General features: G+C 35.2%; 1 protein-coding gene across 5 annotated transcripts; it reads left to right on the forward strand.

The window, feature by feature from the left end:
• The first annotated feature begins 49,997 nt into the window (after positions 1–49,997).
• Positions 49,998–102,156, forward strand: LOC149535248 (uncharacterized). Of its 5 annotated transcripts, none has more exons than XM_089807480.1 (13): positions 49,998–50,361; positions 53,306–53,992; positions 54,140–54,302; positions 54,402–54,464; positions 90,375–90,476; positions 92,068–92,133; positions 92,235–92,959; positions 93,066–93,114; positions 93,218–93,340; positions 93,711–93,812; positions 93,939–94,030; positions 94,147–94,300; positions 101,538–102,156. In XM_089807480.1, exons 2-13 carry the CDS (start codon positions 53,340–53,342, stop codon positions 101,793–101,795), a joined length of 2,550 nt encoding a protein of 849 aa, XP_089663606.1. In that variant the 5' UTR covers positions 49,998–50,361; positions 53,306–53,339; the 3' UTR covers positions 101,796–102,156. The 5 variants fall into 5 exon arrangements, 4 of the variants coding, with proteins under 4 accessions (XP_089663606.1, XP_089663608.1, XP_089663609.1 ...); XR_016358077.1 differs by having other exon boundaries at positions 50,033–50,361; positions 94,226–94,300; XM_089807481.1 differs by having other exon boundaries at positions 50,225–50,361; positions 53,313–53,992.
• The last annotated feature ends 42,023 nt before the right edge of the window (positions 102,157–144,179 follow it).

Below are 144,179 nucleotides of genomic sequence, written 5' to 3' on the forward strand. Positions count from 1 at the left end.
TAGGTGATAGGGGGTCTCCCTGCTTGAGACCTCTAGAAGGTTTAAAGAACTCAGAGGGGGCTCCATTAATCAGAACAGCAAGAGAGGAGGTAGACACCAATTGAGAAATGAGTTTACACACTTTATGATCAAAACCAAAGGCCTGAAGGACCTTTCCAAGAAAGGACCAGTCCACCCGATCATAGACTTTTGAAAGATCCAGTTTGAGCAACATACCTTCTCGCTTGGAAGCTTCTAAAGAATGAATAACCTCATGAACCATCAGCACCGAGTCCAAGATTTGTCTCCCAGGAACAAAGCTTGATTGTTGCTATGAAATGATCAGATGCGGGATTTTAAGCATTCTAGAAGTGAGAACTTCAGAGATAATCTTGTAGAAAGAGTTGCACAAACTGATGGGCCTGAACTGGTCAAAAGAGTCAACCCCTAGGGATTTAGGGATGAGAACCAAGAAGGTAGAATTAATCTCCTTAAGAATACTTCTAGCTCCAAAGAACTCCTGAAATGCCTTTACCACATCCCCCATGACCACTGGCCAGTACATCTAGAAGAAAAAGGTGGGAAACCCATTCGGACCAGGTGATTTATCACCAGGTAGGGCCTCTCTAACTTCCAATGCATTAGGAATAGCATAGAGAAGTTCATTATGGTGGGGTTGAATAATCTACGGAATACAAGAGATGATATCCTCTTGATCCACCTTGGAAAGTAGGGGGTCCTCGGAGAGAAGAGAAGAGAAGAAGGAGATCGCTTCAGCCGAGATAGCATGATCTTCAAACAACAACACCTGCCCCTTCCTGATTCCAGAGATCCTGTTGTTAGCCCTATGTTTTAGGGTGGAGAGATGAAAGAACTTCGTGTTTTGGTCTCCATCCTTAAGCCATGAGATTCGAGATTTTTCCCTCTAGAACTTTTCCTCCCTGTTGATGATGTTATGAAGATCAGACAAGATCAACAACTCAGCCTCCCTGTTACTCTCATTATATCCTTCCTTCTAAATACTATCTTGGATGACAGAAAGATTGTCTAAAAACTCCTCCTTGTCATGGAATATATGGCCAAAATCAGACTTGTTCCAAATTTTTACCATCCTCTTCACATTTCTGAGCTTTCTGGTGACTCTGAACATGGTTGAGCCATCAACACCAATCCCCCACCATCTTTTGACATTATCCCATCGGTCTAGGTGAGTGGTCCACATTTTCTCAAACCTAAAAGGGCAGTTTCTCCTAGGCTCAAGAGGAGACACCGAAAGAGAAATGGGAGAGTGGTCAGAACCAACTCTAGGAAGTAGAGATAATCTACAGCTAAAAGAGTGCAACCAATCCAGGGAGATTAAAGCTCCATCCAATCTGACCTGAATGCAGTCCTAACTAGCTCTCTTGTTAGACCAAGTAAAGGTACCCCCCGAGAGCTCCAATCCATTAGGGCCAGGTCATTGATGAAATTGGAAAGATCCTGCTTGCTTTGCCAATCCGAGGGCAATCCTCCCATCTTCTCCTTGTCCTCCAGCAGAGAGTTGAAGTCTCCCAAGATAATGCCTTTTTTAATGTCACTGGCTTGCACCAACTTTCCAACTTTGACCCAGTAATTTTTTCTATCTCTCTTGTTGTTGGGAGCATAAATGTTCACTAAAAACTAGCATTCATTAGTTAGCAAATATTTTACTCTATAGAAAATGATGTTATCCTCATCATACTCGGGCACAATATTGAAATGTCTGTTATTGAATAATAGCAGTAGCCCTCCAGATGCTCCTTCTGAGTTTGAGGCAATTCCATTCATGTTGCTGTTGAATCTAATATTTTCTAGATTTTCTTTCTTCATTTTTGTTTCCTGAATAAGAAAAATACCAAGCCTATGATGCCTTATCATATTCCTTACAACTTCTTGCTTGTGGATTCCATTGAGTCCACGAATATTCCATGAGAGGATCTTCATGCTTTAATTGATGAGTAGGCTTCCTGGATGGTGCGCTGCGTTCCATCCATGATGTTTCTTCTTGCTTCCTCCTTCTTGATTTCATTCTTGTTTTTCCTTCCCACCGGGTTGGTTTTATGACCAAGATCTGCCTTGGCCTTGCTTCTAGTTGAAGCAGGAAAGGCAGGAGAGGGGTCCTGGCTATTCTTCTTCTTTCTTCTTCTGACTTCTGTCCAAGGTGGCTCTTCTTCTTCTTTACATAAATCAAACAAAGCATCTAGCTTGGCCAGTTGTTTCGATGTTGAGGCAGACAGTCGTTCTAAGATTCTATTCACTATTATAGGGGGTTCCCTACTAACCGGGTTTGTGGAGTTTTGAGACAATGATTCCCCTTCCTTCCATTCCTCCATAGATTCCGGGACAAAGGAAAGGTTCAGATCAACCTCCTCAGAACTCTCAGGGATTTGAGACTCCAAAATATTTCCTCTTCGAGATTATCCTTAGATTCCTTCATTTGGAAAGGGTTGGTTTTTTCCTCAGTTGTCTCATTCCCTTCTCCTTCCAGTGCATCCACTACAACCTGGAGGTCTTGGGGTTCAGCTTGGAGGTCAGTAACAGAATCATTAGCTTTTTCTTCAACCTCTCCATTTTTCTTGACTTGCATTTCTTTCTTCTTCCAAGTCTTTTTGGGAACATGAGCAGCTTTCTTCCCACCATGAGGGTGGGCCTTTCCCCCCATTCCCTTTCCTTTGAATAGTGGGCAAAATCCAACCTTGTGGTCTGCCTTCTTACAATGGAAGCACGCAAAGGGCACACTTTCATAGTCGATCATTTGGAATCTGCTTCCCAAACGAGATTGAAATTCAATAACTTGAGGCATATCCTATCCTTCGGTCACTCCTACACATATCCTTGCATAGGTAAGTCTCTTCTTAGCTGTCGTTACAGGATCAATGGAAAGAAGCTCTCCAAAAGACTTGGCAATGCCATTAAAGATGTCCTCATGCTAGTATTCCATGGGCAAATTTGGGAGTCTAATCCATACTAGAGCCTAGGATAGGAAATCATTATTCAAGTCTAGATTGGAAGACCATTTCTGCAAGATTAAAGTAGATCTCCCCAGAGACTAGTTCCCTGCGCACAGGATTCTGGAAAAGTCTTCTGAGCAAGAAAAATCAAAAGTCATGAAACCTTTTTCCATTTTTGTCACCTCGACATGCCCCTTTAAATCCCATTTGTTTCTATTAAAAATCCTCACAACATCAATGTTGGGCCTTGGCCCTACAAATTTTCCCACCAGGGTATTCGCCATACTGAGGATATTGTGGTCTATAATTTCCCGAGGAACTTCTAGAGCAAAGATGCCCTTCTCCTTGTCTAATTTATCAATGACTTTCAAGAATGTTGACTCTCCTAATGGTTTGACTCCAAATAGGTTTGACCAGTGCCCCCAGGCCCCAAACGACCCACCACCCGAGTGAAGGGGAGGAATCTTCTCACCTGGGTGAGGCAGCAACTACTGTGGGTCCCCATCCTTTGAGGCATCTGCATCATTCACCTCTGATTCCTGCCTTGCACCTGCAGATTGCCCCCCAACGCCCGTGTTCTCCCAATTTCCACCTAGCTGCTGATTCAAAATTCCATTCCCGCCTTGTTGCTGATACGAAAACCCATTCCCGCTTGTGCTGCACACTCCAGTCATTCCCGCCTTGCTGCTGATTATTCTTTGATATGTTGATAGCACTTGTATTATCACAATAAAGTATCACATGCTTAGTTACCTCTTCCTTCATACCTTGCAAAAAATGTTGTATCCATACAATATTGGTGCAATTTATGGCAACTATAACATATTCAGTTTCAGCAATGGACTGTGAGGTACAGCTTTTTTTTTTGCTAGTCCATGTAATCAACTTTTTTCCCAAGAAAAGTGCTCCTCCACTGGTGCTTTTCTATCATCAATGTTGCCTCCCCAATCTGCATCAATATAGGCTTTCAGTTCAAATTTTTCACTCCTCTTATAGTACAAACCAAAGTCATCAATTCCTTTTAGGTACCTCAGTATTCTCTTTACTGTCATTAAGTGATTTTCTCTTAGCTTTGCAAAAAATCTTGCCACTATTCCAACAGCTAATGCAATGTCTGGTCTACTATGTACAACATATTTTAGCTTCCCAATCATTGATCTATACAATGTCTGATTCACTTCAGTTGATTCATCATTCTTAGATAGCTTATGTCCTATAGCCATTGGTGTGCTAACTAGTTTTGAGTCTTCTAATCCAAATGTCTTGAGTATCTCCTTGATGTATTTGGATTGGGTAATAAATATGCCATGCTTCAATTGATGTACTTGTAATCCAACAAAGAATTTGATTTCTCCAAAAATTGACATCTCAAATTCATATTTCATTTGATCAGCAAAATCTTTGCAAAGAACATATTTTCTTCCAAATATTATGTCATCAACAAAGATTTCTAATATCAAAATGTCTTTACCTTTTTCAGCTTTGATGTACAAATTGTTGTTGTCGTCTGTTCTCTCAAATCCTATCTTCACAAGATATTTGTGCAATCTCTCATACCATGCTTTAGGTGTTTGCTTTAATCCATAAAGTGCCTTGTGCAGTTTGCAAACCATGTTCTTGTTCTTATCATCAACAAATCTCTCTATTTGTTCTATGTAGACTTCCTCTTCCAGTATATCATTCAAAAAAGTAGACTTAACATCCATTTGGTACACTTTGAAACCTTTATATGCAACATATGCAAGTAATGTTCTTACTCCTTCCATTCTTGCAATAAAGGAAAACGTTTCTCCATAATCCAATCCTTCTTCTTGTGCATAGCCTTTGCAAACTAATCTAACTTTTTTTCTTGTTATCTCACCATTCTCATCAAGTTTGTTTCTAAACACCCATTTGGTACTAATCACATTCTTATTAGCTGGTCTAGGAACTAGGGTCCATGTTTTGTTCTTCTCAATATGATCTATCTCCTCTTTCATGGATTTATACTAGTCATCATCTTGTAGTGCATCTTTAAATATTTTTGGTTCAACCTTGCTTAACAGACATGATTCATTCCTTAGTCTATTCCTTGCCATTGGTCTGGCATCCTTGTCATCAATGATTTGTTCTACAAGGTGATGTCTTCTCACATACTTGGCTAACCTTGGTTCTGTTCTTCTTTCCATGTTTGATCCTTCAACTTTAGAGTCGTTTAGTTCTTCTTTATCTGAAACTTCATCATTTCTCTCATGTATACTATTTTTAGAATCAGAATGTGCATTTTCTAAATTCTGCAGCTTGGCTTCTGAATGCAGCTTGACATTCACTGGCTGTGACTCGGCAGATATTGTAATTTGTTGTTAATTTCTAACTTAATTTGCAACATTGTCTTCAACAATAATTCCTTCATAGAAGTATAAAAAGGATCTATAATCCTCTGTTTGCTTGGACTCATCAACTTGGACTTCTGCATGCTCATCAAAATTTACATTTGCACTCTCCACAATCTTGTTAGTGTTAGTGTTCAAACGCTCATATGCCTTACTTCTAGTGGAGTATCCAAGGAATATGCCTTCATCACTTTTTGCATCAAACTTGCCATTTCTAGTATCTTTAAGAATATAGCATTTACAACCAAATACTTTGAAATGTTTAACATTAGGTGAGTGACCATACCATAATTCAAAAGGTGTTGCATTTGTACCTCTATTGACTTGAACTCTATTTAGTGTGTAGACTGCAGTACTTACAGCTTATCTCCAATATTTTAGTGCAACATTTTTCTCCATCATCAAGGTTCTAGCATAGTCAATCACCAACCTATTCCTTCTTTTAGCAATACCATTTTGTGGTGGAGTTCTTGGTGCTGATGTTTGCCTTTTGATTCCTTTGTCATTGCAGAATATCTCAAACTCTTTTGATGTGAACTCACCTCCTCTGTCTGACCTTAGGAATTTCAGGTTCTTTCTTATTTCCTTCTCAGCTCTACCCAAATACCACTTAAACATTTGAAATGCATCAAAATTTTTCTTTAAAAACATAGCAGTCATCATCTTGGAATAATAATCTACAAGTAGCATTATGTATATGTCTCCTAGGTAGCTTTGCACTTCTATTGGACCACATAAGTTTGTATGAACTAACTCTAATATGTCTTTAGAAGTGTATGTTTTTCTTTTGAAACTAGACTTAGACATCTTCCCTAGTTAACATTGTTTGCACATTGTGCTTTCAGGTTTCTTTAATTTGGGCAACCCTCTAACCTTCTTCTTCTTGCTGATGCTAATTGTTGGAAATGATTGAAAAGCTCATGAGGGAGATTGTTGGAAATGACTAAAGAGATCATACCTAAAAAGTAATGGAACTGATAAAGAATGTTCTCAATCATTGTTTTGTCATTGACGTCAAACTTGCTACTTGTAGGAATGACAATTGCTTTAGTGATCCAAATACTATCAATTGGTTGATTGACAAGGAGGAGGCAATCAATAAGATGTAACTAGAACACCTAGAGAAAGGTTGAAGTTATGATGTTATAATGAAGTAGAAGGATCAGCTAAGCCATTGATGAAAAAAGTGTATTGATGACATACTCTAAGACACAGAGAATGGGAACACTGAAACATATCAAAGATGTAAGGTTTTAGCTAAGTCATTTGTAAAGCCTAACTAAGTTCATCAGATACAAGTGCCGAGCAGATACAAGTGCCGAGCAGATACAAGTACCGAGCAGATACAAGTGCCGAGCAGAAACAAGTGCCGAGCAAATACGAGTGTTGAGTAACATAGAGGTGTTGAGCATCATTAAACCAATAGTGTCGAGTTGTTGCATTCTTTCAAAAATCAAAGATTTGTCAGATCTAAGCCAACAAGGTTGTTATCTTGAATTTTGTAAATTAAATAGAAGATAAGAATGATGAGCTGGTGGCACAGAACACCATGTAGAACGTTTTTAGAGAATACAATTGGACTCTAGATGAAGTTTGCAAGATATGGGGTAGATACATTTTATCCTACCTAATCCATTTGAAATCCTAAAGTTGGAGAGGGAGAATCGAGCGGCAAAGGCAATCTAAATTTCTATTTAAGGAGTAACAAGGTCACGAAGCAGAAGATAGGAGGCCAAGCATGAAAGCATAAAGTGCTGAAGGAGGTGCTAAGGAGTAAGAGAGCACAGATACTCTGCTTCAACAGATGACCACATATATGGTTGCATTGGTATGATTAGTGAGAAGACTCAAGGAGACAAAGCTTGAGATGACAAGCTGTCAGAGCTGAAGTGATCAAAGCCAAGCAAAAGGACTGAACTAAAGTGTGATCTAAACTCTGCAAAATATGTTGTAAGTTGTATCAGATCAACAAGCCATTATTGTTACTTTCTAGCAATTGTAACAGATAGTTTAAATCCTATGGACTTAGGTTGGTTTAATAGCCATGTTGTAAATCCTTTAACAGGGTGACATTCTAAGTGAATGTTTTAAAGTCCTTTAATCAGGCTCATTTCTAATAGTATAGTGAAATCCTCTAACAAGGTCACATTTAACAGTGTGTTGTAAGCCTTTAACAGGGCATCACTTTAGAAGAGTGAGAATCAAGTAGCATGTTACCGGTGGTTTTTCACAAATTGGGTTTCCACGTAAATCACTGTGTCATGTGTTGATCTTGCATGTTTTATCTCTGCATATTGATTTACTATAATTTGCTAGGATGATTGATTTAAACTTGGATGGATGAAAAGTTTATGGATTCACTATAATTTGAGAAAAAGTATTATTAGGACATTTGGACCTTGAATAACTGATTCACCCCCCCCCCCCCCCCCCCTTCTGAGTTATTCTAAAGAATTCTAACAATTGGTATCAGAGCCAAACTGTTGATTCAGTTTTAAGGGACTATAAGCAGAAAAGATCAAAATGCCTAAGAGAGAAGTTCCCAAACTCAACAAAGACAACTTTGTTACATGGCAAAGTTTGATGAAGCTACATCTTGGATCCATAGGAGATTATGCCCAAAATTCAATTGTTACTGAACATGTTGATCCAACTGGTACTCTTACTACAGAAGATTTGAAAAACAAACAAGAACACAATCAGACAATGTTGGAGATTGCTTCTGCACTCAACTATGCTGAATTTGATGATATCAAAGGATGTGACACTACATTCAAAATGTGGAATGCCCTATCAGACATCTATGGAGGAGATCAGAATGTCCAAAGAGCAAAAAGAGAAAGCCTCAGAGGAAAGTTTGATGATATGACAATGGAAGAAAGTGAGAATGTTGCTCAGTATGGCGCTAGAATAAAAGTGGCAAGTGCAATAAGATGTTTGAGTGGTTAATTGGATGAAGATACTATTAATAGTAAGTTCTTAAGAACCTTACTCCCTATCTATGCTATTAGAGTATTAGCAATACAAGAACTGAGATGTGTGCCAGAAAAGAATCTAAGTTTTGAAGGTATAGTGGGAAGACTGACTGCATTTGAGTTATCCAACTTTGATAACTATAGACCTGAGAATGTTGAGTCTGCTTTTAAGGCCAAGCTATCACTAAAAGATGCTGAACAGGTGAAATCAAAGAAAGGAAGAAAAATGAAATATGTATCCAATGACAATAGCGCTGATGAGGAAGATGTGGAACAATTGGAAGCGTTGCTAGCTAGAAGATTTCACAAAGGCAAAAGAAAATTCAAAGGTAAGATGCCTATCATTTGCTTCAATTGCAATGAAGTAGGACATATTGCTGCAAGGTGTACACAGAAAAAGGATTACAAGGAAGGGAACAAGTACAAATATAGAAGAGAAGATGATAAGAAAGATTACAAAGACAAAGGCAAGAAGTGTTATATTGCTGAAGAGAATTCTGATGATAATGATGATGAAGTTGTTTATGTAGCCATGAAGGATCAGTCTGATGAAGAAGAACCTATAACACTGGTAACATGTATGAACAAAAATGACAGATGGATCATAGACAATGGATACTCACATCACATGACAGGAGACAAAAGTAAGTTTGTTAACTTTACTCAGTATGATGGAAATAGTGTTAGATTTGGTAATGATGCTCCATGTCAAATAAAAGGAAAAGGCTCCATTAAGCTCACAGAAAAAATTTCATGTGATAATGCATACTATGTTGAAGGATTAAACTACAATTTGCTAAGTGTCTCACAGTTAGGCAATGTAGGATGCAAAGTAGAATTTGGAAATAAAACTGCAAAAATCTATGGTACTGATGGTAAATTGATAGGAAAAGGAGATCAAACAAGAAGTAATCTATTTTATCTTGATATGGATAATGTTTCTTGTTTTGTTGCAAAATTTGATGATGAATGGTTATGGCATAAAAGGCTATTTCATGTCAACTTTGACAATTTGGTCAATATCAGTAAAATGAAGAAAGTCAGAGGTTTACCAAAATTGAAGAAACCTAATAATATCATGTGCAAACAATGTCAGCTGGGAAAGATGACAAAGTCAAGTTTCAAAAGCAAAAATTATACATCTAAAAAAGTACTTGAGTTAGTTCATACTGACTTATGTGGTCCAATGGAAGTACAAAGCTATAAAGGAGATAAATACATAATGTTGTTTGTTGATGACTATTCCAGGATGATGACCGTTATGTTCTTAAAGAAAAAATATGATGTTTTTGAAATGTTTAAGTGGTATCTGGCTAGAGTTGAAAAGGAAATAGGAAAAAGTTTGAAATGCTTGAGATTAGACAGAGGTGGTGAATTCACATCAAATGAATTCAAGATATTTTGTAATGACAAAGGAATCAAAAGACAAATGTCAACTCCTAGAACTCCCTCACATAACGGAATTGTTGAGAGAAGAAATAGATCTGTGATTGACTGTGCCAGAACATTAATGATGGAAAAGACTGTTGCTATAAAATACTGTAAAGAAGTTGTAAGTATACCTATTCATACACTGAACCGAGTACAAGTTAAGAAAGGTAACTAATATAACACCTTTTGAATTATGGTATGGTCACTCACCTAATGTAAAACATTTCAAAGTATTTGGTTGCAAATGCTTTATCCTTAAAGATGCTAGAAATGGGAAATTTGATGCAAAAAGTGATGAAGGTATATTCCTTGGTTACTCCACTAGAAGTGAGGCATACAAGTGTTTGAATACTAACACTAACAAAATTGTGGAAAGTCCAAATGTAAATTTTGATGAGCATACAGAAGTCCAAGCTGAAGAACCAAAGAGAATGAATGAATAAAGAACCTTTGTGTATTCTTATGAAGGAATGTTGTTGACGAGGATGTTGTCAATCAAATTGAAATTCAACAACAAATTTCAGTTTCAGCCAAGTCACAACCAGTGAATGTCGAGTTACATTCAGAAATCGAGTTATACAATGAAAGAAATGCACAATCTGATCTTGAAGCCAGTACACATGAAAGAGATGAGGAACAATCTGACAACTCAGTGCATAGTGACCCTAAATTTGAAAGTTCGGACATGGAAACAAGGACAGAACCAAGATTATCCAAATATGTAAAAAGACATCACCCTGCTGAATAGATAATTGGTGACAAAGATGCAAGACCAATGATAAGGAACAAACTAAGACATGAATCATGTCTAATCAGCAAATCTGAACCCAAGACAGTATATGGTGCATTACAAGATGATGACTGGTATAAAGCTATGGAAGAAGAGATTGATCAAATAAAGAAGAACAAAACCTGGAGTTTGGTTCCCAGACCAGTTGACAAGAATTTGATTAGCACCAAGTGGGTATTCAAAAACAAGTTAGATGAGAATGGTGAGATTACTAAAAACAAAGCTAGACTAGTATGCAAGGGTTATGCTCAAGAAGAAGGATTAGACTATGGGGAAACATTCCCCCCTATTGCTAGAATGGAAGGAGTAAGAACTTTATTTGCATATGCTGCATATAAAGGTTTTAAAGTCTATCAGATGGATGTAAAGTCTACTTTTTTAAATGGTATACTAGAAGAAGAAGTTTATATTGAACAACCAGGAGGATTTGTTGATGAGAACAATAGGGATATGGTTTGTAAATTACATAAAGCAATCTATGGTCTAAAACAAGCACCTAGAGCATGGTATGAGAGACTTCACAAGTATCTAGTGCAAATAGGATTTGAAAGAATTGATGATAATAGCAACATGTACATCAAATCAGAAGGTAAGGATATTATTGTATCTGAAATCTTTGTGGATGACATAGTTTTTGGAGGAAAGGAAGTGCTTTGCAAAGGCTTTGCTGACAAAATGAAACATGAGTTTGAGATGGCTATGTTTGGAGAGATTAAATTTTTTGTTGGATTGCAAGTATATCAACTAAAACATGGTATATTTGTGACACAATCAAAGTACATCAAAGAGATACTTAAAACATTTGGATTGGAGGAGTCCAAACCAGTCAACACACCAATGGCAATAGGAAATATATCCAAAAATGATGTATCAATTGAAGTCAATCAAACAATGTACAAATCCATGATTGGAAAACTACAATATGTTGTACATAGCAGACTAGATATGGCATTAGCAGTTGGAATAGTGGCTAGATTCTCTGCTAATCCCAAAGAAAATCATCTCATAGCAGTAAAAAGAATAATGAGGTATCTCAAAGGAACTGATAACTTTGGTCTATATTACAAAAAGAATGAGAAGTTTGAGCTCAATGCATATACAGATGTAGATTGGGGAGGCAACATTGATGACAGAAGAAGCACAAGTGGAGGTGCATTATTTTTAGGTAAAAAGCTAGTTACTTGGACTAGCAAGAAACAAACATGCACATCCCAGTCCACTGCAGAATAAGAATATGTGGTAGCAGCAGTTAATTGCACAAACATTGTGTGGCTCACACATCTATTGAAAGGAATAAAAGAAGAGGTATCTAAACCTGTGATATTGTATTGTCATAACACAAGTGCTATAAAGATATCCAAAAATCCAGTAATGCATGCAAAAACCAAGCATATTGCAATCAAGTATCATTATGTCAAAAAATTGGTAGAAGACAAACAAGTGAAGTTGGAGAACATTCCCACAAAGGAACAAACTGCAAATATCTTCACCAAACCATTGCTCAAGGATGCTTATGAATATCTTAGAGGCAAGTTGGGGGTAATACCCCTAACTCAAGCAGTATAAAATAACAAGGAAGTTGCCTTGCATCAATAGGAATAAATCATTGTAATATCTGAAGAATGATGCAGAGGATGACAGTAGGAGCAGAAACTCCAAATCAGTCACAAGCATGGTGACAGAGGGAGAAGACATCATAGCCAAAGCTTATATCGTGTATATTAAAGATGCTAAATCTTTGGCATTTATGTCAAAGAGGGAGAAATATGCAGAAAACTTATCAGTTACAAAGCAAGAGGGAGATATATGAGATCAGTAGTAAGGATGCAGCAATCAAGAAAGTAGCAGACAATGTATACAATCTTGGTGGTAACTAAGTTGATCAATTGATCAGTTTGGTTTACCATCAGTGCCAAAGAGGGAGATTGTTGGAAATGATTGAAAAGCTCGTGAGGGAGATTGTTGGAAATGACTGAAGAGATCATACATAAAAAGTAATGGAACTGATAAAGAATGTTCTCAATCATTGTTTTGTCATTGATGTCAAACTTTCTACTTGTAGGAATGACAATTGCTTTAATGATACAAATACTATCAATTGGTTGATTGACAAGGAGGAGGCAATCAATAAGATGTAACTAGAAAGCCTAGAGAAAGGTTGAAGTTATGATGTTGTAATGAAGTAGAAGGATCAGCTAAGCCATTGATGAAAAAAGTGTATTGATGACATACTCTAAGGCATAGAGAATGGGCACACTAAAACATATCAAAGATGTAAGGTTTTAGCTAAGTCATTTGTAAAGCCTAACTAAGTTCATCAGATACAAGTGTCAAGCAGATACAAGTGTCGAGCAGATACAGGTGCCGAGTAGATACAGGTGCCGAGCAGATACAGGTGTCGAGCAGATACAAGTGCCGAGCAAATACAAGTGTCGAGCAGATACAAGTGCCGAGAACAAACAAGTGCTGAGAAAATACAAGTGCCGAGTAACACAGAGGTGTCGAACATCAGTAAACCAATAGTGTTGAGTTGCTGCATTATTTCAAAAATTGAAGATTCGTCAGATCTAAGCCGACAAGGTTGTTATCTTGAATTCTGTAAATTAAATAGAAGATAAAAATGATGAGCTGGTGGCACAGAACACCATATAGAACATTTTTGAAGAATACAACTGGACTCTAGACGAATTTTCTAGATAAGAGCAAGATATGGGGTAGATACATTGTATCCTACCTAATCTATTTGAAACCCTAAAGTTGGAGAGGGAGAATCGAACGACAAAGGCAATCCAAATTTCTATTTAAGGAGTAACAAGGTCACAAAGCAGAAGAGAGGAGGCCAAGCATGAAAGCATAAAGTGTTGAAGGAGGTGCTAAGGAGTAAGAGAGCACAGATACTCTGCTTCAACAGATGACCACAAATATGGTTGCATTGGTATGATGAGTGAGAAGACTCAAGGAGACGAAGCTTGAGATGACAAGCTGTCAGAGCTAAAGTGATCAAAGCCAAGCAAAAGGACTGAATTGAAGTGTGATCTGAAATTTGCAAAATATGTTGTAAGTTGTATCAGATCAACAAGCCATTATTGTTACTTTCTAGCAATTGTAACAGATAGTTTAAATCCTATGGACTTAGGTTGGTTTAATAGCCATGTTGTAAATCCTTTAACAAGGTAACATTCCAAGTGAATGTTCTAAAGTCCTTTGATCAGGCCCATTTCTAACAGTATGGTGAAATCCTCTAACAAGGTCACATTTAATAGTGTGTTGTAAGCCTTTAACAAGGTAGGCTTTTAATAGGGCATCACTTTAGAAGAGTGAGAATCAAGTAGCATGTTACTGGTGGTTTTTCCCAAATTGGGTTTCCACGTAAATCACTGTGTCATGTGTTGATCTTGCATGTTTTATCTCTGCATATTGATTTACTATAATTTGCTAGGATGATTGATTTAAGCTTGGATGGATGAAAAGTTTATGGATTCACTATAATTTGAGAGAAAGTATTATTAGGGCATTTGGACCTTGAATAATTTATTCACCCCCTGCCCACTCCCCCCCACCCTCTCAGTTATTCTAAAGAATTCTAACAGCTAATCAAATTATCAAAGTTAACATGACACAACATTTTATGCCACAACCATACATCATCAAGTCTAACAACAAGACATGTTGCATCTTCCATATCTAAGTAAAATAGATTACTCCTAGTTTGTTCACCTTTTCCTATCAAATTTCCATCAGTATCATAGATCTTGGCAATTTTGTTTCCAAACTCTACTTTGCAACCTACATTACCTAATTGTGATACACTTAACAAGTTGTAGTTCAATCCTTCAACATAGTATGCATTATCACATAAAATTTTCTTTGTGAGTTTAATAGAGCCTTTTCCTTTGATTTGACATGGAGCATCATTGCCAAATCTAACACTATTTTCATCATATTGAGTAAAGGTAATGAACTTACTTTTATCTCTTGTCATGTGATGTGAGCATCCACTGTCTATGATCCACTTGTCATTCTTGTTCACATAGGTAACCAATGTTGTTGCTTCATCTTCATCTTTATCTAATTCACCCTTCATGGCCACATAGACTACTTCATCATCATTCTCATCAGAATTTTCTTCAACAATGTAGCATCTCTTGCCTTTTTCCTTATAGTCTTTGCTATCATCTTCTCTCTTGTTCCTGTACTTGTTTCCTTCTTTGTAGTTCTTCTATGTACATCTTGCAGTAATATGACCTACTTCATTACAATTGAAACATATAATGGAGAGCTTACCTTGAATTTACCTTTACCTCTATGAAATCTCCTAGCCAATAGTGCTTCTAACTGTTCCACATCTTCCTCATCTGCACTGCTATCACTGGATGCATGTTTTTCCTTTCTTCTCTTCTTACTTGATGTCTCCTCCTCAGTGTCTTTTATTGTCATCTTGGCCTTGAAAGCAGATTCAAGGTTCTCAGGTCTGTAGTTATCAAAATTGGATAACTCAAATGCATTAAGTCTTCCCACTATTCTTTCAAAGGTTAGTGTGTTCCCTTGCACACACCTTAGCTCTTGGATGGCTAAAACTCTAATAGCATAGACAGGGAGTAGAGTTCTTAAGTATTTGCTAATGATAGTTTCTTCTTCCAATTAACCTCCTAGACTTCTTATTGCACTTACCACTTCTTTCATTCTTGTAGCATATTGAGTAGCATTTTTACCTTCCTCCATTTTCATGTCATCAAACTTTTCTCTTAGGCTTTCTCTCTTTACTCTTTGGACATTCTAATCTCCTCCATAGATATCTGATAAAGCTTTCCACATCTTGAATGCAGTGTCACAATCTTTGATGTCATCATATTCTGCATAACTAAGTGCAGAGGCAATCTCCAGCATTGCTTGATTGTGCTCCTTTTTATTCAAATCATATGCAGTAAGAGGTCCTGTTGGATTTACATGTTTTGTTCCAATTGAGGTTTGTGCATAGTCATCTATTGATCCAAGGTACAATTTCATCAAACTCTGCCACGTAGCAAAGTTGTCTTTGTTGAGCTTGGGAACTTCTCTCTTAGACATCTTGTTCTTCTTGCTTCTAGTACCTTGAAACTAAATCAACGGATGGCTCTGATACCAATTGTTAGAAATGCTTTAGAATAACTGAGAGAGGGGGGTGAATCAATTATTCAAGGTCCAAATGTCATATTCAAAAAATTTCACTAAGTATAGTTAGCTCATTCATTCATTCATTCATCCAAGCTTTAACTATTCTAACCAACAAGTTATTGTAAATCAGCATGCAAGCATAACACAAGGAATAAACACATAACATAGTGATTTACATGGAAACCCAATTTGAGAAAAACCACCAGTAACATGCTACTCAATTCTCACTCTTTTGAAGTGATGCCCTATGAAAGGCCTACCCTATTAAAGGCTTACAACACACTGCTAAATGTGACCTTGTTAGAGGATTTAACCACCCTATTAGAAGTGGGCCTGGTTAGAGGACTTTAGAACATTCACTTAGAATGCCACCTTGTTAAAGGATTTACAAATGGTTGTTAGGCCAACCTAAGTCTATAGAATTTTCATATCTAATACAATTGCTAGAGAGTATTAGAAAATATTTGACCTAACTACAACATACAACTTAACTTGCAAATCTCATATCACTTCTCAACTCATACCATTGTCTAGCCTTCAATCTCTTCAACTTTGAGAACTTGACCTCTTTTCAAGCTTAGCCTCATTGAGTCTCCGTGCTCAATGTACCAGTGCAATCATCTCTTCTTGACCACTTATAGAAGTAGAGCCTTTGTGTTCTTCCTTCTCCTAGATGTCTTCTTCTGGACACCCTTCTAACCACTTCGCAATTTGGCTCTTTGGCAGCAACAACATCAACAGTTTTTGCTTCTTGGTCTATGACTCCTTAAATAGAAGTCTTAGAGTTCTTTTTCTCACTCAATTCTTCCTTCCTTTTGATTTCAATTCGTATGGATTAGGTAGGATTCATTGCATCTAACCCATATTTTGTTTCTTCTAGAAACTTCTTGAATAATCCTTTTGAATTTTCCTAAAAATAATTTACATAAAATTTTGTGCCACCAGCTCATCATCCTTATCTTCCAAATAGTTCACAAAATTCAAGGTAACCACTTTGCTGGCTTAGATTTGGAAAATCTTCATCATTTGAAATAATGCAACAGCTCGACACTATTGAAATATTGGTGCTTGGCACAAACTGTATTACCTGGCATCAACTGTGTTTTTCTTTATGCTTGGCACTTAAAGATCACTTGGCACCAACTAAGATTTTCTGATGCTTGACACCTGAACTTCACTCGGCACCTGAAGATCACTCAGGACACACTAGAATTTCTTGTTACTCGGCTTCAACAGAGAATTTTCTCGGCTTCAACTAACTTTCTTAGCACCCACTAATGATCTTAGTTTAAGCTTTTGTAGTCAACCTTGTTACAACTTATTCCTCCAATGTTTCTAAGTGTGACCAACCTCTATATCTTTGAGTATGTTATCAATACATCTTTTAACCATTGTCTTCATTGATCCTTGCACTTCATTACAACATCATAACTCAACCTTTCCTTTAGGTACTCTTGTTACATCTTATTGATCAAATCCTCTTCATCAATCAACTAAGTGATAGTACTTGAATCTTATAAGAAAATGTCATTCCTACAAACAGTAAGTTTGATATTAATGACAAAACAATGATTGAAAACAAAAATCTTCCTACTTTGCAACAATCTTCCTCTTTGATCTTCATTAATGAGCTTTTCAATCAGATTTTCAACAATTAGAGTATCGGCAATTTGAGAAAGAAGATGTGAAGCAAATCATAAGATAAAGCTAGAGGCCGTAGTAGGAAGATTGACTGCATTTCAGCTAGATAACTATGATAATTATGTTCCAGCTTCCAAGAACATTGAATTAGCATTTGAAGACAAGCTTTCACTCAAAGAAAAGGGCAAGAAGATAAAGGACTCTCAGTCAGAAAGTAAAGAAGAATTGGAAGAAAGCTCTGACAGTGATCTTGAGGTAGTTGAAGCTCTACTTGCAAGGAAATATTCTAGAGGCAAAGGAAAATACAAAGGTAAGGTTCCTCTAATTTGTTTTTCATGTAAAGAAATTGGTCATAGTGCTGCTAAGTGCCCAAACAAGCAAAGCAAGGATGAGAAGAAAGTTCATAAGTGCAATGGCAAGAAAGATTTCAAATCATTCAAGGACAAAGGTAAGAAAACATGTTTCATGGCTAAAGACTCTAAGGATTTTGACAATAGTGAAGATGAAATTGTTTACATTATTATGAAAGATGAATCTGATAATGATGAGGAAGATAAGATGGCACTTATCTCTCATCTAAGAAAAAATGATATATGGATCATAGACAATGGTTGTTCTCATCATATGACTAGTGAAAAAACAAAGTTTGAACATTTTGAAGACTATGATGGTGGTAGTGTCAGGTTTGGTAATAATGAACCTTGTTGCATAAAAGGAAGAGGAAGAATTTCACTAACCAAAGAGCTTGTATGTGATAATGCCTATTGGGTTGAAGGACTAAAACATAATCTATTGAGTGTGGCATAGCTAATCAATATTGGATTCAAGGTGAAATTCATGCATGGAAAAGCAAGATTGTTGGATGACAAAGGAAAGCTGATTAGATCAGGCATACAAACAAAAGGTAACTTGTTTTATCTTGATCTTGGTTAGTGCTCATATTTTATTGCTCAAGTTGAAGAGAGTTGGTTATGACACAGAAGGTTACATCATGTAAATTTTGATAACATGTTAAAGATAAGTAAATTCAATAAAGTAAGAGGCATTCCTAGTTTAAAGAAACTTGATGTTGGTGTATGCAAGAATTGTTAGATTGGTAAGATGGGAAAGACTAGTTTTAAAAGCAAAAGCTATCAGTCTGAAGATATTTTAGAAATTGTGCATACTAATTTATGTGGACCTATTGGAATTGAGAGCTATATTGAAGAAAAGTTATTCATTCTTTTTGTTGATGACTACTCAAGAATGATGACTGTGATGTATCTAAGAGAGAATTTAGAAGCATTTGAGAAATTCAAATGGTATTTGGCTAGATTAGAAAAGGAAACTAGGAAAAGACTGAAATTTTTGAGGTCAGACAGAGGTGGTGAATTCATCTCCCATGAATTCAATAACTTTTGCATTGAAAGAGGAATCAAAAGGCAGGTATCAACTCCTGGAACTCCTGAGCAAAATGGAATAGCTTAAATGAGGAACATATCTATCATGGATTGTGCAAGGACTCTAATGATTGAAAAGAACATTGCTATCAAATACTGGAAGGAAGCTATCAACACTGCAGTTCATACCTTGAACCGAGTATAATTGAAGGACTCATTCAAAACCCCCTATGAGTTATGGTATGGCTATAAACTCAATTTAAGTTACCTAAAAGTATTTGGAAGTAAATGTTACATCTTGAAAGAATCTAGAAAAGGAAAATTTGATGTGGAGGTTGATGAAGGTATTTTTTTCGAATATTCTTGCAAGAGTAAGGCATATAGATGTTTGAATTTGTCTACTCACAAAATCATAGAAAGTGCACATGTGAAAGTTGATGAGTTTGCAAAGAAGACTAAAGAAGAAAGAAAAAAGGAACTAGAAGATTACAGGAGATTTGTTTTCATTAAACCTAATACATTGCCAGATACGTCTGTCAATCAAGTGACTTCTACTCCTAAGTCTTCCTTAGTCACTGAGTTGCAAGAAGTTCCAACCGAGTCCCAAGGACCTGAGTCACAGTCTAAAGCTACCGAGCCAATGCCTATCAAGTCTGAAGGACCCAAGCAGTAGACAGATTAACTAGAGCCAAAAGTTGAAACTCAAAATGAAGACAATGCAATTCATTCAAGAGGCAAGGAACCTATATTGGCCAAGTATGTCAAGAGACATCATGCACCAAATCAGATTATTGGAGACAAATCTAAAGGTACTATGACAAAAAGTAAGCTAAAAGGTACTTGTTTGCCTGTTATTTTGAAACTAGAAATGTCAAAGATGCATTGGAAAATGAAATTTGGATTGAGGCTATGAATGAAGAGATAGAACAATTAGAGAAGAACAAAACATGGACTCTTGTACCTAGGCCTAAAGATAAAAATGTGATTGAAACAAAGTGGGTATTCAGGAATAATTTGAATGAAGATTGTAAGGTATCAAGAAACAAAGCTAGATTGGTATATAAAGGCTACTCTCAAGAAGAAGGAATTGATTATGGAGAAACTTTTGCCCCTATTGCAAGATTGGAAGGTGTCAGGACCTTACTTGCATATGCTACACACAAAGGATTTAAGGTATATCAGATGGATGTCAAATCAACATTTCTCAATGGTATTCTTGATGAAGAAGTCTACATTGAGAAACCTAAAGATTTTGTTGATCCAGACAAGAAGGGCATGGTCTGCAAATTACACAAAGCTTTGTATGGTCTAAAACAAGCCCCTAGAGCATGGTATGAAAGATTGCATAGCTATCTTATTCAGATTGGTTTTCAGAAAACTAATGTTAACAGTAGCTTATACATCAAGGAAGGACCAGATAACAAGATTGTTTTGGTAGAAATATTTGTGGATGCAAAGATTTTCAAAGCAAATGAACAAAGAATTTGAGATGTCTATGTTTGGTGAGATTAAATTCTTTGATGGTCTTTAGATTTAGCAAAGCAAAAATGGTATCTACATCACTCAATCTAAATATATCGAGGAGATATTCAAAAAGTTTGGTATGGAAGATTATAAACCAATTGGAACTCTCATGTGTACTGGACTAAAGCTTACCAAAGATGATTCAAAAGAGGTATATTAGACCTTATATAGATCAATGATTGGAAAATTGCAGTATGTAGTTTATACAAGGCCTGATATTGCTTTTGTAGTTGGTATAGTGTCAAGATTTTCAGCAAAACCCAAATAAAATCACATGATGGAAATCAAGAGAATCTTGACATACTTGAAAGACACTGAAGATTATGGATTGTGGTATAAATTTGGAGGAAATTTGGACTTGAAAGTGTTTACTGATGTTGATTGGGCAGGAAACATTGATGACAGAAAGAGTACAAGTGGTGGAGCATTCTTTCTTGGCAAAAGGTTGGTATCTTGGACAAGTAAAAAGCAAAATTGCACATCCCAATCTACAACTGAAGTAGAATATGTTGCAACAGTAGTGAATTGTTCTAATATTGTTTGGTTTAAACAGTTGTTGAAACGCATGAAGGTTGAGATCAAAGATCTAGTTTTTATGTTTTGTGATAACATAAGTGCAATTAACATATCAAAGAATCCAGTGATGCATTCCAAAACCAAACACATTGCAATAAAGTATCACTTTGTTAGAGAATTGGTGTAGGATAAGGAGATCAAACTAGAATATGTCCATACAAAAGAACAGATTACTGACATATTCACCAAGCCATTACCTAAGGATGCATTCTTGTATCTAAGAGGTAAATTAAGGGTCATTCCCTATCTGAAGCTCACTAAAATAAAAGTTTTAGTGATGCATCAACAAGAACCAAGTTGAAGATCTATTAGTTGATGTAGCATAGTCATGGGAACATTACATATGAATCAGTACTTAAGGCATTGTTACTCATTTGGCATGTGTTGTCAAAGAGGGGGATTTTACTATCATATCTTTCTGAAGTTTGAGTTTGTTTGTGGAGAATTTGTTGTTTAGAAAAGAAGCTATGTAATTCCTTCATAGAGGGAGATTACTACATTAGAGAATTTTGTGGCATAAAATCTAAGAAGGAAAAAATTTCTATCAGAAAAAAACTTGTTTTCAAATGTCATTGTGCGATGACATGTTGTGTTGCCATTAATGCTAAAGAGGGAGATTTTTGGATACAATTGTTCAATTGTGTGTTGTCTTTGATGTTACACAAATGTCATATCAATTAGCAAAAAATATCTACCAAGCTCAATTGGTCAGCAAAGCAAATTTTAGAGTCTACCGAGCATTCCTGGAAAATACTCTATGGAAACAGTGTCCACCGAGCTCACTTAGGCATCGAAGAATTTTGTGGCAGAAGTCAATGTTAACCGAGCTCACATGGTTAATGAAGGAAAGTTAGTGTTTATTGAGTTCACTCGTTCTCCAAAGGATTTTGCAGAGTTCACAATGTTAACTGAGCCTCTGTTGTTTAACACAGGAAATTAGTTCTGGAACAGTGTTTACTGAGTAAGGTCGACCAATGAAGGATTTCATTGTTTTAGGAAACAAAGTTTAATTATTTTATGTAATGATTCTAGCCAACTGATGTAATGATTATTGATAATTTTAAGTTGTAAATGAGCCGACTTGACAATTTGTAAGGTATAAATGAAAGGTCAAGTTGAGAAATTCTAAAGTGTAATGAGCGAGCATGCAAGTGTATTGATTGAAGAAGAAAGTGTGAGTGAACTTTGAAGGATGGTCAGATATCCTTGAGGAGCAGAAAGTTGTATTTGATCATAGAGGATCTAGTGGAGCAGAATAGAGATCTGTATCAGCAATTCAGTTGCATCTCATTCAGGTCTATTCATTGTTACTTTCTCACCATTGTAGCAGTGATTTCTAAATCTCTTAACAGAGTTGGTCTAACACTTGTTTGTAAATCCTCTAACAAGGTGACAGTTCCTTAGAATTATTCTAAAGTCCTTTTGCAAGGCCACTCCTAGTAGGGTGACTAAATCCTCTAACAAGGTCACACCTAACAGTGTGTTTTGTAACCTTTAACCGAGTTGGCTCCTAACAGGGCTCACTTCAGAAGAGTGAAAATCAGTGGCTAGTTACTTGGTGGTTTTTTCCATATTGGGTTTCCACATTAAATCTGGTGTCTCATGTGTTCATGTTATTTCTTTTATGGTTGCATGTTAATCACAGTGAATGTTTAAAGATTAGTAATAAGTTAACATACATTGCATCTACCGAGTTACAACATTTTTCTGTATGTTTACCGAGTGACAACAGTAACTAGTTTATCATACATCTAAGGGATTAGTGAATTTTTCTTTGTGGTAACTGATTCACCCCCCCCCCCCCCCCCCCCCCATCAGTTACTCCATCTATATTTCTAACACTCTCTACTCTCATTCTAAATTGTGCTAGAACTCAAGGCATGGGTGTGGTCACTTATTAAGATGACCTACATTGAGTTATCGTGGAAGCCTCTTTAGGGCTCCAACCGCCATTGTAATCCACTTCCCAACATACACATAGATAACCTACCCTAAACTCATAAATATATATCTCATAAAGTCACAATAATCGCATTGGTCATATACGAGTAACTAGAAATCACCAATAGATCACAAATCAAAACCTCAATGATTATATGAGAAACTCACAACACATGCACTTTACATAGAAGAATTGGATCTCATCATAGAAACACATATAACAATAATCCTAACATAAGTAATTGGAAAGAATACTCAAAATTTCACCTCTTGTATACAATCCTAATTTGGCCAACTATAAAGGTCTCCCAATACCCATCACAAGATAAGAACATGACATCATAAAAGACATTTCCAACAAGCGTAGTTTTTTACCATATAGGTTTCACTGAAATTCCATGAAGTTTGATTTGAATAAAAAGTTGGAGTTTTAGTTTGCAAATATTTTCCAGTTGGTAATTTTATACGTTCAATTGTCATAGTGAAATTCCCATTTTCTAGTTATTAAAAGAATCCATGATTTTCAATAATTAGGTTTTTCAATAAATCACAATAATAAATTATTTATTATTTTACTCATAATAATAATTTAACAGATATTATAAAAGACATTCTATTTCTTTTTTTCTTTTTCTTTTAAACATATAAAACAACTTTTACTGGTAAAATAAATATTTACCATTCTAATAATTAATTATTTTGATAATATATTAAAAAAATTTAAACATATTTTTATTTAATAATCTGGTAGGAAGATTAATTCCAAGCAATCAAATTTTTTTCAAATATTATTTAGTTTCATTTTTCAAACCCTAGCTACAAATTATTTCCTAAATTCTAGCTTTCCTACAATGGAATTGACTCATTTTCTTATGGACAGTTTAATAATGAAGATCAATCATTTTCAATCAAGGGTTTTAATTTTCAACAAGTTTCTTTTAACAAAATTGATATAAGAATTCATATCTTCTTCCATAGTAAATTTCAATCCTTGCATACAGAAAGAATACAACGATCTCAAAGGTTTTCTACAATGGTATCTACAAAACCTACCTCAATCTGATGCTATTGATATGGTAATTTGGTTGTGCTTGCAAAATTCATGTTCCCAAAGTTTTCGTAAAATTCTCATATTTCAATTCCAAAGTTTGGTGCAAGGCCACCTAAGAAGACAAGAATACCAGGAGGCCAAAGGTCATAACATGATCAATTTAATTTCATTTTAGTCATTCATGATGTACTAAAGTAATGTGAGTCAATTAGAATAATAATGTAAGGTTGAAAGCAAATACAAAGCCATGAAAAGGACATAAAGCATTTAAAATATCCTAAAATGGTTATTTGAATGTGTCTATAGGGTTTTTACTAAGTCTGAGGTCATTTTGTAGAAGTGTCTTAAATGTTGTCAAGACAATATAAAATTACAAACATGTAATATTGAAAATTTTCGTAAAATGTTGCAATAAGGAAGATAAGAGGCCATAGGGGTAGTTGGATGGCTTCTAAATTCCTAAAATAGTATAAATAACATTTATTGGTCATTCCAAATCATAATGAGAAGAAGAATAATATTTTGCTACAAGTTTGTGCATTCATTTCTAGCTATTTTGATTGGTGTTAACTATTTTTATGCTATTTCTAGGCCTTGTACAGACATTTATAGTCTAGAAGCCCTATATAATTTATATATTTGGATAGTAGTATAAATTTTATTCCATCTATTTTTGGTTTTACTTAATTTCATTCATTTGTGAGTAAGTTATGAGTATTTTAGTGAAAGTGTGTGTTTGAGGATTTAAGATTCCCTGACAATAATCATGTTGTAGTGCTTTGTATTGATACATATGGATGATTTATGACCTCTAAATAGACTCATTGGAAATATATATGAATAATATTTCATTTCCTTTTGGTTTGAGTCATTTTTATTCACTTTTATGAATGTAATGAAACTTTTAGTGAAAACTGATTTTTCAATATCTTCAATGGAGTTACAGGAAAATATTTATGCTCATATAATGATTTATGGATTGGAAAACTAATTGGCTTATATATTTGGAAACTAGAATCATAAGGGTTAAATATTAAATTATTTTGAGGTAAGTTGGTTTTGTTTTGTGAAAGATATTAGATTCCCTATGCGAGTTTATTTGTATCATTTCTAGTTTATGATAGTGAAATGGGTCTTGGTGCAAAGACCATAACTTGTAAATTAATAGTTGGATTGGTCTCCACTTTGGCTATGTTTTACAAAGGCTAGTTTGGAACAATTACACCAAATAATTTTACAAGAAAAAATATTTATTAGAAGTTATGAATAACACAATCCAGTAATGAAATTGTTGAATGGATTTTTAAGGAATCATAATGGATCCTATGGATTGGTTAGCTTTGGTAGATGCTCAACATCAAAGTTTCTCATCCAAACCTATGTGTGGAGAAATGAACTCGAATCTATTAATAAAGGCCCTAACCCTACTAAGGGTTTCGGTTTCACTAACATGAAAAAGCCTCTCATTAATTTTTTTTTTAAAACTTTAAGTAATTCTTTAGGTAGATTAAGTGCCTTTAATTAGAATAATGCTTTATTATATTATCATCACTTCATTTTAATTAGCAAGATGTTTTTAGATAACGTTATTATTATTTTAACTAATAATAATATTTAAAGCCCATTATTTAAATGCAACTTCTAAATTTATTAGTGTTAAATTAAATCATTATAATTAGGCCAAATTTAGTTACTTTTAATTTCCAAGATTATACTTTTAATAGAATCTTTTAAATTTAACTCTCTTATTAAATTAATTCTCAATTAATTAAATATAATATAATTTAATATTTTCTCTCCTAAGAATCTCATTTAATTAATTCCTTTAATAATTTCCTTGGCTAAATAATTATGCTTTAAAACACAAAATACACCACATAAGCCAATATGAAAACTCAACTAAAAAACAAAGTATGGCATCAAGCTTAAGGATAAGGTTCTTGAATTCATGTCACCTTGAAGAATTTGGAAGGTTATAGAAATCAAACAAGTCTCCTTAATCTTATGACAAAAATAAGCACAAGCTTAGAATTTGGATTTGAGAATTGTCTCCCCTCTTTTACCATTGAGATATTGTGATAAGACATGCTTACCCTGGTAATTTAGGGAAGTCAATGCCCAATACCTACAACCTACATGAAATCCAAGCATGTACATATACATATACATCTAAAATAAATAGGAAATGATAGGGAGTGGTACATCATGTAGATCTTGACTCATAGGTGACATAGCTCCCTCTCCTCAACCACATCAAACACATCAATCATAAAGTAAAACATACATGTACACTATACACATACACGTATAGGGTAAGTAGTCATAATCTATATATAATCATCATCATGAAAATAATTGTAATCATTATATAAAAGCATTTATAACAACATCATCAGAGAAATAATCATGAACCACAATAACACATGAAATATCTCAAGTGCAAAGTAGCTCATCAAATATATGATCAAAACATGACAATAATGGTTGGTCAATAATATACCTTAGTAATGAAGGATTGGACATCCTTTAACAATGATTCTATTGTTAAACAACATCAAATGTCTTACTCAAAATAACATACTGAACTCATTTGATTAATCAAATTGGGAGCATAAACTTGAAATGGTGACTACAAAGTATATGCTCTAATTTACCTTTAAAGTCATTACAACTAAAGAAAAGACAAGTGTTGAAGGAAATCTATGCTAGAAATGGAAATAACAACTTAACATAAAGCTTAAGATAATGTTGCAAATGGTAAACCTAGTTGTGCACCTATGACGCAGGAAACAACCAATGGTTCTATTACCATGTGGATGTAGGAGCAACAGAGTATAACTAATTCAAGAAAGCTTAATTCTAATTCCTACTTAATCATGAGCTAATTTCACCTTCTATGTGGGCCCCCATGGAAGCGTGACTGAATTGGAATCTCAAAGACTAAGATCTAAAACTAGCATTCATTCATTCATGAAAACATAAGTACAAGATGGAGATAACAAAGTTGTGTTTACTACTTGATGGATTACAAAATGGATTCCATGAACATTTCACATTTTTGGAATCACGAATTCCAACTTATTTATAAACAACTAGAAAACCAAACTACCAAGATCTAAGATCTTCCCATTTAGGAATACAACAACTTTTAGTTAAAAGAGAAACAACAACATTAAATACAAGAGTAAACCACATTCAAATACACATAAATATAGGAACGCCTGCCCACTGGATTTCCTCCAAAACAACCATTGAATGAATTGACTCGGTTGACAACAACAATCGACACTAACTGGAGATGATGGAGCTATTATGAATCTTGAAAGTAGTTTGTTTTCTTGATGATGTTACTTCAATGTTGAGTCTGCTTTGCCTGATAACTTATCCTTTCTTGCAAGAGATTAGCGCACACAAAAACCCACAACACATACCAAAGATAAAGGTTCACAATAAGTTTTCCTACTTTAGCATTATCCTCATTGCATGGCTACAGGAATGCTACCCCATTAATGCAGAATGGAAAGAATACCATATTTCATCATACATAATCATATATATATATATATATATATATATATATATATATATATATATATATATATATATATATATATATATATATATATATATATTCAACATATTCCTTTAGTCTTAAAAGTATCAAATACACACATAAGCATAGCATAAAAACATAGAGACTCTGAATATTGTTTATGAGAAACTCATGAAATACCAAGTCTTAAACTAGAAGGTCATAAACTAAATAACCATAAATTGGGCTCATCGTTGTCCCCCAGCTTGACCTTTTGTTGGTCCCACAACATGTAATGTCCCCTTTCCAGCATTCATAGCATGATGTTGTCATTAGCCTATTTTCCCACAGTCTCGTAGGCTAACTAGGACATTAAAGGGGCTTAGAGGCCATTTGGCCTAGACAGTTTCAGTTGCAGGTCTTTCTGAGGGGTTCTGAGGCAACTTTGAGCATACTTACTATTTATAGTAAGTCATCTTGGACATGGCCAGACATTCAGTCACAGTGGTATGTCGATGGTAATTGTTTAAAATCGACAGGAAGACTTATTTATCATTGATAAGATTTGTTATGCATTGATAAAGCCATTTTATAAAGTTAAATTTAAATATTTAACTTTATTAATGCATAGACTATAGTTTGTGGGAAATATTTAAATTAAAAGAGTTCCCTTTATTTTTATAACACATTGGAGACATAAGGTACATAAAGGGAGTTATGTTTTATCCCTAATTGAGAAAACGAAGGATTGAGCTCTTGTGAGAACACTATAAAAGAAATGGAAGAGCTTTTTTTTTGTATGCTTGGATGAAGATTAATGTTATGTTGCTGGATATTTGATTATAGGGCTTGGAGGACGGAATCCCTCTTTGCTAGCATTCTCTTCGCTGTTGGAAGACACAGTCAGGAGGATCAAGGGTGTTTTCACTTCAGGAAACACACTGGGTTTCATTTGGGGCGTTTGCATAAAGAAATTTACAAGGGTTTGAGGTGCAGATCTGAAGTTAGTTATTGCTATAATGCCGCATGAACAGTATTTTGCTACAGTCGGCATGAACAGTATTTTGCTACAGTACGGCATGAATAGTGTTGGTATCAAGTTTACTTGTTTGTCCGACTGATTATAAGTTTGGAGGGCTAGCCGACTACATCTGCAAAATACTATGGCAACTAATTCCAGGTTTCTTCTGTCAAATTTTGATATTTTGCATAATAATTGTTGAATACAAGTCTGAATAGTTGTTGCAGCCTTTAAGGCAGCTATAAGTGCACATCTACATTTAAAAATCACCCTTTATTAGCAGATTGAAAGAGTTTCCAGATTTTTCATATACTATTGAATGTGTGCCAAGTGTTTGTGAAAATGTTATGATGTGTATTATGCATTTTAATGTCACTTCATATTTCTTCATAAATCTACTCATTGGAAAGCAATTTATTGAGGAAATCAGCTTTATGAGTTTGCATACAAAGTGTTTGACAATATTCCTTAAGTTAAATTTTTGCAAGTCAAAGTTCAAATCAGGGGAGGATATTACACAACAAACATAAACTTCTTGATTCTGGTTGTTTTCCTGTAGTCAGAAATTGATTTCTGTCCAGTACCTCCCTTGGCAAAACTCTAATAAAATCCTTTGGTTTCCCTATACCTTTCTCACCTTCTCACTTCTCCCACCATATCATAAATGTCTAAGTTCTTTGAATTTTCTAACAAAGGAGACAAAAGCAAAGGTGGTTGAAATGTAAGTGGAATCAAGAAACTTTTTGTTACTCTTTCCAAGGAGATATACCATGTTGCATGCCTATTTGCCATGTTAAAATTAAGGAGCAAATGTGGCTCCTTATCTCTTAGTTCCTTGGTTAAAATAAGCCAATGCCAATGGATGGAGTTCATGGATTTGGGAAACTCAGCATTAGCTAACTATTCATACTCATCAAATGTTGCATTCTAAAGTGGGTAAATGTGCTTTCTGCTTGAGTCTGAAGGTGCAGTCCTTAACTGGTTGCAATAACAAGTTTTAGGGTCCTTAAGTTCTAGTCTTAGATAGAGGGGAATTTTTTCCTCCAATTCCCTATATATCTTGGCTTGGGATTCTTGACTAATTTCATTTTGAATCCAAGACATAAGAGCTCTCAATTGGAAATCCCTAATGGTCAATAAAGGATTTTAGACTCTATCATTTGAAACTGCTAAATTATGGAGAAAGAACTCACACAAAAAATTCTTAATGGTTGTAGGAGAATTGTAAAAAGCCTAGGTAAGTTGAAGAAGTTCTTGCAATGATGGGGACCTATCCTGCATGATGCAAGTTGTCTGGTAATTCAACAATTGTTCCTTAAGGAATAGGGCATATATAGGAGACGAGGACCTATAACTCATTAACTCAGGAATAAGAGATGTTACTTTATTGAATTTCTTATGCTATTGTCCTGCTCTTTCTTCCTGATCAAGGGCTTCCTAATAATGCTCATCTATAACCGTACTCAACTCTTTCTCTTTTTGTTTCCATTGGCCTTTCTCTGAAACTAATTGATTGGATAGCTGAAAAATAATAGATAAAAAAGACACAGAACCAAACTTTTCTGACATAGAGTTGATACAAGATTTTTTTACTAAATGAAGAACATGTGACTTACCATTTTTGAAACTTACCCCTTTCATGGGATCCATCCATAATACCATGGATCTCTCAGTGTTACTGCATTGTTGCACAACAGAAGCCAATGCATCCAACCCTTCACTTAAAATCTTCTCTACTACTTGGTTAACAAGATCCAGGTTAACACTAGGGCTTTCTTCAAACAAAATCTTCTTTGATGCTATAGGAGATATTTATGGTTCATCTTCTTCCATTATAAAGCATTCATCATGCATCTCATCATTTTCTAAGTCACAACAATTATCAGTTGTCTAAGGAAACTTAGAGGATGAACCTCTTCTTTGGAATCCAAAAGCTTGTTCTTTACGACTAGAGTTATCACCAATTGTTATAAATTCTTTAGTCATTTGTTTCACATGAACCAATTTTTTCTCTATATCAAGAGAATCCTCAAATGATTCCTATTGAACATTCCTAGGTTCTTCTTCCTTTTTCTCAGTGGTTTCAGGTTCAATAGTTAACTCTTCTAGTGATATATCCACAGTCACATTTTTCTTTCATCTACTACTCCTTCTCAACAGAATTTCTTCCTTTTTCTCTAAAAATTTCAATTTCCTAGAAGTGTTTGTAGCTACAGGAGACTGTTCCTTTGTCTATTGACAAGGACTACAGATAGTTTTTCCTTATTTATCTATGTTTCTCTGAGAAACCCTCTTGACACAGGAGTAGACTTTTCTACAGAGGTATTTTCCTCTTTCTTATTCTAGGCTGACCTAGAAGTATAGAGATGAAGGGAACCTTTAGGAGTCCTAACCCTAGACTTTTTCTTAAAGGAAGGTCCTGGTTCAAGTTCTACAATAATTTTCTTAACCCCTTGTTCAATTTGAATTCTCTACCCAACTCTTCACCCTATAGACTCTATGATTTGTTCTTTAAACCCAGAAAATCATCCCATGGTTTTTCTAACTATTCTCTCAAAGCCTTTTCAACAATTAGCTTAGTTAAACAATGATGTGAAACAAAGTTAAGTTTACCTTCTTGTACTAGAGCAGCCCTCTTCTTCAAAAGGTTGAACGTAAAGCTAGGAACATTTATGGCCCAATTCTCATGTCGTAAACAACTTTAAAAACTTGAAATGAACATAATGAAATATGTTTGTTGTCCTTTACAAGTGAAATATTTGATAATATTGGCTGCAAACTACCTAAATGGGTGTGGCAAAGACATTTTGTGTGTACCTTTCTTCTTGTCAATATCCAGAGGTCAGTTTGAGTGCAGGGTAGATTATGCCCTAGATGCTACTAGATCAAAGTCTTCTGAAAACTCTTCCCCTTCCTGTGGAAAACCCATAACATTAGCCACCACTGCTTGTGAAAATTTTACATATAATCCCTTGAGCGTGGCCACTCCTTCCTTCAATATGCTTAGAAACTACAATGTAACCTCTTCGTCCCAACTAGTGAGCCTTTTAATGTAATCAAGCCACCCTCTTGCTTGGAAGTATGGCATACAAGCTTGATCATTTAAGAAAACATCATGCATCATGGGTTCATACCGAATAAGGCCACCTCCCATCTTCAGGTTGTCAAATTACCCCAAAATGATGTTGCAGGAAATTCAGACACACTAAAACAAGACTTGGACAAGGAGTTTTTGAAATGGCAAGCAACAAGAAAATTTTGAAGTGCAGAAGGTTCTGGTATTTGGAAAATGAACTCTTAAACAAATATGAGTGCAAATCAAGAATATATCGCACATTAACTACTCATAATTACATAACCATAAACTTCATACTAGTCATCTTTGCATGATATGTACGAAATAAAATCATAGTTCTTTAAAGACTGTCACATCACTTGAAGCAAAGGATGGCAAGAAGTGTACAAAAGTACAAGTAAGATTTGAAAATAATATAAGAATATAAATATAATAATTTTATGAATAGATAAGACAAAAAAATGATATATCTTCCCCCCAGCTTAATTTGGCAATTGGTCCCACAATTGCACATGTGTTGAGTCATAGCTAAAAGTGTGAAAACAAATTAAGAAATAAATACCTCGAGTAGTGTACAAACCAAAAAAATTGCTGAGGACATCTGATGTCATCATCCATGGGTGGAGAATGATGAAGTGGATGGGTGAAAAGACAAGAAATGACAAGGTGGAATTTATTGCGAAGAAATTACTGTCATGAAGAAAGCATTTATTATGGGGTGATGAGAACTTTTTAAAGAGAAGAACTTAAATGAGCGAAAGACTCATTTCTAGAGGCTACAGGATAGGTATTGACAATGATAGAAGAGAACTATTGTAGGAACTCTTCTTTACTCTACAGTTTGTGGTACAATTTCAACCGTTGACCATTGACTAGTAACTTGAATCGAACAAGATCAATAGTAGATAGCTAGACCACTCCATTTGAAAACACAACAACAATTTCATATGGTCCTAACCAATGAGTTTGAAACTTCCCTAGATTGTGTTGATACCTAGAATCATAAAGAAGTGCCTAATCTCCAACAATAAACTTTTTATTCTTGATAAAATTATCATGTCACTGCTTCCTTTAGTGTTGGATGAGTTCTATATTATTCAATGTTGATTTGTGTCATTCATCAAGGTTATTTAAACTCATAAGTCACTCATGTTGGGTAGAGGTAAGATCCATACCAAGCTCCAAAACAGTCCTTAATGTCTTATGTTTAAATTCCATAGGCATTATAGCTGACCTACCATAGACTAGCTTGAAAGGAGTGAAGCCCATTTTAGATTTCTAGGTGGTTATATAAGCCTAGAGAGCTTCAGGAAAATGTGTGGCCCAATCTTTCTTATGGAGTGTTATTGTTTTGGTAAGAATGGCTTCTAGCTCCTTGTTGGTAATCTCTACTTGGCCATTAGCTTGTGGATGGTAGGGTGATAATTTACCATGCTAAATGGTATATTCCTCCATTAAAGCATCTATCAAATTAGAGGCAAACTAAGATCCTTGATCAGATGTCAACTCCCTAGTAACCCTAAATCTTGTAAAAATAAATTCATATAAGAATTTGGCAACATTGTTATCCCTTGGATGCTTCACAGGTTTTGCCTCTACCCACTTTGTGACATAATCAATGGTAAGTGAAAAATAGAATATATGGTTTTCCTTGTGAAGAAGGTTCGATAGAACCTACAAAGTGAATCCCCATTTATCAAAGGGTGCAACAACTATCTGAGGCTACAAGGGAATCTCATCCAATTTAGTGGGTTGCCCCATGCATTGGTATTTATCACATTCTTAGTGTACCAAGCTTCATCCTTGTGTAAGCTTGGCCAATAGTACCTAGTAGTAAATATTTTAAAGGTTGTATGTTTAGCTACAAAATGATCACCACACGGCTCATCATGACGAGCCCTTAAGATATCATATGTTTCATCTTCCCTTATACACCTATGCATACTTGATCAAGACCATTATAAAACATAAATTTGAAAATCCAAGAATAGTTAAAGCTCTTTTCAACTAATAACTTCCTTTCTTTAGCAGAGAAGTGAACTAGCATCTTTCCTGTGGTTAGGTAATTAGCAATATCTACATACTGTGGATTTTGTGTTAATAATAGAAAGAGATGTTCACCTAGAAAACTGTCATCAGTGGCTATAAGATCATCAGTGACATGCAACCGAGAGAGAACTACTACTTTAGCCTTGTTGGGTTTATCTAGTATTGTGATATCAAATTCTTGCATAAGTAGCAAACAACGAGCTAATCTTCTTGATATCGCAACCTTATTCATCAGGCACTTTATAGTAGAGTGGTCAATATGAATAAATATTTCATATCAGTGCCTGAATTTATTTAATGCATAGATAAATACAAGCAACTCCTTTTTAGTGACTGTGTAGTTTAATTCTGCACCTTACAGATTTTTACTGATGAAATAAATAGCATGCTCAAATGAGTCTATTTTCTAACTAAGTACAATACCTATAGCATAGTCAGAGGCATCTATATAAATGTGAAAAGGCATTCCCCAATTGGGCCCTCTCAAAACTGGTGTTGTGGTGAGAACCTCTTTAAGCTATAGGAAATATGTAGTACACTTGAAGTCCTAGGAAAATTTAGAATCCTTTTTTAACAAGTTATAAATGAGTGTTGCAAGTTGATTGAAATTCTTCATGAATCTTCTGTAATACCCAACATGTATAAGGAAACTTCACACATCGCTCTACTTCTCTAGCGTGGGCAAGGTATTGATGACCTCAATCTTTGCTGGATCTACTTAATCTTTGTTGGATCTACTTAGATACCTTGTGATGAAATGAAATGACCTAGTGCAACTCCTTCCATCATCATGAAACATTTTTCACTATTTAGGGAAAGGTTATAGTTTTGGCATCTCTTGAGTACCTTTTCTAGGTTTTATTTTGCTTCATCAAAAGTAGTCCCATAAATAGTAAAATTATCCATGTAAATTTCCATAGAGTCAGCAGATATATTAGAAAAGATACTTATGACAGCTCATTGGAATGTGGCTAGAGCATTGCATAAGCCAAAAGGTAAGACTAAGCAAGACAATGTTCCCCATGGACATGTGAAGGTTGTTTTGTCTTGGTCCTCAGGAGCTATTTGTATCTGATTATAACCACTAAAACCATCCAAGAAAGATAAATATTTCTTGCCAGCTAGGTTGTCAAGAACTTGATCTATAAATGGCAATGGAAAGTGGTCTTTTTTAGTAGCTGAATTGAGCTCCCTATAATCCACACAAACTCTCCATTTCTCTCCCCTACTTGGTACTATAACCAAGGGTGAGACCCATTGGCTATTAGAGATGGGGTAGATAAAACCAACATTTAACAACTTCTGAAGCTCATTCTTAATTATATCCCTCAATATAGGGTTGACTCTCCTCTGAGGTTATCAAACAAGTTTGAGTTTAGGACTGATGTAGATTTTGTGAGGCTTAGGATCCAATCCTTTCATGTCTGTGTAGTCCCAAACAAATTCTTGTTGATCCTCTTGCAGTAACTGCAATATAATTTTCTGATGGGGAGGTGATAAAGCATTGCTAACATTCATCTCTCTCCCTCAACCAACTTCCATCTTAATGACCTTATCTGCCATGAATAGTTGAGAAACTAGAGAAGAGTCCACCTCATTAGGTAATAATGTGTGAAGGAGTTGGGAGGCTTCTAAATGTTGAGGTGTGTTCAAAGTTGGTAATATGGTTTCTAGGATACAATCATCTTGGGGACACAATTGAGATTCTACTCCATAATCATTCATGAGAATGGATGAAATTATCTCATCTTCTTCTTGAGAAGCTACAAATGACTCTTTTCCTATCATCATTAGCCGATGGATTGAATTGACTCTAGATCATCATCACCCAAATCTGGCCAGACTAGTTGATCATCTTGCAACAGTGGCTAAGCAGGGGAATATAAAGTTAGGTTCTTAGTATGGATACCATTGGATATTGTCATCTTCCTAGATCAACAAGCTATATAGGCATTTGCACTAGCTAACCATGGTCGCCCTAGAATTAAAGGATACCCACCCATGTTAGCTTTTGGGGAGAGGACAAAAAAGTCTATCAGATACTCCCACAAATTTAAAGTGACTATGATATCTTCTATCATCTTGTCTGGCTTGTTAGTAGAACTATCAGCAACCTAAAGTATGGTTGGTGTTTCTTGGAGACCAATAATATATAGTTGAGACAATACCTCTTTTGTCATGACATTTATGAATTCTCCTAGGTCAACTAAAGCATTTTGGACTTACATTCCATGAATGGTGACAGTAACCACAAGACTCCTAGGGTTAGAATTTTTGGGTATAGTCAATTTTTCTAACATCAGTTTAAACAATTGTCCCAAGACATGAATAGTTTTTGGATCCTTCTTTCTTCCTAGTTGTTTGATACATGCTTCCTTGATGGCTTTAGTATAAACAAGAACTTCCTTAATAACATCAAGTAATGGTATTTTTACTGTCATCTACTTCAGCTGATTAAGAAAATCAACTACTGCTTGGTTTTCTACAAGTTGACCCTATTATACCAACCTATGAGGAAAAGGGGGCTCTTTGGCTACAATAGATGGCTGTTGGATTGACACTTCCACTTGTTTAGCCGAGGAATCTACAACTTCAATTATTATAGGCATTTTTGATGAAGGAGGAGTGGTGCCTAACCTTAAGTGGATATCATTCAAGGAAATAGCATAGATTTGCTATTGTGTTGGTTGTTTGGTATTGTTGAGATTAGGATTAAGTTGAACTGGTAGCTAATTCTGCTTAGGGGGAGAATTAGTGGCTGCAGGAGGAGGCATTAGAGCCTGTTGTTGAGGTGGTGGCATTAAGGCTTGTTGACTAGGTTGATTATTCCAATTTTGAGGTTGTTGCCACCCTTGTTGAGGTTGTTACCAATCTTGTTGGGGTTGTTTCCAACCTTGCTGGGGTTGTTGCCAATTATTATACCTACTAAAACCAACATTCTGATAATTTTTCCATTGACTATTACTATTATAATTTTGGAGAGGATCTTGTGGCATACTTGGTCTTTGAGCCCATGGCCTTCATTGTGAAATGTAGAGCGCCTCTCCATTTTCATCAATGGCTTTAAACTCAATAGGCATTGACTGTGACTCCAAGCTTGCAACAAAATTGCATCTACAGTTCCTTTTCTTCTCTCTACAATGTGGACAATATTCTTCTAACATGGCATCAACTTCGTCCTTCTATCTTCTCATTTACATGTGTGTCTAGCTGCATAGCTACATAATTAATGATGTCTTGTTTGAAATTGGATAGAAGATTGGATAGCTCCATCTTAGATACTCTTGAACCACCATTAGACTTATGTGGTAGGTCTCTAAGTCCCTTACCTTTCTTCACTATAGCCCTTGAATAATTTAGACATATGTTCTTTATGTCAGCCCAATTTTTCTGAGTAATGTCTCCTCCTACCATAAGGTCTATAGCCTCAATACTTCGATTAGTCATTCCTTCATAAAAATATGCTTTTGTGATTCCTTGTTCAACTTGTGTTGGGTATTACATTGCAAGTTGAACATGAACCTTGAGACATAGTCCTCCAGGGTTTCATCTTCCTTTTGGGACATTTTAAAAATGTCATCCCCTTTCAAGTCTTGACCCCTATAGTATTCTTTATACTTTGAAAGAAATAGATTACTCATTGCAGGCCAATCTACTACAGCATTGGCACCCAACCCCACGAACCATCTCACAGAAGCTTCCTTTGGAGTAGACAGAAACAACTTCAGCTTGTGGGCATCAATTGTATAGTCGTAGCTCTTGCAAAGGATGTCAAACTCAAAGAGGAATGTCTCAGGGTCTTTTGTGATGAGGCTGTAGAATTTAGATAATGCAGCAATAGGTATGTTCTTCAAGTTTTGGTTACCTTTCTGAGTGGGAATAGGAAAAAGAAATGTAGGTTGAGGTTAAGGTTGAGCCATTCTTGGAGGAGGACCTAGTGGTGGTGGTTGATAGATAACAAGGGCAAGTGGGTTGTCTTGATACAATGTGTTATCAAAAAGGTCATTCAAATGGAATGATTCTTTAGAGGATGGAGGCGAAGGCAATTGTTCATATGCATCAACAAATATATTCTCAAATGGTTCTTCTTCTTGTATGTTCTCAACTTGGGGTTCTTCAGGCCTCAGGTTAAAAACCTTAAATGGTTCATCTTGAATAATGTGATGAAGGAATCTCCTAAGATGGTCTCTTCTTCTATGCATGCAAAATAATGCAAAATTTTAACTATCATAATGACTTCAGGGTTGAACTAGATTGACACCATTCTCGAGAACGACACCAAAAATGGATGGTCAGTATAATACCTTAGTAATGAAGGACTATACATCCTTTCACAATGATTCAATGGTTAAATAACATCATATGTCTTACTCAAAATAGCATACTGAACTCATTTGATTTATCAATCTGGGAGCATAAACTTGAAATGGTGACTGCAAAGTATATGTTCTAGTTTACCTTTAAAGTCATTACAACTAAAGAAAAGATGAGCACTAAAGGAAATCTATGGTAGAAATAGAAATAACTTAATTTAAAGCTTAAGATAATGTTGCAAATTGTAATCCTAGTTGTGCACCTATGTTGCAGGAAACAACCAATGGTAGTGTTACCATGTGGCTCTAGGAGCAACAAAGTATAACTACTTCAAGAAAGCTTAATTCTAATTACTACTTAATCATGAGCTAAGTTCACCTTCTGTGTGGGCTCCCATGGAAGAGTGTTTGAATTGGAAACTCAAAGACTAAGATTTGAAAATATCATTCATTCATTCATGAAAACATACATACAAGATGAAGATAACAAAGTTGTATTTAACTTGCTAGATTACAAAATGGATTCCTTGAACATTTCACATTTTTGGAATCATGAATTCCAACTTATTTATAAACAACTAGAAAACCAAACTACCAAATGTATATGCTATATTAGTATGTTAGAAACACTAAATTAAGAAATCAAAAGCATTTACAAACTAAAATACCATAACATAAATGAGAGACTAAAGAGGAAACCCCAATTGGAAATATGAGCCAAATGAATGGACTCTCCCAATAGGATTTAGCTCTTTGCTTGGTAGATGAGTCTAAGGATTGGGATGTATGCTCAAACTATGCTTCAATAGTGGGGATGAGTAAATGGCAAATTGGTAGCTTTGTGAGCTCTCAATTTGGCATTATAAGGGTATGGTTGATGGCTTTTGGTTCTCAAACTAGCATTATAACTTTGGCTTAAAATTTGTGATGAAATGGCTTGGGAGGGGATTCAATTTATAGGCTAAGGGCTTGAGGGATGGAGGGTTAAGATGCAAGGAGAGATGAAAGCTTAAGGAGGGCTAGGATGCACTCAAAGGGGAGCACATGGATTGTGCTTGTTTAGCACTAACCAGGGAGTGACACATGTCACAGGGTGAGTGGATGGAGGCAAGGGGATGGATGAGTCAACAAAGGAGGCTCAAGGGATAATATCTTCATAAAGACCCTTCATAATGGCTTGTAAGAGCAATGAATGGGCTTGTAAGAGTCTTTATGGCTTTTGTAAGAGCATTCATTATTGTGTGGTTCGAATATTTTGGAGGGAGTTGAGATTGTTGACTTTGCTTGGCTTAGGAAAGTCTTAAGCTTGCTTAGGGAATGTGACAAGTTTAGGGGGTGGATTAGAGGTGATTTAGGATTAGATTAGGCTTGTTAGAGATTTGCAAGTGGATGGCATTTAATGAGGGTGGGTGAGTTAGTGACTAAGCTTAGTTAGTATGGGTGGATGGGGTGGATTAGGCTAAAAAGAGGGTTTAGGGATAAGTTAGGGGATTATTAGATTTGAGGATTTTATTTATCAAATAGATTTATTTAATAAATGGGGATTTTGGAATTAGATAGAAGAATAGGATTAAATTGATAAATGATAGGTTATTTGATTTATCAATTAGGACTATAGATGATTAATTAAATTAATTAGCTAGGGGATGGCAAAGGTTTAATTAAATAGGAATTGAATTAATGATGTTTTTAGAGATAACTAAATAGGATTACGAAAGTGGTGTAATCAAATTTAGGTGTCTACACCAAAAAATAAGATCCTCCCATTTAGGAATACAAAAACTTACAGTTAAAAGAGAAACAACAACATTAAATGCATGAGTAAACCACACTCAAATACATAGAAATATAGGAACACATGGCCATTGGATTTCCTCCAAAATAGACGCTAAATGAATTGACTCGATCTGTAACAACAACCGCCATTGACTGGAGATGATGGAGCCATTATGAATCTTGAAAGTAGTTTTTTTGTCTTGATGATGTTACTTCAATGTTGAGTTTCCTTTGCCCGTTGACTTATCCTTTTCTGCAAGAGATTAGCGCACACAAAAACCTGCAACACATACCAAAGATAAAGATTCATAATAAGTTTTCCTACTTTAGCATTATCCTCATCACATGGCTACAAAAATACTACCTCGTTAATGTAGAATGAAAAGAATACAATATTTCATCATACATAATCATATTACACACACAAATATATATATTCAACATATTCCTTTAGTCTTAAAAGTATCAAATACATAGACAAGCATAGCATAAAAATATAGAGTTCGAATATTGTTTAAGAGAAATTCATGAAATACCAAGTCTTAAACCAGAAAATCATAAACTAAATAACCATAGACTGAGCTCATCAAATAACATCAACCAATTAGGTAACCGAGTACCACTAAATCAATTCACATAAAGAAAAATGGGGTACACACTACATATCATCTTCTCTTTTGATATAACATTTTTTCTTTAAAAAAATATTAAGTATTTAACAATAGGTCGACTATGACTAAACTATAGCTCATAAGAGGTTTTACATGTTCTTTTCTTGAGTTGAACTATATTGATTGTGTATACTATAGTATTGACTACTTCTGTCCAATGTACATGTGATACCCAAGCAATATCACTCTAGCTACTTCACTCACTTTTCTATTTCTTCTTTCTACTTTCATGTTCTATTTTAGTATCTTAGGTGTTGAAACTTACCTAATATTTCCATTATCCTGACAAAATGCATTGAACTGATTTGAAGTGAACTCTCTACCTTTGTCATAGCCCAAACATTTTATGCTTAAACCAGATTCATTTTCAACTTTTGCCTTGAATATCTTAAACTTATCAAAAGCTTCATATTTCTCCCTTAAAAAGTCAACCCACATCATTCTAGTGAATTCATTAATTAGAAGATTCAAATACGTCTCACCATAGAAAGTTTTAGTCTTTGTAGGACCACATAGCTCTGTATGAACAATTTATAACTTTTTTGAAGTAGCAAATGTCTGGCTAGGAAAATTTCTTTTCTTAAGTTTAGCCATCACACACTCCTTGCACATCATGTTAGAAGGTTTCACAATCTTTGGTAGATTTCTTACAACGTTAGAGTTAATTATGTTCACTATGTTATCAAAATTTATGTAACAAAATCTTTTATGCCAAAGCCAACTATCATCAAATTTTGTAACCAAACAACTGATCTTAGTAGGATTCAATTGAAATACATTACCTCTTGTTCTTGTACTTGTGCCAATAAATTTTCATGCTTATCCTTGGTTATACATTCCTTATTAGTGAACTATAGATAATATCCCTTTTCTACAAGTTGTACAATACTCAACAAGTTATGTTTCAAACCATCAACAAAATATACATCTCCAATCTTAGTTTTACCATCAAGAGTAATATATCACTTTCCCGTAAAAAGACAAGGTGCATTATTGCCAACTCTAACTACATCTTTGTCATAACTTCTAAACTCAACAAAATTATCTTTGTCACTTTTCATGCGATGTGATCATCCACTATCTCTAATCTAGTCTAATTTCTTATTCTCAACATATGAAATAAGTGTCTTTTCTTCCCTAACAAGACTTTCTTTCTTAATAACAACAATTCTAATTTCATCCTCATCATTATTGTCAAGAAAATTATCTCTTTAATTTAGATTTCATCATCACTTACATATAGATATTCCTTAGAAATCTTTAATTTGTAAGGCAGGTTCCACCTTAGGTTCTCTCTTAGGACATTTGTAAGAAAAGTGACCAATCTGCTTGCAATGGCAACAAATAAAATGAGCTTTGTTTATAAAATACTCTTACTTTCAGGTTCCCTTTTTGCAACCAATGATACTGGTTCATCAATCTTCTCCTCTTCTTTGTAAATACCTTTCCAATTACTAGCATAGTCTCCTTAGTTTCTACTGGTGCTCGCACTTTTATCCTTATGTGTGCTAGTTCTAAAAAGTAGTTTCAATTCTAGGCAAAGCATATCTTAGTCTACTAGTCTCAAAAGCTTACAAAATTTCAATCAACATTTCTTTATTAAAATTTTCAAGAAAGGAATAACTTCTTCAATAATATTTATCTTGTTGTCTTAAGTAGGAGTTAAGAATATGATAATCTTATAGAAGACTTCATCTTCTGATATAGTCCCTCTAAAGCTTTTGATACTTGTGGTAATCTCCATAATTCTTTGTACATATGACCTAGCAATTTAATTTTCTTGAATCCCAACATTCTCTAACTTAGATTTCCAATTCTATAACCTCTCTGTCTTTGTATGTTCATCACCTTCATATAGTCTTTCTAATCTAGTCCAAATGTCAAATGCAAGATCAAGACCTTTTACCTCAATGAATTCAACTTCTGAAAGTGCGCTAATTAGTGCTCCCCTTGCAATAATATTATACTAAAAAATCTTATTGTCTTTAACTATGCATGAAGATAGGTTGTTTTTCTTCTTAATCTCAACTTTTGTCTTTGTAATCAACCAATAGTCAATTCTCATGTAGATTAAGTGTTCACATCTTATCCTTCCAACTAGCATAGTTCTCTCCATCAAACTTTAGATTTTCCTTCTTGTAAGTCATGGATCTCCTCAATCTGTGACGCTTCTTTATCGAAGAGGACTTGATATTCCGATACCAATTATTAAGAAGCAAAGTCCACACAAAACTAAGGAGGGTAAGGGGAGGTGGGTGGGGTGGAGTGGTGTGAATCAATTGTGAGAAATTAAACTCAAATCCAAACTTATTAATCCCAAATCCAACAATTAAAACAATGATGCACGACAAGAGAAAACCATACACCACAACATAATGATTTGTTAACTAGGGAAACCCTTAATTAGAAGGAAAACCCTAGTGGGGATGACACCCACAAGATAGTGTACTAATATATATGCTCCTTGTGAAAAGACATTACCCTATTAAGAGCCAATTACAATGCATTCAGTACAATAATCCTTGTTGGAGGACAAATCCCTATTAGGAATTCTTGAACCCTTGTTAGAAGGTTTTAACATTGGTAAAGGTTAATAGAGAAACAAATACACCCACTGTCTAAATTTCTGTCATGTCCCCATTTTGGAGGCAATTTGATTTAATTAATTTAATTAATTAGGTTGTCCAAAATAATGAATATTTTATGAGGATGACTAATTAATTATTTTAATTAAATAAATAAGTGGTATTAAGTTAATTATTTATAAAGTTATCAAATAAATAAATATTAAAAGGTAACTTTATATTTAATTAATTTAATAAAGTGACTTGAATTATAAAATATTTTATAAAGTCACTTAATAGATAAAATAAAATAATGTTCTAGAAGCTTCTGGAGAAAGTGGAGGAAAAAGAATAAATAGGCACCCCGAGGCTTCATTCTAATAATCCAGATTTGTTGTTGTTGATGTTGATGTTTGTTGATGTGCATTGTGGAGCCTAGGGTTTCTGCAATAGTCACAACTGGCCATTGAGAACGAAAACTCTCAATTGGTACGCAATTTTGAGGGTGTGAAATATCACTTTTATTATTGCAGCTAGGAGGAAGATACTTCAGTCTTCTATTTGTGCTACATTGAGAAAAAATATTTGTGGCCATTGAGAACGAAAACTCTCAATTGGTACGCGATTTTGAGGGTGTGAAATATCACTTGAATTATTCCAGCTGGGAGGAAGATACTTCAATCTTCTATTTGTGCTACATTGAGAAAAAATATTTGAGTACAAAAAAGGCAGGCCGAAAAAGCAGTTCGAAAAAGCAGGCCAAAAAAAGCAATTCGAAAAAGTAGTTCAAAAAAAGCAGACCGAAAAAGCAGAACCGAAAAAGTAGGCCGAAAAAGCAGGTCTGGAAAAGCAATCCAAAAAAAAAGCAATCCGAAAAAGCAAATTCGAAAAAGCAAAGAAAAATATTACAACCATCCACAATCAGGTTCTTCACTTCTCATTTGGCATTTTTTTTAGAAATGTAGGTTTTCAGCTGAGTACAAAATATAGCTTTAGCACTTCATTATTTCACCTTGTACTTGTCTTTGTTTGCCATTTGGCATTATTGGTATCAAAGGAAGGCTAGGATTTTGCAATTGAAAGAGCATTGTAATTTTTAGAGTATCTATATTGCAAACCTAGAGTTTGATGATCAGCTTATTAGTTTGCATGCCAATTGTTTGACAAATGTCAATTGGCTGTAAGTTCTCTTTTTGGCATCAATAATGTTATAATTTTGCATACTAAGTGTTTATATTAATGACACTTGGTTGTAAGTGCATTAATGCCATCTTAGGTTGCATCCAAAGTATTTGTCATAACCACTAGTTGTTGTAGTTGCATATTGCAAGTAGTTAAGTCTCATATTTATATTGAATATTGTCAAAATTAGTTGCACATTTATGTTAGGTCATTGTTTAGACAATCTGGAGTTTTTTTTGTAAGCATTCTCTTTGATGCAAATCGAAACAAGAGTCATTGCAGCAATCTGAAAAGTTATATCAGTCATATGACCCCTTGTATGCAAAGTGTTTGACAAAATTCTTCGAGCCTTCAATCAACATTTTAAAGTCGGAATTGAGCAGGATTATTACAGTGGTACCAAAGCTTGCTAGCAAAGTGTTTGACGAAATGTCAAACAACTGAAGTATAAGGGTTTTTTGTGATTTAAGAAATTATAACCTATTGGGGTTATTACAGTGGTATCAGAGCCAAGTTTTCTTGCCATCATGTGGGGTGAGAACCGACTTACATGAGTGATCAACACTCTACTTTATCCAGAATGGACAAGTACAAGGTGAAATAATGAAGTGCTAAAGCTATATTTTGTACTCAGTTGAAAACCTACATTTCTAAAAAAAAATGCCAAATGAGAAGTGAAGAACCTGATTGTGGATGGCTGTAATATTTTTCTTTGCTTTTTCGAATTTGCTTTTTCGGACCTACTTTTTTGGTTCTGCTTTTTCGGCCTGCTTTTTTTGGATTGCTTTTTCGGCCTGCTTTTTCGAATTGCTTTTTTCGGCCTGCTTTTTCGAACTACTTTTTTGGCCTGCTTTTTTTGTACTCAAATATTTTTTCTCAATGTAGCACAAATAGAAGACTGAAGTATCTTCCTCCCAGCTACAATAATTCAAGTGATATTTCACACCCTCAAAATCGCGTACCAATTGATAGTTTTCGTTCTCAATGGCCACAAATATTTTTTCTCAATGTAGCACAAATAGAAGACTGAAGTATCTTCCTCCCAGCTGCAATAATTCAAGTGATATTTCACACCCTCAAAATTGCGTACCAATTGAGAGTTTTCGTTCTTAATGGCTAGTTGTGACTATTGCAGAAACCCTAGGCTCCACAATGCACATCAACAAACATCAACATCAACAACAACAAATCTGGATGATTAGAATGAAGCCCGAGGTGCCTATTTATTCTTTTTCCTCCGCTTTCTCCAGAAGCTTCTAGAACATTATTTTATTTTATCTATTAAGTGACTTTATAAAATATTTTATAATTCAAGTCACTTTATTAAATTAATTAAATATAAAGTTACCTTTTAATATTTATTTATTTGATAACTTTATAAATAATTAACTTAATAGCACTTATTTATTTAATTAAAATAATTAATTATTCATCCTCATAAAATATTCATTATTTTGGACAACCTAATTAATTAAATTAATTAAATCAAATTGCCTCCAAAATGGGGACATGACAGTCCGCCCTTCCTAAAATTGCTTGTCCCCAAGCAATGGCTGAACAATAAACCAATCAATCCGCCTGGATCCCAAATGTAGTCATGTACTATACTGCTATCAATCAACACATGCTCTTGCAATATCCTCTACAATATAACCAAGAGGAATCCATAATCAAACTGACAATTACAGCTCAACCAAACTCCAAAATCACAACTGCCATAGTCAGAAACCCACGAGACACAAACTCTTAGAAAATCAAAACCCAAGTAAAGTGGACAAATCAAATTGCCTCCAAAATGGGGACATGACAATTTCTCCAACAACTGTGAAGATCAAACTTCATGATAACAAATCCAACTAAAGTGAGCTAACTAATTTGCAACTTACTTGCCAAACTAGTTCCTTTGAAGCTCAACACAATCAACCAAACCAATCTTTGCTCTACTCTAATCATCTAGCATGAAGGCTCACATCCACAATATCCATGATGACCATTACAACTGATACCATCACAACTCATAACCAACCAAGAAAAACAACTTTCCTTTATGCCGTCACAAATAATTAACCAGGCTAGCTTGTTAGAGCTTCCACAATGTACATTCAATTATATAGGACCACACTAAGGCATACACACCTTGTTAAACATCATTATAATGTTTACATCAAGTTTTCCACATGTTAGAATATAATTAATGCATTTTTTAATGAAGAACAATATGTTTCCCCAACCTAGTCGGTTGCCAGTAAAACATACTACACTTTTAGAATACTTAAAACCTTGATATATTTATTAAAGAATCAAGATAACTTATTAATATATAAAGGCTCAAATTTATCTTGTGAGGATACGAAACTAATAGTGTCTTAGGAAGGCACCCAATAAGCCTTAGAATTTCAACAATGATAATTGCGTTTATGCTTGCCAAACTCAACATATAATATAAGTTTTTACTCATAACTTTATTATTAACTGAATATATATTCATGGGATTTGAACAAGAGATATTACAATGTGTAATGAATGAGTCATTACACTTCTTTGTATGCACGTTAAAAATTTAAAATGAATGGACAAAAAAAGATACAAGATTTACAGTAAAATGTGAAGCATCAGAGGAATGAAAAACTTGAAAAACAAAGACCGACAACGATGCTTGATGATAACAAAGATTGAATGCATAGGAGAAAGAATATGGCAATGACACTTCAATAGAGGACTACAATTCCCTTTTTAAGATGAAAGTGTATATGAACACTAGAAGTTGTGTTCATAAACATAGACACTCGAATCACATTTCCAAATACCAGAGATGACAACAATGCCTCACAATTACACAAAATAAAAAACAAATGCAAAAAACTCAATTTGAAAGCCCCAAATGGTAATAGGCGGCCTTAGGATAGATTCCACATCTATGTTGAAAACAAACTAGACAAACTTGTTGGCCTTAGAATAAGTTTTTTGGAAACATATAAAAACTATCCAATGTAGAGAAGACCCATTTGCACAGAGTTGGCGACGAAGTGGGCATGTTCTGGCTTTATATCGCTATTGTAGGGACCATGACTTAATACATTTCTGTCCCAAAACAACCAAATACTCCAAAAAGGGTGAGGTAAAATGGAATGTGTTAGTAAACAGTTTGTCCTTCGGATAGAAATGCAAACAATGACTCAATATGCTATAGAAGAAGAACAAAATGCACTAACAATTGGATAGATTATCATTTTATTGATAATCTTCCTCTGAATTGAGAGGTACAGCTCCCTCATAAAAGATATTTAATGAATGTGATATTTGGTTATGTCTTTGACCTGAAGACACGAAGGGTTTTTCAGACATTCATCCATCAATATGGAATAAATGCAATTAACAGATTGCTAAACTGGAAATGAATGAAAAATCAGTAAACAACCACAAGACTATCTACCATATTTTCATATTATAGAGAAAATTGAGAAAGTTGTAAACATCTTTATGCAAAAACGTGAATACATAACCACAAGACTACATATATCACATCCGACATAGTAATAAAGAACTGCATCTAAAACAGAAATAAAAGGACTTAGAATCCTTCCAAATTAGAAACACCAATGTATATGACTGTAAAATCAAACACACTAATGTCCCTCTTTATTTCAGAAACATGATAAAACAATAATAGTACTGTTCCATCCCCTTATCACAATTGATTTGCATAAAGAAAAATTGCTTCCTCTGTTACAAAATAGAAATCTCTTCTCCCTGTAGCCGCAGTTATAGAACTCCCGCCTGGGAAAAGAAGAACCTCTCCCTCCTTATTCTGTGGACTATTTATCTTCTCCTTTTGTCGGCTCTTTTTCAATTTGAATAACTATTTCTTGAAACTGCTCACATCTCCCCATATTATTCTGTCCTCATATGATCTTTAAATAACCTTTCGTATTCCACTGTCCATTATTAAGGAAGGGTAATGTATCAAAGATAAACATAATGTTTAATAAAAATTATGATATTGCTTACATTCCTCCAAATTCCACTTATGGACACCTGTCACAACAAAATTAAAATGAATCACATGTGCATATTGGACAGGTGGCGTATGCTAGTAACAGATTACTGTCATGATCTTGTAATTGTCATTGATATACTTTTGCACTTAAACAGTGATAACTTTTGATCTGTTATGAATTTGACAAAACGGCTAGGAGAGAATTTAGATAATTAGGTTTTCTCAAACATATCCAAAATTTAGCTCAATCCAACAATCAGATTAAAAGTTGTAGGCCCCGCAACATGACTGTTTTTCTGACTACAACACAATTGTATTTGCTGGTGCGTTGACAGACCTGCATACAGTCTATTATAACTTTTGACTTTGGCCAAATTTTGAAGATCGCTTCGCTGCACATTTAGAAAACTTGATTTTGGGCAACATATCCAAAATTAAATTAGATCCAACGGTGGAGCTAAAAGTTATGCCGCCTACATTGTGACTGCTATTTTAATGCTGACAAACATCTATGATTACAGGCTGTATTAAAACTGATAACAATATATACACCAATACTTGCACATTAATTACATGTTAGAATTTACTACTTGTACATCTCATTATCCACCACCCTCTTTTGGCCTTGGATCTTGGACCTTCGAGCTTGAAGTAACCCGATTTTGAATTTCAAATTGAATTCTTGGATATTAAACCACAAACCTTGCTGAACTTTGAACTTGAAGTTGAAGTTGAACTGACTTGAAGGTTCAACTTCAACTTTCCCATATGCGAATAGGAAGGCCGATAACTAGGAGAATGACTGGCCTACTTTTAACATTTCACGCTAGTGATAGAACTTGGAGTTGAACTTGAACTGGCCGGAAGGTTCAACTTCAACTTCGACACTCGAAAGTGCATTATGGAACCACTAAACCTGCATTATTGAATCATTCAACTCGAAACCAACAAGCTATGTTTTAGAACCTAAGTTGATGCGCTTACGCCTCAACATCTATCTTCTGAACTATGGATCTGAGTTTTCCTTGCACATTTCAATTTTTTAAACTTTGAACCATTGAAATACACCCATGATCATTTCGCTGAACACAACTTTGAATCTGAATCTGAGCTTCAATCTGGGGTACTTGAGCCATTTGAACCTATTGAACCTTTGTACCTTGTTAAAAAGGTACGAAATTTACAAAGGAAATCCTTCAAGCTTCACCTGTGATCTAGCATGAAAGTCTGATTCTGAGAACACAAATTTATGTTTGGAAAATCAGGCTGCACATCTGTATTGATAAATTTGAGCTCTGAACTTTTATTTTGCAGACTAAAGTTTTAACTCGAAGTTGAAGTTGAAGTTGAAGTTGAAACCTTTGGTTCAATTTCGAGTTCAACTTTGCACGGGTATGCTGCACCTTGGAATGTATTAACAATTCGGCCTTGTGCAAACCCAATCTTAAAATGAAGCAGAAATTGAAGTGCTGAATTCGATGGTTCCACCTCAGCATATCTTCATAACTCTATCTTCTTCATAGGTTATATTTCATAAACTATCATCAGTGATAAAAAATTGGACAAAATTTACTTTAGGGAGTTGACTTGAAAGTTTAGAATGCTGGTGTTAAAAGAAGGGTAACAGAATGAAACTAGGCTCAATGTGTGAGGAGTTATACATATTGAATCTCATTGTCATCAAAATAAGTAACTCAACAAGTGTAAGTAAGGAAAGGTGGTACATAGTAAGCGTGACTGCTCATTCAAGCGCAAGGTGTGGTGGATAGGGTGGCCATGTGGTGGAATGCCATATGGCCACCGACCACCCTCTCTACTTCAGATGTTAGGGTACACATGTTATGGTTATAGGTCCTCACTTGCCCCCATCTATACACCAAAATGAGTAGTTTTGGACACGTTGGATGAAAGGGGTTAGATAACATGACACATCATCATATTAGCCAAAAGATTTTGATTTTGGTATTGACGAGTCACCAATCTTACTTGTGGTGAACATCTTGATAAAACCCATAGGGTCTTCACTCCCCTATGTGCAGTATAATATCAAAATTGAAAACTATTTCCAAAAATGAAAGGCTTTTGATTTCCAATTCAATGCAAATGGACTTTTGAGCGACCCTCCTTTGAAATTCATTGTGTTTGCAGAATCAAATCTCGCCTTCGAGGGGTGTAGCTTCATAACGTGTTCATCCAAAGTAACAGTAACTCATGTCTTCAATTCTCCCAAACTGTACTTAAAAACGCGGGCGAGTTGGAATACACTCAGGGATAGTATCAATGATGCGAACGCTTCAGATGAGAACCCTGCTAATGGGGCGCTGGTTTTATTTTCCATGCCAAACGAAATATTTCTCAGGCTCAAATTTGCTCTCATAGATTTACACCTTCCAATCTGGTATGTTGATCAGATATTTATTTATATTTGAAACGGAACTCAAAAGTACCGTAGGCATTGTGAGTGTAGATTTATCCCATTTCTTTAACCAGCCACACAAATTAAGCTTACATCTCCATGATGCAGAGATTGTTATGCAGTTGTTGACTAATGGGAGTAAACTAGGTTTAATATATCAAGTCTTGAATGATTAAACGGTTTCTTTTCCCTGGGATCATTTCTCTTCGGTTCAAACTTTTGATGATTTAAAGAGTTTATCAAAGAAGAGAAAACGTTGACCTGATGTGCTTGGAGCCAACTATATGTTGAGGAGGCTGTACATTTTCACATTATGCATAGAAGAGGATTTTTACTGTATAATTGCCCCTTTCCGTTTGGGCTAGCTTCAGTCCACGATACTAAATCAAGTTTTCACTTTATCTAATAAGCATTCTTGATGAAGCATGATACAATAAATTATTATTTCACAACCATTTTCGGTGAATGAATGTTAGGATTTCATTTCCTTGTAATTAGCCTTTATTTTCTTAGTAGTTTCTTTTGAGGTCTAAGTTTTAAGAAGCATTTTTTAGAAGAATTAACTTGACTGGGAGATTCGTTTTAGTATCTGTTTTCAGCTAACTTGCACTGAGAGGAAGTCCATGGTCATTATTCTAGCTTCAATATTTACTTAGTAGGACACAAATTTGCTGCATAATTCTTGTGTTATGCCATACACAATAATTAACTCGCTTTGGCTAATATGCAACATTGATTAAAACACGGAAGGAACATTTTTTATCAGTTAATTGAGGCTTCCACTGGGGCCATTACCCTTTTTATCTCAAATAATGATTAAAAAGATTCTTCGAAGATGGGAGGAAGGCCTGCCACTGAAATTACCACCAAAGATAGTTTCTGCCTTGACATTCCCAGAAAAAGCCTTATAATGGGAAAAACTGATTTTTGAAGATCTGTTCATTGCAGAACTAAAAGAGAATGATTAGGAGGACTTTGCCTCTTTTTTATGGATCAGACAACGGGGGGTCCTCCTAGAGCACCTCCAACATCATCCCCTGCTTCAGCATGCCCACCAGAACAACTGCCCTCCTCTTCTGCAACATGCTTCAAGTTGGTATTTTCTGCAAAATGAAACTTGATACTGGAGTCAATGGCTTCATGCTTGAAGCCCTAACCAAACCCTCATCTGACAACTCTTGTAGAGTGTAGGGACTGGAAACTGCAAGCCACCCCTTTCTGCAGAGCACTTTCAACCCCCTGATATACATTGGCAAATCCTTGCTTTATGTCAACACATCTTCTTTTTGCCTGTAAGTCTCGTCTTCCTTGCTGCAATACTTTAATATGTTCCTTGATTCCAATTGCATATTCCTCTTCCTCTCCTTCTGTCTCCTTGCTAACTTCATCAACAAAAATGCAATCCTTGTGCTCGGGGAGAACAACATATAGAATCCAGTCACAAACGATTGGGTTTACATCCTTTTATAATAATTTTGTTATGAAGTTTGCAGCAATTTTTGCCTGAGATCAGAACTCTTCTGTATCACCAGTTTCCATCAGTCCCAAGATTTGTTTGATGAATTATAGCAATTCCAAATGTGGGTTGGAGGCAACTGTCAGGAACTGCACCCCTGTAAAATGCTTCTCAAAGGAATATCTGTCAGACTCCGCACCTTGCATTGACATCTTTACTTTTGCACTCAATGCTACTGCCAAAAGAGAGGAAATGAAACTGGTATAGGGAGTAAACATCGCTGATCAGAAAGGGTTTCCTCACATGGAATTACAGGATTAATTAGTACTCTTCTCCTATGAAGTGCTCCCAGAATCATTAACCACTCAGGTGGACTCCTACTGTCCAGGATACATGAAGTAGGATAAGGGAAAGACATATTTCTCTGCCACCTTTCCTAATTCCTAATAAGGTAACATCCACAATATTATAACCATTAATTAGTACTCTTCTCCTATGAAGTGCTCCCAGAATCATTAACCACCCAGGTGGACTCCTACTGTCCAAGATACATGAAGTAGGATAAGGGAAAGACATATTTCTCTGCCACCTTTCCTAATTCCTAACAAGGTAACATCCACAATATTATATTTTCGTGGATCAGATGCTTAAAGATCCAGCCTAAGGGGTTTGCTCACTTAAGGGAGGGTGGGGTCAAAGTACTATAGACTTCGAACAGTTCACTCACCATCATTGAAAGGGGAACTGATCAACCCCTGCATTAGCTAAATGGTCGTCAGGTGTATAACATACTCTGTAACAGTGAACAAAAAAATCTCCTCAAATCCCTCACACAATTTACAGGCTTCCAGAAGGTAATATTTAAACTTTCCAACTAAAAGTGTCACCTCTTGCAAGCCCACAATGACCAACACAGTCTCTCCTTAAATAGTGAGTTTCTTGCAATCCACCGAAATAGCTAATATTAGAGCATAAAGCAAAACCTGTATCTCTGTCTCATTATTTGATTTATGGCCCAGGAAGAAGAGCCAACTTTGATAAATGTACATAAAGATTTTCTGAAAAGACATCCTGCTTCTACCTGACAAAGATCCCTTGGTTTGCCCCATCACAGTTAACGTTCAAAAACCCTTCTGGAGGACTTTCCCATACACTACTAATTCTTGACTTTTGAGTTCCGACTACCCCAGTAACAGGGCTTATAATATGCAAGGAAGCTTTCTTCTGTACAACATTAGATAAGGTTTCATTTTGGTTGAAATGTTTGTGTGACCATGGTTTCTTTAAGTGGTACATTATCATATATTTTTGCATTTTGGACAAATTGGAACTATAGAACTAGTAGATGTCTATGAGTTTTGACTTTTAAGGTTTAACATAATTGTTATATAGCAGGGCAATATTGCCATGTAATTACTGTTCTTCAATTCTATGTTTTTTCTGAAACAAAAAAAATGATCTTTTGTTTAGCGTGTAGGCAGTCTCAGTTAGCCAGAGTGGTTATATGGATCAGGAGGGTAGTCTTGCTGCTGCCTTGGCTTCAGCTAGGGCTTCTGGATCTCACCCTGCTCGAGGGCTGCCTACAAAGGGCAAACTGTTTGCACCACATGTACCTCACAATAAGAACAAAAAGCGACAGAGAATGCGTGGTGCTCAACCTAGGGATAGTCCTGGTGTCAAGCCCAATCATAATCTTCAAAATGACGGCTTTAACCAGTCCAATCATAATTCTTGGAATAATAACTGCAATAACAACCCCACCAATCCAAATGAGAGTCAGGAAACTGCTGCCAACACAGACAAAGCTCCTAGTAAAAAGAGTAAACATTGGAATCATCACATTTCTACTAATTCAAAGGATTCTCGTGAAGCTATTCCCTCCTCAAAAAGAGTTGTGGACAAAAGGAGTTATAGTTGGCATCGAAAGCAAACAGTGCAAGACACAGTTGAGGAGGATAACGCTGTGGCTGAACAGCAAATTCATTCTAATTTGGATACATTTTCCAGGCATCAAGATGTTACATCAAACAGAATGCATTTCAAGGGCCCAAGTGGGATTTCTTACTCTCATGTTCAGGATCATGACATTCAGGCTGATCGGGACAGCTGCTACAAGTTATGGAATATGTTAGATGCTGCATATGATGCTAGAGAAAGGTAAGGTGAGGAGGTTTACAATTTCCTGTAGTCGATGTCTTTCTTTAGCTTACATTTACATTCTGTTGAAGGAAGATGAAACAATTTGGTTGATATTTCTCTTTGATAGATTATCCTTGCTTGCCACTGATGGTATTATGTTAACAGATGTGTTCGCAGGAAAGAAGAGGAGCTTGCTAAGCGAGAACAGGCTGTTCGAACCCAAGAAGAGGTAGTTGCACATTGGAATGCCCAGGCTCAAGCAGAAAGATTAGAAGCTGCCCATATGAGGCAGGAAGCTTATGCAGAATGGCTCAGAATAGATGAAGAGGCATGACTTATCCCTTTTCAACCATTAGTCTTTACCTTGTAGTTATTCTTTTTCTCTAAATGACTTTTTCTCCATGTTTCACACACATATTCCATACAGGCAAAGAGACTTGAAAACTTGAAAGCAGATATAGAGAAGATTCGTGATGGGATCTTAACCAAAGTAAGTAATTTTCATTTTCATTTTTAGTTTCCATGAAACAACTAACCATGTTGTTCGTCTGAACAGCTAGGAGTTCCTTGCAAGTTGTACTTGTTTGCCAGTACTGTATACATGCAGCAGTAATTGGATTTCTGCACATTCTTGCTATGCTATTTAATGATTAAAGACTTGATCTATTAGGAGTCACTATAAAGTTATAAGCTGTACCTGTTTTGAACTCTTATCAACGTTAATTGGATATGTAGCATCAGCTAGTGTAGATAAAAAATAAAAAATAAATCTGTGAGAAGGCAAATGCACCATTTTGATATCTTGTGCCAATAAGAACCTGCTGATTTTGTCCTTTTTTCACACCGTGGTAAATAGATGCCTATGTTAGGAGTAGTCACATACCTATGGTAACTAGTGCCTATGTTAGGAGTATTCATATGGTAAACAGATGCCAGTACTCAATACATGCAGCAGCAATTGGATCTCTGCACATTCTTGAAATGCCATTTAATGATTAAAGACTTGAGCTGTTAGGAGTCATCATAAAATTATAAATATACTTGTTTATAACTCTTATCAATGTTAAATGGAGATGTAGCATTGACTAATGCAGATTAAAAATAAATAAAAAATCTGAGAAGGCAAATGACATCATTATGAGATATTGTGCCAATAAGAACCCGCTTTTTTTTCCCCTCCATTGTAAATAGATTCCTATGTTATGTATGATTTCTAGTTCTTTCTCCTCATTGCAGTCCATGTTATGTTGGGTACTTGAACCTTCCTTGTCTGGTATATTAGAGGTATGCACATGTTCTTGTACTTACATTTGGACCATTATTCCCTTTATCACAATAAAAAGGAAAATACAAAAGGGGCAAGTGAGGGAAAAACTGAAACTGAAAATACAGAAAGGGCAAGTGAGAGAAAAACTGAAACTGAAAATACAGAAAGGGCAAGTGAGAGAAAAACTGAAACTACCAACAAAATACAAAAAGGATAATCGATGAAAAACTCAAACCAATCCAGACGAGAAGATGGTTTGCTTGTATCTTGAAGAATATAATGGACAATACGTATCAAATATAAATACTTTTATTTACTTCTTTCTTTTTACTGTCATCTTTTAAATTTTTCAAATAATGAATCTGCTGCCATGATATGTGTGCAGATAAATTATTAATCACTACATTTATACACTAATTTACTGGCTTTGTCATGACCCCATTAAAAACCCAAACTATATTAGCTTCTTTAGAAATAGTATTTAATAATGAAAATGAAAATTTATATAAATAAATGATAGATAATATTTTAATATGTAAATCTTAATAGTTTAATTTGTAATCAATTCTGAACATTCATTATGTAATATTATGCTGTTTATATTATATTATTTCTTAGTATCAATAATATAAATAATATTTGGCTGAGCAAAAAAAATAAATTAATAATTGATATTATTTCTTAAAATCAATAATATAATCTTATACGAATAAAATATTATAATTAGTAATGAATATCATACCTTTTTATAATATTAATAATATAAAATTCATATGACTGAAGATATTTTGTTGCGTCTTAATAGTTAGCCTGATAAGAACATTGAGCCATTAGCCATTTATTGTTCTAAATGTAGGGGAAAACATCTTTCGAGGTAATGCCCATTGAATCAAATATATATCTGTGCTATTTGTTACAAAGCTCATGCCACTAATGCTTTTAACCTCCTCACTGAGATTAAGAATCATTTGAACAAACCTCCTGTAGTGGAGGAGGAGCTAAACTATGTAGGACAGAGATCCCAAAATCCAGGATTCAATTCATAGCAAGGACAGTTAGGAGGAAGAAACAATTGGAACCAAAATCCTTGGAATAATCAAAATCAATGAACAACCCTATGCAACCTCCAAAAATGCCTTGGGGACCTCCACGGGGACCCCTTGAATTGATGAATCCTCAGTTGCAACAAAATCAGTGGCAGAAAAGTGAACCACAGTGGGAAGAAAATCCGAATCAGTTTAACCAACCATAGTGGCAACAAAATCAGAATCAGTTCCCACCATGGCAGAATCAAGGCTTTAGTAGGCCTTCTGGACCTAGTGTACCACTTTTCACTAATCAGCCAAGTGAACAAGTTAATCAACCGCAGATACCAGCACAACCTGTTGCAAACCCGAAGAATAACAAGATGCAACAGACACATTCTTGACAACAACCCCGCTGGTCCTAATTCCATAGAGATCAATAACATCCATGTGAGGAATAGGGATGTTCCTTCAAGATCAGTTGTTAAGCCTCAAGAAGGGTAGGAGGAGGAAGAAACTCTCGGGTTAACCACAAACAGGCAAAAACCTACTCAGAAAGTCAACCAAGCCCTGTTTCTTGAGAGATTCAAGAAGGATAGGAAGCTCTTAACAACTCCCAGAGAGAGCATGATAGTTATAATGGACTCCTAGCTCCTTTGAGAACTAAAAAAGATCAAGTTGAAATTCCATTGTTACAAGCTATTGAGGGCATACCTTAGATTAACAATTTGATCAAGTCTCTCTGTATTAAGACCCCAGGAAGGAAGAAAATGATGCCCCCCATAATTCAGGTAAGATTGAAAATGATTGACATTTTATTAGGAGAACTTCTCCCTCAGAAATACAATGATTATGGAAGCCCAGTGATTACTCTCAGTATAGGGAAGGTAAGATAAGATTAATTTATTAATGTCCAACAAGAGACCTCAAGGGTCTAAGTGACTGAAAACCATATAACAAGGCCACAACCAACAATGGGAGCACCGAACCGTGTCCACATAAAGAACAAACAAGAAAGCAAAAGAACAAAAAAAGAAAAAGACTAGATGCTCCTCATAGGCGACAAGTAGTCTAGGACCAAAGGATACAATCTGAGGCAAGGGTGAGCCCCAAACTGTCTCAGAGAACTGCTGGAGATAGGGTGATGCTGTTGAGTGTATCCTCTGTGAGGTCTCATTGATCTGGTGTGACTTGAGGAAAGATTGAGCAACCACTTTGTCTTCCGGGCAAGAGACCTAGGAGTTAAGGAGGTGATGAGCTGGTCTAAAGTATGTCTCGATGGGAACTAAAGTTGTAAAGTGTGATCACGATATCGCATGGCCTCTTGGAGATAGAGGGCAAGACACTACTGATCAATGTACTTGAGCAATGAAGAGAGGGACATGTACTCCCTCAATAAACAATAGAACCTTGCCCTTGATTTCATAGAAGATGGGGCAATGGAAAACAAAATGGGTCTCTGTCTCCACCTCCCTAAGGGTGTGGTTCCATGGAGGGGGGCTTCCTAAAATAATTCAATGGTTGTTCTAGAGATTTTTCAGGATTATTTTAAAGTGGAAGGTCCCATGAATTTTGTAGTGAAGTTATTCTTGAAAAGATTAAGCCCCATAATTTATGGAAGCAGGTGGTCTCATTAATTATTTTTATTTAACATATTTCATTCACTTACTAAATAAATAAAAATGTTTAAAAAAATTATTGATAAAGAAATAGAAATTGGTATATGATTGACAAGTGGCAAAAGAAAAGCCTAGGTTGGTGGAGCAATTTCTAGCCCCCGCCTTTTCCACCCGCTCAAATTTACACTCTAAAAAGTAGGGGCTGCTATTATTTAGGAGAAGATTCCAATTAATCCTATAGCAAAACATTTTTTTGTTTCATGGGACCACCTGCTCCATAAATATAGATACTATAGCCCCCTCATGGGACTGCACCCTAAGGGGACAAAGGCGACACACCTTGTCCTCCCTGTTAATATGGTGGTCAACGTGTTGGCAAAAATGGACAGCGCTTCCCTTGAGATTTGTGACATGGTTTAACCGTCTCCTGTGGATTCTATAAGTCTAGTGGTTGTATCCAACATTGATAGGCTGATCTTCTAGTGCATTAGCAACCCTAGCTTGTAACAAGTGGTATTAGAGGTTGGTCACAGGTTTGAATCCCCTTGGGTAACACTGAGGGGGAGATTGTTGACAAAATGTTCAACACTCCCCTCGGGAATCATGACATGGTTTAACCGCCTCATGTGGATTCTTTAAGTCTAGTGGTTGTATCGATCATTGACAGGTTGATCTTTTGGTGCAACAGTAACACGGTCTATATATGTAATCAATAAGAGGCCACTTTAAAAGATCCCAAGGAGATGCAGAGAGCTTGAGTCCAGTGACGAGTGAGGTACTAGGGGTGCACAACAAGCCCATCTTGAATATCCATGTAGTGCTCAGCATAGAAAGCCATCTTTGGGCGGAGCCCCTCCAGATGGTTACTTCATGTTCTAATATTGTACTGCCTGTAGATGTCGGTCGTGACGTACTCATTCAACTCCTGTTGAGAGGGAAGGAGGTGAGCGTGGGCATCCAGAGAGAACTAGAAGGGGGGAAGGTGGTCCATTGCAATCCCAATCAGACCAAGAAGAGCAAAGGCTTGGGCAAACCAACAACAAGCCTTGCCAATAGGATCGAAACCTGCCACCTCCTCAAAGAGCAATAGGCTAGGTAAGAATATCTTTGGTGATCCTCAATGGAGTTCACGAAGCTCCAAAGTCGATGGAGAAACTGGACCAAATCAAAGATGGTCCCAAGCCTTAAAGGGTGAGCCGCAAACTCGGCCAAGGTGACGCTTTGGGGAGTGGACCGATGACATCTGATAATGCATCGAAGGAGGGTCTAGACTCTCTCGATCGAAGCCCAATTCGACTCTAGGAGAGAGGGGCCCTGACCAAGGAATCCAACAGGGACATCTTGGTTGTGGTATCTTGGAAGTGATGTTTGAAGCACTGTCTCTCAAGCATAGCCAGGGAACCTAGGCTCTTATTAAATTGGGGCTGCATGGCAGGTCTCAAGCTGAAATGCGGTCTAGAGAACTTAGCCCTCAGGTAGGTGTAGGAGGAAGAGATCTCAATCTCCTCACTATGAAAGTAGAAGTGGAGATGTGAGGTCTTCAAGCAGTTGAAAACCATCACCTTTGTCTTGCCTAGGTTCACAACTAATTGTTGCAAGTTACAAAAGGAGGTCAACCCATCAAGAAGCCATTGAGAATCTTTTGGTGAAGAAGAGAAGAGAACCATGTCGTCGACAAATAGTAAAATGGAGATCAAGACCTAGTGTAAGTAGCAACCATCGAGTGAGAAGTCTTAAAGGAAAGCCTTGAGCTCGTCAATGTAGATACCAAAAAGAGTAGGGAGAGAGGGCAACATTGCTTCTGTAATGTCCTCGTTTTTGAGTTGCATTAGAGTTGATGAATTTGGCCTATCATTGAGTCCTTGTTGGTTGATACTGGTGTTTAGAGGATCTTGTGGAGTTCTTTGGCTCTCTAGTGACCGATTGTGAGTTTTGGCTTCGTTTTGAGGGGCTTACTATAACAAGCTATTTTCCTAAACTTAAATAACAATGAAAAATATGTTACTTTCCATATTCACATGAAAGACAATTATAATAGATATTTCACATATTCAAATAAAAGAGGGTTAACAGCTATATCAAATTAATTGAATTATCCTTAACTAACTCTTTTCCTAACCAACCATTATTTAATGAAAGGAGAGATCATTCAATTCTATCTAAATCTGAAGAATAATACTTGGAACTTTCACATGATATTACATAATTAACTGACTCGAAATGAATAATACCCGATGATCATGAAGATTTAAGAATGCAGATCTTGATCCTGTCTTGTGCAAGTCTTGGCATTCGGTGGAAAGGAAAAGCATTGTTAGAGGCTTAACCTCCCAACCGTGGACTCTAAGTATCTCTAGACAATCTCAACTAAGGAAGGTCCTCCCTCCGCGAGATTAAGCATGGGACACCACTTGTCTTGCCACTTGAGCATCCTGGTGTTAGATTGTCAGCTATACAGCAAGCAAGGCTATGGAGTCCTTCCCATCAACCCATCTATCCGACTGCAAGCTATCCTGACCTCCAGTGATCATAACAGCAACAAGGATGCCACTAACCTACCTTGGCCAAGGATTTGCATGGGCATTTTGTACCTGATCACCCACTGCTCGACTTGATTAAAAAGACCTTTACCTATTGACCATCATGAGCTGACTCAGTTTAATATGTCTGGCTTATGTTCATTCAGTGTTTAGTTTGTACTGAATTCCATCTCTTGTCGTGCAGGTATTACTCACAGTTCAATTGTTATTAGCTGACACCCTTCATCTGAACCTTGCTGGTCATCCATAATGAATCATGGTGTGGCCATCTATAAACGTTGGATAATCTCTATTACCGCAGTCAAACTCTCTGCCCAACCTGGGCCTTTAACAGAGATTATGAAAAGGTTCATGGCATCGCCTAAACAATATCATTAGCATTCTGATGGTGCCTTTTCTTATCTTAGAGGTATATGGATGATACCCTTGTATGAGTATTGCATATAGCTAGTATTCTTCCTCAATTATTTTAAGTTCTGAAAGAAAAATCATGAAAGTATACAGCAGATAAATCAGATCAATTGCATATACTTAAGCAATCGAACCTATGTAAACAAATCATTTAATTTCAGACCCTAGTCCATCTGGCTCTATTTATATTATTAAATTCCATTCATACTATGAGTTTGAATCTCAGAGCCTTTAATCATAATAAATGAGAAAAGAGAAGTGCAAAGAGATGCATGACCTGACTTATAAATCAGAGATAATGTCACCCTCAATTGCTTGGTAGAAGCTTGCTAATGCGTGGCACGACTCCTTGACTAAATAAATCAGAACTTCCAGTTGTGGCTATGAGCGCTGGTTATAAAGAAAAAGAGGCTTGGAATGATCTGCAGTTGCTAGAAGTAAATATCACAGGTGTAAAAGAGAAAAAAAATAGAGAGTTGCAAGGGCTGGCTCTTGCTCAAAAGGACTTAAATCGCATGTAAAGAGCTCATCTCAGGGAATAGAAGCAATCATAGATGTGAGAAAAATTGCTAATATGGGAGCAGTTTGCAGTTATCAAATGACTAACTGATCTTGTGTTCCTTAAGCAATGCTTAAGTCACAAGTTATAATCCTAGAATGGAGTTACAAGCAAGATGATCGAAAGGTGGCAAACATAAGTTATGTTTTTTATTTGAATAATCAAAAGCCACAAATGAAGGCCGATGGAAAAATATTATTAAAGCATTGACATAAGATGGAATAATAATAATAACTTTACTCTTCATGTTTTAATAATAATGGTGCCTATTATAGTTACATATATTCATGTGTATGTACACACATACATATACACGCGTAATATTTTAAATATGCGTATTTTGTGTATACGTAATATTTTAAGTTTACTATACATACATGTGCGTCATATTTGATTATATATGTATGTATGTATGTATAAATGTATGCAAGTACCGTGGGTACCATTATACTAGAACATGTTTGATATGCAAGAAGGATTGACTCGTTCCTTAAAGGTAACAATTGTTCTTAGTTCGTTCATTTTATTAATTTATTAAGTGTGTTGACCCAATTAGCTAATGGTGGTCACTTAGTATATCCTTGTTAGCCTAGTTTTTTTTCTTGGTCATGGTGGTTAGGACTCATACCTGTTGGCTCACTAGTAGATTGGTGCCCCCATTACCTAATTCCCTCTTTTGCAATGCTTGCCCCCTTCGTCGCATTCCTACAAAAGAAATTTATCATGGTAATAACGTATTTCCAAAACATTTAATCAAAATCAAATAATCATTTTATTTAAACCATTTTCCATTCATATAACATCATAACAAAACCAATATTTCTAATTCTCATGAATTATAACGATTAACCAACTCCTCAATTTCACATGAAACCATAACGGACAACTAACACTTTATTTTCACATGAAATCAAAGTGAATAGCAAATTAAACCAACCAACTCAATTTTGCTTGAAGTCTTAACGGCTACATAGAATACTTAATTAAGCAAAAATAGGGGATGTAGCACTTACTATTATAGTAAGTCAAGAAATTAGTCCAATGAGCTCAAATGATTTAGACGAGTTATATGATGCTTTCAAATGTTACTTCTGACTTTTGGTTTGGGTTCCAAGATTTTCGGTGTGAGCATCTATTTTTAGTAAGTCACTCAATTAGGACCATTCATCATCTTTTTATCATCGGGATCACTCCTAAACCATCAGATTTTCGATTCCGGTGTTGTTAGGCCATTTTCACAAGTTGGGTGCACTTTTGGTTATAATTTGATTATATTTACCAAGGTTGCTATTTTAATTGAAATTGTTTAATGGGAACCTTAGTGTTATAGCTTGTTAGAATTGGGATGAAAAGTTTTAACTCATGGCACATGAAACAAGAACCTCGTGTGTCAAGATACTGCTTTATCGATGAAAAGGTTAATTTTGGAGCAATGGAGGAGTTTAATTAATAAAGTGACTTTATTATTTGTCAATTTTAAATTGTAACATAAAGGTGCTTTATGAGAAATGAAGTCTTTTAAGTGAAAGATGTAACCAATAAGCTACATGGCATTTGGTGTGAAGAATAATTTTTGACTCTAAAATGATATAAAAGTGCATTCTTTGCAAGAAGTCGATTCATTCTATTATGCTTATGTTTTATGCAATTGAGAGTTGAAGGGTTTTGGCATTGGAGTTTGAGGAATTGAGAATTTCCTCCTGCTGCAATGCACTTTTAGTTTGCCTTCATTGCCAACAAATTGTGTTTCTGATCAAGTATATGCTGAGAGCGATTCTGATAATCGCAAGTGATTCTTGGAAGGGTTTGTTTGAACAAAGTTACTGCTGGCTTGTGGTTCTTTTCAGTGGCTACCTGGTCTGTTGTTTATCTGCTGTTACAGACCATTTATCTGAGATTTGGGCATCCAATATTGAGGTAGCGTCATCCAATTAAGGCAGTATGTCAGCCTTTCACACCTGCAATCTATTTCCTAGAGGTGGCTTTTGAATTTTAGAGAGCTGCAATCTGGTTTAAGGGCAGTGGTTGATATATTTGCATCATCAATTGTTCATCATTATCTCCACAAGACCCCATGTGGTCTCACATCGCTGCTAGGTTCCCAAACTAATAAACCAGTCGAATATTTCTTTACATTGTAATTTCCTAAGAAAATAAAGTTGATGCTATTGGTGTTGAGTTGTAAACAATTATTTTACATTTCAAGTTTGTCATTTTCTCATGTTTTAAAAAGCCCAAAGTTTACATATTGCAAAAACTCAAAAACTTCAAAAAACCAAAAATAGAAATTCTACGACATTGATTTAGAGTGAGTAGAGCTTATTTCATTAGTACCCAAATCATGAGTACCAACATCATTCACCTATGAAACCTCTATTGTCTAATGCTATTGCAAGCATGGCTCACTGGCATGGTTCACTGCTGTCATAAATATCAGAATCATTATGACACAAATCTACATCATATAACTCACTTCTAGCACCCGAATCTTGAGTGTCTACACAAGTCTACACAAGGGAACTCTATGCAACCATCACCTACGTATAGAACAGTTGCTATCTCCTACATAGGCTCACCATTATGACTGCTGTCATAAAAATCAGTGCTATAGGAACTCATATTTTCCTTGCAATCCTCAAAACTAACACTCTCTTCATGTGAGCCAAAAATCATAGTGATAGCAACGACATTCTCCACACTCACCCTATCATCAACACCATCAAGAGCCTCAAAAATAGGACTGCTGTCATAAAAATCAAACCCTATATGACTAATGGGTTATTATCAACTTTTGGTTTGAGCTTCAATGAGTTGTTATCAATTAAGAAGTAACATCTAAAAGCATCGTATAACTCATCTAAATCATTTGAGCTCATTGGAAGCATTTGTTGACTTACTATAAATAGTAAGTCCCTCAAAATGGAGTCAAAACTCACAATTGGCCATTGGAGAGCCAAATAACTCCGCAACAAGGTCCTCTAAACACCAATATCAGCCTACAAGGACCCAATGATAGGCTAAATCCATCAACTTTGATGCAACTAAAAAATGGGGACATTACAGCTTCACCCCAATAGTACTTTGAATAGGGTTTAAGAATCCCTTTGGAGTCCTAAACTTGCCCACCACACCCTCATATAACCTCATAATGGCAGTCAAAAGAGACTAAAAAATCCCAATGTCCATATAGCTCTGGAAGAGAGCCATTCAAGGAATGAAATCAAAAGTTCTGCAAAAGTCTACAAAGTAGCTGTAGAAATACGCCAAGTGGTGTCGGGCCTCATCATTGATCATCCGTAGAGTCAGAATATGGTCCATGGTTTGAAAATCTATACAATAACCAGCCTGTCCCCTAGCTTGGCAATGTCGATGTCATGGTGACACGCCTCGGATAAGATAGTATTCAATATTGTGTTTAGCAAAGGTATACCCAACCATGATGGCCCTATAGTTGTTGGCGTCCAAGACCGATTTGGTCTTATAGATTGGATAAATAGTATGTTGCGACTAGTACAAACCACTATGTTAGAGTACTAAGAGAAAAGAACCCAAAACTATTATACTAAGCTTGAAGACTCTACTTGGAACCCTTCCTCATCTGCAGTCCTACTACTATGCATGCATCTAACTACCACTTTGATGTTGGAGAACATGAAGAGGTGGCAACATGACTTGAGGGTGAGGTGGAGAGGAGCCTGGCTGGGGATCTCATAGAGAGTGGTGGTGTGAGAGACAAGGGAGCTATGATCTAGGGTGGAGGGGGAGGAGATTGGCAAGGGAGTAGGGTACGTCAACAGAGCTTCAAAGATTGTAGGAGAGAGGCATAGAGGGATCTACACTACAATGTGAAGAATATCCCCATCTTATGGTGAAGAAGGTAGTGGTAGGAAAGCTTTAGCTGGATGAATGAGAGGGAGGGTGGAGAAAGCTGAGCGAATTGAGTGGAAAAAGGACTTGTAGTCCTTGTCAAACCGTTGATTCATGGGGTAAGTACTCCTACACTTGGAGTTCCGGGAAAGGGAGGAGGTGCGGTGTAAAACGGAGAGGAGGGTAGACACCCACATCACAGTCATCAACGAATTAAACATGCAAGGAGCATCCCCCGAATCAGTGAAGGAATCCTAAGTGAGAAGTCGTTTAACGTGGTGGATGAAGAGGTCATGGTTGCTCTTGGAAAAGAAAAAGGAAGTGTGGGTGGGGGGAATTGCCTTTGAAAGTGAGGGGGTGGGGGCGAGTGGGGGAAGGGGACACCTTGAGGGTAAGGCTAAGGAGGGTATGATTAGTCAAGGGAACACGAGGGATGGTGAAGCGATTGATGGAGGGGATGAGGGAGGTAAAGGAGAGAACATAGTTAACAACACTCGTGCTACTGCAATGAGGCCAACAGGTGAGAAAACCAGAACCGGGAAAGTAGGAAATCACGTTTAGGATGACTGATGGGCCTCCAAGCGGCCATTGTTTTAAGTTCTTTTTATCTTGTTTTCAAGCAGTTATCTTGCAAAAATAGTCATGACTTTATGGTTTTAAGCAGATGAACTTATGTTTTTATGCATATGTTAAGACATGAAGTAGGAATATGGATAGTTCATATATGCTATATTTGCTTGAATCTATGGACAAAAATGGTATAATGAAGTAATGTTACATGCTGATAAATGTTTCCTGATTCATGCTATGTCTTGGGTAGTTTTCTTCCTGTAGCCATAGGATTTGCAAGAGTGGTAATTTGAACTTTGCACCTTTTCTCTAATATTGATGATGAAATAATTTGAACTTCACACCTTTTCTCTAATATTTATGATGAAATAAATATATGTATGTGGAAGTTGTGTGTGCATTGAATGTTTTACAGGTACTTGTCACGGATATTCAAAGATCAACACCTCAGAGCTAAAGTCAAAGACAACCGAATTGCTAAATTGTCGCAAGCGGAGCAAAGTCATTATATGCTTTTTGTTGGTGCAACGCACGAATGTAGCTTCTACAACTTGCTACATTCTTGGAGGATTTATTCATGGTTAATGGCGATTCTGTTTCAAACTTTATGAGTGTGTAATTGATCCTCATTAATGGAGTGATCATAGAGTTAGGAAGTAGTTGTAGTTTGCTTTAAATAATGTCTGTTGCAGCTTTTAGCATAGTTTTGGAAGAAGAATAGGATAAGTTGATTTTCATAGCAGCAGAGTGTGATATTGTTTTAAATCAAGTGTAATTCTTTCACCATGAATGAATAGAATGAGCAGTTCAAGTTTATTTCTCTTATCTTGATTGTCTTTTCTTTTCACTCATCCAAGGGGGTCCACTTGGTGAGTGAATTGTTCCATTAGAATAGATTTCATTTCCTTGTTTGTCTCCTTGTGTTACATCCTACTTTTTGACCTAACTTGAAATATAGCCGTTGAGGTTCAAATGAAGTTAGGTGGCAATTTAATTTGTTATATTTGGCGAAATGGTAAGATAGTTAGTCATTATGATTTCAAGTGAAGGTGACATGTTAGTTGATCATTAATCATGAATTCATGGAATTAAGAAGATGGTTAACCGTTGTGATTATTTAAATAATTTATTATGATAATATAAGTTAACGGTGGAGAAATTTCTTGTAGGGAGCATGTCAGTGGGGTGGAAGCATTGTCAGAAAAGAATTAGGTAGGAGCATCACCATCACTGAGCAGATGGGTAGAGGACCTAGCGACTTGGAACAGAATACATCGGTGGGACCCGCATGAATTATTTAATAAATAATTTAATTAATATAATTGAGTTAAAATATAAAATGTATCTTAAAGGATTTTAATTTATCTTTCATCATATTATTTTAATAAGTATTTATATATGTGCATATTAATATAATATAAAAATGACTTGGCACCATTATCATTTAAATAAATTAATAGAGTGATGTTTAGTTGTACATTATAATAATGTTTGAATTATAATAAGTGAATTATTATAAACTTCAAATTATAATCTTCCAATTCTTCTTTCCAACTTCTTATTTTTCTTTTATTCTTTTCTCTCTTCATAGTCGATTTAATAATTGGAATCCGAATGGTCATCTTGGGAATTCGAATGGATTCTTGTAATTGAAGGAAGCCGTAGAGTCAAGCTCCTCTCTATATTATAGAGTCTTATAATCATATTTTGAAGACACCTTTATTCTTACTCATTGCTGTCGGTGTCTCTCAAGAAACTGAGAATAGTTCCGTCTGCGGTTTGATCCGACTGTGAATAATTTTCAACTGATTTTATTGCCTTTGTTTGATTTCTCCTTAACGTTTCTTGTCGTGGGAATCCAAACTAGGAGTGGAGCCGAACTCCCGATCTCAGAGCTACTCAAACAAATATCGAAGTGTTACGTAAGATCACTGTTGAACCTGTGTATGCCTTCTTTTTATTTTTTCTTTGTAATGATAAGCTTGTCGGAAATCATAAAGTATCTGGAAACTGATAATACTACAGAGACTCGTAATCTTTTATTCATTTCCATATCGCATGAACTGTATCTTGTGCCATGTTGCATCAAATTCATAACATTGATATCTACTTATTTTTAGACCGGATTTTAAGGAAGAATATATAGATTTTAGAATACGGATACTTAAATATCCCTTTTCGTTAAAAGATAATAATGTGCAAAAACAATCTCAGTTTGAATCCAGTATGTTGATAGACACTTTATCATAGCTCTATTTTAAACGAAATCCATGGGGTCTGGTAATTAAGCCACCTGCTGTTTCACTAAAAATAAATAATCTCAGTTAAGCATTTGGAAGATGAATTAATAATGGAAGCCTTTGAATTTGCTCGAGTGTTTTTCAAAATCTTTTCTTTTCTCAATCATGCTGAAATGATAATAATTTCATAAAGTCCAAACACCGAGGAAATCACCGACAAAGAAGCCCTGAAAGGTGAAGAGGTGTAAAATAAATAGAATGATTGTAATCTTTATGGCCACAATTATGATAAGTATCCGAATCAGCGAATTCTTTGCATAAGTAGTTTGCAGTAAGTTTTAGCATTTTAACATGATGATATCTAGTTTGATGTCATGTTGAATTTACAAATTAAATCTCTTTAATTCAGCCCTGTGTATGGCAAGAGAAGTCAAGAAAAACATAGTATGAATCCATAATCTTTTTACTGATAGAGATTAGAAATAAACAATCAAATTTTGAAATCTTTTAATCATAGATTGTGAGATGCTAGATGCATGTAATCTTCTTAAATAGTTGACAGAACCGGTTGTTCTGAGAATTCCTATCACCTGGGACTCACCCAGCTGTGTTTCCAAGAAAAAGGGTGACAAGGTGAAAACGAGGAATCTGTAATAACATGAAACAATAATCAGATATGACAATTCAATGTTTATCATAGCTCATGTATAATCTTTTAATGTAATCTCCTGCTACCAAGTCATATGGTGAGTTAAATATTAGGATGCCCAGTGGATGGCAAGATGACCCCTGTTTGTTTTGGGTTGGGAGGGTCTTTCTCGTTAGAGATCATGAGGGGATAAGATTTGGTCCGAGGTTGGGTGGTTAAGCCCCTAACAATGTTTCACTTCTCCCCAAGATGTCAGTCGTGCATTAGACAAAGATAACTATGCATTTGTTTATCGGAAACAGGTGTTATCACTTTCATTTAGGAGGTAAGATTAAATTGAGTTATTTCATTGTTATCGTTATTTTACACCTAGATGCAAGAAATAGATTTATGGATTATTTTTCAATTATATGAATAACGAATATAAGTATATTTTCTAATCTTGAGTTATTGTCACAGTTAAGTAATCGAAAGGAAAGGAATCTGAAGCCCTAATTGATTGAGTGATAGCAGGAACCCTAACTGATACAACTATATCATAAGCCCTAATTGAATCCGTGGTAGCGGAAGCCCTATTTGAATCAGCGGTATTAGAAGCCCTATTTGAATCAGTGGTATTAGAAGCCCTAATTGATCGTGGTAGCGGAAGCCCTATTTGAAGCAGTGGTATCAAAAGCCCTAATTGAATTCGTGTTAGTGGAAGCCCTATTTGAATCAGTGGTATCAGAAGCCATTAATGAACTGATGGTAAACAATGTCCTAATTGTTACAGTGGTATGTGATGCCCTAATTTTAAATATAATGGTATTTAATTATGTTCATCATTTGATTTTGAGATGACGGTTTTTTGATAGTCATCATGTGAAATTGTTATAGTGTAATTGTGGACTAACACGGGTGGTTGCAGAAGTATCCCTAGATTGATTTCGATCTCAGTTTTTCGAGGTATGTGATTTTCAATTTCTGTAGTAATTTCATTTGATGGTATTTCAAGTTTATAGTTAAGAAATTTTGTCTAACTGATTTTATCGGTAAATCTTATTCACATGAATATGAATGATATAACTGTCTTCCTATGAAATGAAGTAATAACTGTATTCTTTGAGTATGATATTTGTTAATTTAGACTCGGGAAAACCGGATGTTACACCTTGCAAGGTAGAATTCTATTGCTCCTGCAACCATTGATAACAAAATCAGTGAACTGTTCCTGCAACATAGGTGCATAGATAGGTTTACTATTTACAACATTACTTTAAGCTTTGAGTTAAGTTGTTGTTTTAGTTTCTAGCATTGATTTCCTTCAACACTGCCTTCACTTTAGTTGTAATGACTTAAAGAAGAATTAGAGCATATACTTTGTAGTGACCATCTCAAGTTTACACTCCCGTGTTGACAAATTAAATGAAGTTAGTATAGTATTTTATGTAAAACACATGAAGCTGTCTGACCATAGAATCACTGTGAAAGGATGTCCAATCATTTGTTACTGAGGTATTAAGTTGTTTGGACAATGACCAAGTCCAAGGACTCGCATAACTGTAGTAGATGGTGGATTTATGTTCCTTCTTGTCCTTTGAGAAACGCTACAAGTCTAGGGTACTTAGATTTGACTCCATTGTACAAACCGAATTTGACCCACGGTTGTGGAGGGGGTCTAAAGGTCTCTGGTCTATGCATTAAAGTCTGAGAATGATGTTGTCATCCAAGGCCAAAAATTTGGTAATGTACACGTGTAGGTCGTCAAAAGGGTCATTGCTCGCCATGCTATGAACTGCATAGTACGAGGAAGTTGATGGAAAATAACACACCGCGATGAAGATATCTCTGTAATGTGACACCATTCGGCTAATGTGGATCCACATGAATTTGGCTAAACCATCGGAATGAACCATGAAAGTAGTTCTGAAATAGCAGTCTCTGACCAAATAAGTAACCCTACAGGACCCCTTGACCCCACCAAAAAATCTGACCTCATCCCTAAAAGTAGAGAACCACTAGTAATAGGAAATGTCAGGGAGAGGGTGAGGCAATTTTCTCACGAGTCTTCGTGACAAGGAGGATATCGGTTGAACCAAGAGCATCCTGAAAAAGACCCGACAAGGACCATAGGGTACCATTGTCATTCTAGCAGTTGACATCTAGGGAACTATTGTGAGGTTTTGATATGCCCAACTGTTGACAAGACCATTACTTGGCCTTGGTGGCCGACCTCGATTCCCATCTAGGAGAATCCCGAATAACCGCTCTGAGATTCCTGATAATTGCCCACTTCTCGTTATGTCTAGCCTCCATAACAAGTCTCTGGGAGTGCTTTAGCTCTGTCCCTGTGATCTAGTGAGATCCTCATTAAGAAAAATATTAGTAGGAAGCACTCTAAGACTTGAAGACGATTGACCAAGGAGAGGAATTGGAGAAAGAGGGTGCCGTTAAGGCCAACTCAAGCTCTATCAAGCGTAATGTCTACAACATCTAGCTGATCGTAGAGAAACGAGTGACCTATAGAGATAGGATCAGTGGAAGAGGGGGGAGGCCACGAACTCTAAGGTGGAGCTCACGAGGCTGCCTAACCTGCTCATTCGTCAACCTATCCTGCACAAGCTTTTCCACACTCAAGAGGGGTGCCAAACTAGTGGTGCTGCAAATGGAAGCATAGGATTTGAACTGCTGCTCCGTTTTTGTCAAAAGGGAAGTTTGCTTGCTCTCAAGTTCAATTTGTTTTTCTTTGATAAATCTGATTCTCTAGGCATCTTCTTTATTGGAGTTTACTTAAAGTTGGAGGTCTGCATTTTCCGCTTTCAGCATTTGAAAGTTAGTGTTCATGTTTTTTCGCAGATCAACTAGTGCAGTAAACAAGTAGAAATACCTAATTTTTAATAGATTTGGTGGCAGCTATCAACATTATCACTGCTGATATAGCTGAAAAATTAAGATTTTCCAATGTACAACCAATTACATATGTCCTTTAACTAGTATATCAATCATTATAAAACCTGAAGGAATTGTGGAGGATGTTACAATGACTATTGAAACTTGGGCCCTATTGATTTCTTAGTTTTTAAAACAGGGAAATAGGATATAGGTTATCCGATTATCTTGGGGAGACCTTGGTTGGCCACAACTATTGCATTGTTTTTTTGTAGGTTAGGTGGCATGGCAATATCAAATGGGTTTAAACCAAAGAACCAAAACTTGGAACCAGATTGGAATTGACAAGGCTAGCTCGACTCGTGGATTGGCTATGACTTGTTTACAAATTGGCAAAGTGAAAAAACCCTTGAAATTTAGAGATTTTAATGATTAAAAGCTTATTTTATGCACCCTTTTATTGAATATAACTTCAACACACTATAACATCATCAAATTGAAGCTAGCATACATAAACAAAGAACATCAATGACAAATCCATCACATACGTAAAATGTAAATTGTTGCTGAAGTAAATAGAAAACATAGGATCATAGGACATAGATATATAGAATTATAAATGTTGTCACATCATAAATGTATGTAAAATGAAGATCCATAAAACCAATGACATCAAATCATAAATGTACGTAAGATGAATAACCATGAAACCTATATGTATCTGTAAAAAAATTGAAAAAAACAAGTCTATCCGCTAAAGCTCTAGCTCAAGCCTCATCATCATCCTCATCCTCATCCTCATCCTTTGAGTATCCTGTTTGCCTTCTACAAAGGCGTCTAAGGTAGGTCCTAGAGGATTGGGTAGCCATAGCCCCCACGTGTGAGATGGACTCATGAACAACATCAGCGGGGTCTATGTCTATGTGTGCACATGCGCGTCTACCAATGCCTAAATGTGCTTTAGCCTCCTCCTCCTCTATCCTAGCCACAACCTCAACCTCTCTATCTTCCTGGTCAACCCACTCATTGTCTATCTCAATGAAGATTGCAATGGTAGCTTCATGACTTTAGATCAATCTTCCTTTAGAATGATCATAGAGAAGTCAGTGTCCAAAATCTGTCTAGTCCTAAGACGGAGGTTGTAATGAACAAAGACAAGATCATTCAACCTCTGCATAGACAACCTATTTCGCCTCTTTGAGTGGATATGCTCAAACATGGACTAATTGTGCTTACATCTTGAAGCGCTGCTTGGCTAACTCAAAATGCGGATGGCAATTTTACAAAGGTTTGGGGTTGAGGGCCCAAACATTTGCCACCATCTATTTGAAATAAGGGAAAAGAAAAGCAAGTAGTCTCAATTAGAATTACAACTTTGTAATGTCCCCTTCTCCACGCTAGACCTAATGGTGCCTTGTTGGTCTATCTTTCCATTCGGATAGGCTAACGACATTTGTTTTGAGGATGCCAACCACTCATAGGGATCCTTTTGGTTTCATTGGGGGAAATATTTAAGTGGGAACTCCTAAGGTTAGATCACTTTATTTTATTGAGGTGATTTATAAAGTACTTTATCATTTAAAGTCACTTTATGACAAAAATGACTTTGACTAAAAGAGAAATTAAGCTTTTATCTTACATTGCATAGCTGTTTGCATCTTCCCTCACATCAAGGTTATAAAGCCAAACATCTACGTTGGGATTATTAGGATGAAATATGTTATAATTTAAAATATAAAAAGTTGTTTAAATGTGACTGGATTACCCTGGATGACGGAACCCCTTGGGATAAGTGGAGAAGTTGGACAAAAACCCAACCTTTAATTGGAGTCTTTGTTTCAAAAGTGGAGTGCATTACTAGACGTCACCATCTGTCTCCAAGAAGTAAGTTATTAGCAAACTTTAACAGTTGTGCATTCTAGAAATAATGGGAGATGAGCATTAAGTCAATTTTCAGTATAGGGCAGACGTGTGTTGGTGTTTGAAAACGTTACCAGTTTCCGATTACCTTGATGAGAACAAAACACGTCTAGGGGCAGCTAACTCCCATTTTCAACATGCCCATTCAGACACCAGGCCAATTATAAGGCTAGACCCTTCTTCTTCTTCAGGCTCTGCAAGACCTAGGCGGGTGGACCTATAGATTCTTTATATGGTACCAGTTATCAAAGCATACACTGAATCTAGTATGAAGCAGATAAAAACCCCTAAATCTTCTATACTTAACCAGGAATCACAAGCATGAAATAGCTAAGAACATAACTCATGAAATTGGCAAGCTAAGTGCTGGTTAACATTGAATAGCTTTCAACATAAAAGGGAAAGAACGTTTGATTAATAATGTTGAATTCAACACAACCTCAGAAATGCAGCAATAAGACCTAATGATCCTATAACTGATCAGTGCCTAATCCATTTGGGCAATTCCATGAATTCAAAACATACATCTATGACATCAGGACATATTTTGTATACCCAGACATCAGATCTATCTAATCACCTTGTGATTCAGACATAAGGGTTCATTCAGGTCTCATTCTCACAAAATATCCTTCTCAAGTAACCAGTAACCTTGTTAAACATATCAAGCATTTACTTGGCCCTTTGGTCCAACAGCAAAATACATCAAACATACAACCTGAAGGGGATGCAAATGGATCTTAGATCTTTGTTCTAAGACCACATAAGACTTACAGATTGTTGAGACAAGAGACAAGACCCAGAATGAAACTAGCGAAATTATTGCTCATATGTATTCATTTCCTTGAAACTATATATGCAGATGCATAAAATTGAAACATGAAAACACCTAACATATCAGAACTTGCTGTATTATCTGCACTACTGCTATTCACATGAGAGAATTATGTTGAAGAATATGGTGTCACAATCATGGGAATGCATCAAGACCTGTATCCAAAACCTTGGTATCATAGTAATGTGCCAATTTTCTCCAAAGAACTGGAACCAACTAGTTTCTTAGTGACAAAATTGGAACCTGTACAATGAGAAAGAAAGGGAATAATATAGCAGGAAGTGAGAACTCGGATCTGTTGTAAAGACGACATGTGTCCACTCAGAAATCCTTCCCAAGAAGATGAAAAACCTCTTTCTACCCTCTCTCTTTAACTGCATATCAGATCCCTTTTCAATTTGCTTTCAGAGGCTTCAGATATCTCAAAGATTTCATGATGAAAGATCACAACTGATTCTGACTTTAAAATGAATTCATGGTAAAAAGTGAAAATCAGTTAAAATGTAACTTCTAGAATGCAAGAAAACGGTTTAAGGATGGTTTTCTTCACATTCGGATCTCAACAAGCCCTTAGAACTATCCTCTAACCAATTCTGATGCTCCATTATCAAATATGCATGTTCTACTACCAATGCCCTAGAAATCACAAACTGACCTATATCACGAATTGGTGAATACCTGTGCAAGAACCGACTTCAGATTCGGAAAATTCGGATTCTCTCGGTTCCGGTGGTATATTGGAGTGCCAAATTTCGATAAAAAATGCCCAAGTTACGGCCCTATGAAGTTTCAAGCTCTCATTTATAGCTTAACATATATTTTGCACAAATTTAAACTTTACATAAAGTTCAAACTATATTAAAGTTCAGACATTGATTTAAAAGACTTACACGTGGATTTGAGGAAAAATAATAATAAAATATTAAAATTTGAAAATTCTCAAATTTCCCCTCATTTTCTACTTGGGTCAAACTTCCTTTGACCAAATGCCATGTGGCACATTCTAACTGGTCCTCTGTTCTGCCACCTCACTGTGCCAAGTCACCCACGCCACATCAACGTCGCTATCTCGCTATGGCTAACTAGGGAGCATTTTTGCTTGGCGAGATAGCGACGATCGTCGGAACATCCATGTGGTGCATATCTCCTTCCTCTGTTTGCAATCTCGCCACATCATCGCCTACTCGCACATATTGCCACTTGTCACATGTTGATTCGCTGATCCGTAATCAAGCGGGACCTACGACGTTGATTTGACTCTTGTCGGATTCCTGAGTTTTTCGGCGACCTTGCTATGTCGCTAGCCGGATTTTCCAAGATTTCGTGGCTAGCGAGGTAGCGACCGCTGGATTTTTGGACTTTTCTAGTCGAATTTGAATTTGCTGGCGAACTTGAACTTTCCAGCAACGTTTTTGGATTTTGCGTCAAAATTTAACATAGGCGTCCTACCAGCTGGCCGACCACGGGCCCACGCACGCGAGCTGGCTTTCACAAAAGCCTCTTGTCTTAAGACAGTAAGCCTACCGTGTAGAATTGTATTTAAAGAATATAAAACTCTTTAACCCACCCAATGTGGGACTAAAGGCCTTACCATTTTGCTACTCTGCACTTCCTTGCCTGTGGCTTTAAACATTGCCTTGTCTTCCTTCCATTTTGGCATGGTCTTCCTTTGTATACTGCCATGGATTATGTTTTGCTGTGGGAGGTCCCAGCTCCTCACGTGATTAAAAGCTCTATAAAGAAAGTCATTTGTCACATGTTGCTGGCTGTGGAAATATTCAAACATGGAGAAATTTGCATTCTCCTTGGACACCATGACTTAATGATTCTATGGTTAAATCTCTGGTCAAAGGATTTGATGGATTACTCTGAAAAATCTGCATTAACCCCAAAGATAGACTCATCCGGTTTTAATGGATGCCCAAATTCAGGCTGGGTCCAGTACTTGGTAGAAATTATTTCATTTCAATGTCTGGAAGACTTGGGAAATCCATAGAGAATGTTTACCATCTAGATTTCATGAATTAATGGATTTAAAATTATAATCCATTAATGTATAAGAATTAATGGTCATATATAAATAATCTCCCATGCTGCTCTCTATGCGTGGAGATCTTCCATTGTATTTAGCTTTCTCACACATAACCAAGATGGAGTGATTCTCAGTTGTATAACCAATATATGAAGCTTCCCATTGTGAGAAATGCAAAACATTTTCCATTATCTCTTGTTTCATTTGTAATTTATGCTCTTTTGATTTTCCTCTGTAACTTTGCATTCCTCTGTTGCATTGCCGGCTCATTCTTTATGATTACTAATGCCAAATTGAATTAGCCAGCATTTGATGACCTTTTGCATACCTTAAATCAATTGATTTAATGGCTTCTCAAAACATAGTAAATCCTTTTGTTGTTGCATTATAGATGAAGTCCCCTTTTTAATTTCGAGCACTGACAATTAAAACTCATATCACTTCCTACCTGCAAACTGTGAATTTGTGTCTGGAGGCCCGCCAGCTAGGCTTAAAAACTGACTCAATCAAATAGTCAGGCCACAAAAATTGTCACAAGTGTTCAATCCTACACATTCTATCATATTGCAAATTTTCAGCCCATGATGAACTCTCAGTCAGGAGATTTTAATTGCTGAACATCCATACTTCAATTAACCTGCAGGCAAACAATGTTAAAAAACATAAACTAGGCTCGGATTCGGAATTATAAAATTGGGTTATTGATCACTTGGGATTCTGGAAACTAGGATATAGGTTCTTTGCCATGAAGAGAATATAATTCTATGTTTTGGGCTCATGACGAATCACATGACGCATTTGACGAATTTTCGAAAACAGGCACTCGAAAATTTTAACAGGGAAATGTGTTAAAAAGTAATTTTTGGCAAATATACGGACATATGAAAATATGTAGATGGATTCGTCATGACTTCAAAATTTGAACATATGAAGTATCTGATACCTAGAACACAGTGCAAAAATAATTTCTTCATTTGGGTCAACTGGGTCAAAGATATCATTGGTTGAACAGGGCTTCCCAGAATTGTGAACAACTACACGAATGTACAAAACAGTAAATGACCAACTTTGAGGGGTTCGAAACCTAGCCAAACGAATTTGAAACGACTTGAAACTTGGAACATAGGTTCTTTGGTATGTATACTAAACATCCCCAAGGTGGCGGGTCATGACACATTCCTGGGTAAAAGATATTTGTGGATCACATGCATACGTCAAATGAAAGGTGTTAAGCCACTCAAACACCATCTAGGCCTCAAACTGACAACCGACCACATATGCATAAAAGGCACTTTAGGGCATGATTTTCTCAAAATTTTCTCTATGTGACTCAAAATTGACCATGCAATTTCTAGTGCCAACAACGTGAGCAATATAACAGCAAGGAAATCACAGCAGAGTTAGTAACAGTGGGATTGACTGGCAGTAACAGTGGTAATGGAAATAAAGTATAGGAGTAGTGAGCACGAGAGTAGGCAACCAACCGACAGCTCTCAAAGCATCCACGTTGGGTTAAGTTCTGAATAGATTGGTTCAACAGTAGTAGTCACTCACGAATTCATGGTTTGTAAGGAGGTAATCGTCTTGAGGGTCTGACTAACAATAGAGGCATCACGAGACTGGAGAGTGCTTAATGTGACTTGTCAATAGTGGACGGGTAGAGGTAGTGTGTGGGCAAACGACATCTACATCACATATATAGCAGACGGGTTGGAAGAAACGTCGGATTGGACAAGTTGGGTGGCGTGGAAGGACTTCCTAGCCCTGACACTCTCCTTCCCATTGATAACCAGGGCTTGAGATCTTTACTTCCAAGTTTCCTTCTCTATTACATTTTTCTTATACTTAGGAGGTCCTCCTAAGGGAGCTAGAAGTTAGTTGTAATTGAATCTGGTTTTTTAAAGAAGTTGTTCATTTTCAGTCTATCACGTCTCAATGAAATAGATATTCAAATCTGATAAGGATTAATAGTTGTAATGATTACTAAATGTCATTGAAACTCAATAGTCAGTCTAGATCTCATTGGTATAATGAGTTCTTTGGAAGGCAATAGTTTAATATATTTCTAAGTAGTCACATAACACTCTGATAGCAGCTCCAACAAGAATCTTACAAACATTAAGGGTAAATTACAAAATAAAAAATTAAAATGCATAGCTTATAAGCCATAAACTTAAGAATATATTATTTTTACTTGGTTGTAATGATGCGCAAGCATCTATGGCCATCCTGCTAGAGACAATTGCCCCTTCTTGATTATTGAATTGTCTAGCTCAATGGTTGCAGTTGAGGCACTGCCATCACTACTCAACCTTTTCGTCACTGTATATAGTCTAGTTAGAATCTCCTCATTTGCCTTGAAGTCAGGACGGAAAAGATATCTTGGGTTCAGATAATGAGTTGCTGCATGGATGGGTCCGTGGAGCTGATTATGCCATCTCCAATCAATGATCTCCCAAATGGGGGCATACTTCTCCTATACTTCTACATACTGGGATCTAATGGCCTCCTTGGCCCTATCTATGCCCTCATACATGTAGCTCATAGAGAGTTTCTCCTCATGAACATTTCGTAGGAGAGATACGAGGGGATCACTAACTTGCATATAATGTGAATTTTATTTTTTGAGTCAAAACTTAAATATAAAACTAAAAGTAAAACTAAATTATTAAACAATTAAATAATAGATACTAAATGTTACATTGTAAGAAATTTACCTTTAATATTTCTTTAGTAGGTGTTCAAAAATCATACTCATCAAAGATGCAATTCATCACATCTATCCCTATAGTGGATGTAGCAAAGGAAGAGGAAATCCACTCCTCCCCAACAAACATGCACCTTAATTCTTCCCTTGATGTCAACAAGGATTGTGGTGTGATGAAAATTGAGACAAACCTCATGATGCTAGGATGAGCTAACTTCCTTTGTCTCGTGCATTTCCTCATTTTGATGAGGATGAATGCATGATCATAGATAAATTTGCATATATTTTTGGCCCTTTATACACATGATTTGACCCATTCAAGCTTACCAATGTCCTCTAAGATGAGGTCAAGGCAATGTGCCTCACAAGGAGACCAAAATATTTTGGGGTGCCTCTCCATCAAAAGTTTGCCTGCAACAAGTGTAAATTAGTTAGAAATTTACATATGTTAAGAAACTTATAAATACAAAAGTTCAAATAAATTTATTTGCAAAACTTGAGAAGTTAAAACATAAAAGTTTACCTGCAGCAACTAACTTGCTGCATTATTTTTCACCACTTGCACCACTTTTTTTTCCCCACCTCTGCTACGGCTTCCTCAATAACCTTACATAAGTATGTGGCGTTTTTTACATGAGAGGAAACATTAATAGATTTGAGGAACATGGTGGATCCTATAGAATTTAAATAGAGCAAAATAATTAATTACCATGGATCATTAACAAATTAGCAATTAACATATCTAAATTTAAATCAATTACAATTTACAATGCATGTAGGAAAGTAGAATGATCAATCACCTCCACAGGAAACAAGAAAATTAAGGAGTGTTCCATTCCTCCTATCCAACCATTAGTCACGGTGGTGCAACCCTTTTGGGTCCATGATTTTCAGTGGTCCTCTAACCCAAGCTTCAAATCTTCTACCATTTTATTTAAGAGGTTGCCACTCAACTCAGCCTCAGCAAGGGCTTTAAACCCCAGACCATAAACAGTTATGGGATCTATCATGCCTTGCCAATAAGGACACTTGTCACAAATTGATTATGATTAGATGACAAATCATTATATAATATGATTACACAAGTAGAAATAATTAAAGTTTAATTTTAAACTTAAAGAAAACAAATAAAACATAATTAATTACCTGGCTGCAATAAATGGAATGCTGGAAAAGTACGAAAATTTGTAAATTTGTTTTCTGGTAGCATCATGAATCTCCTCGTTCCAACCCATGCTCTTAAGCGAGGGTTGTGCGCTAGGAGTAGTGCGCGACACAAAATAACTATCCAATCTTGACTTGTGCACTCTAGGTCCAAATGTAATAGGGCTAGTCTTAGTAGCAAAATGACTAGCATTAGCACTAACACTAACACTAGCACTAGCACAAGCACTAACACTAGCACTAGGATGAAAGGGACGCTCGAAAGAACCCTCTCCTACACAACTTGTAGATGTGGGAGCATGGGAGCCAATATCAGTTAACTGTTCAAGTTGCCTTTTCTTATTTAACTTATCTTTTTGACATGTCTCTAATTGCACATAACAAAATGTTTTGCGTCAGCAGTTTGTTGAGTGCACACGGTAACATCATGTCCAGGTATGCCAACAATATGGTATTTGAATCTTTAGACTCCATTAGAATTTATTTCTTTACAAAACATACATTTTGTTTGATGTTTTGTTCTTTTAGGAAATTCTTCGGTATATTTCCAAGCCTCATCCTTTTTAGGCATTGTGAAAAATGAAAGTTAAGGCTGCTGCAATAAAAAAATTCAATTAAAAACTTGAACTAATAAATAAATAAATAAAACTCTACATTTTTTTTGAGAAAATTGTAAATACATGTTTACAAATTTGCTCTAAAAACATTGTAGGGTTGGCATGATTGAACTATGCAATTTAGTAAAAAAATTCAAGATTTACAAATTAAAACTTAAACAATTTAACAAAAAATAAAAAATACACTAACATACAAAAAAAATCAACACTTACCTCTTGCGAATGAGTTGAGGAGCATTGCTATCGACTACTTAATGCTCCCAATGCAAACTTATAGCCTCCCCAAATTGATTTGTGATCTCCTTGATGCTCTTCTTTCTTGCTGATTGCAAACGTATGGTTTCTCTTTTCCATTCTTCTCTCTCACTTTTCCTTTCTTCTTGTCATACTAAACAAATAGAAGGCGTTTTAGGATTATTAGTAAAAGGAATGTAAAAATAATAATAATAAAAGTTTTTAATTTGTTTTGTTTTTTTGTTGGCCCAACTATAGAGTTGTGCAACTGATTTTTTCTACTGCCTTTTGGCAATTTTGGATGAATCACCTAACTCGGTGATTTTTGGCAATTAATCGCCGATCCGATTTACTACGTCACCAAAACTCGGGAGGCTTGATTGGAATCGTGAAATCGCCTAAATCATGATAATTCTGGGATCTCTGGTTTATACAAAAAGGGCTTTTTATCTATCAATTTGTAATACCAACTTTCCAGAATAACATACCCTTGTGGGTAGATGAAGAAATGGATTAAGGAGATGAAATTGTTGATTTAGCGATGGTAACTCTGAAAGATCACTTCAATGAATTCTAAGATTTGGTACAAAATAAAATAACAATTGACCTTGATGAGTATGTGAATTCTTAGACTGACATAGGTTAGGGGCAAGAAGTTAAACTAGAAGAGTTGGATGGAACACCTCTACAACATTCATTCATATATCCTTGTCCTTTGAATACCTTGGTTAAGGAACCCATAGAAGATCTAGGTGAAACAAAACAAATTCTGGCTTAAGGTGATAAACCATTGTTTATGATATCAAATCTATTGCCCAAGTAGGAAATGGAATTGAAAGCAGTTTTGGAAAAGAATACTCAAGCATTTGCTTGTTAGTATCATGACATGATAGGGATTCATCCTAATATTTGTGCTCATCATATTTATACTGAGGATGTTAAACCTATCAGACAAGGAAAAAGAAGAATTAACCCAACCCTGAGAGTTGTTGTAAAGCAAGAAATAGGAGAACTGCTTAAATTGGGATTTATTCATCCTATCGGACAATCAATGGGTTTTGCTAGTCCCTATCGGTGATAACACCTAAGGAAGATGGGAAACGGAGGGTTTGTGTCGACAATAGGGAACTAATAAGGCCACTAAAAGAGATTCTTTCCCTCAGCTATTCATAGACTAGGTGCTAGACAATCTTGCTGGTAGTAGTTATTTCTCTTTTCTTGATGGGTTAGTGGGTACAATCAGATCCAGGTAGCTCTGCAAGACCAAGATAAAACCACGTCCGCTGAATCAACTGCCTCTCCCTCCACTACACTTGTCCTTGGGCACTTATGATTATAGAGTCCTACCTTTTGGTCTTTGTAATACCCCTGCAACTTTTTAGAGGGTTGTGTTAGCCATTTTTGCTGATCTCACTACTTCTTGTGTAGAGGTATTCATGGATGATCTCACAGTCCATGGTAAGATGTTTGAAGAAGCCTTGGAAAGCCTAGATTTTGTTTTTAGAGGTGTAGAGACCATAGCCTCTCCTTAAATCACAAGAAATGTTCACTTATGATGCAGGACGAGATAGTCTTAGGCTACCACATTTGTAAAGAGGGGATCAAGATGGATCCGGGCAAAGTAGAAATCATAAAACAAATTGTTGTTCCAACAACTCAAGCCAATGCAGGAGCTACCTTGGTCATGCAAGATTTTTTTCGCCAAAGGTGTACATACCTATTCAAAAGTTGTACAACTTTAGAATTAGATCTGCGGTCAGAAATCGGGTAGAATCGATGCAAGATGATCAGAATCGATGTCTATTCAACACTTTTTAATTGATTTGTTCATTCTCCATTTGAAATGACTCATTCATTTTCCATTTATTTATTTAGTTACAGATGTCTTGTTGAAGGCATATGTGAACATGTCTCGCACATTTTCAAGGAACATGTTCTCACCCATTTAATAAGTTGGGGAACGCTGCATCATAATTTTCTGGGAACGGCACACTTCACACCATAGATGCCAGTTGGAACAAATTTGTCACCATCTTAAGAGAAGATATCCGACTCCTTAAAAAATGTTGAAAATTTTATTTTTTAAAGATAAGAAAATTAAAAGGTATTTTGGACAATGGCAAAAAAAATTACATTTTTATTAATCCCCATTTTATATTTATTAAATTTAGGCTCAAGTTCAATTTTTAAATTTATCAATTTCATCTTTTATAATTTTTAAAATAAAATAAATTGCAATTATTATGAAGTTGAATGTAACCGTGGGCAGCAACAAGTGGAGTAGTGATTAAATGGTGTGTTTAAATAATATTATAATTAAATGCTATATTTAAGATTTAAGATTAAACATTTAATTTATGTTTATTATTATAATTCTAATTATGTTGTACATAAATATAGTTTTATGTAAATTAAATTTTGATTATTATTAACTAGAATGCATTTAATTATTGTACAGAGTATTTTATTTAGAGAATCATATTTAAAATTACGTTAGATTTGTATATATAGAATATTATGTTAATTTACTAATTTTTATTTCAAATATTATGAGGAAAAAAAATTAAACTTTAATGTTTAAGGTGTTTCCTTTGTGAAATTCTTTAGGTTCAATATTTTAAATTATATCTTAAGATAATTATGTGTATTTATAATTTTTTTAAACAAATATGCTATAAAATAAGCTATTAAAATATTTATTACAACAAAACTTATCAAGAACCTATTTATCTATAAAATAAATTAAAAATATATTATTTTATTAGATTTTATATTTTAAATGTATTTATTATGTTATATATATTCTCATAATAAAATATTAAATAAATATGTAATATTAAATTTTGGCAGTTTTAAAGTGTACTTGTCGTTTACACTTGATATATATTATATTAATTGTAGACAATCATTTTAATATTGTTTCTATATTATTTTATACAATATAAACTTATTTTAAAATTATTATGTTAGATTTTTTAGGATTATTGATTAGGAGAAGAGTCTAGGTTTAGTCATGGTTAGGGTTAAAATTTGGTTTATGATCTTATTTGAGATTAGGGTTGAGGTAGTGTAAAGGTTGGAATTAGGGTTGTCAATAAGGTTTAGGGTTATAATCATGGTTAGGATAATGAGTTACATCATAGTTAATATTATGATTAAGGTTACCACATTTATAAAGGTTGAGTTAAGGTTATGAATGAGGTTAGATTTAGTAATATGATCAATCTCATGATTAGAATTAGAGATTTTATTAGGGTTAGGGCTAGGATAATGATCTTGCTTTAAGTTATGATGAAGGTAAGGATTGGAAAAATATCATTCACTAAATAGGTTGTCAATTGACCTTATTACTTCTACCATTATATGAAAGAACAGACACATTTTTCTTCTAAATATCTTTTAATATTTCTTCGGCGTACCCATTGCACCTTGAGGTGTGATTACTAGTATATGAGGTTTATCAAAGGATTCAATAAAAAGGGTGAATCCCTATTTACTTTACTCAAGGATGCTCAATTCAAATGGATTGAAGATTGTCAAACCTCTTTGAAGAAATGAAACAAGCTTTAACAACTCTTGTCATCATGGGATGAACATGGGGTGGACCATTTCATTCACACACAAAGGCTTCTAATTCTACTATAGATGTCCTTTGAATTCTTGAAACCATGAGTCACATGGCACACAAAAATAATCCAACTGAGGAAATCATGACATGAAAGAACATACTGAGCAGGAGATTCCAACCAAGAGATTGGACTCTGTTATATGACTCAAGGTTTCAAGAATTCAAACGACATCTACTATATCAAAATTAGAAGCATCTCTTTGTTTATTTGACATAGTTCACCCCATGTAGGTCCCTTGATGTTAGGAGTTCTTGTCAAAGCTTGTTTTATTTCTTCAAAAGAGGTATGACAATGTTTAGTCCATTTGAATTGAGCATCCTTGAGAATCCTTTTATAAACCTCATATACTAGGAATCGCACCTTAGGGTGCAATGGGTATGCCGAAGAAATATTGAAAGATGTTTAGAAGAAAAATGTGTTTGTTCTAACATATAATGGTAGAAGTAATAAGATCAATTGACAACCTATATAGTAAATGATATTTTCCCGACCTTACCCTCATCATAACATAAAGCCAGATCATTATCCTAGCCCTAACCCTAATAAAAGCTCTAGTTCTAATCATATTACTAAATCTAACCTCATTAATAACCTTAACTCAACCTTTATAAATGTGGTAACCTTAATCATAATATTAACTATGATGTAACGCCAGAGGAACTTTTAGTTAAAGTAAGAGACCCCATAAATTTTCTAGCTATTTTGCCTTGATTAGTGAGATCATCAAATCAGAACCAACTTGTGTTACAAAAGCCCTCAAACATCATGCATGGAAAGATACCATGATAGAAGAGTATAAATCCGCCATAAAGATTGATTTATGGGATATAGCACCAAGACCAAAATCGGAATTTGTTGTTTCTTCGAATTGGATCTTCAAAATCAAACATGCTGCAGATGGCAAAATAGAGAAACACAGAAAGAATGTATTGATTATAAAGAGATGTTTGCACCTGTTTCCCATTACACCCCAGTAAGAGCACTAATAACTATTGCAACATCTAAAGGGTGGAAGATCCATTAAATGGATGTGAAGTCCGTACTTCTGAATGAAGCTATTGAAGAAGTCTCTTTAGAACAACCTGAAGATTTTGTAATACATAATGCTAAATCTCAAATATGCAAATTAAAGAAAGCTTTATATGGACTCAAACATGTGCCTAGAGCTTGGTATGAGAGGATTGATCACTATCTTGTTGGACTAGGATTTTCCAAGAACGATGCATATCCAAATCTCTTTTTTAAGGTAATTAATGGTGATATGTTAATACCTTTTTTATATGTTGATGCCTTGCTAATCACAAGAGAAGATCACCTTATCACTCAACGTAAGGAGGACCTGGCTTCAAAATACTTCCTTGGATTAGAAGTTTGGCAAAAATCAGATGCTGTCACTCTTAATCAAGGAAAATATACTATTGATATTCTAAAGAGGTTTGGAATGTTGAACTGTAGACCCTTGACTACACCTATAGCAACCAATTTACACAAATTTGAAGGAAGCAACAACAAAATCAAAATTTGCACGTCCCACTCTCTATAGATAGATAATTGGATCATTGATGTATTTAGTTAACACAAGACTGGATATATGTTACTGAATGCTCTAAGCCAGCTTATGTGTGAACCAAAGGAGATACATCTTGTTGCTGCAAAGCATATTTTGAGATACCTTCTAGGCACTATTAGATATGGTGAATACAAAAATGTACACCTAGATCTATGTAGATACTCTGATTCATATTGGGCTGGAAGTGTAACCAATCAGAAAAGCTCAATAGAATCTGAATGCATTGCAGCCTCTATGGGAGCAAGAGATGTAGTATGGCTCCAGAAATTGCTCGTGGGATTGTTTGGTGAGCCCCTGAATCTTACTACTATCCATTGTGACAATCAAAGTTGTATTAAGCTTTCAGTGAATCCAATGTTCAATGATAGATCAAAACACATTGAGACTCAGTTGGAGTATATTAGTACAACAAGAGACATTCTCACCAAGCCTCTCCCTAGAGTTAAAGTTGAACACTTTAGGAAGAAACTTGTTATGGTTGAAAATATAAGTCATTATTGAGATTGAGTCACACACACACACACACACACACACACACACACACTTGTATTTGACATTGTAAGGTGATGAGTTTACAATGAATAGTCTCACTAACATGATGGATATCATGTGACTTGATATCCATGGACATGTCATGATAGTTAGTATCTCTTGGACATTCTAATAGATATCATGAGACTTGATATCAGTTGAAGATCATTATGGTCCTTATGAGATAATCATGGTGGATAATGTATCCATGGATATACCATGGTTTGTTATCGTAGACATATTGAGACTTGATGTCACTGCACATACCATAATTTGGATATTTTATGAAGAATGTCATGTGACTTGATATTCTTGAGCATATCATATATTTTGATATCACGAGTAAGGTGATATCTCTTCTCACAATAGATGAGCCTATTGTTGTGATCTATACTTAGAACTTTATCTTCCCTAGCTAAGAGGGAGTATTGAACAAATGATTGCTTCGATCAGATAGAGGAATGATGATTGATTCTCTGATGTGTGTGTGTGCACTGTGTATACAGATATATATACATACATATTTTAATTGTTTATAATCATATCATCATTTGATCTAGTCTTTGGAAATTGATTATCATCCTTGTACCTGATCAAAACATCATAAGTTCCAAGTATATTGTCAATCTGCATTTGGAGATTATTAATTGCTTGCAGATTATTATTATTTCTTGTTCCACATATAATCCCGATCGAGCAATGATTGTCGGTGATTACATTCAGATCAGATATTTGTTTGTGCAAAGATTATTATCAGACCAAACTTGATTACATTGTCTATACCAATCATCGGTTGTTAAGAGACATAATCAATGCATAAACCCGATTAGTGATAGGGTGTTTAATTCGTAATAAAATGGTACAAAAGAATATGCATGCCATGAACAGACATGCCTCCACTGTTTGAGACATGTCTGCTCATTGGACATACCTCTTCCATATGTATATATTGCAGATCTGATCTTCGAAGAGGGGCACCAAAATCAATTTGTGTTCGCCTCTTGGAGATTGAGCATCAAAGATCAGTTTCAGACTTGTGAAATAATTCGATTATCCATAGTCTGATTACAACCTGCAAATAAGATACAAAAGTTAGTAAGAATTATATTTTGAAAATTAAAAAGGACATTATCTCACCAAGTTGAGAAGAAGACCATTGGCATAGACACATGCAATGGCTTGATCAACAAGCTCTCTTCAACCGGGTGTAAAAAGATGCATACCACATTATTGCAAAAAGAGAGGACTTCTGTAGAGCGATCTCTTCAACCAATTAGAAATTCCTAGAAAACTTCAGGTATTTCTCTTGTTTCTGATGGATGGAAAGATACAAGAAATTGTCCATTGATTAATGTGATTGCAATGTCCCCCAGAGGGGAAATGTTGTTGAGGGTAGTTGATTGTGCAGGGGAAGTGAAAGATGCACAATACATTTTTAAAATTCTCATCGAGGCCATAGAGATGGTGGGTAGTGAGAATGTGTTCCAGGTGATTACAAACAATGCGAAAAATTGTAGGGGCACAAATGCTTTGGTTGGGGGCCGATATACTCTATTTTTTGGACACCATGCATCGTATAGTCCCTCAACTTGGTCATGCAACAGATTGACACTCCTATAGATTGGGTGAAACAAATATACCAAGAAGGGAAGGAGATGTTTGTGACAAATCATTAAATGTCACAATCAATATTCAGGCCATTCTCCAAATTGGAGTTGCTGAAGGTAAATGGCAATTACTAAATATAATTAATTTATTCAACTTTAATATATATTTCTTGATTGGTAAAAGGCTTAATGCCCTATATAATATATTTTGAAATAATTTAGAAATGTTTTTACCCCATTCAAAATGCAGGCATTGGGGGAAAAAGAACGGGGAAGGAAACCCCCAGTATTGCCTAGGACATTTAATGTCCTTTGTGCATTGATACATTCACCTTTGTTACTATTCAAAGATCTTCAAGAGGGCATACCCTCCCTTACATCTTTCTTCCCTTGCATTTTCGGGAGGATTTAGGAAGGCATACCTTCGTTTACAAAGTGTATGTTAATACTTTAAAAGGATTCTATAGAAGAAAATATATAATTGATTTCATACATTGATAGTTTATCAAAACTTTTGTCTTATCTAAATTCATTTTAAATTTTTTTAATAAATTTTATGTTATATTCTATTACCAAATTGTATATAACTTTGCTTAATATTTATTGACATATTGTTATTAACTTGCTTAGGTTGTTGAGACTCGATTTGTAACTCATACTATTATTATGAGATGACTCTCTGAGGTGCAAGGGGCATTGAGTCGAATGGTTATCTCCAACCAATGGGGTATATGGAAGGCTTCACATATAGGGATGGCCTAAAAGGTCAAGACATTGGTCTTGGATGATAGTTGGTGGGCTTGTGTGCAATTTGTAATGGATTTTGCTGAGCCTGTCACAACAATGCTCCACTTTGTTGATACGGATAAACCTTGTTTGGGGAATGTCTATGGGCATGGACACAATGGTAGAGAAGGTAAAACTTTCCATACAAACACATGAGAATGACCCCACAGAATGTGAAACCTTATGCAATAAGGTTGTAACAATCATTCATCATCATTGGGAAAAGATGACCACCCCATTGCATCTTCTTTCATATGTCCTATCTCTAGGGTGCTATAGCGAGGAAATACTTTCCATGCTAGATAGAGTAGCACCATATGCAGATGAAGGAGTTGCTAATGTATGCTACAACACTTTTGAAAGACTCTTCCAAGATGAAGAAATCCACAAAAAAGTTAGGACACAATTTGGCTTAGTTGCCCCAAGAGTAAAACTTAGTCTAATTGCAATAAGGGACCAAAACAGCATGGGAGCTTTCACACGGTGGTATCTTTATGGTCAACCATTTAAGCATCTGCAACCTCTTGCAAGCAAGGTCCTCTTACTGTTAAGTTTTTTTTGTTTGTTACCACTTGTATTTTACAATTTAGTACATACTCCTTTATCCACTTAGAGAAGTGTAACTAGTTGGGCTAATAAAAAGATGAAACTTGGTTTACATTCACACCAACTTTTATCTTTGTTATGTAAGGAGGATCACTACAAGGAAGAGGCAGCCAAGCTTTGGGATGTAGCCCTTGAGTGTGCCAACTTGGATGCAACGGTTCAGGATCTTACTAGACTCGCTGCAGTCATAGGTGATTATGATGATGATAACATCATGACACATGGTGCATCTAGTGCAAGTGGAACCACTTTGGGTTCAAATGATCTTGATCTAGCAGCAGTTGGAGATGATGGGGATTTTTTTAAGAATCCTTATGATTTTGATTACTGAATCTTGAGTCTTGAATCTTGATTGATGAACATTGGGACATGAACGAAATTTTGATTTGTAGTTGTAATAATTTTCTGATTTTCAACAGTTTGATATTTATTTTGTTGCAGTTTATTTAATATGTTAGCTTAGTCTTCGACTTTTCTTCAATATTTGAAAAAGCTGTTTCACTTGGCTAATATTGTTGTATTGTGCCTACTCCTCTTTAAATGGCAGCAAACATCAAATGATTTGGGCAACAATATTCTGGAAAACCATGGAGCTCAAAGTTCTCATGTTAATATGGAATTGCCACATATTGGCGATCATAACCATGAGGTATGCTACAGGTTGAACTGATGATCTGTATCAGACTCATGCCAACAAATGATGTGCTTAAGTTTTCAATCATTTTTCTTTGATTAATGTTTACATTTTTGTGTTCATTAAGTCATATGTGTTTATTTATAAAGAATATTAAGCCAATCAGGGGTTGACACCAACAAAGATGCAGTTGTAAGTCTAGTGTAGGGCAGAAATGCCTCAAAAAACCACCTAATACCTTGGAGGTATGCAACAGAAGACCTTTTTCTGTCTGATAGTAATAATTTAAATTGTGTTCTAATTTATTATCAGATATCTCAGAGCTTTGCTGGGTCTAGTGACCTCAAGAATTGGTAATGATTTAAAAAAATAGCATTTCTTCTGTCTGCTTCTCCACGTGGACTCCATAACAAGTAGCAGGAAGAGGGTGGTCTGCAAGAAACGAGTCAGTGGAGAGGCACAATCAGATCCATTGCCTCCATGTCCCCTAGCAGTACCACAGGACTACAATCGAAGACATCTTGTTGATCATTTTGTGAATCACTTCTTTCTGATTAGCAACTTTGCCTGCAGACTATGGCTCTTCATAAACAAATCAAACAGGAATATTATCATCAACTATCAAACAAATTCATTATCGCCATTCACTAATATTATCACTGGCATCCTTCAAAGTGATGTTCAAACATCGGGTAAAACTGTGAACACCCACATCTTCTTGCTGCTCAAATTAATAGTTGAGAACATTCTATCCATCATTCCATCTCATCCCTGTCTTGTCAGCCACTTGCTTGGTTCGGTCATAAACAAGCGGAACTTTTGAGAAGTTCCTGATACTCATCACATGATCTTGATATATGGCAGGAGTTTGTTCAACTCAGACAGAGCAACTGTTCAACCCACAAAGCAACAACATGCACTATGACAGCTGAGATAGCTAGTTACTCTTATATTATCCTCAGACACATCATCATTCCCAGATTTTATAAAAACTAAAGATCCCAGTTTACAAAACAAACCATCACTCGAAAATCTTTAACACGTCTATCATAACAAATAAATACAAGTACCACAGAAGGTTTAGCACATGACCACTGAAAGAAAACATGATCAGTAAAATACACATTAATTTTATTGGAAAGAGAGCAAGGTCTAAGAGAGGGTAGCTATAGATTTTTTTGATGCTAGGGAACAACATCAGTTCAGGGTGGTTGCTTATTGGTGTGATGCTTCCCAAAATGTCTTGTTGGTAAATGAACACTCTATTGGTTGATTTTCATGTTACTCTTGAAGCGCTGTATGTGTTTTTAGTTAGATTATGGTGCTCTTGGTAATAGTTAGAAAGTTGCAATTTGAGAGGGAGGTTTTTTTTAAAATAAATCTTTTCTTCTTCTTTTTTTGTGGGTGTGGGGTTTGGGGGGGTGCAGGGGCCCACTTACGTTGACATGCTCATTTAGAACTTGACCTTTGTTACATTTTGTAATCTTTCCGATTACTCTTTTTGATCATATATGAATTAGTAAATGTTCTTATAGAAAATAAAATATTACTACTTCATTGTTGGGGTTAATTAGGGGTAGCCACTTGATTGTATCTAAATTTGCAGAATAAGGGAGATGAAAGTTTAGAGGCCACAGGAATCCCATTGCAATGTGGTGCTGATGCTTATCAGGTATACTGGTGGTAGTATTGCAGATTTGCTGCCATCCTTTGCTTGAAACATTATATTAAGCTTAAATCAATTTGAAAGGTTTATTCATGTTGACATTACAGGTTAAATTAGACATTTCTGGAAAAGCACCTGAACATCCTACACAAACTGTAGAATTATGCGAGGTCTCAGTTTCTGAAGTGACAAGTTCAAATGTTTCTGAGAAAAGATACCTTTCACACGGACAATTTCATCCTGGAGTTTCTGAGGAGATTGTGAATACGACTTTTGAAAGCCCAGTTTTTTGTGTTACTAATATGGCAGTTATGGAAGATTTAGATTGTCTTCCTTCAGAAGTAGATCAAGTTGATGATTGCCAAGATTGCCACAGAATTGGCGATAAAGAGTCTACTCAGCAGCTCTTAAGTCAGAGCAACACTAATAGCAAACTGAAGCCATTGCCTCCATTCCATTCTTTGTTACCTGTTGAGACACTGATCTGCAAAGAAACAAAACCTCACTGGAATAATGCAGAGTGCTCAATAGCTACACCTAAAGTTTCAGCAATTCCCATCAAGGTGAAAATTGAGAATGAGATAGCCCCTTCATTTATACCTGTCAAGGATTGTGAAAATGAACTTATTGATGAGTTTAATAATGATGAATTAGACCATGTCTCACTTGAGGAGAGAAAGAAGCTTTGTAAAGAAGCACATCTTGACAGGGATATTGACACAAAATGGCTTCAAGCAGACAGTTCACAAGCAGGAGAATCTAATTCTGGTGAAGGCTGGAAGGAAAAAGCAAGAAACTTTACTCTAAAGCGAAATAATAAAAAGACCAAAACGTGGGTTACTACTCTCTTCCTCTTACTATTTTTCTATCTCTTTCAACTGTTTTTCTCTCTAAAATATGCCTCTGGTTAAAACTGACAAGGGACAATATTCATTCAGATGTTCGGTTGAAACTGCTCTTGAGGAAGATGCCCCTGGTCTTCTACAGGTATGAACATTTTAAGATATAAACCCACAAATTTCGTTCTACATTGCAGCTAAAAATGATCATGTGTAAAAGCTTTGCTCTTAATTTCTCTCTGGACATGCAGGTGTTAAGAGAAAAAGGTGTTATGGAGGAAATCAAGCTCTATGGTGAATTCATAAATGAAGATTTGTTAGGCCTGGCTAATGAGGAAGATAATTTTAAAGACCTTGAAAATATCATAGAGAAGGTCAGTTTAAAACTGTCATATATGAAACATATCATGTTTTGCTTCAGCTTTCTACTATTGGCTCATCTCTACCTGTTTAGGATTTATGTCTTGGTTCTGACTTTCATCAATCTTACAAATTAAGATAAAAGTTTTATTTATTTTTAATGCTTTCATCACTTGAAATATTATGGTAGATCTCTTGAAATGTGTAATTACTTTTGTTTCCTTCTCTAAAACAAAGATTACCTTTGAACTTTTGTTGCTTTGCTTGTTCCATGCGATCACATTTTATATTACCTTGCTTTAATGTCAAATATTACAGTACGATTAATTTTTGTTCATCATTTTGAATGGGACATATTGGCTCATTTTCTGGACTTTGTTTCAGCTTTGGGGAAGGCCTTCTGGTTTGTTTAAGGTGATTCGCACACGACAGACACCCAACAAGCCTAATTATTGCTTACCTTGTTTGCTTTCGTTGATTGAACAGGTACATGGTATTTTGTACTGTCCAGTAGAAGGGTTTTGATGTAGCAATCAAATCTATATTCAAATATCTAAGGCTCATGCTTCTTTTAAATTATTCAATAATTATACTTAATATTTGATACTTCAGACTAGATCTCTACAAAACCGCAAGTGGCCTGTTGAATGGGGCTGGTGTCGACAGCTTCAATCTTTTGTGTTTGTATTCGAAAGACATAATAGGTGCTCTGGTTATTCATAGAACATTTATTTCTCTATAGTTCTTTTTTAGGGCGTCTTTTTCTTTGCAGTTATTTTTTGGCCTTATTAAATATATAACTCAGAATGATCATATACAGAATTGTCTTAGAGCGTCCAGAATATGGTTACGCAACATACTTCTTTGAGCTTGTTCAATTGTTGCCAATCAAGTGGCAGGTTGGAAGATTGATTACTGTAATGAGTATTGCTACATGTAGCAGAACAGCTCTTCTTGCAAACAAGCCTCTAGAGGTGATATTTCCTGGCTCTTCTATTACTTCTTGGAATTTGGTTTCGAATGGAAGGTCTTATAAGATAGCTGTTAAGCGAAAGCATTCTGAATTTTAATCAATACAAATTGAAAGTTTTCTCATTTGGTTTTAGTTTGAAATTGCAATTCAATTTAGTGATTCCAATGGTTTCTCACATCTGGAAAATGTTAAGAGAAGCATGGTTAGTTATTATGGTTGTCCTCAAGTCTTGGGTCTTGGAGATATACTATTAATTACATGCATCAAAATTAGGCAGATTACTGTTTTAGTAGTGTTTTACCAGAGTTCATTTAACTATCTGTTTCAACTAACTAGAATAACTCCTATGTTGAATGAACATTCTAATAGGCCAACGATTTGATTTTCCTTCTCATAAAGTGCTTTTGTTGGGGCCTAACCCTAGTCCATCCTAGACACACATGGATATGTGTTTGTTGTTAAACAAATTAGGGGTCTGTTTAAGTTGCCAGTTTTGGAATGTACCTGGCTATGGTGATTAGCTGAATTATTTTTGAGCTGGGTTCAGTATGGTTTCAACTAAAGAACCAAAACCCTAAATTGGATCGGAATTGACAATGCCGACTCGACTCGTGAATCGACTATGACTTAGCGACAAATCAACAAAGTGAAAAAATCCTTGAAATTTAGAGATTTTAACAATTTCAAACTTATTTCATACACCCTTTATTATTGAATATAACTTAAACAAACTATAACATCATAAAATACAAGCTAACATACATAAACAAGGAACATAAATGATAAATCCATCACATACATAAAATGTAAATTGTAGTTGAAGTAAATAGAAAACATAGGATCATATGACCTAGATATATAGAATTATAAATGTTGTCAAATCATAAATGCATGTAAGATAAAGATCCATAAAACCAATGACATCAAATTGACGAAACGTATGTCTATCTGTAAACAAAATGGAAAAACAAGTCTACCTTCTCAAGCTCTAGCTCAATCCTCATCATCATCCTCAAGTTCTGTGACGGCCTCAGCCTCAGCCTTTGAGTATCCTGTCTGCCTTCTACAAAGGCATCTAAGGTAGGTCCTAGAGGACTGAGTAGCCATAGCCCCCACATGTGAGATGGAATCATGAACAACATCAGCAGGCCCTATGTCTGTGCGTGCACATGTACGTCTGCCAGTGCTAGGTCCTAGGATTGAGTAGGTCCTAGAGGATTGAGTAACCATAGCCCCTACTTGTGAGATGGGCTAGTGAACAACATCAGCAAGCCTTGCGTTTGTGTGTGCACATGTGCGTTTGCCAATGCCTGAACATGCTCTAGTCTCTTCCTCTATCATAGCCACAACCTCAATCTTTCTATCTGCTTGGTCAACCCACTCATCATCTGCCTCAGTGAAGACTACATTGGTAGCCTCAATGAGCCACTCTGACTTTGGATCAATCTCCTCTAGAATGATTGTAGAGGAATCAATGTCCAAAATTTGTCTAGTCCTAAGACAAAGATTGTTATGAACAAAGAAAAGATCATTCAACCTTTGCACAAACAATCTATTTCGCCTCTTCGAGTGGATATGCTCGAACATGGACCAACAATGCTTACATCTAGAAGCATTGCTTGATTCACTCAAAATATTGATGGCGACTTTTTGAAGATTTGGGGTCGAGGGCCAAAACATTTGCCACCGTCTATTTGAAATAAGGGAAAAGAAAAACAATTACTCTTATTTATAAGTACAACTTTAAGGCTAAATTAAAAAATCAAAAATTAAAATACATAGCTTATAAGCCATAAACTTAAGAATATATTATTTTTACTTGGGTGTAATGATGTCCGAGCATTTATGGCCATCTTGCTAGAGAAAATTGCCCCTTCAAGTTATTGAATTGTCTAGCTCATGGTTGTAGTTGAGGCACTACCATCACTACTCAACCTCGCATCGCTGTATATAGGCTAGTTAGAACCTCCTCATTCGCCTTGAAGTCAGGACATAAACGATATGCTGGATTCAGATAATAAGCTGCTGCATGGATGAGCCTATGGAGCTGATTCTGCCATCTCCTATCAGTGATCTCCTAAATGGGGGTATACTTCTTCTGGACTCTTGCATACTGGGATCTAATGGCCTCCTTGTCCCTATCCATGCCCTCATATATGTAGCCCAAAGAGGGTTTCTCCCCATCAACAATTCGTAGGAGAGATACAAGGGGCTCACTGACTTGCATATAATTTAAAAATACATGAGTCAAAACTTAAATATAAAACTAAAAGTAAAACTAAATTATTAAACAATTAAATAATAAATACTAAATGTTAAATTCTTAGAAATTTACCTTCAATATTTCTTTAGTAGGTGTCTAAAAACTATCCTCATCAAAGATGCAATTCGCCACATCTATTCTTGCAGTGGTCATAGCAAAGGAAGAGGAAGTCCACTCCTCCCCAACAAACATGTACCTCAATTTTTCCCCTGATGTCAACAAGGATTGTGTGATGAACTTTGGGGCAAACTTTGTAATCCCAAGAAGAGTTAACTCCCTTTGCTTAGTGTATTTCCTAATTGTGCTGAGGGTGAATGCATGATTGTAGATAAACTTGCATATATTTTTTGCCTTTTCTATGCATTATTTGACCCACTCAAGCTTACTAATGTCCTCCAACATGAGGTCAAGGCACTGTGTTGCACAAGGAGACCAAAATATTTTGGGGCACCTCTGCATCAAAAGTTTACCTACAACAATTTTAAATTAATTAGAAATTTAGATTTGTTAAGAAACTTAGAATTAGAAAAGTTGAAATAAATTTATTTTCAAAACTTGAAAAGTTAAAGCTTAAAACTTAAAATTTACCTGCAACAACATAACTTGCTACATTATCTATCACCAAAACTTGAAAAGTTAAAGCTTAAAACTTAAAATTTACCTGCAACAACATAACTTGCTACATTATCTATTCACCACCTACACCACATTTTATTCCCCCACTTTTGCTATGACTTCCTCAATAATCTCACATAAGTGTGTTGCGTTTTTGACATGATAGGAAGCATCGATATTTTTGAGGAACATGGTGGATCCTACAAAATTTAAATAGTATAAAATACTTAATTTTCATGGATAGTCAACAAATTAAGAATCAACAAATCAAAATATAAATTATTCAATCACAATTCACAGTGCATGTAGGAAAGTAGAAGGATCAATCACCTTCACATGAAAAAAGAAAATTAAAGAGTGTTTTATTCCTCCTATTCGTGCAACTATCAGTTATGATGGTACAACTGTTTTGGGTCCATGCCTTTCAGTGGTCCTCTAGCTCAAGCTTCAAACCCTCTACCATTTCATCTAAGAGGTAGCCACTCAAATTAGCCTCAGTAGGAGCTTTAAACCCCAGACCACCAACAATTACGATATCTATCATGCCTTGCCAATAAGGAGACCTGTCACAGATAGATTATGATTAGTTGACAAATCATTATGTAATATGAATCTATGATTACACCAATAGAAATAATTAAAATTTAACTTTAAACTTAAAGAAAACAAATAAAAAATAATTAATTACTTGGCTGCAATAAATGGAATGTTGCAAAAGTGCCAAAATTGCAAATTTGTTTGCTGGCAGCAACATGAATCTCCTTGTTTCAACCCATGTTGTCAAGCAAGGGTTGTGCACTAGGAGTAGTGCGTGACACAAAATAACTATATCCAATCTCGACTTCCGACTCTAGGTCCAAATGTAATAGGGCCTGTCTCAGTAGCAGAATGACTAGCAGTAGCAATAGCACTAGCACTAGCGCTAGGATGAAAGAGAGCCTGGAAGAACCCTCTCCAACACAACTTGTGTATGCAGGAGCATGGGAGCCAATAGCAATTAACTGTTCAAGTTACTTTTTCTTATTTAACTTATCTTGTTCATATGTCTCTAATTGCACATAACAAAAGCATTTTGCCTCAGCAGTTTGTTGAGTGCACATGGTAACATCATGTCTACATATGCCGGCAATATGGTATTTGAATCTATAGATGCCACCAGAATATATTTCTTTACAAAACTTGCATTTTGTTTGATGTTTTGTTCTTCTAGGAAATTCTTCGGTATATTATGAAGCCTCATCCTTTTTAGGCATTGTGAAAAATGGAAGTTAAGGCTGCTGCAATAAAAAAATTCAATTAAAAACTTCAACTAATAAAAAAAACAGCAAACCCTACATTTTTTTGAAAAAAATTGTAAATACATGTTTGCAAATTTGTTCTAAAAACATTGTAGGGTTTGCAAGATTGAACTTTGCAATTTAGTAAAAAAAACATTCAAGATTTACAAATTAAAACAAAAACATTTTAACAAAAAATGAAGAATACACGAACATACCAAAAAAAAATCAACACTTACCTCTTGCAAATGAGTTGATGAGTGTTGTTATTGACTCCTTAATGCTCCCAATGCAAATTTATGGCCTCCCCAGATTGATTTGTGATATCTTTGATGCTCTTCTTTCTTGCTGGTTGCAACCTATGGTTTCTCTTTTCTCTTCCTCTCTCACTTTTCCTCTCCTTTTGTCATACTAAACAAATAGAAGGCCTTTTAGGGTTATAACTAAAAGGAACGTTAAAAATATAATAAAAAAAGCTTCTAAATTTTCTGTTTTTTGCTGGCCAAACTATTGAGCCGTGTGGCTGATTTTTTCTAGTGGCTTTTGGCGATTTTGGATGAATTGCCTTACTCGATGATTTCTAGAGATTAATTGCCGATTTAGTTTACCAAGTCAGCAAAACTCAGGAGGCTTGAATCGAGTCGTGAAATTGCGAGAATCGCCAGAATCACAGCGATTTTGGGATCTCTGGTTTGAACTTTGGATACAGGCACACAAAAGATTATATAAATTATTAGCAATCTAAATTTCTGGTCTAATTAACATTATGCATATCCATTTGTCAATAATTTTGTATTTAGGAAACTTTTCTGAAAATATCAAACAATCAATATGTAAAATGTAGGGCCAACTACAAAATCAATAAGTGAGATTGAGATGCCAAAACCAATGCACCAAACACTTAGTCATGTTTATCCTATACAAACAAATATTTAATGGATAACACAGGCCACATTTTTTTAGTCATCAAAGATGGAATCTGCTCATACAGAACTTGATGCATTGTAAATGCACCTAATAAATTTCTCTTTAATATTACCATTTTGATCATTCATCTGACTGAAAATAGGGAGTGAATTGGCATGGAAAAGAATGATTGAAAAAAGGCATCGAGTTATAAAGCACGAAGACAGTTGAAAATTTATGAATTCCTTCAAACTATAGGGAACACATGGCTATGGACCCAATTTATGAATTCCTTCAAACTATATGGAACACATGGCTATGGACCCTTGTGTGCCCTGGGTGAGGCTAGGGCATTGGTGACCTGCTCAAGTCTGTCCCTAGTTTACCTGGTTAGGGCACAGAAAGTAAGAACTCAGGCCATTTTGGTTTGGGAATGGACCTATGACAGGTACTCACAAATGAATGAAGACCAGGCATGAAGAGTTTGGAGGCAGAACCTGGTAACACAATTTTCAATAGAGCATGCCTCACAAGCTGAGGAAAAATGAGGAATAATTTGTTCAACCCTACAAGCCCATGAATCACCTGCAAAAAAAATACCGATCATATTAAAGAGAAGCAGCCATGATTAATGCTATGTAACCTTGAGAGAGTTTGATCCAAAGAGGAATCTGAGATTGAGATTAACCTGCAATGAAGTTAGATAGGTTAAATGAATGAATGACTTGCTTTATAGAAAGCAAGAGAAACCTAATCTAAAATTAGGAAACTAATTTAGCTCAAAAAAAATCACCTAAGATCAACTCAACTAAGCAAACTTGATCTATTATTAGCTTAATTTAATAAAAGATAAAAAGCACCTAAGCTTAGCTTACATGAATAAAGTAATTGAAGAACCTAATTAAATAATTAATTAGATAATGACCTAATTACTCCAACAATATTCTTGTAGCCCATGAGTGTAAAAGTCCTTCCATTCAGGTACCTAATTTTTGAAGTTCATTGGTACATAATTTTTTAAATAATGCAATGAAATTTAAAGTGTTAGCTACCATCAAAATGAAATCACTAGAGGTACTTAAAAAGGAAGGATATTCCCCAAGGAGCAGGGAATTTCATTATTATTTTATATGAAATTCATAGACTCCTATGATCTCAACATCCCTAAAAGAGGTAAAGGACCTTGATTGTGCAGGTCCTCGCTTACTTTACCACGAGAAACTCATGCATATGTGTGGGCATTGGTATGGATAAACAGGGTCGAATTAACTCACAGCAAGGTAGCAAATGCACTTCCATAGCTGCTCAAACCAGGGCAATCAAGATCGATTTACATTCATGAAGAAACATTCACAAGATTTAATAATGAAAGATTGGCATGTGTAATATCTTTTACTTGCTATGGTTATTGACGTGAAACATGCTCAATACTTATTTCTTTGGCCAGAAGAATTTCTTAAAATAAATTTTTAATGCCTTCTTAATTGAGCCGAGTGTACTTTATTTGTTTTTAGAATCCCAAGGTTGTCAAGATTTGCTTTGGCAAGTGATGGCTAAACAAAAAGAAAAGTTTTCATACACTTCTACTGAAGCTCATAGATCCACACAATGGAACACAAATACAGTGCTTATGTATTATACTGCAAATTTGTTCCAACTGCTGACGATTATTGGCAGTTTTTGAGGGATTTGAGTTGTGATGCTCAAGCAGAGACTTTTTCCAGTTGAAATATTACATAGTTGTAAACAAATTTCAGAACAAAAGTTAAAGAGTAGATCTTGAAAGGATATGTTGAATTCTTAGATTCTATTAAATTCTGTTATTGTATCTGTAAATTTGGTATGTACCAGTGACAATTTGTGGATGTACTGTTAATGAATTTTGAAGAAATTTGTTACGATTATTTGAGATTCAGTGACATCTTATTTTCATTGATTTCCGTTTTGTGGATTACCTGGATAGCTATTCTACTTCAATACTTGTTATTGTTTGGCATATTAGTTTATTGAATTAGATTGTCTTAGAACTATTTGGAATTAATGATGATTCATAGAAAATGTGACTTTGGTTTTTGGATCTTTTCCTCTCATTCCTAGTTGCATGTGTGGTGCTAGTTGTTCTGGATACACTGTTTAATTCAACAATGTACTGATTATTTTTCCATTGGATAACATAGATTGGCCATGACCTAAACGAAGAGGAAGCAAGTATACTGGAGGATTATGGATGGACTCCAAATAGTGGCTTAGCCTCATTACTGAACTATTGTGACCGAGTTGTACATGATAGGAAGGAAGATGATGACACAGAATGGAGATCGAAGATAGGGAAGCTTCTAATGGACGGTCATGCAGGTGGTATGATCACCAAAGCTGATATTCCGAAGAAGCTAAAAAGTGTTATTCCAATTATTAAGCTTGAGGGATGCCAGTAGCTTATAAACAATTGCCAATAATGTTGTCTTACGCCAGTAAAAGTCTTCCCTCATTTGCCTGATGTAATTGAAACTAAAACGCCTAGCTGCATTTTTGATACTCTGTCTTGTATAATAACTGATCTGTACATTAATGTATGCATTGCTTGCATTTTGCAGCTCGATTGTTGTCAGTGATATGCCTCTTTTTAGTACTGCTGAAATTCATTGGCATATTTTGGCATACAGGAAAATTCAAAATTGGTTTTATAAGCAGTAGCTGTAAAAGCACATATGTGCTTTATTGTGGTTGGGGCCTGTCTATAGTGTAAAATTTCCATGTCGTATTCCTAGTTTATTCAACTGCCTTTGGTTCCTTGCAGTCAGTAGTGTGCTTGTGGTTTTGGAAATTTGCATTTCTAAAAATTTCACGTTGTTATGAGACTCAAGAAATGTATCAATTTCATCCGTGTGCAGTTCTAAAATGACAGCAAAGTTGGTTTATAACTTGATATAGATGGTGGTATGGTGTCTTTTCACTTTATTTTGTACTGAGCAAGATTCTAAATTACTAAAAATTTCACGTTGTTATGAGACTCAAGAAATGTATCAATTTCATCCGTGTGCAGTTCTAAAATGACAGCAAAGTTGGTTTATAACTTGATATAGATGGTGGTATGGTGTCTTTTCACTTTATTTTGTACTGAGCAAGATTCTGAATTACTAAAAATTTCACGTTGTTATGAGACTCAAGAAATGTATCAATTTCATCCGTGTGCAGTTCTAAAATGACAGCAAAGTTGGTTTATAACTTGATATAGATGGTGGTATGGTGTCTTTTCACTTTATTTTGTACTGAGCAAGATTCTAAATTATTTTATTACTCTTAAAAGGGATAATTTGGAGTTTCCAAAAGTACTTGATTTTCAAATGGAAGAAAATGTGTTTGAAAGATCTGCAATTTGATAGTTTCAAGGTTGCAGATTTATATGTTTGGTTTCTATAACATACGTGCGCCAAGGGATAATTCTAACTTGATATTTAAGATGTATACCAGTGAAGATGATTAAACATTATTTACAGATTTATTTTGTGGTTTTTTAACAAAATAAGCTAATTGACAAGTAGTAGAGCATTATTTGCGAGAATGAATGGATTCTTGTGAACCACTACTCATGAAACATAGATCAATGACAAGGAGTGCTACATGTTCTATTCATTTTCATGAGAAAAGGGTTCTTGTGAAGCACTACTCATGAAACATGGGTCGATGAGTTTGACTCAAATTTTTTGAATCCCGATAGAAATATCACAAATTAAACGAATGTTGAAATCAATTTAACTTGATGTTTTCAATGGTGGCATACCACATGATTAAGAAACTTTCCTTTCTATATGCAAAATTAATGTTTCTTAAGCTACTTGTATGGACCAAGGCTCCATCTTTTACATATTTTATGAAAGATAGGTATTAGTTTTGAATCATATAAGTATTTGAAGTATAGGATTCAAATAAAAGGTCAAGGTAGTACATTTTTTGAATAATTAGTATTTTGAATCATATAAATATTTTAAAGGCGGGGTTTCATTGAAAGGTCAAGGTAATACCTTTTTTGATAAATAAACAGATTTCCATTGGAACCTTGTGTGTCCTTTCCATGGGGCCTACAACTCATACAATTTATGTGGGGAAATTACTTTATCTAGTGTAGGGAGTGCTATTGTAATTATATTTATAACTTATAGTACTATTGTGTTCTTAAGGCTTATGTTAGGATCAAGCAATACTAAGAGGGGGGAAGGGTGAATCAATATTACAACACTTATACACCAATCAATTACTTTGAATCTTAACCATAAACATCCACATATAGCAATATAAGAAAGTACATCATAAAGCAATAAAGAAAAAATAACACCATGATTTGTTTTTGAGGAAACCTCGGCCAAGGGAAAATCCCATTCAAGATGGTGTTTAAAATTATGTACTAATATGCCAATAGTGGCATGTTGTGATGGTTAAGTTGTTGTGTTGATATCCTTGCCATCAAGGTTAAAATCTCATGGGGATGAGGTCCCTATTTGTGGCCTCACTGGTTCATAGCTCCAAGTCAAAGAGTTTACCCCTCTTTAAAAAAAATTATGTACTAATATGAAAATACTTGTTAAGAGTTTTGACTCTATTAAATATATTTAGTACGTTAGCCCTTGTAATATAACTCAACCTTGTTAGAGGTTTCAACCCTGTTAGGAGTTGTATTACAATAGAAAAGCTCATTGCTTAATGAGGATTCATTGTCCAATTAAAACAATAATATACACAATATTAAAATTGACTATACTAACATCACAAATCCTAATTAGTCTGCAATGTAGCTCGCATATGATTTGTTCTAGCATCAAGGTTCACAAATAATCATCACATCATCATAACATCTTCACATAACTTAAGTCCTTGCTCGCATCTGAAATCTATCTTTCCTTTATGCCTTCCTCAATTATTTTCTTAGTTGACTTAGCAAAATGTCTTCAAAATACATATTGCACAATCTCCAAAAATAATTATTAGGCAATGCTATCCTAGGGTTTATCAATAGCTTTTGAATGGCAAGAGGAAAATCTCCCACATGTGCACGTGCATCCTTGTGATGCATTGGCTTCTTCTGTTCCCCTAGTTGCAATGACATTTTCTGTAGGTTCTAGCCCTACGGTTCATGTAGGTGTGTATGATGCAGCTATTGGGTTTGCCTCTAGAGGGTTTGTGTGCATTGCAGGTGTTAGGGTTCTTGGTGGTTGTTAATGGTGCAGGTCACTCAGTCCCTTTTCGTGGAAGAGGGTGTTGGGAAGGGCTTCATTTCTAATGCTAACCCTATTTTTGGGCCCGATTTATCTCAGGCGGGTGCAGAGAGGCTTAAGGTTCCAATCAAACAAACTTCACTTAAGGTTCAATCTTGAATTCTCCAAGATTCATGTACTTGTCCCCTCACCATTCCTAGCCTCCAAGGCTACTCTACCAACTTGCCTCCTAGGTATAGTTGATTTAATGAGGACTCAATTCCCTCCTTACGCACTAGTCCTACTCCTAGAACCCTAACCCCTACTTAGGATCTTAACCTCCCTTGGAGCCTACTGACCATGCAGATTCTCCTCTTAGTCTTCCTGATCTCACTTGTCACTTCTAGTCCCAACAAAACACTGAGAATGCTCTAACACTACTCCTAGGCTACATAGGCCTATTGTCTTTTAGGTCTAGTGACCCTGTTTTACCTTCCTTCTTCTATTTTCTCCAAACAATCCTCAAAATCAACTTAGGAATCTGGTAGCTATCTCCTAACACACCAAGAATCCAAACTTGCAAGGTTCTATGACAACCACAACCCTAATTGGTATCAAGCCCTAGTTTTCAGCCTTAACATTAGGCCTTTGGTCCAGTCAGCAAACTAAAATCTCCTCAACTCTTCAAACTCATCAACAAGCCTCCATTCCTTTTACGTATTCACTTTGACATCCTAGGTCTTCTAGGAAGGCACTGGTTTGCCTCAACACAATCATGGGTGTTGCCTTGCATTGCCATTTGTCAAATTGTCTAGGCTCACTGACTCCCTACAATCAGCCCAAGGCTTTACCATTTGGCTTGGAATTCCATCAAACAAATACAAAACAAAAAGGAAAAAGCATATACATCTTCTAACCTATCACCCCCATTGATTTCATGCATTTTCCACCATGGGGTGATCAAGTTAGGGCCATTTAGTGCAAACAACATTGTAAACTGGTGCCTAAACCAAACAGAAAACAAAACTTGAAACTTCCAAACCTTAACACTCCAACCTTTAAATGAATATGAAACAAAACCAGTAAAGTCTAAGTTACCAAAAACGTAAAGTGGATTTGTTGTGCCAATCCATACAAGGTCGTACAACTACCTGAGAAAACAAGGAAACCTGCAAAAAGTCCGTACAGAATGGTCTCATGTGCCAAATCTTATTGGTAATTCTTCTAACCCTCAAAACATCATCTACCTTGCTCATATACCCAAGCATTGGAAGTTACAACCACCAAAACTAATAAAATGCATTTTCTTGCAAAAATTGCAATTTTGGCAACTTTGGAGCAACTTTTTGCTCACAAGACTTTGTGGTCAAATGGGTCCATCTAGGACCATCCTAGGACCTTGGATAGAATACCTAGGACCTATTTGGCTAATCAAAGACCCTAGTTGCACACCTCTTCCTAAATCTGCCTTATTGAGCAATTTTGGCTCAATGAGCAATTTTGTGAACAATTAAGGCCTAGTGAGCATTTGAGCTCTTACAATTGGAGTAGTTGTCTTCCTATGACATGTGGAAGTTATTGAACACACACTCACACCTAACTAACCCTTAATCATACCAAAAACTCAACTGCACCATACTCCCCTGGGACAAAGAACTCAAGTCCCTTTAGTTAGGAGGTCTTCAATGGTGACCCCATGCTTCAGAATGTCTACTTTAGTCATCGAAGTGGCCTTAGCATCTGGTAGTCCCTTCCATTTTACCAAGTAGTTCTTGTAGGGACCCTTCCTAGTCTTCTTGATCACTTTGGAATCCACAATGCATTCCAATTGTAAAGGTTGGGGTGTGGATAACTCTTGTACCCAGTCAGCCCCTTCCACATCGGCAAGAGTATGTTGATCCTCAACTACATGAGTGCCTTTATATGGAAACAAATCACACACGTTGAAAATAATAGATATGCCAATGTCTAGAGGAAGTTCTACTTCATAGGCATTAGTGCCATATTTGTGGAGGATCCTTAAAGGTCCTATCTTTTTCATCAACAGTTTAGTTGGATGGCCTTTGGACCGTCTCTCCTTTCTGAGGTAGGCAAGTACTAAATCCCCCACTTTGAACTGCAAATCCCTTCTTGTCTTATCTACCCTTGATTTATACTTGTCCACTTGGTTTTGTAATGTCTTCCTCACTTGGTCATGTACCTCCTTCATTTGTTCAGCAAATGACTCCCCTTGGGCACTCCTTTTGTCATGTAGGCTGAGATCCCTTAACTCCAAGATTCCCCTAAGGTGAGCTCCATATATCACTTCAAATTGGCTCTTTCCAGTGCTCCTATTGATGGAGTCATTATAAGCAAATTTTGCCTGCCCTATAACATGACCCCAAGACTGACCATGTTGTTTTGTGAAACACCTTAAGAGATTTCTTAAAGATCTATTCACCACCTTTGTTTTCCCATCAGATTGAGGGTGGTAGGCTGAAGAGAATGATAAATTAGTCCCCAACATCTTCCAAAGGGTCCTCCAAAAGTGCCCTATGAACTTAGTGTCTCTATCACTCACAATGTTAAGTGGCAAACCATGAATTCTCACAATCTCCCTGAAGAACAGTCTTGCAGTATGTGAAGCATCATTTGTTTGTTTGCATGGATTGAAGTGTGCCATCTTACTGAAAAAGATCCATAACCACAAACACACTATCATGTCCTCTAGGTGTTCTAGGAAGTCCTAAAACAAAGTCCATACTCAAGCACTCCCGTGGTCTTTGTGGTATGGTGACTGGTTGATATAACCCTACATTACTACTATGCCCTTTAGCTCTCTGACATACATGGCATTGCTCTACAAACTTCCTCACATCAGTTTGTAATCTAGGCTAATGATAGTACCTAGAAACCTGCTCCAATGTCTTGTCTATTCCAAAATGGCCTTCCAAGCTACCTTGATGCTTTTCCTTGATGATATTCTCCCTCATAGAACATTGAGGAATAAACAATAGATGTCCCTTAAACAATAATCCTTCTTACAACATATCCTCAGTGAAATCAATTTTAAAACCTTGTTGAAATTCACACATACCTCATATGCTTCTTTGAAATCCTTGTCCTCCTTGTAGAGGTCACTGAGATCTTTCGTTCCCACACTTTGCAACTAAATCTCTTGGATGACTAGAACTCTTTTGCTAAGAGCATCACCAACCTTGTTGCTCACACCTTTCTTATGTTTCATTACAAAAGTGAATGCTTGTAGATATTCCACCCACTCGAGATGCCTTTGATTCAATTCCTCTTGCCCATTTAGGAAACTAAGGGCATGGTTATTTGCATAGACCACAAACTGCTTTAGGAGGAGGTAATGCCTTCTTCAAGGCTCGCACCATTACATATAACTCCAAATCATAAGTGGAGTACTTCTATTTGGCTTCATTTAGCTTTTTGGAGAAGAAAGCCACAAGATGCCCTTCTTGGCTTAGAACTACCTCAATGGCTAGCTTACTAGCATCACATTCTACTGCAAACAACTGACTGAAATCAAGAAACCTTAAAGTAGGCAATTCTACTATCCTCTTCTTTACCATTTCAAATCCCCTATCTACTGCCTTTGTCCACTTGAATTGGCACTTCATGCCCCCTTTAATGGTGTTCAGTATAGGTGCACATATATGGCTGAAACCTCTTACAAAATTCTTATAGTAGGATGCTAACCCATGGAAACTTCTAACATCCCCTATACCCTTGGGAGTTGGCCATTCTAAGATGGACTTGACCTTATCAGGATCCATCTTGATACATCCATTAGCAACAACAAAACCAAGGTACACTAATTCAGTCTTTAGGAAATCACATTTTTCTTGATTGATCAACAACTTCTCTTGATGTAGCCTCCTCAATACCATCTCCAAGTGCTTCATATGCTCCTCCTTAGACCTGCTAAAGAGTAGAATGTCATCTAGATACACAATTACAAACTTACCAATAAATTCAGCTAGCACCTCGTTCATGAGTCTCATAAAGGTACTTGGAGCATTGGATAGCCAAATGGCATTACTAGCCACTCATACAACCCTTCATTTGTCTTGAAGGTTGTCTTCCACTCATCACCAGGCCTCATTCTGATTTGATGATATCCTGACTTTAAATCCACTTTGGAGAAGTAGCATGAGCCTCCTAGGTTGTCCAATAGGTCCTCAACCCTTGGCATAGGGAACCTATATCTGATAGTGATTTTATTTATTGCTCTAGAGTCCATACACATCCTCCACTTACCATCTTTATTGGGTGAAAGGACTATAGGGACTGCACAAGGACTCAAACTCTTCCTTATGAGCCCTTTCTCCAACAAATCCTGAATTTGTTTTACTATTTCTGCATTTTGGCTAGGTGTCATTTTGTAGACAGCCTTGTTAGGTAGGTTGAGCCCTAGTATCAAGTCTATTTGGTGACTCACTTCCCTCATAGGTGGCAATGCACTAGGCATCCCACTATCCACTGTCTCATGATACCTATCCAATAAATACTGCACTTCTTGAGGCATACTAACCATTGTCTTGGTCTCTTCCTTTGGCTTCACAATCATTGCACAACACACCCCTTTTTCCTTCTTCATGACCTTTAAAAACTCTTTGCCACTTAATAGCATAACACTACTCCAAACCTGCTTCTCTTCACTAGGTTCTACCAAAGGGTCAATTTGATACTTCCTACCCTATTTGGTTATAGCATAATTATTCCTCTCATCATCATGGATGGCCTTTACATCATACCGCCATGGATTCCCCAACAAGAGATGGCATGCATCCATAGGCATAATGTCACATAGGACCTTGTCCTCATGTTCCCCAATCTCAAACTCCACTAAGGCCTGCTCATCCACCATGACTTGTTGACCTTTACTCAACCAAGACACCTTGTATGGTGTGGTATGGGGTACTCTTCCAAGTTTCAACTTGTCCACCATTTCAGTAGAGACTATATTTTCAGGGGAGCCTGAATCTACTATTACCTAGCAAATCTTCCCATGTGACCTACAAGTTGTCCTAAACAAGATTTTTATTTGTGGCGGCTCAATCACACTAGGTACCTTTAGCAAGGTTCTCCTCAACATTAAATTTTCACTAACTACTTTGGCCCTGCCTTAGAGATAGGTGATGTGACACTTCGAGTATCTTCTTCTTGCACTAATTGATTCCTCCTTTCTCTCAAGGATGAAGAAGATGCCTTCTCTAGACACCTACCCATTGTATGTCCCACTTGATTACAATTGTAACATCTGCCAGTAAAAACAATGTTACCCCTACCATGTGATTGAAATCTGCCTCTTGGTGGTCCCCTTCCTCTGAATCCACCCCTTTGAGTTGACCCTCTGTATTGGTTATTCCCACTATTGTCAGCAAATGGTAATTCATCAGTCCTATTAGGACTTTTTCCTCTCCCAGAGTTACCTCTACCTCTGAATCCTTTATTATTGCCTCTTCCTCTTTGGTATGATTCACTCCTTTTAGCCTTTCCTATACTCTCAATGTCATTTGGAAACATTTATGCATACTATCTGGAGCCATCATGGTGATCTCATCTTGGATCCCCTGCCTCTAGCCATTAAGGTATCTTGCTACTCTTTCCACCTCTTCATCTTGACTTCTATCCCTAAGGCTCAACCTATGAAACTCTTCAGTGTAAGAACTTACTATCTTCTAGCCTCTAGAGGGTTTATGTGCACTGCAGTGTTAAGGTTCTGGTGGTTGTTCATGGCGCAGGTCACTTGGTCCCTTCCCTTTCCGTGGCAGAGGGTGTTGGGAAGGGCTTCATTTCTAATGCTTCCCCTATTTTTGGGTGCAATTTATCTCAGGTAGGTGAGTGAATGCAGAGAGGCTTAAGGTTCCAATCAAACAAACTTCAAGTTCAATCTTAAATTCTCCAAGATTCATGTACTTGTCCCTTCACCATTCCTAGCTTCCAAGGCTACTCTACCAGCTTGCCTCCTAGGTATAGTTGATTTATGAGGACTCAACTCCCTCCTTAGGCACTAGCCCAACTAGTCTTACTCCTAGAACCCTAACCCATACTTAGGATCTTAACTTCCCTTGGAGCCTACTGACCATGTAGATTCTCCCCTTAGTCTTCCTGATCTCACTTGTCATTTTTGGTCCCAACAAACACTCCAACCTCTAAATGAATATGAAACAAAACTAGTAAAGTCTAAGCTACCAAAAATATAAAGTGGATCTGTTGTGCCAATTCGTACGACTACTTGAGAACACAAGGAAACCTGCAAAGAAGTTTGTACAAAATGGTCTAAAGTGCCAAATCTTATTGGTAATTCTTCCAACCCTCAAAAAATCATCTACCCTACTCATATATCTGAGCATTGGTAGTTACAACCACCAAAACTGATAAAATGCATTTTCTTGCAAAAATTTCAAGCAACTTTTGCAATTTTGCAACTTTGGAGCAACTTTTTGCTCACAAGACTTTGTGGCCAAATGGTTCCACATAGGACCATCCTAGGACCTTAGATAGAATAACTAGGACCTATTTGGCTAATCAAAGACCCTAGTTGCACACCTCTTCCCAAATTTTCTGTATTGAGCAACTTTAGCTAAATGAGCAATTTTGTGAACAATTAAGGCCTAGTGAGCATTTGAGCTCTTAGAATTGGAGTAGTTGTCTTCCTATGACATGTGGAAGTTATTGAACACACACTCACACCTAACCAATCCTTAATCATACCAAAAACTCAAGTTTAGGTAGGTGCCCTACACTAGTGGGGGGTTAGAAATGGGTCTTCGCTCTCATTTTTAGCAAATGAAATGATCTTGTGGAAGGCTATAAATTGGAAGGAAGTTGTTGTGGGGGGTATAAATGGGATTTCTTTCACCCAATTTTTGTGTAATGGTGCGAGTTTGGAGGTTGTTACTAAGCTCATGGTTTCTAAAAGCTTTCCTAGTTGTACCCCTATTTCCGTTAATTTGGATAAAGATATAGTTTTAGAGATTGATCAATGAACTACGGCCCTTGAGGCAGATAGAATTATTTCTCATGTAGGGGATTTTGGACCTCTCTCAAGTAGCTCCACATTTGGATCTCTAAGCACTGAGATCTATATCTTACTAATTCTATTAAGATATTTCCTCTAGTAAGAGGTTTTTTTATTACCAGATTTGATAAAATGGATAATAGGAAAATCGTTTTATGTGATCATTTCTTCACATGTGAAAATCATTTCCCTCTAATGATGAAGCCTTGGCATAAGGACTTTAGTCTTTCCACTGAATCATTTTTTGAAATGCATATCTAGGCACGTCTTCATCTCTGGGATGATTTTGTTCTTGAGAAAATTGGTGAGGCTTTAGGTGATTTTTTAATGGTGGATTCAAAATCCTCCGATATATTGCATTCTACCTATGCAAAAATTCGTGTTGATATAGATGCTTCTAAAGGCCTTCTTATGAAAATTAAAATATTCAGTCCTATTGGCTCTTGGATCTAGTCTTTAGATTACAAAAATCTTTCATTTAGATGCATAAAATGCTTTAATACTAGGCATGTTGTGGCAAAGTGCAAGGTTGAAAGAAATCAAATCTAAGGAACCCTCCTCATGGTGGAAGGGTGTTGTGTTGCAGCATTATACGGTGATAACAAAAACATGCAAATGATGGGGAAGTTACCTTAGATGATACTGTTGTTATTCAACAATAGGAAGATGTGACTGTCCCTTCTCTTGATCATGTTGGTTCCAGTTAGTTGATTGTTGCCATTGAAATCCCTCATGTGGCTAGCTTTGGTCATAGAGCCTTTGGTGCTACTTTTTTTACTATTACTAACTAGATAGAGATTGATATTGCAAGCTCAATCGACCATGGATTTGTTGAGACTGTTATGGCTTCCATGGGAAAAAAAAAATGTTACTAGCCCTGTCCAAATTGACTCTATGAAGGGAAGATCTTGTGCTAATAGTCTTGCAACAGTATGACCTATCATTAATGGTGTTGGTTTTGCTCGTTCTGACAATTTTGTTGATTCACTGGCCTAGCACTTTGTGACAACCAAGATTGAAGAAGGATGGATTATGGTTAAAAGAAAGCATTCAAAGAAATTTTCGTCTCATTCTTCTCCTAATTCCCGCAAGTTGGGGGTTTAAGGGGAAACCTTAAATATGCTATCATTTTCTTTTTGTAGGGTGATCAAATTATTAAAATATTTTCCTTGATCACCAGTTTGTGTAGGTGGGGTTTGTGAGATGTTTGGTACCCCCTTCTCTATCTATGTTCTATTGTGTCTCTACCCCATTTCTCTTTGAAGAGCACATGACATATCTTTTTTCTTTTTGCAGGTTGTTCATCTTTGCACCTGCTTTGTACATGGGTTTCAAGGCCCCTTCAAAATTGTTGAGATAATGGGTGTTGCACACATTGCATAATATTGTTATTTTATTATTTTATTTTATTATGTAATGTTGTACCTAGATGGACGTGCAACATGTAAAGATTCCCATGAAATATTCTTGATGAGTTGTATTGTAACATTGTGATAATATTTCATGTAATTATTTAATATTGGGGAAAAGTATTAAATGCCCAATATTAAATGTGGGGTCAGTGGGTTAGGTAGCACATGGTTTTAGCACATGGTTTATGTAATACCACTTAGTGGTTTTGTGGGAGTTGCTACTATATAAGCAGCCACAAGGGTAGTTGTTGTAGAGAGAGAGAGAGAGTGACAAGGAGAAGACAAAAGGCAAGGGTCGAGCGGGACAAGGCTAACTTGTCTAACTTGTCAAGCCTTGTCCATACAACCATGGAAGCCTTCATCAATGGACATAGTTTGCTCGGTTGTGGCTATGGCCATGAAGGCTTCCATGGTTGTATGGCAATGGTATTTTTTGCTGAATAATACATGGCGATGGATGCTTTTGGAGGCTGGGTTTTTCCCTCAATGAGGGTTTCCCAGGGTATATCTTGTGTCACAATTTTGTGGGTATGTTGTCTATTCTCTTGCATGTGGATTTTAATTCCGTGTTTATTTCAGATTTATTATGGGTTATGTGGAAATGGTTATATTCTTTATTGCCAAGTTTCCTTACAAAAACCTCTTTCACTTAATAAAAAATATTTAGGATGTCATCTCTACAACACTAAGTAATTGAATTGGTAAAACAATTTAGTTCCTTAGGCCGATTTTCTTAATCTTCAAAACTATTCCTAAATAGAAGTGAACTCTCCTAGTTATAACCTTTTCCATCCAAAGCATGTATCAAACATAAACCATAGAAAAAACATATGTAAAGCATATACAAACCTTATGTTATCATTTACCCAAATTATGGCCATATCTAATTAATAAATTGTTTGTTGATGAAAACTTTTTGACTGTTCTCTATCTTCCTGCATAATACTTAGATATTTTTCATGTATGCACATTATCAAAACTTGTCATTAGATCCAACAATCATACCAATTTATTATTTTTTCATCAATGACAATATATGTGCCTTCAATGATTGCCAAGAATCTCCCTCTTTGGCATTGATGACAAAACTTGGTGAAAAATAACTAAGTGTCAATGCAAAATCAAAAACTTACTCGAAAAGATTAACCTGTACAATACTCCCCCTTATATCATACTATGTATTTCGCATTGACTAAGTGCCAATGCCAAATCAAGAACTTACTCAAAAATATTGATTTGTACAATACCCCCCGTTATATCATAATGTGTAATTTCTTTTTTTTTTTACTTATACCACTTCCCCTTTAACACTAGTGGAAATTCGGGAATAAAAAATGCATGTACAAGTCAAAATCATCCATTAAAACATACTATGTGCTATACCAAGCTCAATAATTTTGCAAACTTTATCTTGAGGGATTCAAAATTTATTTTTGAAGATTTCTTCAAGTTCTCTACTACCTGAATCTCTTCACACAAAGTATAGGTTACTATCTAAGCTGCTTGCAATTTTTTTTGTCTAAACAATGCATATGTTTGTTTAGATTATTCACACAAATCTAGTTCCTTTTGCATGATTTCTAACTTTGGGGTCAACAAACTTTACAAAATAGATTTCTAGATTACTTTTTCCCTTTCTCTCTATAAAATGCTTATCTTATCCATCCCTTTACTTACGACTTTGTCAAAATCAAGTATAGTTTGCTTGGACTTCTTCAAAAGTACTACTATATTTTGTAGGTTTTCGTCTTCTTCCTTAATGCATTTATCTACATCATGTACATACTTAACATACTTTACACAAAGAATATACATTTCATTTCCTTCGTCTATACATATTTGTATTTCCTTTATATGCTCATCAATCAACTTAACATCATTTTCAATTCAAGCACATACCTTGCTAAACTTTTCAACTGTATAATTTTTTTTGCTGTGGCTTTAGCTGATTGCTTCAGTGATAAAAAGTGTGTATCAAAATTATTGAGTACCGAATCCAAAATATCTACTATATCATTTACCTTGGAGTGCTATTTGAATAGGCAATGTCTTATTCAACATAAGGCTTGACTGAGTATTCTTTCTTTCTTCTCTATCTTCTTCTCAAACCTTTCCTTTGCCTTAGAAAATGTTATCATTGATATCTTCATCAAGACATCTTCACGATAGGACTCCGAGTCTTAATATTTTTCCATACTAGCAATAACTTTTCTCAAGTCACTTGCCAACAATGTTTCCATCCCAGATGCAATAGGTGTTTGTGTGATACTCTTAACCTTTCTTATCATCATCTTTGAACTGATGCAGGGGCATCTGAGGTTCCTGAAGATTCTAGCATTTTAGGTGGAAGACTAGCGGTGCTTGACCATCTCTGTGCTATTTCTTGATTAGAGGCTTGATTGAATGAGCTTGGTGGAGAAGCTTGGTGCTTAGTCAAAGAAGAAGGGTGGATGCTCGATCATTACTGGGCATAGTGTTGACTGAGGTACTCGATCATTTTGTTACTTATTTGCTAAAGGGGCTCAAAATTTATTGTTTCTCAACATGTACTATGTTTCTTAGCAATTCTTGTGGGAGCTTGATGATGCTTGTGGTTTTCCTAATGCTCAGTAGTACAACTTGCGGGATGGAGTTCTTGTAGATTGAATTGGCCAACTTGGTGCATTTAATGCATGTGGCATGTGATTATGACATGGATCGATCTGGGAGTGCATGAGGACCTATGTTTCATCTTGGTTATCTCTCCTATGTGCATTTAATTAGTGTTGTAAACTTGGGGGCTTGTCCTAAGCATTCTTCATATGGTTATCACGGGTTAACATTTTGTATTTAATGTTTTTGGTAAACCGACTTGTGGCTTAAATATGAATTTAATGCAAGGGTTTATTTAATTTGTAACTCGTTAGGTTGACTTGTAGCTTAGTTGGGTATAAGTAGGGGGTCTAGGTGGAGTCTTAAGTCATTCATTTAGGGGAGTGGATTGTGAGTTCAACGTGGACTAGCTGAGAGGAGAAAAGTTTGAGAAGAGCTAGTAGTTGGGGCTTGGGAAATAAGGAGATTGTTTGGTGGCTTGTGAGCACAAGTTTAGATCTTACTAGAGGTTTATACTAGAGTGTTGTTGTGTGAAAGATTGGCTAGCTAGGGCTTTGGGTTTGGATCTTGAGGGATCTTGCAATTTTATTCCTTGCTTTGTATTTGGTCATAACTGAGAAGGCCTTATAGCCTGACACATTGCATGTAATCAGTTATTTTATAAATAAAGATTTGTGTTTGGTACCAAAACTTGTTATCATGTGTTGTGTTTTCATTGTCTGGTTATTTTTTGGGGGCTAGGAGATCTTCTTTGGGGATTCTTCTGCCTTGCACTGCATCAGGGAGTATCATAGCCAAAAGAGGAATTGGTTGATGGACTTGTTCATTTTCTTGTCTTTATGGATTTGAAATCCTTGGGTGAAGATGAAGTGGAAGTCTAGTTTTCATGAAGGAAAAAAGTATGGGGCACACTTTTTTTTGTACTCCAAGAGTATGATGAAGGGGCATCTAAGGTTCTTGAATATTCTATCATTTTTGGTGGAAGACTGGAGGTGCTCAACCATCTCTATGTTATTTCTCAATTGTAGGCTTGACTAAATGGGCTTGGTGGAGAAGTTTGGTGCTCACTTGACGAAGGGTGGATACTCAGTCATCATTGGGTGCAGTGTTGAGATCTCAAAAAATATTGTTGCTCAACATGTACTAGGTTTCTTAGCAATTCTTGTGGGAGCTTGACGATGCTTATGGTTTTCTTGATGCTTGGAAGCGTAGCTTGCAAGATGGAGTTCTTGCAGATTGAATTGGCCAACTTGGTGCATTTAATGCATGTAGCATGTGATCATGATGTGGATCAATCTGGGAGTGTGTGAGGACCTATGTGTCATCTTGGTTATCTCTCCTATGTGCATTTAATTGGTGTTGTAAAATTGGGGGCTTGTCCTAAGTATTGTTCATGTGGTTATCATGGGTTGACACAAGGGTTAACATTTTGTATTTAATATTTGTTGTAAGTCGACTTGTGGCTTAAATATGAATTTAATGCAAGGGTTTATTTAATTTGTAACATTCTAGGTTGACTTGTGGCTTAGTTGGGTATAAGTAGGGGGTTTAGGTGGAGCATTAAGTCATTTATTTAGGGGATTGGATCGTGAGTTCAACATGGAGTAGCCAAGAGGAGTGAAGTTTGAGAAGAGTTAGTAGTTGCGGCTTGGAAAACAAGGCGATTACTTGGTGGCCTATGAGAACAAGTTTAGATCTTGCAAGAGGTTTCTAATAGAGTTTTATCATGTTATAGATTTGGCTAGCTAGGGCTTTGGGTTCAGATCTTGAGGGATCTTGCAAAACTATTACTTGCTTTATATTTGGTTGTAACCAAGAAGGCCTTACAGCCTGGCACATTGCATGTAATAAATTATTTTATAAATAAAGACTTGTGTTTGGTATAAGATCTTCTTATCTTGTGTTCTATTTCCATTGTGTCGTTATTTTTTGGGAGCTAGGACATCTCCTTTGGGGATTGTCCTGCCTTGCACTATGTTAGGTGGTATTCGAGCCAAAGAAGGAATTGGTTGATGGACTTGTTCATTTTCTTGGATTTATGGATTGGCAAGCCTTGGGTGAAGATGAAGTGGAAATCTAGTTTTCATGAAGGAAGAAAGTGTGGGACACACTTTTCTTTGTACCCCAAGAGTCTGATGCAAGGGCATATGAGGGTCCTGAAGATTCTAGCATTTTCAGTGGAAGACTGGAGGTGCTCAATCATCTCTATACTATTTCTCGATTGGAGGCTTGATTGAATGGACTTGGTGGAGAAGCTTGGTGATCAGTCAAAGAAGGGTTGATACTCGATCATTACTGGGTGTAGTGTTGATCGAGGTACTCAGTCGTTGTGGTTCTCAGTCCCTAAAGGAGCTTGACATATACTATTGCTTGACATGTACTATGTTTTCGATAATTCTTGTGGGAGCTTAGCGATGCACGTGGTTTTCTTGATGCTCAACACTACAGCTTGCGGGATGGAGTTCTTGCAGAGTTGATTGGCCAACTTGGAGCATTTAATGCATGTAGCATGTGATTGTAATGTGGATCAATCTGGGAGTGCATGAGGACATGTGTGTGGTCTTGGTTATCTCTCATATGTGCATTTAATCAATGTTGTAAACTTGGGGGCTTGTCCTAAGTATTTTTGTGTGGTTATTGTGGGTTAACACAAGGGTTGACATTTTGTATTTAATGTTTTTTGTAAGCCGACTTGTGGCTTAAATTTGCATTTAGTGAAATGGTTTATTTAATTTGTAACTTGCTAGGTTGACTTGTGGTTTATTTGGGTATAAGTAGGGGGTTTAGGTGGAGTCTTAAGTCATTCATTCAGGGGAGTGGATCATGAGTTTAGCATAGAGTAGTTGAGAGGAGTGAAGTTTGAGAAGAGCTAGTAGTTGCAGCTCAGGAAACAAGGAGATTTCTTGGTGATTTGCAAGCACAAGTTTAGATCTTGTGGGAAGTTTCTACTAAAGTGTTGTTGTGTTATAGATCTAGCTAGCTAGGGCTTTGGGTTTATATCTTGAGGGATCTTGCAGAACTATTACTTGCTTTGTATTTGGTTGTAACCGGAAGACCTTACAAGCTGAAACATTGCATATAATCAGTTATTTTATAAAATAAATAGTTATTTTTGGTATCATATCTTGTATATTGTGTCATGTTTCCACTATATGGTTAATTGTTAGGGGCTAGACATCTCTTTTGGGGATTCTCCTACCTTGCATTGCATCATGAACTCATAAATGTTTTTGATTAGATGAAAAAAGGTTTTCAAGGGGACCTAAAACCCTTTGCATATTAGAACAAGAGATATAAAACATTAAAGCCCAAAGACAAAAATAGAAACTAACATGAAACATGCATGAAAAGGGACAAAGTCCAACTAGACACCAGGAGATCACAAAGACAATCATCAAGACTAAAAGACTAGACAAAAAGAACATGACACAACAATGCTAACCCAAACACTTCAGTAGCTTCAATACCTCAAGCTTCAACTTCTTTATTTCTCCAATCGTCTTCTTTAGTTCTTTTATTTCATTTGATGGTGGGGGACTCCTTGGTATGCGCTCTTGTCTTGTTGTTGGGCCCAACTTGTGAGTTCGTGGGATAATCCTTATCACCAACAACATGCTCAGTGGCTTTGTTAAGGAGGAGTTATCCAACCTATTTAAGAGAATCTTGATGTGTTCATTCAAAGCTCTCAGAATGTTGAAGCTTTCGATCAACATAGAAATTCTATCCTTATCAGTAGGATCTGTTGGTGTTTGAAAATGTTGGAGGGTTTTCAATTATCCCACTGAGAAAGTGACATATCTAGGGGCAACTAACTCCCATTTTCAACATGTCATTTTTGACAATAGGCCAACTATAAGGCATGACCCTTCTTCTACTTCAGGCTCTGCTAAACCTAGGCGAGTGGACCTCAGATTCAAATGATACCGTACCAGTGCAAAAAACATATCCCTGAATCTATTAAGTAGATTCTAACCCCTTATTTCTCCTAAAGACTCATGAAATGACATAGATCTGCAGTAGCTAAATGTAGATCTAGAATATTCACAAGCTGAGTGAGGGCATTCTATTATAGCTCTTCAACATATAATGTAAAGATCGTTTGATTTAATAATGTTGACTTTCAACAAAACCTCAGGTATACGGTAATAAGACCTAATGATCCTATAATTGATCAATGCCTTAACCATTGGGCAGTCCCATGAATCACAAACATACATATGAATATCTGAGACATATATGCATCTTCAGATATCTGATCTATCTATTTAACTTGTAAATAGACATTAATGCTCAAATTAAATCCCATTCTTACATGATATCCCCATCAGTAAACCTGTAACCTTGTTGATTCCCTGAAGCATTTACACAACCTCTTGGGCCACAAGCAACAATGAATAATATACAGCCTTAAGGGACTGCAATCACAACCTAAGCTCTATGTCAAAGACTGTAAAACATTGCAAATTAGTTGATAAAGGAGACAGGATTCAACTGAAACTCAATCATCTACTGCTCTTTGTATTATTTCCTTGAAATTATACAATCATATGCATGAAATGAAAGACATGAAACAACCTAACAGATCTGAACCATTTGTGTTAATCTTCCTATTGCTGTAGAATGTGGTCATAGTCATGGGAATGCACCAAGAACTGGATCCAAAACCTGGTATCTCAGTGGTGACTGGTTTTCTCCAAAAGAACTGGAACTTGATTTGATCATTGAATCAACACTAAAAACTATTTTTAAGTCATTTTCGCACCACCATGAAATCTCTGCCAGGAGGCCTGTTGCCTGGTTTTAAAAACTGATGAAAACACTTGACCAAGATCCGAAACTCTAGAATTCTATTCTCTCTGACATACTCAACATGCCTGCCAAATCTCGTCGCATGACGACATTAGGGTCAAAACATATCGACCACCAAATTTACCTCCTTAAAATTTCTTGCAGAGAAACATGTTAGAAAATTGAAAAGTACGTTTGGTTTGAGCTCCAAAGACTAGGCAAACGAGCACATGAGTTAATGAAAACTGGGGAACTGATGGATTGTCATGAGGAGAGTATGATTATACGATTTGGGCTCATGACGAATCACAGGGAAAATTTGGCGAGGGAGAAAATTTGGCTACTTGGATTTGCAGGATAGAGGACATCAGTAAAATATTATTTTTTATGAATGGAATGACCCTAGTAAAGTGTGAAGAAGGATTCGTCAAGTTCTAAAAACTGGTACACCTGTAGTATTTTCAATGGACAATACATGGGAACAAACCATTTAGTCCTACAAATAACAGATACAAAGATATGACACCTCGAACATGGGTACTGATAACTCTACACTTTTTGACATCAATAAAAAGTTAGAAATTCCTTTTGGAATCGCGTTCAAAAACATATCAAACGGATTCACCATAAGCTGAAACTTGAAACATAAAAAGTCTCTGACGTTTACAATACAACGCAATAGGAATTTCAAGATTCGGGTCAACTAGGTCAAAACTACAACATGTCAAATAGGGCTTCCTAGAATTATGTGCAAAGTGCAAAATCATGAAAATAGTAACTGACCAACTTTGAGGGATTCAAAACCTAGTGAAACGGACTCAAAATGACTCAAAATCTGAAACATAGGTTCTCAGGTATGGATATTAGACATTCCCAAAGTGGCGAGTCATGACACAATCATGGGTGCAAGATATTTAGGTGCAAACATGGCCTCTTGTCGTTGTTTGACACTTAGGGTAAAATGCAAATTTGAAATGCACTCAAAATAGGACTTTGCCAAATAACTCAGAATGATGTTTTAACTTCATGGAACTGGTGGACATGCTAGATGGAGGGTGTTAGAAACATTGAACACCATGTAGGCCTCACACTAACAACCGGGTACAATCTCATCCAAAGGGCATTTATGGGGCTTGATTTGACTCAAAATTTGAAATGGGGCTAAAAATGAAGCATGCAATTTTTCGTCCCAACGGGATCCACATGTCTAATTGTAACCTATGGGAAATGTTATAGTGGTGGAGTAATACTTTGTTCGACAAGATCAATTGTGATGAGGATATTCTCCTAGGTTTGTTCAACAAGATCAACCAAGAATATCAATTGTTAAGATATCTTCCTCCTAACCTTCTTTTTCAATGATTTCTTCTGCTTAATCTCTTGCCTCAAGAATTATCCCATTTATTTCTTCATTAGAGATGAAAATTCCCTTAAAATATTATTTCTCTTTCTTTTTTTCTTCCTATAAGGGATCCAAAGTAATATGTATGCCGATTACAAAGAGATTTGGTTGTTGTACAATAGTGGAAAATTGATTTACATTCTTTAATTCCTCTGGTGGATTCATTGTTTTCTCTCTAATAGAATTTCCTTTGGGTTTAGGTGTAGGAGCACTCTTGTAATCAATCTTATTAAGTATCTCTTCTATTGTCTTCTTTATTTCCTCAAAGAATATTGTCTTCTTTATTTCCTCAAATTCTTTGAAATTCATCGCATGCACATTGTTTAGGTTTTCAAGGTATTTGAATTCATCCTTAAAAGATCTATCATCATTGGTTATCATGCCCAAATCTTCCCAAATGCCATAATTTCCTACTACCTCATACTTACAATGTATGTAAGCCTCAATATCTTCTCTATGCAAGACTATGTTGGGGGTTTCTGAAACACTCCCATAGGGTCATATTCCTTTGACTTAAAGGGACATTTCTTAGACTAGCACCTTGGTCTTACATTCACATCATAAATTTTATGTTTGTTCACAATTAAAAAGCTCAATTCAACTTCTAATACTTTCAAAAAGATATCACAATGTAGGTAAATACCTTTCAATGATGTCAAAGTAAGGTTTGCCCCAAATTTCTTGAAATATTTGCTAAAATTGTCTATTCACCTTCTGCACTCCTATTAGCTCTAGCAACTCAAATGATGAAGATAATCAATTTTAGTTGTTAAATCCTTGCAAAATTTGAGTTTCATAAATTTGTTACCTATCAAATTGATAAAAAAGATGATATAGAGGTAGAACATGCTCCAACTCATGGTGATCACTCATACCATCATATAAACATCTATGGAAAGAGATATTGTATCTCTTAAATTTGATATTCCTCAAGCTAAGCTCACATAGCTTAACTCTGCAAATGCAAGGTCTCAATATCTTATGATGAAGTACCCACCTCTAAGGCTATTATAACTAATTAGGTTGATGAGGAGGGTTCAGTGCTAGGCACTAATTGTCCCTTGGCTATTGTGACATTTTGTTCCTATTCTTTCCATACCATTCCATTTCCATTGTTACTTTCCTTCACAAATATTTTATTTATGTTCTCATAGCTAGTTTGATTAACATTGTTGTTCCTTCTTCCATTATAATTGGTCCTTTTGATGTTAGTTATTCTCATATTGTTTACAAATCTATCAAATCTTCAATATCTAATTATATGCCCTAGATTATTACACATACAACAAGTAACAACTAAATTTCCATATCTTGGTCCATTATGATTCACTTATAAATTGTAATCTCTAGCAATGTGTCCAAAGTTTTTGCATTTATAACATGTAACTCCATTATATATAACATTATTCATTCCCAAAGGTCTTCTTCCATTAACATTTGTTCTTTCATTTATTTTTTTATTTTTTCTCTAATAAGATCTAGCTTTGCACTCATGTGATTTATGTACATAGAGCCAACAATTGAAACAATAACCAAAAAATACTTAGTATCAATGTTACCTTTGCAATATTTCTTCATGTGTCCATACTTGTTGCATGCAAAATAGCTTCCCTTGAACTTCTTTATTTGTTCTCTAGTATCTTTATTTTGAGTAGTTGTCTGAATAGGATATCGTATAGCTTTTTATTCTGCATCTTTAGAACATTCACCATCATGATACCCAATTTTAGTCATGTCTCCTTTAGGATTTTGTTGCATCAATTGCTCGTTAAGTTTATTGCTAATTGAGTAAATCTTTTGAAGACGTAACTTTGTTTGGACAACCCACCCTTGACAATATTAGTGTATTTCTCAAGTTCTTGATATTTAGTCTTTAAATCTTCAAATTCTGATTTCACCTTTCCAAGCCGATTGTTCAATCCTTTGTGTTCATTCGTCTTTCTTTTCAAATCTACTTCAAGTTTCTCTCTTTGTCACCTTCCTTCAATCTATTTGGTCATCTAAAGTGATGCCATCTCAAGTTCATACTTAAGGGCCCGTTTGGTATCTGAGATTAGAATGAAATTGGCATTCAAAATTCTAAAAAAATTATAATCCATTGTTTGGGTCTGCACAATTAAAATTGGAATTGGGAAAAAGTAGAATCCGGTATCCCCATTTGACCCCCAAAACAAGAATTCCAAATTCCTTCAAAATACTTGTTATTTGGAATTCCCATTTTTTGAAAATGAGGATTTCAACTAAAGTAAAATCTAATTGAGTTTGACATTCGTATGCCCATTTGGGGGCACCTATATTAAATTTAATCTTTTTAAATGGGGGAAAAATATTTCGCTATTACTTGCTCATATGTTTGTCATGTCTGGAGTTGCTCACATAGATCACTACCTTCATATATATCCTCCATAATTTTTGTTGTTTGAATTTTTTTGACTAGTTGTTACCAACAAAGGCACCCAATACATATCTGCATTTTATTTGTCATAATGTTTCTAATGTTTCTTAATCCCCGTCTGCTGAATCTGGTGCTTATGTTTCATTAGGCTTTGTCAACAATCTGACGTGGTCTATAAAGATGTGGATTTCTGCCATAACTTTCACCATTTTACCCATCTATTTCAACACCTGACTCCATCATGGCTAGTATCTGTTATTGCTACTGGAGTGAAGCAAATTTTTTAATAATATCGGGCCTTCACTAATTAGTATTGTTGTTGTGTATGCTCATTCACTTTTTAACTCATACAATTATTTTGGCTAGTATTCCAATTCCACAGCGTGCAACCAAATGGAGGAAATCGGTATTCTTTCAATGAATTCTTGGTCAACCAAACAGTCCCAAATTGAGTTCCCTAATCATAATTTGGATTCCAAATTCCAAAATCCCAAAGCTAGCATTTTGAATGCCAATGCTTAATTTATATTGTAGCAACCAAACGGGCCCTAAGTAACTAATTCTCCTAGGTTTTTTCAATCAAATTTGATTCATCATCTAATTTAGGTTCTTTGATATGTTCAACAAGCTCTTTCCTCTATATCCTTGAAATATCAATCTAATCTTTGAATTTCTTAATTTAGTCATGTGCATCCTTAAGATTCATTTTTAATTTTTCTTTCTCTTCATTTGCCTTGTCCAAATCTTCAAATGGTGTATCAAAGTTGCTTTGTAAACTACTTGCATCCATCATGATCATCCTCAATGTGTAAGACTTCTTTCAAGAACCAAAGCTCTAATACCATTTTTTAGGATCAAGCAATACTCAATGAGGGAGGTGAATTAGTATTGCAAGACTTTTACACCAATCAATAACTTTGAAACTTAGCCATAAATATCCACATATAACAATGCAAGAAAGTAAACAATAAAGCAATAAAGAACTCATAAAACCATGATTTGTTTTCAAGGAAACCCTTGCCAAGGAAAAACCCTGGTGGGGATGGTACCCACAATTATGTATTAATCATAAAATACTCTATTAGGAGTTTTGACTATATTACATACATTTAGTACATTATTCCTTGTTAGAGGTCTCAACCATGTTACAAAACTTTTACACCAACTAATAACTTTGAAGCTTAACCATAGACATCCACATATAGAAATTCAAGAAAGTAAACCATAAAGCAATAAAGAACTCATAAAAGCATGATTTATTATTAAGGAAACACTTTCCAAGGGAAAACCCCGGTGGGGATGGTACCCACAACTATGCACTAATAAAAAAGTACTCTATTAGGAGTTTTGACCCTATTGCATACATTTAGTACATTAGTCCTTGTTAGAAGTCTCAACCCTATTAGGAGTTGTATTACAATAGAAAATCTCACTACTTAATGAGGACTAACTATCCAATTACAAACATAGTATAGACCATACCAAAAATGACTATACTGACATTGTAATGCTTGATTAGTTTGCAATGTAGCTCACATATGATCTATTCTAGTATCAAGGTTCACATATAACCATAGAAACGTCATCACATAACTTAAGTCCATGCTCACATCCAAAATCTATTTTCCCTTATACTTTTATCAATTATTTTCCCATTTGACTTAGGAAAATGTATTCACAAAACGTGTGATACAATCTCCAAAAATAATTATTACGAAATATTGTCCAAGGGTTAACATATATGATGTCATCTCCACAATGCTACATAATTGAATTGGTGAAGCATGTGTCAAACAAAATCTAACCATAGACAAACATAACTAAAACATATACAAACCTTATTTATCATTTCCCAAAATTGTGGCCATATTTGATTAATAAAATGTGTTTTCTCATCAACACTCTTAGACTTTATTGTGTCTTCCTACATAATACATAGGCATTTTTAATGTGGACATTACCAAAAGTGATCATTAGATCGAAAAATCATACCAAGTGGTTTTTCCATGCCTTCAATGTTGCTCACATGCCAACACTTGATTGTCTTAGTTTCTTCTCCCCTCCTTTCACCTTTTGTAGCGAAGTTGATTTAATTTTCTCCTTTAACTCTTATGGCTTGAATGTTTGTCCATCTATCATCTCTACAAAGGCAATTTCTTATTTCTCCTTACGGTCTACCATATACTATAACTAGAGTGGAAATGTCATTCTAGCATACTATTCCCACACAAATGTTATTGGAGAGAATTCAATTTAGGTTTCCAACATTAGAATCAAGAGGTTCAACTAATTCACCACAATTTCATTGACAAATGCTTGTATTATATGTTAATCTATATCTATTGCACCAAAAAAACATGACACACAATGGTAATACGAATTAGATAGAAATCACATGTTGGCCTTTACAAAACCTATTTATAATTTACAATTTTTGAAACAAAGCAAGTATTAGACAAGATAATTTTTTGTGACTATAAACGATATTCTAATAATAAATGTTGGTTTTGTATAAAGTAAAACCAATACTTACATATAACTAATGTAATTAGCGTATATATATCTTGAATATATCTACTTAAAAGATGAGAGATATTAATCTCGTAGTGCTTATTTTTCCTCACTAACAATTTTGGTATCTACATGTCTTTAAGATTATATATATTTATTACATTCATACTAGCATTAAAAATTAGATAGATAAATTAAATGTGATTAATTGTGTTATTATATTATTTAATTTAATCAATTTTGATTCTATAGCTTACTTATACTAATTTTATAAAATTTCTATGTTACATAAACGAATAGATATTACCTATGCTAGTTTTTAATATTTTATACTAAGAAAAAATCAATCTAATTTATGTAAAATTTTATTTATGAATTATAATTAAAAATATTATGTTGAATATTATTCATGAATTATAAGTTTTTCTAACCACCATATAGCATGTCTTAATTTTATTTTACTTTGTTAGCTATAAAAGTAAAATAATATATAGACACTTGTAATAATGAAAAATTTAATAAAAATGGTACTTTTTTGAACTAAATATGTATTTCAGTAAACATAATAGTAAATATAATTATTGAACTATTTATGTACTTGAAGTAAATAAAATATTAAGTAAAACCATTGAAATAATTTGTTTTCATTGAACCTTTTGTAACTTTTAAAATAGTTATGTACGTAACAAATGCATAGCTATGTGGACAATCTCCAACCATATGGACCTTTCTTCGTGTACTTCTCTACTTTAATCTTTGGCTAATGATGTATAACTTCCTTAACACATTATCTATTGTGTTGACATTTTTTCAAACAAATTTTCACCACTTGCTCCCCCTTGTGGTAGCTATCCTAGTGATGGCATCACTTGGATAGCTATCCAATAGCATAGGAAAAATAGTTCTCTAGCCTCTCATTTTCCTCCCAAGTTGTGGGTGAGTTTTTCTACCCACTCTTGAGGTGGGCAATTAGTTGTTTTGCTATTGTATCACTTATGGTATTTCCTTGTAATAGCTAGCACCTTACTATCAAATTGTGTTGATCTCTATCAACACCTACGAGTCATGGTTGTGTAAGGGAAAACACCTTTGTTATTTGGTTGGTTTAACAAAAAAAATATGCTCACATCTACGCAAATTTATTATTGTGTTAATTGCCTTAATTTTTTTTGTATTTATAGTAATATTAGTTTATTTTTAGATGATTAGGAAATGGTGTATGATGTAGTTTATAACATGTAAGTAGTATGAGATGAAAGAATTATTATTTAAAGATATTCGACCATTAATTATGGGCATTTAGTGTTGCCAAGAAAATATTATGTCTAGCTATGGGGCCATGGGCTTGACCATTATTCTGGAAACAATTCACAATTTCTAGCTTTCAATTGTTTTATCTAATTAAGGCATGATATAAAGTTTTTATAGTTGACTTTGTAGATACTATTATGTTGTTGGATTGTTGCCAAATTTAGGAAATAGGTGGATTGTATTGATGTAATTACAGTGTTGAGATTAATATAAGTTTGGAACTTTTTAGCATTCAAGTTTTCTTTTGCAAGAGTGACACTATACATATTTAGTCTCCTTTAATGATTTCTCATATATATGCTTCTCCATGTTACATTTAAATTTAACAGTTTGTTACATATTAATGTAATTTAAACTCTATTTTGTTGATGTTAATATTGGTTTAGCATTTTAGTAGATTCATGTGGTTGAAATTTTGAAAAATTATCTTGCCAAAGATTGAGAAATTAAATGGTTAAGGTCAAGAATTGTGACCATTGAAACTTAAGGTCCTTTGGAGGACATAGATCTCTAGAGACTCATGATAGACAAAGATAATCTTGTTAGCGTATTGGATGAAGATGAGAAGAAATTTAACGAAAAATACACAAAATGTAAGGTGCTTTTTTCGATTCATTCTTTTGACAATTTTTGAAGAAAATACCATGCACGGTTTTTGAAGAACAATACGTGAAATATATAAAACCAAGAGTTTTGAAAACTAGATTATGTTTTAAAATATGTAATCATTAAACATGAAGGAGAATAAAATAAAAGTCTAATGACATTTAGTTTGATGAGGATGACTAATGGGTTTTTTTTTCCTTTTCTCTTTATTTGGATCAAAGAAAAATCATTGTTGCAATTAGTGAGCTATTATTGTAGAGCATAAGATGGTAGTTTTTCATTAGTAATTTTCTTAGAAGAGAAATGAAGGGAAAATACATTGATAAAAGTTTCAAGAATGCACTACATGTTGGAGTTAGGCCAAATAAAAAATGTCATAAGAATAAAGAGGATTTAAAAATTATTAAAATCTATAAGAATTTCTTTGATGCAATGAAACAATTCACCTAAGGCAATATACCAAGATCTAGAAGCCCAATTAGTAACACGAGAAATAAAATTCTATTAAACTGCAATAGATACAACATTTTTTAATAAGTAATTGAACTCAATTGATATATAATGTAGAAGTGTATTCTTATTTAGGCAAGGCAATAAGAGTCCATGATAAGGAGAAGGTAAGAACCTACACAATGTGGAGTGATATATCCAACAAAGGCATATCATCCTCCACTATATAATAAGTATGTACAACATGTGGAGGAAGATAATGTGATAAATGCACTAAAGGTGGACCTCACACATAGAGTGGAATGTGATAACAACTATTACCAGCTAAAGTGGAATTCATCCTACACCATGTGCAAGTATAGGTGCAAACTCTTGGCTGTCTCAATCACATGCTACTATGCAATGCCTTATCCTAAATAAGCTTAAGTAAAGTATAATTATGAATATTTAATTACAACAACAAAATCTAAGTGGAGTTTTAAATTTTGAAGAGAAAAATAAAATGTTAGAATTATAAAAAAATAAGTTGATTTGAAGAATGAATGTAGAAATACGAAAATAACAATGGTTTCTTTACTATACAAATGTTTCGATGATGGTAATTATTATTTATTTATATTAATAGTGATTCTTAGTGATGACTTATACTTGATTCATTCCAGTTAAACATTCCATGACTCTTCACAATGAATAATCTATTAACTAGAGGGTGTATGACTGTAGTGAGGTGCTCCTTGGTCATAATAATGCACACAATATTGGTGGCAAATGAATGATAGATATGATTTTTAATGTTGGGAGAACATTTTTTTTACAAAACTTTTATGTATATCTTATAACTCATACGTATTTAATTATATTTTTGAAAGATAAATAATATTGTTGTGTATGTCATTTTTAACAAGAATGCTTGCAAATGGCTAAATGAAAATTTGTGCCAGCTAAGGGAACTTCCTTGATTCTATGTTTGAGCTAGAAGCATTTACATATTCTAACTATGTTTATGTAAATGGATTTTATTTACGTATATTGTTAGTTTAAAAATGAATGCACATTAGTGAAAATATATTGAAATATTTTATTAATAAAACTATGGTAGAGTGTTCATCTCATTATTTTGGTAACTTTTTTTGTTAAGCATTTAAGTAAACAAAGAGTTTATTCTCTTGCTAGAAATATTAGAGAAAATATTATTCTCAAAGGTATTCATAGTGGCATATTGGTTATGTGTAGATGTTCTATTTGCCTATTTATCACTTTAGTGTTTCATTTATTGATGAGCTTTATAAATTTATTTACATTTTCTTTTGAAATATACTAATGAACTCTCTAAAAAACTATAAAGTTCTTGTTGAGAAATAGTCGAATAGGAAGATAAAGATCTTAGGACTAGATATTTAAGGTCAACATTTTTCTAATAAATTTGATGATTTATTAGACATGCATGTAGTATGCAACAAAAAAATATCTAATATATATGATAATAAGACATAGTTGTACCAAAGATGAGCCAAATATTATTAGAGCTAGAAGTATGTTAAGTAATCCTTAGTTGGAATAGTGATTTTTGTTGAGGTTGTAAATATTATTTATTATTTGGTGAACATTTATCCTTGCTACACTCTAAGTGATAGTACATTATATGAGTTGTTCACAAATAAGAAAATTGATGTTTCAGATATTGGAATTTTTGGCTGACACCAAAGTTCACATTCTTGATAAAAATTATTTGTATTGGATTGTAAGACTCGAAGTATTTTCTCTTTTGATATGAAAAATAATAATAAGGTTAATATGTAACGAGTTTAGAAGGACACGTCTCTTACTACACTCTTGATGTGGTTTACAATGCAATGAAGAATATAGTGTTCTTTGTTTTATCTTGTATTGATGGTAAACCTAGATGTATGAACATTTTTAAAAGGAAACAAGAGTCTTCAATAAAGGTAATGAAAGAGGAGATAATTTTCTGAAAAAATGTGCCCAACTTAGGTTGTGGGAGCCTACTGATTAAATCCATATTCTGGCCTTGGTTATGTTCTTTCTTGTTTTGATAAGATTGCATGGTATGCCTTTATTAATCCTTTGTAAAAGGTTTCAAATCCCTTCAAAACATGGTTTTTCATTAATCCAAGACTTAGGTTAAGTACTGACACATTGATAACTATTTTTACTTCAAATTAATTAATGATCAATTATTAATCATTGCCTTATATGTGACTAATAACATTATTTATCAAAAATAAAAGCATGATTAAGGAGTTTAAAACCTATGTTTTTGTTGTCTTTGATATGAAATATGTGAGAGATACAAATAAATTTTAGCATGACTATTAATATAGATAGGGTTAACATAATTTTTTAACTTCTATATAGTAAATATGTTGAGTTTATTAGTAACAAAATTCCTTGTAGGAATGCAAGTTAGTGAATATATGTCCTAATCAAAAGATTAGTTGGAAGATATGTCTAACATTCCTTGTGCTAGTATATTGGTAGTCTAATGTATGATATTGTTTCTATAAAACTAGATACTCTTAAGTAATGAGAGTGCTTGCAAAGTTTATGCATAGCTTGGTAGAGAACATACAAATTTTGTGAAAATAGTTTTAAACATTTGTGAATGATTGCTAACTATCATATTTACTATCATGGGTCTAATTATGAGGAATTTTTTTGTTGAATTATAAGGATCTTTTTTCTTTAAATTAAACCAGTAATTTTATAGTACATGGATGATGCACATGCAATATTGCTATATATACATACACATAAACAAACTTAGATACATACGTACATATGCATATCTTTACATCTATAAATATGTGTGCATGTGTGTATTTATACATACATACATATGGATATGTATATGTATATGTGTGTGTGTGTGTGTGTGTGTATGCATGTATACATGTATATATATGTATGTTTTTGCATACACACACACACACATACATACATATATATATATATATATATATATATATATATGTTAGAAAGTAAAGTTTGCACACAACTAGGGGTGTGAATTGGTTATGACCAAATTAAACTTAAATCCAACTTCAATAACTAAAAAAATGAGCATAACAAGAGATATACCATGCACAGTGACACACTAATTTTTTTACTAGGGAAACCCTTGATTAGAGAGAAAACCTCGGTGGAGATGGTACCCACAAGGTAGTGTAATAATATAGATGTTCCTTGTGAAAGGATGTGACCCTATTAGGAGCCAAATACAATGCAATCAGTACAATAGTCCATGTTAGGAGACCTTGAACCCTTGTTAGAAAATTGAAACCCTATTAAAGGATGATATAAAGAGAATTGAACTCAATATCCAAATTGCTTCAATTAATAACCAAGAGTAGATCTTTAGGATAACAAATCCAATGTACTAAATTGACCAACACTACAAATTCTAATATAGTTCCTTTGAAGCTAAAAACCATATAACAACATCAACCTCTTCTCTTCTATGAATTTATAGCCATCAATTTCACATTATTTCATCATACAAAAATATGTGGATCATCACTAAGATATCCAACCAAGAAAAAACATATTTCCTTTATACCTTACCCAAACAATGAATTAGGGTGGATTGGGCTTTCCAAGTATATATTTTATTACATAGGACTTTATTATATAATCACACCTTCTAAAGCTTCATTACAAATATTACAATAATGTTTCCACATGCTACAATATAATTAACACATCTTCAATAATGATCAAAATGTTACACCATCTTAATTGACTCCCAACAAATTGTATCACATGTTTTACTTCAATGACCTTTCCAAAATGATTTCTTAGACTTTCTATCACAATAATAGCTTCACAAATATGTCTTCAACCATGATGTTTTCTCACTCACCTTAATAGTACCTCACTAATAAGATAGAACCAATTTACCATCTTTGTCAATATTTTCTACAAACTAGTCTACTACTAGTCTTCACCAAATGAAATGTAACTCATTTAGTACTCAACAAAAACATAAGATAAAATAGGTATATTATATTTACTCACTTGTGACCATATTCCTAAGATTTCATTACTTAACATATTTTTTGTCAACTTCGCTGACCTCATAATCCTTTATGATGCATAGAATCCCTATCTGTCATGAACACAAGAACATATGTTGACATGAATGAAAAAATCTATCATGAATACAAAACATAACCAACATATCCAAGTGCCAACCGAAGTTTTATTCCTAACAATATCCCCTTTGGAATTGATGGCAACATATGATAAAAAACTATGAATGCCAAATACTTTTATGAATGTCTTCAACATATATAGCTTCCCTAACAATCTCCCATCTAAATGTAATTTTGTAAATATCCTAAACATATATATCATATTCATTCTCTAATATTCCCCCTTTGATATCAATAGATTTTTATTTTAAAAAATCATTATTTCTCCCCCCTTAGGTTTTTCATTGTAACTCTTCCCATTTGACATCAATGGAAAGATGCCAATATGTTGAATATCTAATTGAAGTGCTCCCTCTTTGATGAATATCCTCATCAAAATACCTATGTTAGATCAAATCAATATGAAACAAAATGATCTATAATAAGTGCTAACAAATAATTGTATGCCAAAAATCAATCATAAAAAATCTTACATAGTTATGCCCAATGTAATGACCCCCATTGAGGAGCAGTACCTAGCATCACATCTAGGTGTATGAATAGTGTACTGATTGTAATAGACCAATGCATTGTTGCATCATTTACTCTATATCAAGTGGGGGCATTACCCCAAGCATACCTTTGAGATACTCAAAGGTGTCATTAGCCAATAGTTTAGTAAATATGTATGTTATCTATTTCTTTGTACTTACATTTTCCAATCTAATTTCCTTTTTTGTGACTTTTTCTCTTAGAAAATGATACTTAATAGAATGCATTTATTCTTTGAATGTAGATCTAGATTCTTTGATATACTCACAGTGCTTGTGTTGTCACAATGTATAATTATAGGTTCTGAGAATTCAATACCAATGTTCTCCAACATTTGGTTTATATGCATGATTTGATTACAATTGTTAGCTACTATAACATATTCTACTTCTAATTTGGATTGTGAAATACAAACTTATTTCTTACTTAGCCAAGAAATCAATCTTCCACCAAGAAAGAATGCATCACTAGTTCTCTTCCTATCATCAAATTTACCTACCTAATCAACATCAATTCATTAGATCTATCATACCATAAGACTACAGATATAGGAAGATTACTTGGGGGATGGGAGGGGGAGGAGGTCAATCAATAATCACCAATTTGAACAATAAATCACAAATCAAAATTCTCTTACAGTTTACCAATAATAATTTTGGTTTACTTATAATAATATTATTAGTTAACTAAATATTAAGCATCCAACCAAGACAGTAAAACATTCACACACATTAAACACCAATATTTATCTATGGAAACTATATTATGGTGCAAACCATGGTGTGAGATATGTGCCCACAAATAGTTGTACTCTTTTAGAATACACTCTGTTAGGAGTTTTCCCAGGTATGGGTTACAAAAAAAAAGAATTAGGTGTTACCCTGTTAAGTGGTTTCTCTAAGACTTATTAAAGTCTTTACTCTATTAGGAGTGACATTATTAGAGGATTTAGACACTCTACTCTAAGAATTCCACCCTATTAAATGATTTGCAATTGACCTATTAGGGTTACTCAATTAGGGATTTTACTATCATAATTGTTAGACAGTAACATGTGACAATGATCTTAGTTTGCACTAACTTTGCTAAATCAGATATTACAATTCCTTAACACAATAACACATCATTAAAATCCTTTGACCAAATCTTTACCTTTTATGTGACTACAGTAATTCCTTTGTAATAATGATAATATCTTATATTTTCGATTCTCTGTCTTCCTCTTCACCATGATACCAAAATCCTTCTTTTGATGTAACTGAAAATACAATTATTGTGTGTAAAAGAGTGATATCATTTGTTATATTGTCATTGATGTTAAGCCTAAGTTGGTTAGACATTATGCTAATTCAATAGAGTACTATATCATTTTGATTGATGAATAGGATTTGATTGATGAATGAGGATGATAGAGTTGATAAGTATTGGTATTCAATGGGTAGTTGAATGAATTGGACTATGACAATATAATGTTGGTTTGATTGTTTTGCAATCATGTTATGTTGTGGTTAAATTCATAACTAGTGAGTTAGTGAACAAAAGACTACAAATATTAATCCAATGACTACAATTGTCACTGAGTGTATGTAAAAGAAAAATTAAAGATCAGTGTTAACCAACTAATTCTAGTGTTGACCAAGTGATGTGTTTCTCGAGTAAATTTACAATGATTCATCAAGTGAAGAAAAAAGAAAAGATCAAATTGAGGCCTACAAATGATGAAAATTGAGAATGTTCAAGAAGTATAAAGTATAAGGATGAAGTTTTTTATGAGAGAAATGACTAGAATAATTCAAAGATGGTCATATGGAGAAGATATTCTATTTTTATAATTAGAACAAACTTTGAGGTGAACTAGTATTGACTAAATGACTAGATGCAATAAATTTGAGATCTACAATTGAAATTAAGTGACAAAATATGGAAGGCATAGGTTAACTATTTAAGGAGATGAATAAGACCATTATTGATCGATGTTGATATTGCTGACAAAGTGTAACCTATTGAAGGAGAAAGAAGAAAAAGGTGAACCAAGCATAACATAAGAAGAAAGATCAAGCAAAGGAAGTGTAACGTGAAAGAGAAAGAGTGTGAATCACCCAAAAAGAGATCAGTGTTGAGAATAGATTAAAGAAACTAATCAAGCTAATCAAAGAAGGAGTTTGTTGAAAGAGGGAAATTACTGAGAACATATAAGCATGTATGACAAATATGCTTCAATCATTGTTTTGTCACTAATGTCAAACCTACTATTTGATGGTGAGACAATTTCTTAGAAGATTCAAGTACTATCACTTATTTGATTGATGAAGAGGATTTGATCAAAAGATGTAACAATAGAACCTAGAGGAAAGGTTGAGTTATGATTATGTAATGAAGTACAAGAATCAGTTAAGACATTGATAACATGATGTATTGATAATCTACTTAAGGTTACAAAGGCTAGTTACATAAAGTTTGTTTGCCAAGCTTGACTGAGTGGATAGTTGGTGTCAAGTAAAGTTTGGTTGATGTCGAGCACCAGTAAACTTTAGTTCATGCTGAGTGATTTCACAATGGATGCCAAGAAACACAATATGTGTCAAGCATCAGAAGCTTGGTAATGTTGAGCTATTGCATTATTCAAAAGATCATGAATTTGATGGATCTGAGCTGACAAGTTTGTTTTCTTAGATAATGTGAAACAGGTGGAAGATAAGGTTGATGAGTTGGTGGCATAGAATTCAAGGTGAACCATTTTTAGGTGAATTCAAAGAGGATTCTAGGAGAAGTTTCTAGAAGAGATATGAAATATGGGGTAGATACATTGTATCCTACCTAATCCATCCAAAACCTAAATTAGATGATGGAGAATGAGTGGCAAAATATCTTAATTTCCTATTTATAAGAATGGCTGGTCATGAAGCAAGTTTGTCATGTGCGAAAACCTAAGGAAGACAAGGTGTCAAGGGTTTTGCTTCATCTTGTGACCTAAAAAAAGAGTGTGCAATGACATGTTAAGCAAGAAGGCTTAAGGGTATGAATGTTTGAGGGTGAACAAGCTATCAGAGCTGCAAAGTATGAAGGCCAAGCAGAATTGACGACTAAGAAATGATCTATAATCTACAAATGAAGTTGTAAGTTGTATCAGATCAAAGCCTTACTGTTACTCTCTAACAATTTTATCAGTCTAGGGTAAATCCTTTGGATTAAGGTTGACCTAACAATCATTTGTAAATCCTTTAATCAGGTGGCATTCCAAGTGAATGGTCTAAATTCCTCTAACAAGGCTCACTCCTAATAGAGTGATTGAAATCCTTTAACAGGGTCACATTTAACAGTGTGTATTGTAACCTTTAACAGGGTTGGCCTTTCATAGGGCATCACTTTAGAAGAGTGAAAAGAGTAGCATGTTACCGGTGGTTTTTTTGGAATTGGGTTTCCACGTAAATCATTGTGTCAAGTGTGTTGATGAATCTATTATGTTTCATGCTTTACATTTTTGCAAATTTAATTTTATAGTAACCTACAAGTTTTAAGTGATTGCATAATCTTATGGATGCATGCATGATGAATAATATTTTATGGGTTCACTAAGTTATGAAGAGTTTTATTTATACATCTGGACCTTGGATAACTTATTCACTCCCCCTCTCAATTATTCTAAAGTATTACAACAATCATAATGTAGAAACCAAGTAGAATAAAGATTTGAACAAGAAAGGTAGTACTAAACCTAGTAGATCATTTGATTGTTACTTTCTTACCATTGTAGCACATAAAATCTCTTAATTGATTGGACCTAACAAGTCTATGAAATCTTATATGGTAATATCAATCAATGATGTTTGTAAGTCCTATAGAGTAGGCCACTCTTTAATAATGACAAGGAGTGATAAGGTCTAAATGATCTTTGGTTAAAATCCTCTAACTAGGTCACACTAAATATATGCATGTAAACCTTTAACAAGGTTGGCTCCTTGCAAAGCTCACTTCAGAAGAGTGATTTTTTTTAGTTTTTCAGTTCCCAAGTGGTTTTTCCCTTTTCAAGGTTTCCACATTAAATATCTTTGTCAAAATGTGTGAATGCTTATGTTTCACAAGTTAATTTTGTTGACCCTAAAGGAAATCATAGTATTATCAATTATTGAAAAACACTTAGTCATTTACAAGGTAGAGTTGTTCAATCAACACTACAACTGAGCTACTCTATATAGTCTGAGTTATGTAATGAAGAAGTGTATACATCTAGTTGTTGTTGAGCAATACTTACTATCGAGAAAATTAGTAGTCACTGAGTATTTTAGTAGTTTCTAGGTTATACATGATGCAACGCATAAGTTGAGTTTTATAGAAGCCAAGCAATACAATAGAAGCCAAGTACAATATGCACCAAGGGACAACATGAAGAATAGGCATGACCAAGCATCAGAAGGTATATGTGTTGAGTAATACAATTTTTGTATATATGTTTGGAATAGCACAAAAATTTATGTAAACCATTTTTTCCAAGGTGGAAACATATTATTATGATTGAGTAGTTAATCAAGGAGGTAATTACACATCATTAATAACTATGTAATGAGATTAACCAATCAAAAAATTGGAAGGACTAAGCAACAAAAAGGATAAATCTGGATCATTGCTTGAGATCTACAAAATTCTAAGATGGCTATTTAAGCATGATTTAAAGCCACAAGTTTTTGTTGAGAGTTGAAGGATTGCATGTGTGAAAAGCTGAAGGAAAATAAACAAGTTGTGAAGCAAGGCAGTCGAGCATTGCAGATAGTAGTTATTGCATATCAATCATAGAGAGGTGATTATAGTTTTGATAAAGGATATTTGTATCAATAATCAAGTGCAAATTGAAGGATCAAGGTACTGTTACATTCTAACAGGTCTATCAGGGTAAATCTCTTAATAGAGTGGTCCTAATAGGCCTATGCAAATCTCTTAATAGAGTGCTCACTTAATTATGTAGTTTAAATCCTTTAATCAAGGTGGACTCAATAGTCTTTTAAGCCCTTAGCAAGGTAGACCTCTCATAGGGTATATCATCAAGAGTGATCAAATTTGTAGCCCTAATAGACACACTTAATTGTTGTAGTAGTGAAGATTTTGTGGGTGCCATCCCCATCAAAATTTTACGTTCACCTTGTAGGGTTTCTACATTACCAAATCTTGTGTTATGTTTTGATTACTTATTTATGTGTTTTATTCATGCAAGTAGATGTTAGATTTGGTATTACATTGTATTGCATGATTTATTTCATTCAAGGTTAATGTTTATGTTATTTATGGTGGATATGTTAAGCACAATTTATGTTTACTTTGGTAAAAAAATTGAAGATCTTGATTCACCCTACCCCCCTCAATATCTTACTTTCCCAATAGATTTCCAACAATTGTTATCAAAGCATTGGTTCTCTAAGAAAAAGTACAACCACTTGAGAGTCAAGATGTTGAAGATGAAAACCTACAGATTGGGAAAGTTTATTGAGAATAAGAAGCTTGATGTGCAACTTACATTGGAATAAGTCAAGGTTGCAAAGAAGAAATTGAAATAATCCTTGAAAAGAAGTAAGAACATGGAAATCTAGCAAAATGACACACAATAGATGGAGGAAATCATTGAAGAAATATGTGATGAAGGAAGATCTAATGAATTTGATGTAGCAATAGCTGATCTACTGGAGAAGAACAAGAAGATGAATGAAGAAGAGTGTTGAAGATAGAACACGAAATGCAAATATTTAGGCTATGTGAAGTCACTAAACAAAAGAAAAATGTTGAAGATGACAAGGCAATGGTTGATGAAGATAAGAGATAGATGGTTACTAGGCTTGATGAAAAGTTCAATGAGGTACATAGGCTCTCACACAATCAATTTGACATGGTCAACCAACTAATGAATGTAAATCAAGAGGTCATTAGGAAGGAGCTAGAGATTATAAATCTAAGATCAAAGAATGATCGACTGAAGAATGAATTAAGAGCTGAAAAAGAATTCATTGAAAGGACAAAAAAAACTAAAGAGGCCATAAGACTACTTGATGAACATATCAAATCACAAAGGAGACCTCATGATACCACTAGACTAGGCTATACTGAGTTCATATCATCTACCAAGCAAGGAGAGTCATCAAAGCATGGAGAATAAAGGAATGTGTTTGCAAAACCAAAGAACAAGAAGCCTACATGCTACAACTGTCAAAAACTAGGCCCGAAAAAAAAATTGCACGAGAAAAAATGGTAAGTTAAATCCTAAACCAACATTCAATGGTTATTGATTTAATTGCAATACGCATGGACATAATCATATGACCATAAATCAAAGGTCAGTAAGACATCAGTTACATCTATATTTGAACGTTATTGCTATACATGTAAGAATTATGGTCATAAGATACAAGATTGTAGATCTAATGAAAAGCACAATTAGAAACCCAAAGGTTAAGACAAAGCAATTAGGAAAGGTAATGCAATAAATTGGGATTACAATACTTGGGTCAATAGTCAGTTATGTGGAAAGTATGGACACATTACACCAAATTGTGCAAGGATACATCTCAGATGAAGATCAAGAAATTGGAAAAACTTTAGTCCAGTATTATTTATTTGATAGAAGGTTGGTCACCAAAGAAAGGACTATATGATCCAAGAACCAACAGCTAATGTTGAAGAGAATAATGGAAAATAAAAGGTCAATATTGAAGAAGTGAGAAACCAAATTAGTCAAGCCTAGAAGAAGAAATCATAAGGAAGCAATAATGAGGTTGTGATCACCCAATCCAAGGGATTAGCTGATCCCATCACCACAAACTAAGATAAAGAGGTATGCATGGAAATGTATTTCAAATTGTCAAATCATACATCAATTCCTAAGTTTGTATGCATGAAAGTAAAAATCAACATGATATTAGATGCATAAGGACAAACTTGAAGTATCAATGTATTTGAATGCTGAGTTAAAAAGCTAGTGATGGTCCAGTGTCAGTATTGAAGTCTTAAAAGTGTTAAGTTGTTGAGTTAAAATGTTAGCATAGACCAAGTGATGGTATTGACTAAGTCGAAGGAATTTTGTAGTGTTATGAAAAAGTTTCCCTTTATTGGCTAAGACAACTATTACACACCCACTATATGTACACAACATTAATGAGGTCCTAAAATCAAAATTTTGAGCAATATAGTAATCTTTGTGAATCATTTTATGCATCTTGCACTCAATTTTTCAAAGAGTGAATTGAGCTAGAGTGTTTTATGAGAAACTTGAGAAAGTTTGAGAAAGATTTGGTGCATGTCATCCGCATTAGAAGTGAATTTTGAGTAGTTGTGTTGAGGTTGAGTTACACAAAAGTTTGTGATCGAACCCCAAATTGAAAGAACAACATCAAGTTCTACAAAAGCTTAGAATAAAATGGAATTGAAGGTCAGTAATTCACAATTGGTTATAAATGAAGCTTGTCCCCATTAAACTTTAGAGCATATCTAGAGATTGCAATGAAGGGTGATTCTTCAAGTGCCCTGCCATAGATCCCAACTAGGATAATCATGATTCACAATGTAAGATCATGTTATATGTACAAAATTGGAGAAGTAGGAGATTTTGAAATGAGGACTACATATTAGAAGTTGTACAAGAATGGAAGATTGAAAGAAGAACACAAGAAGGTTGTCGAGAAAGGGTTAACTCATGCCCTAAACTTTCTTAGGGTTTTCAAGGTGCAATGGTTCAAGATCATCTTGAGCAAGATTCATGACATGAAACTTGGGCTAGAAGATGGACTAGTGGATATTACCAAGAAAATCATTCATCGTGTCATGGGTTACCCTATTACGGAAAGAGTGGAGGCTATTCATTGCCAAGGTAAAGATGCAATTGAAGCCAACACATTAGAAAAAATAGAGTAAAAGAGGAATGACAATCTCTACCATAAAGGATGCAGAGATTGAGTTTGTTGTAAGATTTATTGCACACAAATTCTATAATTCTAGCTAACTTGATAGCATGCACTATGTAGTTGTTGATGTTGTGTCAAAGATTGTAAAGAAAGACCATAGTTATGATATTGCACATCACTAGCTAAAGTAGTTAGTTGAAAATTTGGATAGCATAAGGAAAGAAAAGAGTAGTTTGTGTAAGTTGGTTTTTTAATTGTTTATATTGTCTTCTATGTTTAGAATGCATTTCCTAATTTGGTACTACTATTTTGGATAAGAAGAAACTAGTAGCTTAGTAAATAAATGAGTTCACTAGTCAAATGGGTGATAATTTTGAGACAATCATAGATGGATACTTCTAAGAGTTTAAGAGAAAGAAGAAAAATATGACAAGGATTCCCCAATCCCTAGTTGATAAGTACTATGATGATGTATGTTTCCTAGTTGATACAAATTATACATATGTCCAAGTCGTTATAGCTAGGGTTTCATGGCTGAGACCTTTACCGTATGAGGTTAACATTGATAAGGTGACAACATCAAAAATTGCTTTGTTAGTTAAAGAAGTGGATAAGGATGCTAAGCCATTTAGAAGGTATGAGACAACAAAGCTAAAGATAATGATGAAAATCAATGCTCCTAAGATAGATAAGAAGAGGAAGAGTATAATTGAGAACTTGGAGAAAGCATTAGGGGAAGGAGTTGAGAAGGGACGCCTTTGTAGATCATTGAATGAAAAGGCGAGGATATGACTAGTAGTAAGGATAAAGAAGAGAAAGGAAATGAAGATGAAGAAGTTGAAGGAAAACAAAAGGAGATAGTAGTTATCAAGCTACAGGAAAGAAAAGGAAAATAAATTGTAATTGTGGAGCCTCAAGTAAAGAAGAGCTTAGAGAAGATAGTCACTAAGCCTGCACCTACACCACTGAGGGTCACTATGCAAAGGACAAGATCATCCACCACTATAGAAGAAGTAGTTGATCTAAAGAGAGGAGTAGCTAAAAATACAAAACCTATTTAGAGGAAGATCTTGACAAAGAGGAAGAGTATTTTTTATGAGGTAGAGCTGAGAAAGCCTTCTAAGAAACAAAGAAGGAAGGTAATACTATCCAAGTATGATGAAGAAGATGATGAAGAGAAGACTAAGTTTGAAGACACGAGTCACTTTAGAGTTGTAGTGCACAAGCCCCCACAATCAATTAATGATATTTGTCACAACATTAGGGAAAGTGCAAGACTGCCAGGATTTCATTTCACTAAGTATGAGAAGTTGGATGGTGATGATAAGAATAAAATTGATGAAGTTGTTTTGGATATGATGGTTAATTTCAAGTATACCTCATTAGAGTTAGGAAACATGATTCCTAATGAATTGTATGGAAAATTTGATGAGAGATGGCAATTTGCATTAAGAACTAAAAGACAAATTAGGGAAGGAGCACTTGCCATTGTTATGCCAAAATTGAATAGGAAACAAATTGCAAAGGAAATGAAAGATTATATAGAGAAATTTGTTCCTAAAACTAGAGCTTTCATGATTCTAAAAGGAAAAATTGAACATGTAGTGGAAGACAGAAAAACAATATGGAAGAAAATATATGGTTTGGTGCATGTAGATGAGAAGAAGAATGAGGACAGAAAGAGGAAATAGGAAATATTGAACTGGATATAAAAATAAGATATCTATGATGATACTGAATACCTTGAGGATAGAATTCAAAGAAAGGTCCAAGAAAGTGAAAAGAAAATTGAAATAGTTACAATTGAAGATGAGCCTAAGGAGAATCCAATGAAGGTTGTGACTACTGAAGAAATTGAACCAAAAAAGACTATGATGTCTAAGCAATAAAAGAAGGAGGAAGCATCATAAATGAAGTCAGCACAAGAGGTACTATTTAACCCAAATTCTATGTTAGTGCAAGTGAAGGAGTATGTTAAATTAGACACACATGTATGCACACAACTAATAGACTCTACACCAGTTATTTCAACAATTCCTATATTTTCAGTACACTTAAATGTTAGCCAAGGTGAAGTATACTAGCTAATGAAGGAAATAATGAATGTGAGCCAGAAAATGAAAATTATGCCACTAAGGGAAATATCAATGTAAATATAAAAGGTGAGAAACAAGAAAATATCCTAAATGAATAAGTAGATTAGTCTACTACATGTAATAGACAAAGTGCCTCAGAACCTCAACAAGAGGGAGCAAATGAGGTAGGATAGTCGAGTTTGTCTAGTGAACTCCATATAGGTGACAACAAGGATAAGCAAGATGAGTTTTTATTAAAGTTGGGCACAAATAAGAGAATAGAAGAGGAGAAAAAGTTAGGTGATGTTCCTTAGAAGGTCAAGAAGCCAAAGGAGGAGAAATAGACTCTGAGTTTGGATGTACAAACACAAGATCTACAATTGCAGACCATGCCAAGATCCTGAACACCAGACTCTAAAGGGAAGAGAGTGAAGAAGAAGGTAAAGCAGTCACCAGAACCAATTAAAGGTAAAAT

This window comes from Cupressus sempervirens, chromosome 10, assembly GCF_028749045.1.
Source record: "Cupressus sempervirens isolate cs-2001-9-10 chromosome 10, ASM2874904v1, whole genome shotgun sequence".
Classification (NCBI taxonomy): Eukaryota; Viridiplantae; Streptophyta; class Pinopsida; order Cupressales; family Cupressaceae; genus Cupressus; species Cupressus sempervirens.

Bases quoted from the DNA above. Each gene is read 5' to 3' on its own strand.
- LOC149535248 (XM_089807480.1), top strand. From the start codon at position 53,340: ATGGATCAGGAGGGTAGTCTTGCTGCTGCCTTGGCTTCAGCTAGGGCT. The intron at 92,960-93,065 runs GTGGGTTACTAC...ATATTCATTCAG, and splicing joins AATAATAAAAAGACCAAAAC to ATGTTCGGTTGAAACTGCTC. The intron at 93,341-93,710 runs GTCAGTTTAAAA...ACTTTGTTTCAG, and splicing joins TTGAAAATATCATAGAGAAG to CTTTGGGGAAGGCCTTCTGG.